The sequence below is a fragment of the Adelges cooleyi genome, unplaced genomic scaffold (assembly GCF_023614345.1).
Source record: "Adelges cooleyi isolate 19-005CV unplaced genomic scaffold, UGA_ACOO_1.1 ACOO_flye_CR_arks_rails_tigmint_CR_PRNA_30, whole genome shotgun sequence".
NCBI lineage: Eukaryota > Metazoa > Arthropoda > Insecta > Hemiptera > Adelgidae > Adelges > Adelges cooleyi.
In genome coordinates this window covers 17,744,650-17,888,828 of record NW_026095971.1, presented here as the reverse complement: position 1 = coordinate 17,888,828, position 144,179 = coordinate 17,744,650, and the positions used below count along the sequence as shown (strand labels likewise).

At 30.4% G+C, this 144,179-nt stretch overlaps 9 protein-coding genes across 11 annotated transcripts in view; 3 read left to right on the top strand and 6 right to left on the bottom strand.

Moving 5' to 3' along the window:
* The window catches only part of LOC126838072 (neutral ceramidase), a 14,195-nt gene extending 3,876 nt beyond the window's left edge, over positions 1-10,319 (top strand). The window contains exons 2-12 of the mRNA XM_050572179.1: positions 5,116-5,225; positions 5,633-5,776; positions 5,843-6,019; positions 6,630-6,757; positions 6,934-7,132; positions 7,222-7,428; positions 7,900-8,220; positions 8,279-8,503; positions 9,424-9,687; positions 9,827-9,942; positions 10,071-10,319. Coding sequence (XP_050428136.1) covers positions 5,116-5,225; positions 5,633-5,776; positions 5,843-6,019; positions 6,630-6,757; positions 6,934-7,132; positions 7,222-7,428; positions 7,900-8,220; positions 8,279-8,503; positions 9,424-9,687; positions 9,827-9,942; positions 10,071-10,257 — 2,078 coding nt within the window. The 3' untranslated portion in view covers positions 10,258-10,319. The remainder of the gene's footprint in view (positions 1-5,115; positions 5,226-5,632; positions 5,777-5,842; positions 6,020-6,629; positions 6,758-6,933; positions 7,133-7,221; positions 7,429-7,899; positions 8,221-8,278; positions 8,504-9,423; positions 9,688-9,826; positions 9,943-10,070) is intronic.
* Positions 10,320-12,888: 2,569 nt separating this feature from the next.
* Positions 12,889-17,300, bottom strand: LOC126838078 (transmembrane protein 135-like). Its single transcript, XM_050572189.1, has 9 exons — positions 17,072-17,300; positions 16,689-16,825; positions 15,638-15,761; positions 15,408-15,547; positions 15,260-15,344; positions 15,027-15,185; positions 13,484-13,624; positions 13,111-13,274; positions 12,889-13,050 (listed from the first exon to the last, which is right to left on the bottom strand). The coding sequence occupies exons 1-9, from the start codon at positions 17,210-17,212 to the stop codon at positions 12,996-12,998; spliced, it is 1,146 nt and encodes a 381-aa protein (XP_050428146.1). The 5' UTR covers positions 17,213-17,300; the 3' UTR covers positions 12,889-12,995.
* Positions 17,301-23,304: 6,004 nt separating this feature from the next.
* LOC126838670 (heat shock protein 70 B2-like) lies at positions 23,305-32,900 on the bottom strand. Its single transcript, XM_050573283.1, has 6 exons — positions 32,634-32,900; positions 25,897-26,136; positions 25,127-25,768; positions 24,799-25,068; positions 23,990-24,378; positions 23,305-23,925 (listed from the first exon to the last, which is right to left on the bottom strand). The coding sequence occupies exons 1-6, from the start codon at positions 32,805-32,807 to the stop codon at positions 23,769-23,771; spliced, it is 1,872 nt and encodes a 623-aa protein (XP_050429240.1). The 5' UTR covers positions 32,808-32,900; the 3' UTR covers positions 23,305-23,768.
* A 2,991-nt stretch (positions 32,901-35,891) lies between these two features.
* On the bottom strand, positions 35,892-81,967 carry LOC126838225 (pancreatic triacylglycerol lipase-like). Of its 2 annotated transcripts, XM_050572482.1 has the most exons (13): positions 81,623-81,967; positions 58,036-58,116; positions 50,793-50,840; positions 45,836-45,964; positions 44,231-44,385; positions 41,972-42,091; positions 41,330-41,476; positions 40,117-40,342; positions 39,415-39,659; positions 39,002-39,128; positions 38,679-38,805; positions 38,396-38,602; positions 35,892-36,340 (listed from the first exon to the last, which is right to left on the bottom strand). In XM_050572482.1, exons 4-13 carry the CDS (start codon positions 45,957-45,959, stop codon positions 36,217-36,219), a joined length of 1,602 nt encoding a protein of 533 aa, XP_050428439.1. In that variant the 5' UTR covers positions 45,960-45,964; positions 50,793-50,840; positions 58,036-58,116; positions 81,623-81,967; the 3' UTR covers positions 35,892-36,216. The 2 variants fall into 2 exon arrangements, with proteins under 2 accessions (XP_050428439.1, XP_050428440.1); XM_050572483.1 differs by lacking the exon at positions 50,793-50,840.
* A 14,115-nt stretch (positions 81,968-96,082) lies between these two features.
* LOC126838573 (uncharacterized) lies at positions 96,083-99,840 on the bottom strand. The gene is made up of 2 exons (XM_050573090.1): positions 97,513-99,840; positions 96,083-96,303 (listed from the first exon to the last, which is right to left on the bottom strand). The coding sequence occupies exons 1-2, from the start codon at positions 99,026-99,028 to the stop codon at positions 96,260-96,262; spliced, it is 1,560 nt and encodes a 519-aa protein (XP_050429047.1). The 5' UTR covers positions 99,029-99,840; the 3' UTR covers positions 96,083-96,259.
* Positions 99,841-103,122: 3,282 nt separating this feature from the next.
* On the top strand, positions 103,123-110,853 carry LOC126838642 (uncharacterized). 2 transcript variants are annotated; one of them, XM_050573232.1, is made up of 5 exons: positions 103,123-104,634; positions 104,846-105,547; positions 106,401-106,805; positions 107,413-108,828; positions 110,681-110,853. In XM_050573232.1, exons 1-5 carry the CDS (start codon positions 103,257-103,259, stop codon positions 110,773-110,775), a joined length of 3,996 nt encoding a protein of 1,331 aa, XP_050429189.1. In that variant the 5' UTR covers positions 103,123-103,256; the 3' UTR covers positions 110,776-110,853. The 2 variants fall into 2 exon arrangements, with proteins under 2 accessions (XP_050429189.1, XP_050429190.1); XM_050573233.1 differs by lacking the exon at positions 110,681-110,853 and adding an exon at positions 110,218-110,626 and having other exon boundaries at positions 103,124-104,634.
* Positions 110,854-112,183: 1,330 nt separating this feature from the next.
* LOC126838608 (uncharacterized) lies at positions 112,184-114,222 on the top strand. Its single transcript, XM_050573152.1, has 2 exons — positions 112,184-113,829; positions 114,026-114,222. The coding sequence occupies exons 1-2, from the start codon at positions 112,311-112,313 to the stop codon at positions 114,130-114,132; spliced, it is 1,626 nt and encodes a 541-aa protein (XP_050429109.1). The 5' UTR covers positions 112,184-112,310; the 3' UTR covers positions 114,133-114,222.
* Positions 114,223-116,753: 2,531 nt separating this feature from the next.
* On the bottom strand, positions 116,754-119,115 carry LOC126838494 (uncharacterized). The gene is made up of 2 exons (XM_050572985.1): positions 117,592-119,115; positions 116,754-117,298 (listed from the first exon to the last, which is right to left on the bottom strand). The coding sequence occupies exons 1-2, from the start codon at positions 119,030-119,032 to the stop codon at positions 116,994-116,996; spliced, it is 1,746 nt and encodes a 581-aa protein (XP_050428942.1). The 5' UTR covers positions 119,033-119,115; the 3' UTR covers positions 116,754-116,993.
* Positions 119,116-120,569: 1,454 nt separating this feature from the next.
* On the bottom strand, positions 120,570-126,762 carry LOC126837850 (myrosinase 1-like). The gene is made up of 13 exons (XM_050571796.1): positions 126,687-126,762; positions 126,509-126,586; positions 125,674-125,708; positions 125,322-125,555; positions 124,927-125,061; positions 124,602-124,724; positions 124,332-124,530; positions 124,001-124,098; positions 123,733-123,874; positions 122,745-122,896; positions 122,528-122,680; positions 122,091-122,194; positions 120,570-120,728 (listed from the first exon to the last, which is right to left on the bottom strand). The coding sequence occupies exons 1-13, from the start codon at positions 126,694-126,696 to the stop codon at positions 120,605-120,607; spliced, it is 1,587 nt and encodes a 528-aa protein (XP_050427753.1). The 5' UTR covers positions 126,697-126,762; the 3' UTR covers positions 120,570-120,604.
* Positions 126,763-144,179: the final 17,417 nt, after the last annotated feature.

The window sequence follows — 144,179 nt, the reverse complement described above, 5'->3', positions numbered from 1 at the left end:
TACTCTATGAATTATAAGGGTATGTTTAAATGTTTTTAAATTAAAGAAATAATCGGTGCAATGTAATTCGTTATAATAGTAAAAGTTTAATATTTTCGAAAGTTACACATTTATATTACAAATTATCGAACGTTTCATGTTAAAATAATATATATATATATATATATATATATATTTTAATGAGTAAAATATGTACAGACTTTCTGTTAATTCATGTTATTATATTCAAAAACTTGTTTATGTGTTAGAATTACATATTGCATTATTTATATTTAACGTCTTTTCTATTATTGTAATACGCGTGCAAAGTATAATTTCTTTAGCAATTAGTTAGAATTATGATGTACGAAGTACCTAAGTTAAGACAACGTTTTGACACATATCATATTATGCACAGCGTTGTTTGAATAGTAATAAGAATTCACCTGAGCCGCGCAAATATGACACTTCGTTTCACAGAAGAATGATCTCATGCCGAGGAATATAATGCATTTATAAAATTCAATGGTTACATATATCCCGTAGCCCGTAGGTCTTTATTATAAGTGACATCTGTAATTATTTGAACATAATACAATTTTACTTTCTTCATTTGAGTGTTGACTTTGTGAGACTATACAGTCACTGGAGAAGTTTTAATTTTAGTATACTATTTTACCTAGGTAGAACTGTTGGTCTCTCAAAAAATAATTAACACGGTACTTATTGTCAGTAATATCAGATGAAAACAACGTGTATTGAAATTATTCTCTGCGAGGCATGAACATGTTAGTATTTTGACAATTATTATTAACAGGTAGATATCATGTTTATCCTGTCACTAAGTCTATATACGCTACAAAGTCTTCCAGTATCATTTTATCAAATATCGCAGACAAATTTCAGTACATTCCCACAATATACACATTAACTTCATTCTTTAATTTTCTTATGAAAAAAATTTTATTGTTCAATTCTCATTCTTCGTCTTCCTTTTCCAGTAATTAGGAATAGCTATTATTGTGTGCTTAGCAGAAACGTCTCACAATCTCTTTTATTTTTAATAAAAAAAAAAAAAACTTATTATGTTCCTTATAAATAAATGTAATAATGACATTTTTGGTAGCAGACTTCAATAATATGGCAAAATATATTTTGATTTCAGTTTCCGCCCGTATAAGTTAATTCCGAATGAAAAGCTAAAAAAAATGTTAAATGCTATACTTATTTAAGTACTATAAAGTACTTGCTTGTTGGTTTTTGTCAATGGTTATGTTATTTTAGCCTCTAGCGACGATATTATTTGTATTTTTCTTTCTTTTCGTCGCATTCTTTTCAATTTAAAGCCTTTACCTGTGTCCTTCCCAACATTTCTCAGACATATCATGGATCCTACGCTCGTCTAACGCATGCAATTATTCTTGAACCGTCTTAATCGGTAACAAAGACACCTGTTGTACCCAAACGTTTTTTAGGCCCATGTTGTATAGCACGCGGTTAACAGATCATACAACAAAAATTCTGATAAAATATAATAATGAACCGTCACGGTCTGGGATGAATGATGAGTGAATGTAAAATAAAAATACATCACACTTTCGTGGAATAAAATTAAAATATAAAAAACAAGCGTAAGAATCTAACAGTCTTTTATTTAATCAACAACAAAATGAAGTCTATTAAAAAAACACTTTATGTGATTAGAAAATTCTTACAATATTTACTTACTATATTATAATATTTTTTTATCAAGGCAGGTCCTCGCTTAATAATTTTTTTTCAGTTTATCGAATGTAAGTTTATCATTCTAATGTATAATGCGTTCATCATTCATCTATAAGACTGATTTAAAGACAGTTTTAATATCTTCTTTAGTTAGAATAAACATTAATTTAACAATCGCCGCCAAGTAAATGCGAATGAAGTGTAAACTGTGATTAAAGGAATTTGACTCTTTAGTTTAGAAATAAGACTATTGAATTAATTTTTAATTAATTGTCCTTCTGTTTAGACAACTTACATAATTGTTAATTAACGGATTTTTTGTCAATTGGTGAGTCACTTAACTAAATTCAGTTATCCTTAAACATTACGATGTAATTGAAGAGCTCTGTGTATTAACAATAAAGCGTTTTATGGAGAAATAAATAAAACTAATACTTTAAAGAAAAAACGAAAAAAACAAATTGTACAAACAAAAAACTGGCAACTTTTTCTTTTTCATTTGATTATGTTAATTTTTGCTATAATAAAATTCTGTATTTTTCTAAAAAATATTTTAAATTGTCATGTAAAGAACTATAAAAAAATCTCGAATTATATGTTAAAATAAGCAATACAAATATTTGAATTAACATTTTTAAATGCAAATTACATTTGTAGCTTTTTTCGGACTATTTAGTAAAAACTTTCAAGTGAATAAACTATTCCGAGCCCTAACAATAATAGGAATAACCTTCCCCCCCAACGTCACGTAGCTTCTATACAAATTTTACGCTTGTGCCTATACAATATAATATTTTTATAATAAATTTCAACTCGGTGTGTAACAAAAGAACGCCTATAGTATCATGTTATACTGTAACGTAGATATTATTTTTCATTTTCGGTTTAAAAACACAACCATAAAACAAGTAGGTATAATAATAATACACAATATACTATGTTATTATAACACTAAAGCTTTTAAAAGAAAGTATGATCTAGTAATTTCCACACAATATGGCACACAACATTGTTTCGTGGAATATGTAGTGTATCATTTTTGTTTTATACTGCGAATAATAAACTATGTACATAAATCCTAATATATTTTATAATAATTATTTAAGTAATATTTAATTAAAATGATTCATTATAATTTTAAAAGTTATGCCGTATGCGCAAAATTAATTATAATTATTATACATATAATATGATATTATATTCATGTTATTATCATACTATTTAATTTAATACATTTTATATAAAATATATTATTATACATTAAGGTTTTATAAGGAAAACGACAGTTATTGCTATAGTTAGGTGAAGGTATTGCTGTTAAATTCGCACTTGAATAAAAAACACAGGTATAATTATTAATTAATATTATTATATCTATTGTAGACAACCAGGTATATTGTTTAATTAATGCATCCATTACCATGCATCTAGCGTACACTCACGAACCATGCACATCAATATATGCATACCTAAATAATAATAATATCAAAAACATAAATTACTTCCGGCGGACATACGATCACTATCGTTTTCAGTTGTTCACTTTTACCGATATTATCGGTATGGTACACAGTCGACACGCGAATGGCCTTGACATTGCAAAATTCAAATTGTGCTACTTCCGCCAAATAATAATAATTCGAACACCGTAAACGCAGGAAGACTATGATATTATTGAAAACAATCCATATTAATTATCCAAATAAGTGTGTCCTTCGGGATACCTAAAGCCTATAGATTATGCAGTAAATTTACAACTAGCTTTCTATTTTGTCATTGTCAATAATAAAAAAAAAAGCTTTCTGTACTACAATAAGTACCTAACAATAAAATATCATACGCGCATGTGTCGTTCATTGTAAAAGTGAACTATCTCCTTGTAATTGAATTTTGAAATAACGAGCTTTCTGAAAATTAATGTGTAGGTAAAACAATACAAGTATTCGTTCAATGTTTTCCAATTTTTATTTTATTTTTGCAATTATTGGAGTAGCTTCTCTTTTATAATGAAATATACCAACGACTAAATGTGACTCCATTAAGCAATAACATGTATATTTTGAAAATTTGGCGTTACACCACTTTTACAATGAACGACCCATATGATACCTAATTGTAATTTTATACATATATTTTATGAGTTTTTATATGGCTAAGGTAACTGAAGTACGATTAATAGCTTAAAATCGGTAACAAATAACAATAGATTTAATAGAAAGATATCGTTGAATGATAAAACGATCAATTGTTTTTGTAATAGACTTAATGCCGCGAGCGGCTGACTACTACAGTTACCAAACTACAAATTAAAATTGATTAAATAATTTCAATGAAACGATTTGGTACTCACATAATAGTAGCTTCGAGGCGATTTTATAATGGTTTGTCTTTTTTGGTTGTTATTATCGATCTCAATTGGTATGTCATTGTCTATATTAAAAAAAAAAACGTTCTTCTTAGTATCTATTAAATTAAATATATAATAAAATGATATCGCGCACTTTGCAATGTATTAGCTAATGCTAAAATGCGCAATTATTAGCGGAAAATCCTGACTGGCTAATAAAAAAAAAAAAAATGTAGAAATATTATGAATAATAAAAACTAAGGAAAATTTTAAATATGAAATAAATGTAGTAAAGAACGTGGTAACTGTGAAGGATATTGTTATTAAATTTACAAAAGAAAACTGGATAGAATTTTATATCCAATAAGAAAAGTTTATAAAATATTTTTACTGTATATTATATCATAGCCCTAAGAGTTATTCTTAAGAGAATTTTTTTATTACAGCCGAGCTTCAGGTCCTTAAGAATTCACGGCTAGTTGCGCCCATGAAATGAGCGATTTTATAAATTTGAACATACGAACATAAATTAGACGGCATAACGTCCTCCTACAATTCTTAAAACGTTGGTTAATAAATAAAATGTTTAAAATGAACACTATACAAAAAATAAAAAATATATATATATACATATTAATAAACACTTAGCATTACTACTAGGTCATTAAGCTACTAGAGCATTTACATACTAAACCCATGAAAATTAAAATTCGATGCCATAGAGCACAGATGTCAGACCACCTGTCGTGATAAGTGCATTTTTAATAATTTTAGAGGAACGACGTTTGAAAGGTTAAAATGTCATTGCATTATTATATGGGATTTTTAAAAAAATGTTTAAGCGTAGAATAGATTAAATTTAGTCTATTCTGTGGTTAAAGTTTAAAACTGTACACTATGTAAGTATAAATAGCTATTAAAAACAAAATACTTATCGCAATTGTAAAACATTTTTTTTTTTGACACAAAATTCATGTAAATAGTCATAAAAAGAGAAGATTAATATCGATAAGTTATTATTTTAATGTAATACTTTTTGTTGCAATAATTTCTACATGTTTCAGAAATCGGGCTCATACTCTTGATGTCACTATGGATCACGGCAGCTCAGGCAATGTATAAGATTGGAGTGGGCATTGCCGATGTAACTGGACCACCGGCCGGTGTTACTTTCGTAAGTGTTTCCAATAATAATAATACTAATATTTGTTAATGATTATTCTATTTTCCTCAAGCTATATATAAAATAAATTATAAATTACACATTTCTTAGGCTTATTCGTGTAAAATTAATAAATAATGTTACACAACTTTTGAAAACGATTGTGTCACGTGGCAAGTGAGACATTTTATAATAATAATAATTTTATAGCTATTAGTATCACATTATACAAAACGCTTCCAATATAGTCAGCCGAGTTAAATAATTGCTTCCAGAACAATAGTAAAACGGTCCTATGCCACATAATGAATTTTCAGCATTAATCCCCCGTGGGAGAGTGTCTGTCTGATAATTTTCGGACGTGCTCTTTCATTAATTGTTAGCCGCACAAAACGTTATTATTAATTGCTTATTCGCAGATGGGATACGGTAAAATGGATCAGAGAGGAATGGGAATTCATCTGCGCCAGTTTTCTAGAGCCTTCATAATTGAAGACGGAAATTCGAGGATAGCTTTTGTCAGTGTCGACTCGGCCATGTTGGGCGATAACATGAAAATCGAGGTGTGTAATTGCAACTATGATATTCTCTGATCAGAGCTGTATCATAATTCGATTTTCAATTGGCAGGTGCTGAAGAACCTCAAACCCAAATTACCGGGCTTGTACAATTTGGACAATTTGATGCTTTCATCGACGCATACTCACTCGACACCTGGCGGTCATATGTTGTACACACTATTCGATATAAGCACGTGGGGTTACGTGCCTCTTACGTTTATCTCTCTGGCAAAGGGTATAACGTTGGTTAGTATAAATGCGGGTCAAAAGCGTTCAACACGTAGACTTCTTAGCACTGAATGAACTGTATGGAACGCATATTGGTTATGGTTGTCTGCCATTTTGTGAACAGTTATTGTTTTGTCTATGATATCAAATATATATAACAGAGTTATCATCACCTAATCTAACATTTCTATGATTTATATGACCACAGGCTATATGAAAATAGTATGTGATATGACGGTGTTATCATCACATAATCTAACGTTTTTAATATATATCATGGAAAAGTAACGTGGCATTTTTATTTTGTATAAAACTGGTACACACAAAATGGCTGCCTCCCAGGTCGAGACATTTTTCAATCTGAATAAGCGTTCCATATTATATTGAATTCGGTGCTTCTTAGTAATAATATAGCCCGCATGACAATTTACAACGATAGATCAAACCGGTTATACACACCAGAAATTTGTCAGCCAATTTGGGAAAATCATTAATATTGAAACATCAACCCAAACTAGTTCAAGTGTCTTTTCGGCACATGCATTGCAATTATTAAGTTGGCTCGTATACACCGGTTAACCGTTAAATAAAATGTCTACAAATCAAACTGATATCTTTTCATTGGCAGAGCATACTGCGTGCACACGACAAACTGGACTACGGTCGCGTATTCGTCAACAGAGGCGAACTTCATGGGGTATCTATTAGCAGAAGTCCACAGTCATATTTGCAAAATCCGGAAGCGGAACGAGCTGAGTGAGTAAATCCATCCTTGTGTTAAAATCACTACCGAAGCGGTGCCAAAACACTACGCAATAACACGTCAATTTAATATTATAATTATTGGCTCTGTTGTTTGTATTCATAGCTAATCATTATGGATTTTAGCGCATGTACCAATGGAATATTAAATGTTTTATCCCGTCTTGCAGATACGAATACAACGTCGATAAGACCATGGTGCAGGTAAAGTTTGAAAACGAGTTCGGAGCTCCCATTGGAGTGATCAATTGGTATGCAGTTCATGCGACCAGTATGAATAATAGCAACAGACTTGTGTCATCGGACAACCTCGGTTACGCTTCGGTGATGTTCGAACAGAGGATGAACCCGGACAGTTTGATTGGGAAAGTGAGCTACTTTAAACATAACATTACCACTTGTAAATAATATAATAATTGGTTCACAATGAATTAACTAACTGATGTCCCGGTAATTAGGGAAGGTTTGTTGCTGCATTTGCTTCATCTAATCTTGGGGATGTGTCACCTAACGTGAGAGGGCCTCGATGCCAAAACTCCGGAAAACCGTGTGACATACCCGGACCGCAGTGTGAAGTCAATGAACAGTGTGTGGCTTCCGGACCGGGTAGAAACATGAAAGAGAGCACCAAAATGATAGCCGAGGGTTTATTTGGAAAAGCGTTTGTGAGCATATGAGTAGCACAAACAATAGGCCAGTCAATTAAGATACATTTTTTAGCAAAACAGCGAAAAAATTGGCAAACCAAATTTTTTTTTCAAAAGTCTTATTGATAGAATATGTACAGCAACATACAAAATGCTCTCATCGATTATCTGGAGCTTTTTTCGTTGAGCTTTTACAAATAACTTGAAAAATATTGCAAATTTCAAACAGAAAATACTTATAAACCAATTTCCTACAAAAAAATATATCTAATATTATTTTTCGAAAACAGATAGTTTACAGTAAAAATAGTTTTAACTTCGGCATACTTAAAATGTTTAGTATGTTGTACAACATAATATTATATCAATAAGGCTTTTGAAAAAACAATTTTGCTTGGAAATCTTTTCCGCTATTTTTTCTTTATCGACTGACCTATAAGATATAGTGTACAAAAGCTAATAACGAATTACTCTTATCTAATCTACCAGGAACTGATGAATGAGAAACCCGAATTTGAGATAAAGGGACCATTGAGATCAATACATCAATATGTCAACATGGCTAAAGAAAATGTCGAGTACACGGATCCGTACACCGGTGAGCTTATCAATGGCAGAGGCTGTAGTCCGGCGTTGGGCCATACGTTTTCTTCGGGCACTATAGACGGTCCTGGGCTGTTCTCGTTCGAAGAAGGTTCAACCATGTCCAGTAATCCCTTGTGGAATTTGGTCACAAACGTTATTCCCAAGCCTACCTCAGAACAAATTGAGTGTCATGCCGAAAAGTCAATAGTGCTGTCATCGGGAGAGGTTAACAGGATGACCATGTGCTATCGAATCATGCATATTGACTGTGATCATGTTTCAGTTCAACTACCCTTCGCCGTGGTCTCCGAAAATAGTGTCCACCCAGCTGGCAATACTAGGTCAGCTAATAATCGTTTGTGTTCCCGGCGAATTTACTACCATGTCGGGCAGACGACTCAGAAAAGTGGTAGCCGATAAGCTGTGCAACGACCTTAAGTGCATCGTAGTTATAGCCGGTCTCTGCAACACGTACAGCGATTACGTAACCACTCCTGAAGAATACAAGGTAAGTACACCGTAGTATGTATACATGTACTGTATAAATGATTATGACGTTATTGCACCAATGACTTTTTTTTGTAGTATATATATATATGTATATATAATTTTAAAAAGCACTGCTAACTCAACGGGGTTTATGATTATGATGATTTTTTAAAATTATTTTACACTCTGTGCGTAGTATAAATTAAAAATAAGAACTTCGTTAGATTTTCCTTTGAAGAAAATGCATTGGACCATGAATTTGTCCTATGGTACGTGAAAAGAAGAAAATTTAACATAACAAATGAAATGGCAAAATGTATAATTAATCTAATTAACAAATGACCAATTTTTTGTAATCAGTCGATTCTTTTACCGATAATCTCTTATCAATAATAACTTCTTTTCTCCGCCCATCTCTTTTCCACTGCCTCTCCCTCCCCTTCCTCTCCTCCCTCCATCTACAATTTTCTATCCTTCCTTCTATCTTATCACTAATGTCTTACAAAAGCCATTATCACAGAATAATCAGAAGAGATACTTTTCAAGAATAACACGGATTCTTATGGGAGATAGATTTGCTACACTTGTGGGAGAATCAGGATAGGTAGGTAGTATGAAAATAATTACCATTTTTTAGTTGATTTAAATAGCCGAAAAATGTGTGTAATCAGTTTTGGAAGCAATGAATAATTAGTAATAATGGTTAATTAATTACTGGCTACACTGATGCTCTTAACAATTTTACCAATTTCGACTTCTCATTGACTGTCTCTTCTGTGCCATTGTCACTATTCTCTTATCATTATCGGGAAGGTAGAGTTAGGTTAGATGTTGGTTAGATCAAACTCGAGCGACGTAACAAGCCATAAGACCTAAGACATATTCATGACATAACATTTAGTTATAAATTTCTCAGTTGGTGTATATTTTAATATTCAGCTGCAGCGTTACGAAGGAGCGTCTACAATCTATGGGCCGCATACGTTACCGATATATTTGAAGCAATACGCGAAACTAGCTATTGCGTTAGCCGATGGTGTCACTCTCCAGCGTGGACCCGAAGCACCGGTGTTCACGTCCGAAGTTGTTTCGTTTTTGCCGCCGGTCATATACGACACTCCTTTGTCGCCCTACGGATTCGGCGACTGCATAAAACAACCCCCGTACTCGGCTACCCCCGGAGATACAATAAGTGTTAAATTTGTAAGTGAACATCAATTATGTTGTCCTGATTATGAATAGTTATCATGTACACAAGATTCATAATGAAAATAAATTAAAAAAAATTGTTAAGAATTTATCGGTTGTGAGGAAAATTGTATTTATGCACCGATTTTAACAGGTAGCCGGTAATCCGAGAAACAACCCCATGTTGGAGATGACGTTTTTAACAGTCGAGCGGATGGGATCCGATTCAAAATGGGATATAATAGCCACAGACGCTAATTGGGAAACCGAGTAAGTGCGAAATAACCATTCGATGTATTATATTTTGTCGGTATTCGCTTGTTTATATTTTATGTCTTCGTCTGGACTTCACTGTTTTATGTACTTACACGACCTTCGGTGTATTCTTTATTGATTAGGTTTTCCTGGGAAACTAAATCGTGGTTCTGGGCGACTAGTGTGGCCGAAATTAAATGGACCATTCCGGAAGGAACACCAGCTGGAATTTACAGGATCAGGCACTTTGGGCACTTTAAATATTTGGGTGGAGGTAGACTGGGAAGATACTATGGAGCAACAGAAACATTCAAAGTGACAGAGAAATAAAACAAAATGTACTTTATTGTGTTACTTGCTTTATGTTTAACAATGTAAACTTTTACTATTGATTTTGGTTCCTGGTGACATAAAACTAAACGTATTTATTATCACAATTTGAAAATTGTATTTTGTAATTTAGTTAAAATTATTGAGCCATTGGCTGATACCAAACGATAATCATTGAGCTATCGAATACGGTCGACCAAAGATATTTCTTTTATGCAATAAGGTTTCAGGCCAGAAAGCTGAAAATGGTTATAAAATATGCCATAAAACCAAGTCGAACTCAAATCATAGAAGTAAGAAATGGCATACATAGCAATTAACAGCTTAAAATGTTATGGTGAAGTACGTACATAAAATGTCCAATGTGCATTTTTATAATAAAATCATAATTGTACACGATTTACATTGGTACAGTGTATAAGAGTTACCTAACAGAGTATCTAAATGATACATCAAAAATCCAGTTCTTTCATTTGGTCGAGATTTACAATTCATCAATTTTGGAACCATGTTTTATGATTTAAGTTTTCAAAGGTCAAAGTGCTATAATTTAACCGACTTAAAAAAATATAATATTTTCTTCAACATTGGATTTATCCAAATTAAAAGTTAATTTACTCATTAAAAACAAATTTTATTTTTAGACAATAATCCATGTTTTCTCTATTTGTTGATTTAAATTCTTAATTTTGTAAAACAAAATTTTATTTTATACAAACTACCACTTAGAAAGAATAGTTGAAAAAGTTCATTTTTTTACCATTTAAATGAAAAAAAAAACATACGAATCTTAAAGTTTCAACTTTTACTGGCTATATTTTCGATAAAAAAGGTCAGATCGAGTTGTAATTTATAATGAGTGTTTATTTGGTATGCCTCTTTATGTCAATAGTTTCAAATTTAAATTATACCCATTCCCCTTTCCCCCAAGAGGGTTGCAACATTTTTTGTGTCTTTTAGCCGTAATTTTAGGACCTTTAAGTTGAACATTTGTCAGGAGTTAGAACTTATATGTATGGTTTTTTTATATTTGTGTCAGGCGCATAGTATAACAGTAATAATAATAATGGTAATAACTAATAATAATTTATATGTATGTATGTATCCATAACATATTAAACGAAGTAAAAAATTGGGACCTTTTTCGCAGATTTTGTAATAATTAACACAAACACGTTTATCTATTTTATCACTTTTATTTATAACAATTCCCGTAGACCCGTGAACTCCTGTCCCCACTATGACCCGACCACATTGTACTAGCTTTTTATTTTTAATAAAGTAATTTTTTTAAGTTTTTGTTGATATAGTTATATATTCTCACCTGTGTTAATATGTTGGGATGTTGGCCGGTTGTCGAGAATGGTCCAATGTAATTGTATTATACGTAGCACGTTATATGGTACCGCGTTAATCATAAACGATCAAAATATTTAAAACTAGTAGTATACAGGCTATAGTATGAATATATTATCTGAAAAAAACAATACCAACTGGTGTTCGGCAAATGACAAATCGGTACTGATTGTGGTAGTATAAAATATGCGAATTTGTTACATTTATTTATTGTTTGACGCCACGCTGAGATATGTTTTTTTTTAATGTAGAGAATTCCATCATTCGTAAAATATATACACATTTTTTAAACTAACAACCTATAATACTACATACATATATATTATATATACCAATAGTAATATGATTGCAAATTCACAACAAGCCTATTATCAGTTTATAGCTCTGTTGCTGCTCTTTTACGATAAAAATATTATTAGAAACATAAACTATTAATCATTTATGCATTGTCTTTTAAGTTCATCTAAAAATATTTATAATTAACTTCTACTTTGAGCTCAAAACAATATGAAACATTTTGTTTACCGGCGTACCATTCGAAATGCTATATAACTAAGTAAATATCATAAAAGGCATTGGTTAACAAAAAAAAAGAAAAGCTTAACATAATGTATTACATGGTTTTTAAAATAATAGACATGCAATTTAAAATAACTGCATAAACATTTAAATTAATACAATAAATTAGGTATCTGTTATTTGATAAATAATTCTAAATACAGATCGTATAAAATACATTTTAAATTTTAAAAAAGTATTAAACTATCGCTTTCTATCTCAACACGATTAAATTTAAAATAATGTCTTTCTCTCGTATACGAGAAGTGTTTAAGTAAGATTAATGGTTTAACGAGTCGCCTCTTCAACGTGTTATGCAAGTGAAAGATTTGGGGCTTATGTTCACTCACTGAGGCTTTACAGTCTTTTTTAATCCGCCAGTAAGTCAAATAAACTTTGCTAGCAACACACAACGAACTAGAATGATGCATCTTGCTAATAACCTTATCTAACTTTTGACACTTTCGTTCTTCGGCCTACTCCCTTCACTAAGTATTTTTTTTTTTTTTTTTACATCACACTCAGCGCAATTTTCTATTTCTCTATTAATATCTGTTATGTATTATTATTTACTTTATTTTTGTAATTATGAAGCTGTTTGGTGTAAATTTTATACTTGAAACTTGACAGAGTAATCCGAGTAGAATTTGAGTACCTACAAAATGCATGTATCTATCCAAGGACTTCCTTTCTTGGTTATAAAAAAAATTAAGGAAACCGTTTTTACGAAAATGTTTATTACATTAAATGTTCTACAACGTTCTATTATATGTGTACATGTTTTTAAATAAAAGAATTGCTATAGATAATAATATGAAAGTTCTTTAATTTATTGAGAACAAGCCGTGTTTCACAAATGCCTTAATTATCACTTCGTCTCTGAAACGTTAAGAAAGTTAAACAAGAAAGTTGAGAATAATTTTGTATGTGTATACTCACAACCCGTTAGTCGCAAAATTAATCATTTTTTTTCCAAATCTCGAACAATCTTTTTCCCGGAACAAACGAATATGATACAAAAGTCCGGTTAACAAACAAACCGTAACCATACTCATCGGTATTCGTTTGATAATGTTCAAATCGTCAATTAAGTCATAGGCGAGCTACAATAAACGATATTTAGTTTAATAGAAGTCAAACGTTACGACAACCGTACAACCGCATTTTTTATGTTACTTTATTAATTTATCAATTTTTTGTACCTAAATGGAATAAATAATAAATGAATATTTACGGTTTGCTAAAAATGTAGGGTTATTTTTAAACACAGATTACAGCGGAAAACCATACGTCTTATGGTTGGTGTACTTGCCTGTATTACGTTGATGAAAGCGGATAGACTTATCGATAGATTTGGATCGACAGCGTAAGGTAGGCCAGCTAAAAATCCGGCGGGTAACGCATATTTGGTGGACCGCTTTTGGAATTTCCGGCGCAAGAAGTGCACGACAGACTGTATTAAAAATAATAAAATCAAGTACAGATGGGTTGGAGTATAGTGAGCACGGAGCATATTTTGACGGAGGTAGTTATAGGACTATATGATTTATTAAAACTGAAAGTGATAAGATAACTTTCAGATAAACGCTCTCATGCGAGTCTGTAACGGTAGAAGAAAAAAATGTAATAAAAGCATTGTACCTAATAACAATAATGTGCTTAAAAATGCATTTTTTTGTATTAGAGTGAATACGTTTAGGGTTGATCGTCTGTCTATAAAAATGTATTTCCCCAAACAGTAATTAACAATTAAGAGGACGCTACCCAGGCCATTTCTAAGGAGTAAAATATAGGCAATTTTCCGAAAAATCTTAAATTATAGTTTGAACTATATTATATACTTATTAATACAGTAATGAGGATACTTTATTGATTGCCATTTTTTTCGTCAGACTATCACAGTCACTTCTATAGGATAAATTACAATTTTTTCCCCATCAAAACTGCTTTGCGCGGGACAAGAATGTGAGGGCAGTATTAACAGTAGATTTACCAAATTTTCACAATGTATAGAGTAGAACTTTATCTACGGGGTAGCGATTTTATTTGTTTGATATCTATACTTAATATTTTTTTATAAGCAAATGAAAATTTAAAAAAAAATAGAATCTTCACGAAGAAATAATTTTAATTGTGATTAAGTTATCAAAAAACTAAAATCGCTACCCCGTAAATAAAGTTCTTTTCTATCCAATTGTAAAAATTGTATACGGTTACTGTAAATATCGCCTTCACATTCTTGTCCCCCGCAAAGCCATTTTTTGCGGATAAATTACGGGTGGGTAGCGTCCTCTTAATGAACATATTTTCAAATACCCATTGCCTGTTTATTGACTCGCACACGTTGCAATTTAGAAATTTTCTACGGTCAGAGAGTAATTTTCCCCCTTTTTTTTTGGTTTTCATTAATAAAAAAAAGTTTGATTACATATTTTTAAAATATATATATATATATTGTTATAGACCCATTCTGTACATGCCTTTAGTCTAGTTTTTAGACCTTAAACCCGAACCTTAAACTTTACCAATGAAAGCGAAACGAAACAAGTTGTATCCCTTCTAGGGAAAGGGGTCCGTGTCCACGTTTATCTGTAGTACTTCATCTAAAGAGTATTCCATACAAAACTTGGAGCTAATTTGACTATTTTAAAAAAAAGAGCATGCAAATGCATAAAGGTACGATTTCTGAACTGTAGACATGAAGAAATCGGTTAGGATATCGTAGGCCCGGACACACAAATAAAAACACATCATTGTAAAAATAATACCTTCTCAGCCCCACTTTGAAGCTAAACCGTTGACATAATTTATCAATATAATATTATCATTATTATTTAGGCATGAAGTCAGTGTACCTCATAGATGACCACGTTGGATGCCGCAAAGACTCCGGATTTCAGTAAGTCTATATTGAACAATTTGATAAAGTTTTTTGGTGCCAGCACGGTAACGTTTCCGATTATTGTGCGGAATACGCCGATGCCCACGCCAAAAGTAAAATATTGTCTTGCTTTCTGTCGAAACAAGAGATAAGAATAAAAAACAAATGTTTATTTTTAAAACAATAAAGTTTATTCACCCGCTTTACCTTCAGAGTGCTATTCAAAAACTGTAAGTTGTCGCTGCTGTTATCGCCGTTATCTGGTTCATTATCCTTTGTTGGCTGGAAAAACCTACACAAAAGTAACAACGCGTTTCAGTGCCGTCAGTGGTCGACCAAATAAAATAGAACTTACCATTTGTTGTTTAGAGATTTTGACAACAGGGAAAAATACATGAGAAATGCGTTGGTCGTCATAAAAAAGAGCGTTTCGGATGTCAATCCTTTTGGAAATAGTCCTAACTCTTGCATCGTTATGATGCCCGACTCTAGACTCTATATAATATATAAAATATAAAAAAAAAATGCACTGTTCGACGATAGTTTATCAAGAGAAGGCGGTATAGTTTAATTTTTGAAACTAACTGTATTGCATAATGCGGCTGATAAAAAGTTTCTAGACTCTGGCGTCACTAGCAACAACGATAAGGCAGACAAAGCACCGGGGAAAAAAGCAACAGTTGATTGAGTAAACTTGCCTAACAAGTTCCTGAAAGTAGAAATATAAGTAAACATATCGAGTAAAGATTATTATAAATATTAAATTACAATTGATATCATTTAAGCATAATTATGTACATCCACAGATATTTACCGTTTTTTAATGCGCTAAAAAATGCATTAAACAAGCTTTAAGAAACTCGGTACGGATATCCAACAAGACAACTCCGTTGTACATGGCAGGGTTATTTTTTTCCAAAGTGATGCACTCAATACATCATAAAGTTATCTACTCAGTAATTGAATTTTTATTTTTCTTAGTGCTTTTATACAACGTGATCCAACGAGTATTCCATGGTATTCTATGGAAAGCTATCGATTACTTTAACAACTTCAGTCGTCAACCACTCATAGTCCTCATCAGCACACCAAACTGTATTATTACCAATGGGGCAAGTACACACAACCATTAGGGGGTGTGGCAGGGGGTTGTTGTGGAGAAAATCGAGTGTATAGCGACAAACGGGGTTTCTTTTTATTAGTATGTTATTTTAATTTAAAAAGTTAATAAATTACAGGTTTACTACCACGGTAATCTTAGAATACAGGTCTAAAAAGCCAACTTAATTTAATCATATTTTATTATTAAAAACTCTAACTATAGTACACAGTAGTCATCAAAAAGCATGTGTTTTATGGCAAGTAAACTAAGTACGAGATAATTCGCAGTCGACGTATAAAGTTTCAAAAGTTGACATAAAACAAAATAGATGAGAGAGGGTTTAAAATATAACAGTTTGTAAAAAGTTGATATCACATTGTATAAAAACACTACGGAAAAAAATGCAATAACTAATTAAACTCTATGTTATACGACGTATTGAGTGGATCGCTTAAAAATAATCACATTGTATAATATTATTATTTTTGTAAGAAACAATTAACTTAGTAATATTGATATTAATATATTTCATACCTGAGTGTACAACTAAAAATCACAAATAAAGTGGCTGTGAATCCTCCCAATCCAACATACTGTAAATAGTCGATTAAAAAGGCCCGAGCACATTTTTTGTCCACTTTCGATTTGCGAGCTTTGAAAATGTATTGAGCCTTAAAAAATAAAAACGTACAAGTGTTCAGAGATAATACCTCTTGGATACTTAAACGACCAAATTATAAATTAAACCGAAATTGACTAATGCATAGTTCTATGAACAATCTTAATAATATTATATAAGCCATTTAACTGAGACTAAGTAAGTAGTAAGACTTTGTTATGAAAACAAAAAAATAACGATAAATGAAATATCATAATTTCAGAGTTGATACAACTTGAGTTAATAAAAATAAACTTACCAATACAATTGGGAAAAACATTTGGCTGAAACCAATGCATCCGTAACGGAACATAGTTGCATATGCCCGGAAACAGTTTTGATTCCACGGATGTGTTAGTTCTGCACATGTTCGTTGAGCTAATTGTTTACTGAATACCATCGTATTGATAATGAAATCTACAGAGGATATTTCATTTGGCTACTACGTTGACTGATTTATGGTAGTCAAAAAGACCACAGCGCACACAACCATTGTGATTATTAATCGCTTGCTGTGCTGCATTTAATTTTATAATAAAAGAAAACAAACTAAAAGGTCAGCATTAACATAAATTAACGTTTTTTTTTTTTTTTTTTTAATGGTGGACAGATAAGAGTTAGAAAGAACACTATTTAATTTATATTGTTTACTTCAAATTCTGAAGTAAGGAAAAAAAGTTCAAGAACGATATTAACCTTAAATTTAGCTACAATATACCCGAAAGATGTGATAGTAAATATTATTATTCTTATTTAATTACTATTAAATATAGTATAAATATTTTTTAAATACAATTTACATTGTAAATTAGATTACCATGGAACTAAAATACTTTAAGTCACAATATTTGAATACATATTTCAATATATTGTCTACTAAAATTTGAAGTTGAATTGACAGTAATTATAAACCTTAAACAGTTAAACTGTTATGTGTTTCCTATTCCCCTAATTCAGCAAAATAAATAATATAAATCTTAGTAAATTATTTATAACAATAGATTTTAGCTGTGCAAATTAAATACTGATTAGTCAAATAGAAATTCAATGGTATTGTCATAGACCTAATCGATAATGAATAATATTAACATTTTAAACAGTGCATGTAATAACTCATTATAAATTATAACGCCGTATTTACATACTGTTCGTAATACATATTAACTGATTGGAGAAACAAATTGAATGGAATTTAAGGTCAAACAAAATGTTATTTTTATAAAAATTCTATTTTTTTTTTTATTTTATTTTAATCTTAAACCTTAAACCTTTCTTACCTTAAAAAAGATTTTTTCAAATTTGCTATAATTGTATTACAAAAAATATAAGCTTTTAGTGACGCAGGTTTACGTGACAGTGAAGGGTTTTCCACTAAAAATAATATAGAAAAAAAACTTTTGACGGAAAGTAATAGACAAAGCATCGTGGCATCAGGTTAATATATTTCATAGGTATTGTCTGGCTGAAATCTGTTTATTATATTTTATACACGTTTGTATACCCAGACGAATATTGTTTAGTTTTCAATAGCCGTTCGAACAAAATTAGTTGACAGAAACGGAGCACGGGAAACGTCTTTAAATGGAAAATTGTATTAACAAAGTTCAGATTACATGCCGGTCGTAATAATATTCAAGTATAGTAAGATACATTTAGGCAACCACCAGACTCCGCAAGCGGTCGGTGTGTGTATTATTAACCAAATATTTAAATTTAAAATTACAATCCATATAACATAAAATACATTTATACTAATTAAAAATACAATGCCAAATGAACATATTGTAAAACGACCGTTTGGTCGGTAAATTTGAATTGATTGAAGTTTAATAGTGAAGGTAGCGAGTAAGGACTTGCCTTAGTTCATTGTTACACAGAGTAGATTAGGCAAAAAACAATTTGGCAGTCAATTACTGAAAATCAGCTGTGATGAACTTGGCTTGTTTTTACTCTGAACTTTCCACAATTGTCATAAATAGTGTTTAAAACGGCGCGTTCAGTGTAAACCTAATCATGATTTGTGTAGCTAAAGGTTTTTTCTTCTTAAGCAAAAATATCTACCTGCAAAACGCAAACAATTTACATAAGAACGCAAAATTGAAATGTGGCAATATTTTCAATAACGCCTACAAACTTAGAAACGAACATTAGAAGCATGGCGGAATAAAGGTCAAAATTCAACAGCACGGATTGAACTCATTTATGGCTTCGTATTGTAAAAATTCTAATAATGTGTATTTAGATACTTTTTCAAAAAAATGTAATTAGTCGGTCAAGTACAGCAGCAGCCTATGCCAAATGTATTTAGTATTAAAGTCTTTGTCATTCTCTTTTCGCACTCTCTAGTTCTACCATAGCTCGTTTGATGTAGCCCGAGATATCCTGCCACGCATCCCACGATTGAAGCATTTTCTCCACAAGTCCGTCCGGCACCTGACTTGCTTACTTTGCTTCTCTGGGGAAGAATAGAGTGGATGCATTCAGGGTTTATCCGGAATTCATAAATTTACTGCTCCTATTAAAGACGGTAAGTCAAAATTGATATAATGATACCTTCATTAGTAAAAATTTGAATAATGTAAATGCGAAATGTATTAAGTATTTGATTCGTATGTAGACATAGTTTTTGTCTACCACATAAGTCAAACGATATTAACCAAAATATAACTCTTAAAAATATTTTAACTGTATTGGGGAAAAAAGAAAAAAAGTGGTTTAGCAACAGATAACAGACTTGCAAAAAGTAAATTTTTGTTGTTGTTTAAGCAAAAAGCATATTGACTAATTTAAAAATTATTAGTTTCCAGAGGTAGCAACCGATGAAGTTTGTAATCTTAAATAAGAAAATGTAATAATAACAACAGAGATAACCCGGTTTCTTCTGTGTCTAACAAAAGGCAATTTAGGGTTAAACGTTTGGACAACTTACCTTAACTGAACAATTCTAAAGTGTGTGATGGTTAAAAATTGAAATGTATATTATAAGATAAGGGCAATATGGAATTTAAAAAATATATATGATTTATAAATTACGAATAACAATAATTTAAGTAAATTGAAATTAGCTTGGCGAGCTAATTATCTCGGTTAAAGAAAATTTAACTAAATGGTCGAAAACAATGAAACAATTTGATGACATGACAATGTATCTGGAGTTAATTAATTGATTGTTCCCATTGAAGACGGTAAGTCAATTTTATTCATATAAACGTCAAACGAATCAAACAGCAGGAGTAAACGATTTTAAGTATCTAGGTGCCAACATAAGCAACATAAATCACTCTCGAGATTAATGGGATCCAAATTGTTATAGAAGAAATCGAAAAAACGGTTATACAGAATGTTAGCAAGACCAGTGATAATATGAAATGTGGCCTACAACCGGCCAGGTAGATAAGAAAAAGCTAGCTGTCATGAAGAGAACAATATTTAGGAAGGCCGAAGCAAAGATGCTGGATCGAACACGGTCGACGCTGCAACAAATAGGTAGGTATAACATTATTAATTTAATTAAAATATTAACATAAAACATAAACATTGACATTTAGTTAAAATATGTATTTTTACAGTCGTGGACTAGGCCTTCTTAGACGTTTTGAGCGACAGCCAGAAGTGAAAGTGGAACGTTTGGTTTGTCGGCAAAACTGTTTTTTAGAGGAGACACCACGCCAAAAAAAAGACGAGCCTGATACTCTACCTCAAGGGTGGTTTGAAAACGAGTATAATATTATTAATGCACACAAACACACCAATCATACAAGTACTCTGTAACTCTATAAGAGAGTCGGTCAGACTTACCAGAAGGGCTTCCCCTATTTGTATAATATATTTATACACAGTGAGGCCGTCGTTTGCTTGGTGTAACAGTTATTGCCTATACTTGGCTCCTCTCTAATGGAGTATTAGATATAACAAAATCGTAAAAATCAGACACGTGAAATTAAAATAAAATTACTCATAAAAGTAAAATGATAACTATGTTTTATTGATTTTATTTTATTCGTTGTTTTATTTAATTTTACCAATTTTCATACAACCGAACAGATATGTGTTTAAGTACCTAATGAGTACCTAAGTAAACTTTGTCAGAAAACGAGCGATAAGCTGTATTTTTTTATGAATAAAATTGTTAATATCTGTTTGAGCAGTAATGTATATATGTAATGTACCTCTCACCTCTAAGGGTAAAATTCTAATCGTACAGTATGTCTATACCGGCATAGACGGTGATTTCTGAACAAATAAGGATTTTAATTCAACCAATATCTGGACATAAAATTAACAGTATACTACGTTTGAACACATTTTGTTTCACATAGGTACACCATATCATAATAGACATTTAGCCGACTGATCTCTAGACTTTTTTATCTGTTTTTAATCCATAAAGTAAGGAACACTGGACACTTAATATTTGACCGTCTAACTTCTAGACGTTTAATTTCAAATTAAAAAAAAAAAGAAACTATACAATGAAAAATAAATTACATAATTTATTAGGTTAAATTTTTTCAAGTAAATATACAAAGTAAACATACCTATTTATTGCTGTACACATAGCGTAGCGGATATAGACTGTATTTCCAGTATATATTAGGGTGGTGTGATTGCGGTTAAGGTTTAGATAGATAAGACGTCCGGATTATATAAAAATCCATCTCAGTGTAAATAGAATGCGCTCAAAAAAAAACAATCGAGAGAAATAAAATGAAAATGTTTTTTTTTCTTACTTCACATGACCTGGTTCTTGACGATGATTAAAAGTCTATTGTTCTTTTATTTGCTTTTTATCATTTCATAACTCCGCATTTTCAATACACGATGAGTTCAATAAATGTTAGATTAAAAAGAAAACTTACACAGGCTTTTTATTTTTACGGAATATGCGACATAAAAATACACTAAAACCTGTCGATAGGGAGAATACCTCTACACAATCAAGTCCGGCCATTTTTTCATTAAACAACAAACAATTAGTTGAAATATATTTGCTGTTTCACGGCATAATACATTTTTTTTTGAAATAATGTATTATTTCAATTTTTATTTAAATAATTTTTGTAATTTAATAATTTTTTTCAATTTTAATAAAATAAAAAAATATTTAAATAGTTCCAAGCTTATACATAATGTAATCCATTTAAACGATAAAACATATAAAATGCATTAAATGATATGTTATATTAGAAAATAATACATTTTGATAAAAAAATGAATTGTAAATTCGCTCTTGAAAGATAATGCTGCATAAAGATTAATTTTTATGCGTTTTAAAACTATTATAATCTAATTTTTTGGAGTTTTTTCTATTCAGTAAAGATGTTTTAAAACAACCTTTAAAAGATTTGTACCTTTTTAATAAGTTTATTGTGAGACGTGAGAAATGAATTAATTTTTTGTTTATTTTACTAAAGATTTCAAAAACAATACAAGCTTTCTTTGTAAAATTTTAAGCTTTCCCTATAGGTTTTTTTATCCGAACGGTTAAACGGAAAGTATTTGTTAATATTTTATGTAAGTACCTAATTACCAGTATACCATTATACCCAGAGGTACTAGATAATTATTAAAAGAAGATTGTATTTTCGCCCTTTTGGTAATAAAACAAAGTAATAGTAAGGAAGTCCTATCGTCGCATTGTGGCTTACGGACAGCTATAACGGGGGACATGATGTTTTCTTAAGCTCTAGATTGTTTTTCTTCTTGTCGGCGATTTCTATAACGTTATATTTTTTTTTTGACATTTTCATGTCTTAGCTCTGGCACATAACCGAAAAAAGCGTAACGAAAAAGGCATAACGAAAAAATAAATGGGGATGAAGATGAAGTTGGGGGTGGGAATGGGAATGGGAACGGGGTGGAATTAGCTGTGGTGCATAACCGAAAAAAGCGTAACGAAAAAAGTGTTACGCTGTTATCTGATATATGATATGGGTGGGATATAGGGGTAGGGGATAGGGGGTTAGTGATAGGGGTAAGATATAGGAGATAAAAGATATGTTGTACGTTCAACGTTCAAATTAGAACTAAATAATAAATTCAAAATAGTTTAATTCTCAATGCTAAGTTACTTTTGGCCAGATAATAAACACTACAATTTTAGCCAGAAACTTGATTGTATATAATTTTTTTAATCTCCTTGGCTTATGCTGTAACTGGAAACTCCATGTAATATATTTTTTTTTTAACTATAATTCCACAACTAATCTTAATTTATTCGGTACTTCAACGAGACATGAAAATGTTCTATCGTGGTTGCAGACTCGGCTGAAAAATGTTCGGTTATTTTTTTTTAGAGAACGCGAATTCACGAAGTAGAAAATTGGTTTTTACGAGCGAAAAAATTGATAGTACATAGAGCTCTTAAGCCAATTCAAAATGTTATTAATGAAAGTGCCTTGTAGTTGCATTCTATCAGACAGTGGCTGTTCAATGAATCTTTATTACCTACCCAGTAAACTTGTAACATGTATAAAACGTCTTTTGAACACATTTTCAACTAATAAACAGCATATATTTATTAACTCAGCATGTAAAATAATACATTTCAGCAAAACCTAGATTCTCTTATTGACTTTTGTATTGTAAATGTAATATTTTTGATAAGTTTAAAACAAGCTTCCAAGTGTTTGTTATTAACTACAGTAATACAGTATTGCAGATTTTTGTTTAATCCAATTAATGAAGTAATTTATTCTTAAACGATGATAACAATAATTGCAAAAGCTAAGGAAACAAATTATGGATTGTAATAACTAACATAATTGAAACTTTTTTCAAAAAATGTAATTTAATTTGATTTATCAAAAAAATAATATAGGTACTATTATGTCATATTATCATATTATACTATGTTGAATGATGTGGATTGTTTTTTTCTTATAATGTTTTAAATATTTTTTTCTTGTATCATAGAAATTTATGAGTTGAAGTATTAAAAACAAAAAGGTGAATGCTTAATCGACCTCCTCGACATTCGGACCCTTTGCACCGGCTTGGTGTAGTTTAGTCATTATCGGCGAACATTCTTTTTGTAAGTCTTTCAGTTTATCTTCGAATTCGTCTTTGTCGGCCAACGTGTTCGTTTCCAGCCAAGTAATTACCGCTTTGCATCTGTGTGTGTTGAAAAATAATTTAAATATGATGTTTAAATAGAGCGTGAAATTTGTATAGTTACCTGTCTAACACCGTCTTTTTGTCACCTTCGGATAACTTAGATCCAGCTTCTTCGACAGCCTGTTTGACACTGAACGCGTAACTTTCCAACTGATTTCTCGAGGTAACGCGTTCCTTTTGTTTTTCATCTTCTTGTCTATACATCTCGGCTTCTTTCAACATCTTGTCGATGTCTTCTTTGGACAACCGACCTTTGTCGTTCTTGATCGTTATTCTCTCCGATTTGCCCGTGCTGCTTTCTTTCGCCGAAACGTTGAGTATACCGTTGGCGTCCAGGTCAAAAGTCACCTCGACTTTAGGTACTCCACGCGGTGCCGGAGGAATGCCAGTCAGGTTGAACGTGCCGAGAAGATTGTTGTCTTTGGTCATTGCCCTTTCGCCTTCGAATACCTACATGGGAAAATAATAACTAAACAATCCAGCACAGTTGGGTTGGGGTATGATGGAAACGAAGCACATTGTGATCAAAGATCAGCTGAAAAAGTGAAAAAAAAAAAAGTGTCTACCCTTTCTAAAAGAGAAGGATTTATGATAACTTTTTTGATTTGTCAACGTTTAAATTTTTTTTTTTTTATTGATCTTAAAATAAAAACCCGGCATCAATGGCCATTAGTTAACGTTTGAATTGTTTGGGTGTTTATTTCGATTTTGAAGAAAAATGGTAGAAGTTTTTAAATAAAGTACGTTTCATGTATACATTTTACGGTTAAGCGTTGTGGGCCCAGACACATAAATAAAACACATCATTGTAAATGCAATACCTTCTCAGCTACGGAGCGAAGCTAAAAGGTAGAATTGGATAGCACCTACCTGAATAGTTACGGCTGACTGGTTGTCTGAATATGTGGTAAAGGTTTGCTGTTGTTTACACGGAATGCGAGAATTGCGCTCGACCAATTTGGTCATCACTCCTCCGGCGGTCTCGATGCCTAAGGAAAGTGGTGTTACATCTACGAGCAGAACGTCTTGTATGGCGGAACTGGTGTCGCCACTGAGAATGGCCGCTTGTACGGCAGCGCCATAAGCGACGGCCTCGTCGGGGTTGATGGACAAGTTCAAAGATTTGCCACAGAAGAAATCCTAGAGACAAACAAATATTATTATCGAGAACTAAATGCAAAACGCAATCAGAATTTACTTGTAACATTTTCTGTATCTTCGGTATCCTGGTCGATCCTCCGACCAGCACCACGTCGTCAATGCTGCCCTTGTCCATTTTCGCATCGGCAAGCGCTTTCTCGACCGGCGATAAGGTCGACCGGAACAAATCCATGCACATCTCCTCGAACCTGGCCCGGGTGATTTTCGAATAAAAGTCCACGCCGTCGTGTAAGGCGTCGATCTCGAGGGAAGCTTCGGTGCTCGAGGACAACGTGCGTTTGGCTCTCTCGCAAGCCGTCCGGAGCCGGCGCAGGGCCCTGGTGTTACCGCTAATATCCTTCTTGCCTTTGCGCTTGAACTCTTCGACGAAGTGCGTGACCAGACGGTTGTCGAAGTCCTCTCCGCCCAAGTGGGTATCGCCGGCGGTGGATTTCACCTCGAACAGCGACCCCTCGTCGATCGCCAGGATGGACACGTCGAATGTACCACCGCCCAAATCGAATATCAGCACGTTCTTTTCGCCTTTCAAGTTTTTGTCCAGACCGTAAGCTAGAGCCGCAGCCGTGGGTTCGTTGATAATGCGCAGCACATTGAGTCCGGCGATGGCTCCGGCGTCTTTGGTTGCCTGTCTCTGGGAATCGTTGAAGTACGCCGGCACGGTGACCACGGCGTCGGTAACCTATACACGTGCACGATGCAATTATTAGTACTCACACTGTTCTTAAGCTTGTAGTTGAATACAGATCGGGTATTATTATTATTCACGCACAATATTAATCGAATAGTCGACAAAAAACGCAAACTCACTTTTCCGCCCAAATACACTTCGGCGATTTCTCTCATTTTGCTTAGTACCATCGAACTGACTTCTTCGGGTGCAAATATTTTTCTTTCGCCCTTGTACTCGACTGCAATTTTCGGCAGACCACCTTCATTGACAACTTCAAACGACCAATGTTTCATGTCTGCTTGTATCTTTGGATCGTCGAATTTTCTGCCGACCAATCGCTTAGCGTCAAACACCGTGTTCTTCGGGTTCATGGCTACCTGTAAACATATTTTTAATTTATCGAGAGATTGTAAGTTAAAAAAAATTACTGATACTTTTGGGAATGTTATTATATTATATATTATATTATATTATATTATAGGATATTTTATTAATACTCTTAACGAGTTTCGTGACGTCACGATCTGGATGGCGTGGGGTGTGACTCAAATTTGGTATTTACTAGTTAATGTATAATGTATAATATTTGATTTAATGTGTAAAATATTTGTGTCATGGTAAATTTATATTGTATTATTTTTATTGTACTTAAATATTTTTTAACTATTTGTAATATAAATAAATAGACTCAATAGAAATTGGGAGCTGAAGCTGAAAATTCAACGGGAAGCACAAAAATCGTATTCGATTCTACCCAATTCAAAAGCTACGTATTTACGTTGAAAACTGGTGGCTGTACTCTCTGATATAGCCTACCTGATATTTTTTTTGGGGTTGCTTAATAAAACAACATATTAAATATATAAATGTTTAAAGAAAAATGTATTTATTATTGGGTTACTTACACCTAATTTTAATTCAATCTTCAGATCGTTAGTCCAAAAGCTATACCTAAAAAGTAATACGGTCCCACCTTTTCCCCTGGAAAAGGGTTTATATCGTTCTTGGGTTTTCAAAAAGTTATAGCAAACCCTAATTTCAAGTAAAACATTTGCACATTTAAAATTTTTTTTTTAAACAGGTTAACTTTCACATATTTTATGAAGAATAGTATTAAAATCAATACTTTATCAGCTCCACAATGAGGGAAGGTGATGCGAGGGGTTAGATAGAAGAACACGTCATTCACGAACACGTAAATAGGTTAATAATTGGCAAGTGTATTTTATAAGACAAAATAACTATAAAAATAAGGGTGGCCTGTATATGGCACAAGTGGGATAAGTAATTTTTTACGCGACGCGACGTTTTAATATTTATACTGATGAGTTATTATTCCACATATTAAATAACTTGAAATGTCTTCTATTGGTGTAAATTTTGTACATTTTGCTTCCAATACTTTTACATATTATATGTCGTTCGTTGTAAAAATGAATTATCTCCTTGTAATTTAATTTTTTAATAACGAGCTTTTTGTAAATTATAGTGTAGGACAAAAAAAAAACAAGTATTCATTCGATGTTTTCTATTTTTTATTGTTTATTATAAATTAAAGGTTATACGAATTTGTAGCAACTTAGAAAATTTCATCGAAATCACTTTCGAATGCTCGTATATTCGATTAGGTATATTATTTTGTTAAGTATAGTAGAAGTGTAAACACTAAACAGTATTAGGTATTATATATCTATTCAATTTGTGTTTAAACATTAACAATAATAATAAACGGTAAACAATATTTTCTACAGCCTTACACAGATAAGTATTCGTAACACGTTTTTTAACACGACAATTGGCATTGGCCGGACACAAGTGTTCCCATAAAAAGAGCTTGTAAGAAACTTCACAGAAAAAAAGTAATTGTTATCATGTTCAAAACTTCATGTGCATATTCTTACAACGACCTCTCTCGCTATATTTTGTCCTAATAAGCACGTTTACTAGGTATATGGAAAATAAAATAAAATAATTATCGTTACAAGATCAGCGGTCGTGACAGTGGGATCCGGTGCTAAACCGGTAGAAACCGAGAAATTTCAGTCGGTTTCTCGATTGGTTTATGTAAAATAATACTATTGGTAAGTTGTATTAATATTTATAACGTGTTTAAATGTATGTATAATGTAAATTGTAAGTGTACTGCTTTATAGGCCTGTCGACGATGGCGTGACGGTCGGACCGTGTGCATTTTTGGTAAGTGTGATTCATCCAAGGATCGAGGGTCGACTTCCTTAAATGGACGGCATCTTGTTGTGTACACTCACGCTCTGGCGTACCCGATTTGGGAATTGTCCGAGTGAACGTCGTTAAGAGAATAATTACAACTATCGGTCGTCAATGTGACTATGTATTTTAATCAAAGGTAATAACAGAAGAAGAAATAACATTAGTTTTTTGTAATTATAGTTTTTTTTTCGGATAGGACACCTATACCGGGTGATCAAATTTAACGTAAGCCACTAATTTTCTTGGAAAATAGTTAGTCATAGTTTATAGTTTTTGTTATTATAATATTACTAAACATTTATTATTTTTATTATTTTCCAGATCCCCTCCAACTTTTGAAAAAGTTACTAACTGAAATGGTTAGGTTAGGTAACGTTTATATAGATAACTGAAATTGTAACACAAATTAAATTTAGAAAACTAAAAAAATTACAATTTTATAAATTTAGGTTTATGGATTCAAATATTAGGTAACAAATTTTTATTTATTTTGGCGGAAAACGCCCATGGTGATAATGGTCGAAGGTCGTTTTGATGGAAACGAAGAAAACACCGATAACCAGACACAATGAAATGTAATGATAAAGAAGCGAGTCTTATTTACAAATATTATTTTTTGCAATATTTAGTATAATTTTAACTTTCATCCCTTGTACGTGAGTGAAGTATGGACTTCATTTTTTCAAACATATGATTTTAATTCCATAAATATGTAGATAAAAATTTTAAAAAATGTAACCGATTGAATTTTTAACTTTCAACAAACTGTCTGTTTACTATGACTTTACAAAGATATTACATTTCGCTTCCTAATTATCATAATATTATGTCTTCGGTTTTCCAAAACCCAAGAGCCCATAAAATTAATATTTATGTTGAGACTACCTGCGTATTTTTGGTCGAAAACAACTCATTCTAATTCAAACGTACTGTTCCTAAGAACACTCCGATTTAAGTTTTGAAAAAAATTTTTGAATTCGTCAAAACATTTTCAAGGCATCGTATCGGCCCCGTGGCACAATTTTAAAATTATTTTCAGTTTAAAAAAGTTAAAAATAGAATTTTTTTATATTGAAATAATTAATTAACTGAAAATTATTTTAAAAATTTGCCAATGCCTTGATAATGGTGTAAAGAATTCAAATGTTTTTTAAAAACTTTAATAGATTTATTTTTAAGGACAGTACGTTTGAAGTAGAAACGTGTTATTGTATACAAATTTATCCTATATGCGTTTTAAAGTTGAAAAAAAAATAGTTATAAAAATATATAGATCCTATGGTAATATGTATGTTTAAAAATGTTAGCTTAATGTTAAGTTTAAGCGAAAAATTGCCTGTACTATGCGCCTTAATAAATGCTAGTGTAGAGGTCCTTGTTTACTGACAATGAGTATTGCAAAAATATAGTAAAATATGAACCTACAAGTAAAGGAGAAAAAATAATTTTGAAAATATTTATATTTTTTGAGAAAATTAGTGTCTTACATCGGATGGCACACACTGTATAATCCTTGATAGCTATAAGCCATACGGTTTTAGCAGTCCAAAAATATCGTTTCGTTCTAGAAATAACTGTTGCTCCCAAGGCGGGCACACGCGGTTTCCAGCCGGCAATCGGTTGTTATTTAATATTATGAAAAATAAATAAAATCCAGAGCGCCATGTAACATCACACACATCCGCAGATGTGTCATCGCTGTATTTTTGGTTATCCTGACGGTGTTGGTAATAATAATCGTGTCGTATCCGAGTTTTCTTCGGACGCGTCCTGGCCACCATACTGTCAAGTAACAACAATGATGCTGTTGATAGTAATAAGAATAATACGGTCGTCGTATGTGGGCGACAGCCGTTCCCGCTTGCCAAACTTATATGAATTCGTGTGACGTCGCACAGCCAACGCCTAATGAGAAATCCGTCGGGTTAAGTCGAAAAAAATATATCTACAGAGCGATCCGCACGCGATGACGACCGTGCCCGATGACTCACGCTGTATATTTTTACGTTTCAGGCAATTTCGATCTTAAAAAATAGTTCCACTTAACATATTCTTTCTTTCGCTCTCTCCCTCTCTCTTTATCCCATCTATCTTTGTCTCGAGTGGGACGCACACGGATTTAACGGTTTTAAAAATAAACTCCATTGAATTGCTACAATGAAGTGTTTTGTTTTTTTATTTATAAATCGAAATCGCGCATAATTATGTTTACATATATCATACATATATATATATATATATATTTCATAATTATAAAAAATTGTAATTGTACAGCAAGGCCATTTATTTATGATTTCAATATCTCATGGTTTGTCGTCTATCGTCTAGCATATTTCAAATGGAACTTAAAGGTCTTTAACATTTATATTAAAGCAAACCGTTTTAATTTATAGTATTGTTGTGGTACACGAGAAATGGGTCTACTGTTATATATCTGGGAATTGGTCTACTGTTATGTGATGATTGGAACTCTAAAATAATGATAACAAATTGGGTATACTGTTTAAATACTGTAAATCAATTAATAATAAAAAAAAAACAAGGACAGTGGGTCACCCCGGCCTCAGATTTTTAACTTAAAGCATAGTTTGATATTATGCAGAATAATGATATTGCGCTGCCCAGTTCCTGAGTGTTAAAAAACAGCTTACTAATCAGCACATTAATAGGTACCTATGTGCGTTTAACGATAAATGTGTGTTGATTATTAGGAATAAACAATTAAAATATCAAATACTTATCCTACAAAGCAATAAAATTACTGACAAAAAAGAATCATGTGTGATGTGTTTGTTGGTTAAAAAGCCATAGTAGATTAAAATCGTAGACAAAAACCCTTTTTTTTTTAATACATCATTGCAAAGCCAAAACTTTCTCAACTCCGCGTAACGGCTAAAAAATATGTTAACTTATAAAATCTTGGTGACAACAGAACATATTACTCTAAAGCAGTGCCGGAGTTTTTCATAAATAAGATACATTAATAAATTAAAAGATCCTGAACTCAATAAAAATATAGAAAACGTTTCTTTTTTAATAAGACGTTTAGTAGGTTGCTTTAAGATAATGTATGTTTTTGAGAATATCATTGAGAATTTAGGAGCTATAACCCAAAGAATTTACACGGTGCTTTCTATATCCTTTTTAATTTGTCTATCATTTATATAAGACTACGACACGAATTACAATAGAATAGAATTAATCCTTAACGGGTATACAAAAAAATTCTAACGAGAATACTTATACCTACTTATATGAATGTCTTTAAAATATAAAACTATTTAAAAAAAAAAAATGTTATATTTACTTTTATGTAATTTTTATATAAGTACGCTTTTAAACTACTCGGTCAAACGCGGTTTAAAAGAACTTCGAATAATACAATTTTATAGCTAAAAGTATTGTTATAAAATATAAATCATAATTTAATAATGTTTAATACTATTATTTTTTCAATATTATATTCATTTTAACAAAAAAAATATAATTTGTAATTGGTTAGGTCATAACTAGATGATTTACTTAATTTGTTTTCAAATGTTACTCTACTACATAATACAAATATTGATGGTTCTTTGTATGTAAAAATTTGCCTTTATTTTTCCAGATTTTTCCAGTTACAATTACCGTACTTGATCTATACAGTGATACTTTTATGTAATTGCCAAGTGACGCCTAGTAGTTATAGTTCCCTAGTTAATACATCATGATCAACACATCAAATTATTCTCTTGTATAATATTTTTATTTTGCTAATTAAAAAAAAAGATACTCGGCGTTTTTAAAAATAGACGCATCTCATACAGTTACAAACTTCAAGCAATATAACACGATGTATAAGTTATAATGTAATTATGTATTTGGAAGACGGCGTTATTGCTTCTAAACTTAAATCTGCTGGCATTTACATATATTCATCGCGCTAAACATTTGAAACGATATTTTAAAAACTATGTAGCCAGTCGACCGATCTCTGACATAATTGTATATTAATAGTAACCGTTGCAATATAAAAAATTAAAAATATATAGTTTTTATTTCTATCACATGGGATCACAATGTCGAAATACTACCAGTGCCAAAACTAGGACTCGACTGCCTCGTTCATCAAAATATAAACTCTAATGTATAATCAAAACAGATTTAACCAACGCTTGTAAGTTTGTTGTACACTTTACGGCCGTTCATATTCGAAAAATATTCCGTAGACAGTATAATATATTTCATCGTTGGAAAACGTTGCATATGTATTTAAAACAATTAGATACTGATATTCTACAATAGTCAAAGTGGGAGGGGGGGAGGTTGCCAACCCTCCACTTGTTTAGATAGTATTTTCCACCCCCCCCCCCTACTGATTTCGTTTTGGAAATTATCCATCCTTCTAGGATTTTTATAAACAAATCAGTTTAACAAGCAAAAATACATCCGTTAAAAAAAAACTTTCAGGAATTTACCATATTACATGTAACTCCATCCCAATCACTTATATTTTTATTCACTTCGTCCACTGGTGTTATGGCTATAATAATCTTATAGTTTACTTTATCTGTAATTCGTTGGGGTCCGACTTGAAAGTTTTAGTGGACAATACCCGTTCTCTACTATCTCTCTCTTTCTCTATCTTCCTATAAAGTGACAGTACCTGACTTTTGGCCGCATCTCCTATCAGTCTTTCCGAGTCCGTGAACGCCACATAACTGGGTGTAGTCCGGTTTCCCTGGTCGTTGGCTATGATCTCCACCTTACCGTGTTGCCAGACACCGACACACGAATACGTGGTGCCCAAATCGATACCGACAGCCGGCACTTTACTCATATTGATTATCGAAAAGTATTAACCCAATTAAAAAAAAAAAAATAATAATAATAACAATAAAATAATAGGTAACGTTGTTTGTCGCGAAGAACACTGTCGAATGAAGGAAAAGTTGGTCAGCCAGCGTCTTCGCGGTATTTATACTTTAGTCGTTTTTCCCTCCATCGGCCATCTGCTGTCCGTCCGTTTATGGCATAGGTACTGGAACCACGCCTATAAGGTCATCAGAACGTTTGTTTTCAAAAATCTAATATAATAAAAACCTAAGCGGCCATTTTATCATAAAACGTTTGAAAACCCTCTCCCATTTAACTACGGTCGATTTATAACACCTTTTCTTTTTGCTCTACCGCAAAATACAGAGTGATCCATCCGATAAAAGACACTAGTTTTCTCGGAAAACACTTGAAAATTATTTTTCGTCCTATACTTGTAGGTACATACTTCACTATATTTTTCAATACTTAGAAAAAATTAACTTTTAACCCTTATACGTAAGAGAAGAAAAGATTTGGTTTTTTATAAATGGAAACATGGGTTTTTAATTCCATAAATATGTAGACAAAAATATGCATACAAATGTTTTTGAATTTTTATCAATCTGTTCATTTGCTATGCCATTGTAAAGATCTGAATTTATGATTAATATTCGTTCGGTAATAACAACAGTAGCACAGTTCAATTTCCCATTGAAAAATAATATTGACCCCAGTTGATAACACTATCATTGACACAGTGTTTTGAATAGATAGATAAGAACCGCTTGGTAAGCGGTGTTTTCGATATAAATGTGAATTTTATGGGCTATTGGGTTTTGGAAACCCGAAGACATTTATGACAATTATAGAAAAAATGTAATATATTTGCAATGTTTTAGCAAACCAACAGATTGATGAAATTTAATAATTTAAACAGTTAATTTTTTTTTAAATCTGTTGTCTACATATTTATAGAATTAAAAACATATGTTTGAAAAAACGAAGTCCATACTTCTATTATCTATAAGGGATAAAGTTAAAAATTAAAAATTTGTTTTAAGTATTGCAAAAATATAGTATAATATATACCTACCTACAAGTTTAAGACAAAAAATAATATTAATATTTTCCGAAAAAACGAATGACTTGCATCAGATGGATCGCCCTGTATTGTAGTGAGATTAAACGGAAATTGTAATTTGTTAGACTATCAAATCTGCGTGAGCGTCTCGTGACACTACACCTAACCTGGATGTTTATGAGTTCCTAATGAACTTTATTACCTATACCGCCATAAATAGGTTATATTTTGAAGCGACAGTGTTGTTCAGTTTTTCTTAAGTAAACCCTTACATAACCCTGTGTACTTACATACACATTAAAAGCTTACTAGCTATTCACCAACGCACTTTGTTTTTTAACCATACAAAGTTAATTGATAACATACTAGTTCAATATCAATATACCATTCTAGCGCTTCTGAAATTTCAAACTTGGAAGATTTTTGATTTATGAATTCATAAATCCGTGAATGTATAGCTTATTCAACTTATTTTTAGACTTTTTTGTGTTACATAATATAAGCTATAATTTCTAACGTATATTATAAGTTGCATTGGAAAACGAGAAGTTCTATTTAGAGTAAAACATGAATAATGGAAGTTGTGAACCCTATAAAAATAAAGACAGTACAGCGAGGTCCACAAAAATCATTATAACCGAAAGTGATAAAATCAATTTAAAAAAAAAACGCTTCGATGGGAATCTGTAAGTGGTAGAAATACAAAAACCGACAACAGCATTGTAAAAGCTATAACGTGCTTAAAATTGCATTATGAGTATTCGGGCGGATACGATTAGGGTTGATCAATGATTCAATTCCATTATAATAATCAAACAATTTTCTACGGTCAAAGTGTAGTTTTTGTTTTTTTTTTTGTTTTTCCCTAATAAAAATACTACAGATTTTTGAAAATTTTGTATATTATTCATTATATTTTTACCTTCGGGCTTATTTTTAAACTTAAAGTTCTCGATAATTTGAAATAAATAAAAAAATTTCCACCCGTTCTAGGGGAAAGGGTGATCTTTTTAAAAAGTTTTGGGACAATAAAGTACCTATTAGGTTAGATTTCTCATGTATAAAGTTACTACATGAAGAAATCGTTTGGAAGCGGGAGTATATCGGGAGCCCAGATACAAAAATAAAAAAGAATACATTCTTAAAAAGTGATATGTATGGCGTCATCTTAAAGTATACATATCTTAAAAATTGACACTTGTGAAACATAGATGCGCTGTAAATGATTAAAGTTATTTAATTGTAATAGCCTCTGTAATAGTAAACTACGGATTAATGGTGGTTACTCACGGATATTGTATTATGAGCTACAAATAACTATTGTACACAGTCATTATAATTAAGGCACTTGATAACTAAACAAATATTGGATCGAAAAAGCTTTTCCAGACATTGTAAACATGTTGCTTTATCATAGTTTAAGTTATCCGAAGCGATTACTATTATAATAGGTACTATTTTTGTATTATTAGTTTACTAATCAATCAATAGCAATATACTAATTAAACTGATTTAGGCAAGTGTACTGGGTTCGCTGTGTCAAAACTTACCTAAATGTGTAATCGATATAGGCAGTTGTCAATAAAAATTTGTTGAGATTTATCTTACTAAATAGAAACTAAATTACAATATTCGATGACAACTCAAATTACCTGCATATGACCAAAGTATTATTACTATAGTATAAAAAGGTATTATACATTATTAATAAACATGTTTTTCGTTTTGTCAAAACAAGTTTTTGTTTGTAGAAATTTAAATGTTTTATTATTTACACAATATACAATTTTGTACAAGTAAATTTTGGTTAGGGATCGAGTCACAAAATTACGAGAAGTCTCAAACATATTTCAAAACAAATCGAATGTCAACTAATTACTAAATTTAATTTTAATAATTGATTTCAAATTAATTACTTAAATGAACACTAGCTGATAAATACTACTTTTTATTAAGTACTTCTCGTAGAATATTGTAAACAACGACTACGTGACAATTATCCAAAAATGAACACATTGTTGATGATTTTATCATAATAACAAATTATATTAAAACAATGCGAAATTTATAATAAAAATATATACAATAGCATTTACATAATATTACAATGCAACATAATGTTACATAATAATGTATAATAATATTAATCCGGTCTTTAAGAAAACAATATTGTTTATATTATGTTTTGATATTAAACTTTCTTGTTAGCTACTAGTCGGATACCAGGGGATACAATATAAATAGTCTGGTACCACATTTGACTTGACACATATTTTGCCAGACAATAATTATTATTGTTACACATTCCCAGAGGACACCCTTCGAATGGCTCATTAATATAATGTTTAGCTTAGCTTAATAGACCATCGTCGTCGCATTCGTCGATGAACACTGCCGAGGTCCTGGAAGCGATATCCGCATATTCCCTGAGACCCAAGCTGCACAGTTTGCTGTTCTCCTCAATGCCTCGTTTACTAGAATAAGAAACAAAGTATACAAATTATGAGCATTATATAATAATAATCTGTGTTAAACGTCATAATGCTAACAGCGTTTTCATTGCTGGCTAATAACTACTATGATCCACTCACAAAAGAACTTTACTTTACTACAACTACATATGCAATTAGTTTTAACCTTATACCAGAAAATTAAATCATTTATTGTAAATATATTAAAAAGTTCAAAAATAAAACCAAGCGATACTAATTAACTATTTAGCTCAAGGTTCAGCATTGAGAAGGTATTGGTTTTATACTTGATAAAAATTAACCATTCTCTTTATAGTGACAGACTATACTGAAATTTAAAATATAGCGTGAGATATCTTTACAAAAAATAGTCATAACGAGTTCAAGTTAGCTAGTCGGGGAAATACAATTCTTCAGATTCTTTATATTTCTATCAAACTACCCTTGAAAATCAGGAATTTCATTTTAAACTTGTATGAGAATATCTTAAGAATTTACAAGCCTTTTAGTTCTAAAAGTCAGACTTAAGCTTCGTTGCACAATGTACATACAATACAAATTTGTGTTTAATATATTTTTCATACTTATAGATTGACTGTGTGTAAAAAAAAATTATCGCCACTGTAGTGATTGCTATTTACATTTTAAGATTTTTTTTTTAATCTGTAGATTTCTAAATTAAACTAACGCATTTTATTTAAATTTGTTTTATTAGGTATTTTTAAATCTGTGGTATACCAGACAAGGTTGACCAGATGAAGTAATAAATTCTGTTCAGCCCCAAATTTTACCGTTACATTATGTCTGTTTTTTCTACTGATATACTGTAAACCATTGTTTTAATATTTACAAAGTTTTCACTAATTTTGATTGTATTTCAAAATATAATGTCTTTAAACAAATTTATATTTCAAATTTATAATTCAAATATATTTTTCTTACTTTTCAAATTCCTTTTCTTTTGGGGTATTATTTCTTTGAGAACAAACGGTGTTTTTTAACTTTGGGAGTACGCAATATTTTGTTTCTATTGTCCTGTTGGCATTATAATTGTATCGGAGCTCAAGTCGTTGTACAAAATACTTTTATCCAGTATTTGTTTTTGCGACCAACGTTTAATATTTTCTAAAGGTCGTATAAATGTTTTTGCAAGTGGAAAGTTTTCCAGGCTTTAAATAAATAAATAATTGTAGTTTTTACTTTTCTGGACAAAAAAAGACTAAGGGAAACGTGTATGATTTTTGGTCCACGAACCGTATTTTTTCATCAATTTATTTTTACTTATTAAATAATATACACTACTGCTTCTTACTTACATCTAATAAACAAGCTATAGTTATTTGGTGGATATTTGTTAGTATCATTATAAGTTATAACCCTTAAGGTCATATGTCATTTTTTTTTTTCATTTTTTAAATTATTTTGACGGTGGTTACAATATAATACCGCCTGTGATTCAAATACTAAAAATACTCGTTAAGATATTTTTAGAATATGCCAAAACTTTAATATTTTAAGATATTTATGATATGGTGGGTTCATGTTATTATATTATATATTTCATTTCATTACCTACATTTTTTGTCTACTATTTATTTTATTTAGCCCAAAGAAATTAATTCTACTTTAAAACGTGGAATCTGGTGAATATTTCACTAGAGCAGCCACGTGAAAAAGCAACGCACTTGTGGTCTGCTAGAGTGTGGCTAGATAGCGGGACAAGTCACTACTCTCGGTTTTATATTTTGTAATAATACCTACATTTTTTGGACATTTTTACCATACAAAATTGGTGTATCGTTTTTTTTTAATTGAAAGTAGAACAACTCTTTGAAAGATTTCCGTCACGTTACTGTAATGTGCAAAAGTAACCCATTACCTATACAACAGTTATAGTTTTTTCATTTACACATCAGCCGCCATAAATATATGTTGGGAACTTGTACATTTTCTAGATAGATTTCTCAATGGAACATGGTCTATAAAATATTGCTATAGCTGTGGTGACAAATTGTTCACAGACTCGTTGAATTATTTAAATAGAAACGCTTTTCTTACCCTCTGCTGCCGTCTCCTTCTGCTTCAGTTACCCCAATGCTGGACACATAGAGATGGTCGTTGCACCAGAAGAAACATATAGATCTGGGCTGCAAAACGTCCATGTCGTACTCCCAGTAGAACTCCACCCTCTTTACTTGACCTATATCGTCCGGATGGGTGACCACAAAACTTCTACTGGTCCCGTGTTCCATTCTCTCGTAACCACTACACAAATGGCAAGAACGTTTGGTTTTATTGTTTTTTCTTTTGTCTTATTTGTTGATAAATTTTCGTATATTACTTTGGCGTCAAGTCTAGATTTCTGATTACACCGTTGTCGCTGTGTAACGATACTTTCATAAACCCTTGAACCCAAGATTCGGCTCTTGGGGGTTTGGCCAAGTCCAAAGTGACTTTATACTGCCGTCCTGCACAACAGAACATCAGGTTTACGATAACCAAAATACAAAAGAATAAGGAAATAGAAAAGCACAAGTTATTTGGCATATTTATCGCAATTGGGCACATAACACTAGTTGACAATTTGGTTTAAACGTCATACAGGGTACTAGTTTGTCGAAATAATAATAATTATCAAGTGATCATATTAAATATTTCACATACTGCAATACGGCGTGTCTTTTCCCGTGGATATGTAGTATTTTGAACCGGGCGTATGATTAGGTCTTACCGTGCTCAACCCCATTATGGCACATCCCGTTTCGTTTTCTTTACATGAAAAACATTTACCCTAAACATAAAAAATAAACGTACGAGATTAGTTGTAGTTTAAAAAACGATTGTTTGAATACAATTAAAATTTACCTATAATACATTACTTAAAATTATTTATTTTATGTTAGGTTGAAATTCAACGTACAACTTCATTACATAGTAGGCCCCTACGTTTTCTCATACCATATGAGAAGCAAAGTAACAAATGTCAAAATTAAAATAATGAATATAAGCCTACATTGATTCAACTATGCAATTGAATAGCTCGTACGTCATTGATTTAAAACGTTGTTTAGAATTACTTGAATGAAGTTCTGATATGAATTGCATCTATGTGCAATGTACGGGCAATTCGAGTTGATGGATTCAGTAAATAGCTTGATGGCTCTCACGTGGTTACACGCTACCAACACACGGCTGGCTTCTTCGATTCCCTCTTTGATCAGAGTCAGAGGTAACGGCGTTTCAGTCAAGTCACAGCCCGGTTGTTCTTTGCCGTTGTTCGGATAAAAGTCGATGTGGCCACACGGTTCGCTCATACCGTATCCTATCAACGACATTTCAATAAAACCATTACTATATTATTTAAAAATATTGTTAATTGTTTGTATTGTAAATGGACTCGTATTGGCTGTTTACTTTTAATCACTACTTATATTTGTAAATATAATATATATATATACACATTTTTTTTGTTTTTCCTACGGCTTTACCCTTTTAATCAATAATAGTCTATTCAAACAATACTCGGATAGGTAATACTTGGGATAACCATATTAAATGGTTACAAATTTCATGTTAAACTCATAAGAGGTAATTTGGTACCCAACTTCTGCCAGACGGCATAATTCGAAATGCCTTAAATACGTCCCAATCTCCCCGGTTTTACCGGTATCTGAAATTTTAGGGATTTTTTTATTTGAATAGGCTACTCTATCGATTGGGGTGTGGGGGGGGGGCGTTAAGTGAACAACAATTTTTCTTTAGTAATAATATATGCTTACCCAATAGAAATATAGATGATCCATCGGTGTGGATAACGTCCACCAATTGTGCATCCGTAGGGTCCAGTCTAGCGTGAGGGGGCATTCCTTGGAAGTACGGCTCGGCCGGGTCGAGCCCTGTGATCCGGCCGAGCCCTTCCACGCGTTCACCAGCATAACCGGCTGTGTGCGCTCCCAGACTGTGTCCTATCAGATGAACATGTTTCGGATTTAGGCCCACGTTGTCCTGACACGCGGTGAATAAAAATCAAAATGAAAGTATGAAAAAACCGTCAGACTGTGATATTGTGTATTATTATACTTGACTAGAGTTAGTCAAGTCGTAGTTAACAACATGTAACAAAATATAGTAACATTTTGCGAGTATAATAATATAATATAAATTCCACATTAGCCAAAAACGTTGTACACACACAAATTGAGTTGGGCGATAGATATTTGGCGAGGTCATCGGTTTTTTTCTTTTTCAGACAGTTTGCTAGGTCGACTTTCCGGATCATTTGTCAACTTGTCCGGGTAATACGTTTTGTATCCGAATAGTTCGATTACGGTTAAATCCGTTTAAAATGAAAAAGTAAACGAAAAAGATTGGCTGTTCGCAAACGGCTTTTGCTCTTTTTAATCTCGTTTTAATTTGATTCCATACGGAATACCCGACCAAAACGCTACCGGTATAAGAACCCGCGGATGGAGACGGCCAGATAAACATATATAATATGGGTGCATTTCTTACCCAATGCCCATTTATAAGACTTAAGCCAAATCGAACGGCATTAAACAACGTTTTGTATTCGTAACGCAAAAACCAACCAACTATTTTTTTGTTATTTCATCGGACCTAAATAGTGTATGGTGAAACACTGAACACGTCCGTCTGAACATTTTGCGTTTGCCAACGTTGCCTCAATTAAACGACACACAACAATGTATAATATTAGTTTATATTATTATGTCAATCTACGTGTCATCATAGCAGTATATTTTTTAGGACACTTGCTAGGTGCAAGACAACGTCTCCGGCATGCTACCATCATAATATTGTAGCGACACCATGCGAGTAATCTTCAGATAATAATTCATGTCCTATATGCCATTGCATACAGATAGGTAGGAATAATAGTGATCACTCAAACTAGTAAAATGTACTCTTAGGGACGTTGCGCAATGCTTCGGCGCCACCGAATATGTATGTTTTTAAACTTATATATTTTACTTTTAAATAGTTGATGAAATAGGCAATCTCCAGTCCCACCAGCCTGGTGTTGGCCGTCGCTTGAGTGTACAGGGGCAGCGAACCACCGGCCCAGTCTACCACTATGACGTTCCAGTCGGAATGTTTTAGCAGTTCTCTTCTCATCTCCTGCGCAAAACCATAAAAATATACATAATATAATATGATTTAATCGAGAAACCAAAGAATTTCTACGGTTGTGATTATTTTGGAAAACGGTTAGCCAACACGTTGACCTGGTTAATTTAACCACGAAACAGCGGTACATCACCATGTGCATTTTGATTGGCTCGTCTCAAGGACGTTGCTGTCAAAGACATGCCCATCGAAGGCTCGTTAAGATTAAAACCCCCATTTACCGCCCAAAATTTTGCTTTTCTGCGTTTTGAGTACGTTCAGATTTTAATATTGCAGTATCTTATAATCAGTACTTTTTTTTTTTTTTTACTACTCATTTAAAAGTCTAAAACATTTATATACGATGACGATGCACGATGACTGTCACAAGCCTAGATACTTCCTTAACCTTGTCCGTTCGTTAGAATAATAATAATAATTATCAAAATAATCTTAAGCGGAAAAAAATCGTTATTTTTTTTTTAAATTAACGTGATTTGTTGTCACCTTGACCCAATTGCTCAGCGGCGTGTCAATAAAACCGTGAATGATAAACTTGGTAGGTTTTTTCGGGTCTAAATTTGACTTTTGTATCGTTTTCTCCGCCTGAACTTTCAGCATCTGACCCTGCAAAAGAAAAGAAAACAGGGGAAAGTGTTATCAACGACAAACAGATTCTTCGTCCGGTGTCATTTTTATTTAACATGATTACCAAATATTGTATAAACATTTTAATCACTTAATTCCACAACTTGAAAAACAAAACAAGAACTTTGACACAATACAAACATTTCTATGCGAATAAATGCATCAATGTTTGAGTTTTTTAATACTCCTTTTGACGTTTAATTTTTATATTGAAAAATTGTGCAGAATACAATTTCAACGTACAAACATGAACATCAAAGTAGTTTAAGCAAACAGAACTATTATAATGACATATTTTTTTGAGTTAATCTTTTGGGCCAATTATTTTTGTTTTGCTATTAAATCTAACAACATCATATAGTTTTGATAGGTAATTAAATTAATATTTCTAGTTGAAGTAGTGCTACTGGACACTCCCTTCTTTCACGTCATCCTGCCACTGTAAAATGTTCACAAATTTACTCATTGTTTTTAGGTCTACAGATCGTATATACATTTTTAATAAAAAAAAAGAAAAAAATATATATTTCTTACGTCAACTTGAATACAATATATAAATTAAAATGTAAAAACAAATGTTATTGTTCATAAGTACAATCGGGGTAGACCATGCTCTGTAATTTGAATTCTGCGTTAATTTTTTGCTCGTTAGCGCGACGGTTAAAAGTCAAATATTATATACTTTTGAGTGTTATCACCAAGAAAATAATGATATATTGTTGTACAGTTGACACGTTCACTTTATTATGATGGAAAATGGTAGTACAGTGTATATTGTGTTCACTGTTCCTCGGGTTTTTCGACAATACTAAAAAACGTTAATGACTTTTTGCAAAAGTAAAAAAATTTAGCCTTAACTTAAAACAGATGAAAAACGAGTTAATATATTTTTCATATTTATAATTGTTGTCATAACATGTTAAATTGTTAAGTACATTAAAAATAATTTACAAATATATTTGGTGTATTTTAAAGGCGAATAGATGTTTAAAATCGTCTTCGTTTAATTCAATCAACAAGTGCTGGCTGTTTTTTTTTTATTGTGTTGACATAATTTCGATAGTTTCGCGATAGATTATTGTGTAATATTAACAACACACACATTTACATGCAAGTCCACACAAATAATATGACTGCAGCAGCTCTTATATACAAATATAGTGTATAAATGGCAAACACTATTCGTGTTTAGACTACAGACATTATTTCATTACCAATCATACTTGGTAAATCATGATAGGTTTTTGTATTTGTTAATTTTGCGCAGAAATCAACATTGTATTAATTATAATTTATAAACAATGCTCTGTTAGTTAATAGAGTATAGTCTACAGGCGTTAGCCATATTGACAATTATTGTTATTCAAGTTAAAATATTTAGTGAGTCATAAAATTATGCATACTTAATCTAGGACTTATTTAATAATTTGCTTATTGACTTTTTATTGATCTTTATTGTCTTTCATATGATAGTTTATGCAAAGATCAGCTTGTTAATACTTGAAACTTGTTTGCAATAAACTTGTTAACTTGAAAAATGTACAATAGTTTCTCAATTTGAAAGATATAAAAAGATTATTTTTATATATTTACCTAAGCTGTTTACTAGACTATCAATTTTTTTTTACCCAACTCCACCCTCTAAGAGATTCTTAAAATTTCAGATCTCTCATCTTAGTACTTCCTCGTGAATTTTATTTTTTGCATAAAATAGAACATTTTGTAAAAAAATATATAGTCATATAGAAATAGTCTACTATTTATAATTTACTATAATAACTGAATCATAGAATTAAAGACAGATCTATTGAATTATGTATTACAGAATGTTGTATTTTAATTAACAAAAGTTTTTTATAATAGACGTGACAAGAAGTCAGCTAGGCCCTTTTCTTTGAAATGCCTAATCATTGTTAAGCCGCCCATTCAAACGATTATATAACATAAACATTATCTAGCTATTTGCGAGAGTTCAGTAAACTTCTGACCCGCGTCTAGATATCTAACAAAACTTAAATCATTTAAATATTTTGTATTATTTAAATTTACCGTTTATAAAATTATCGGTTAGTACTTAGAATTCATGAGTTCTGGGTAAAAATACTTGTGAAATTTTACCTGTATTGGGTTTTTCCTGGTATAAAGGATGAACCGAGTGTCGATGACTTGTCTGGCCAATGGAAATACATTGAAAGGTCGGTAAATCAAATGATACCAATCTCGAGTGATGTTCAGACATCCTAGTTCGTCATAACACCTTGTCTCGTTTTCGACTTAAGAAAAAAACAAAAAAAACAGTTTAATAGTTATTTAATACTATAGCGATATAAGCGATATTTTCTAAGCGCCCAATCTTACACGTTTAAACGTTTTCTTTAAAAAACTTATTATACTTTTATTGTAAATGTGTGGAAACATTTTTGTTTTTAAGTGAAACCATGGAAATTTGTTTTGTTTTTTTAAAATTCATAAAATTTAATCATACAAAATACAAATTATGTTTTCATACACACAGTCTGTAACTAATAATTTGGCAATTTGTTGGGCGAAAAATTGCCAAGTTTTTATGCTCCATGTTCCCTATGCTATGCCGGTCTCTTATTTTTCGTTATCATTACTAAAATATGGTGACCTTAAATATAAAATATTCACTACAGCTACTATTCGTTTCAATAATAAACACACGTTCTTGTTTAATAAAAAAATAATATCCGATAACAGCGTATAATTAACATGTTTTTCATTTTATTAATTCGATTAAATCATTGAATTAACGATTTTAATATTAGTCAACAGATGTATTATAATTTGCTTTCATTGGAATACCTGAGAATTGTTTTGTTGTTTAATTAACAATTCATAATTACCTATTGCAAATTGGTCATAATATCGGACATGTGTTTCAAAAGTGACACAATTCAAAAAATGTTTAAATTTTAGTAATCACCGTGGCAAGGCAATAATATTTTAACGAATAATATTTTTCTGACACCCATAGAATCTTTTTATTTTTCTTAGCTTTATAGTCTTCGCCGTCACCTTCATAGCCTTCCATCTTTCCCTATCCTGAACAGTTTCCCTCCAATCTTTTACGTTCAGCGACTTTAAGTCTTGGCTTACTCCGTCGGACCATCGCTTTCTTGGTTTACCTCTCGGTCTTTCGCACTTGGTCGATAATCTCTAACTTCCCTTACAGCCTTTGTTTCATCCCTTCTCATAGCGTGTCCGAACCATTTTAATCGTTGTGCAAATACCTTATGGTCATTTTCCAGTAACTCCATTACATTGGTTTTTTCTTCATTTACTACTAGGCCTGCTGTTTTCGCTGTACAGAATAACATATAGACGCCAATAGAATAATCTGGAAAAATTATTAGCTATGTCAATGCTCGTCGATAGGCAATACTTTTGCGTTTTTCTCATACGTCATTTGGATACCTCATTCATCGTTTGACATTTGTCACTTTTGAAACACATGCGCCATATTATTAAAATGTTCATTCGATTTGGTCAAAATATCAATATTTTATACAGGGGCACAGTTAAGTAACTATCGCAAGTACGAGTTGCAATGTCCGTGAGCGCACTAATATTGTCATTTGTAAAGTTTTGTATTCAAACGGAGAGCCTACTTATTTGTATCACTTTTGTGTGTGTGTGTGTGTACAAGTACGATGTTGTATAAATTGTATTAACAAGTAATTGTATTACATTCGTACTTACATGGTAGCCAGGGTATGTTGACCTCTATGTGGTTGGATCGTCCCCATTCGAGAATGCCCGCGGCGCCGGACCTCGCCAACGTCACCAGCGTCGTCACGCACAAAGCCACATGTCCTGCGACCATACCTCCTGCGGGCAACAAAATAATACTTAGATGTACTCGGGTATAACATGTATGTATACATATATATATATATATATATACGTTCCACATGCTGATACTGTTAAACACGTGAAATGCATTAGACGTCCCGTTGTAAGTGACCGCTAACGCTACTATAGATGAATAATCGTTAATCGATTTTCAAAATTATTTTATTTTATTGGTTTTATTTTAAAGTTTTAATTGTTCAAGGGTGATCTTTGTTACAAACTAGCACGCATACCAAACCCAAATCGGTTATAGCTTTGCGTTAAACGCATCAGCAAGTCGGCTGCTGAACGGAACACTTGAAAACCGTAGAGAATTATCAAACTACTAGTACTTAGTATCACCAAATTCAATATTATAACAACTCGTTCTTGTAAACGACCTTATTGTAATGTATTTTAAACTCTAGGCGTTCTACCATTATCGTTTGATAATGTTTTAATGACCCGTCGGAATGAGAAAGTTCTGTCTCTTTTTTTTCGAAATAAGACGATACAAAAGTAGCCCTAGCCCCTAAGATGGAACGTGCAAGTGTTCCGTAACGTTGGCAGAGAAGTCAAACTTCTCAAGTGATACTATCCGCAAATTGTAAAGACGATACAAATCACACAATTAATATCGTTCATAGCAAATGTTTATTTTGTTGTGAGCAATAAAATATTTTATTACAGCACCTTTTATATGTTTAAACAATTTGTTAGTTTTTATTTGTTTAAAAATATTGAATTGAAAATTAAAATATGAGAATTAATTCTTTGGATGTACATATATATAAGGCATTCCACACCAAGTGTTTCCGCCGAAAAATATTGTGGTCTTCGATCCTGATTTAACTTGGTAAAATTATTATACTATCCTAGTACATTCTCAATTGTGAATCAAAGACCACGACATTTTTAGGTGGGAACACTTGGCGTTGAATGACTCTTGTATAACATCAGTTAGGCATACATTAAAAAAGTATAAACAGGTTTTTTTTTAAACATTTTATCAAAATGTATACACTACTATAAATCTATAGTAAAAAAAAAAATCGGTTTAATTTAACTAGTATTTTGTTTTTGATACTTCGTGGGCTTCAGCATAATTCTGAATATCCTACATATTTTTAAACAGAAAGGGAAAAACATTTTTCATTGTGTTTGTCATTTGAATATTAAACAAATGGTTTTTGACGTGCAGATATATAAATGATTCGAATATTTACAATACTACCTCTCAACAAAATGTATTGTTTGAAATATTCTATTATTATACAATTGTTGAGACCCTAACGAGTGCCGTTTATCAACGATCAATCTAAAACATTAGCATTTTTATCGTTAAATATATGCTACGTTGTGTGAACAAATCGAAAGCCGGGATGAAAACACATACATTATAAGGGTCTCTGTATTTCTGATAAGCTTATAGATCATAATAAATGCGTAGGCAAAATAAAATGGCCCCCATTTGTTAAAACAAAAGCCATAACTAAAAAGCACTTCCGCTGTAAAATTAAAGTATGATTAAATTAACAATCTTACATCGTGTATATTAGGGTGGTCTTTAGTCATAGAAGAAGATTTTTAATGGGCTACCCCACCATTTTGTTCATTAGTATGAAAAAATAATATAAGGTATACACGTAATAATAACAACGAATCATAAACTAATAGCTAATGCCAAAACAAAATCAAAAATATATTTTTCACCTTTAATGCGGAGAGAAGATACTTTTGGTTCAATGGTTGCATTATAAACTGACAAGGAAGATACAATAGACTTTCAAAACGGAGAGCCAAGTTCGCATAACCATATGACAATATGATATGATTTACAAGTTATGTAAACAATATTTCTATAATTAAAATCTATTAATGTCGTTTTTGTGTATGTTCAATTATTTTGAATGTATAAATAAATATAAATTAGCGTCCAATTACAGTACACAAAACTATTCCATATAAATATATGGAACCAGTAGTAAATGCTAAAAATGATGAGATTGCTTTTATGAAATCCGTATTTGCAACGAACTCACATAAATTATAAATAAACATTAAGACTTTCACAAAAACGAATAATATCATAATGAATTTGCATATATTATATTTATGGGTATGTTATTTATGCTGTGTTCATTTTAAATACTTGGTGGGAATCTTACGGACGTTAGATAGAGAGAATAATATATATTATTATCTTCGATGTGGTAGCGTTTATGGTATAGGTATAATAATAATTTTGTTTGTGTCTGAAGACACCTGAACTTTTTTACTGTAGACCGAAACACTCGTATAGCATAGCTTATAGATCCGAAATCGTACGTGGTTGGTACTTTGGTGGGTTGAAAAAGTAATTCAATTACCCCTAAAAACTAGAAAAAATTGACTTTTTTTTCCACCTTCAGTATTGATATGCTATAACTTAGCGAATAACGAATCGGTATAAGTCGAAATTTGTACAGATTATTCATTAGGCATGCTTCTATCGACAAATTGCCTCAAACCCAACCACCCTCGCCCCCTTGGAAGAGATAAGATTTTTTTTAAAAATTATTTTGGCGCAGCTTAAGAGCTGAAAATTAGCCCGAAATCTACAATTGAATATGTGTAAAAAAAAACTGTACCTAGTCAGAATTTTTTTTTATGAAAAAAACCCTAAAAGTAACAAAAACTATAACGTAGATTTTGGTGACTATTATGGGTTTGCAAACTTGAAACTTAGTTTATGTCCTACTGTGAAACACATAATATATATAAAACAAAATTGAACATTTAAAAAACATTTTTTAAAAATATTTTTAACAATTTTTTAATAATACATCATTGTTTAATAAAAAAAATGTCTGTCAACTATATTATCTATCAGTGACAAAAAACACTGCCAGCCGACGGCCATGAGTTAGGCCGGCGCAGCGCGCGACCACGACCGTCCATATTATAAACAATGCTGACCTAAAGCACTAGGACATATTATTTATAGTCATCTCCAATCAACAATAAACCAAAATAATACAATCAAACGTTCTTATTATGGTGTCGTAATAAAGCGATTTACTATGATTAAGATATTTGTTTTCTTTATTATACAACTCTGCGAGAATGGACTAAAATTGTATATTATACATCCACGCGTTTTACGGCTATTACGGTATGCAAAAACAATACACGAATGCGTAAGAAATTTAACCAGGTTAGGCCGCAAAAGTAATAATAATGAAGTACTAAATTAGATTTCATACGGCTGTTATTAAACATTTCAGATTGTCACCAATCCAAGAATAGTATTATTTGATCAATTCTAAATGTTATTTTACCTAAAATAAGAACAGTATTTGGCCAATTAAGCTCTAAATTTAAACATTAGTAATTATTGTGTACATTTTTACAAGTATAAAAGTCACATCTTTTTTAGTTTAATGACTGTTAATTAATCCTGATATGATATATTGTTATGATTTTTATCAAAATTTTTATTATGTAATTTATATAGTTGTAATATTAGTTTTATTTTGTTTTAAAATGTTCGATTAGTTTCAAATATAACTAATTTTAAAATTTAGAAGTCTGTCCAAGCTCTTTTGAAGAAATGCTATTAAACAGGCAAATATAAATAAAGTACCTACTTTAATTTGGTTTTGAACATGATTTTGTTTTTTTCTAAGATAACATTATTCGATAAAACTATTATAGTTTTTTTTTCTTATCAAAATCCAAAAGAAGTAAAACTTTGTATTAAAAATAGATAAATATACTTTTTTTAGTTATAAATAAATATAAAGATCTGTAAGAAAAAAATATATACGTTTTAGAAAATGTTTACCACGCGTGACCGATAGAAGGTAGATTTATAAACAAAAAAAACAGGGTGGGAAAAATTATATTATTTATATTTTAAAGAGTGTTCTTGACAGATACTGTAATAACTTAAGAAATTGTATTATAACGGTTGATCAAATTTTTACTCTCATGCGGAATTTATAATATTTTTCACTATTCTATTGAAGTATTACATTGCATTACATAAGCTTTTTTTTATTTTTGTTTGTCCATTATCAAATATTATATAACATAAATAAACGTAGGATAAAAAATAAATTATAAATGTTTAAACTAATGCAAGATGGGAGTTTTGATGTAAAACTTTATTTTAAAAGCCAAAAGATCAATATTATATGAAAATATTGATAATATTACAGATTGTAAACACAAATTATGTTGCATATTAATTTATTGTAAACATACTATTATGTAACCGACACAAACATAAACTCTCGATAAATCGATTTCACCAGATTGTTTTACTTCAAAAGGGGAAATATTATAATATAGCAAAACAAGGGTATCTGGGTATACAATATCAGTTTAAAGGGAATCTGATGGAAAAGTAAACCGTAGTATGAATCATTTTGCGTTTTTATTTTTTATTTATATTATAAACATTTTAGATTAAACAAATTAATAGCCTACAGCATATCTTTTTTAAGTACATTTTTCATTTTAAGTATATTTTTTTGCGATGCGTATCGCGATTATATTGCTTAGCTCACAAAGATTGATATACTTGAATAGAGTACTGTTGATATAAGGAAATAAAATATGATATGAGGTATATCACTTATATATATAAACGCATGGCTGTCATTAAACTATACTTGTGCGTACCTAATTATTTTTGTTAATCGCATTTAATTTTGAGTTAATATTCATTTTTTCGAGAAATTAGGTTATGTAGAGTATACCTACTATTATAATAATATATCTAACGTACTTGATATAATTGAAATAAATATAATATGTTTAACAAAAATTGTTCACTTACTATCCAGAGATGAACCTGGTCCTTGCAGAGCGTCATTCAGAAAAATATCTAAAAAAAAATAAAATAAAAATAATACATTAATCGAATTATGTTAACTATTAATAGCGTTGTTTTATTTTATGTTTGACCATCATTGACCATCATTCTTTTTTGGGACTTTGTTATCATTATGCTAATGTATACTGAACTATCTATCTATCTATTTATATAGGTAAGTATTATTTTGGGTTTGAGATATTTTGAAGAATATTCGATTTACTGTATAATAAGATGTCTGACTATACTTTTTATTGTCAATTTATATTCGATTGGAACGAACAATCTAATTACTGTTCAGTGTAATAATCATTAAGCCAAACAAGAGAACCATTGACAGTTTGAAGCCGTCGAGATGGCACGTGTAGCTTAGTTTTATTGCCTTACACATTACAAGGACACAATCAAATCCAAATAATATATGTTGTTAAATATTTTTATTTCAACCCCTATCGGTATAGGACCTTGGAAATGTAAAATTGTATTCCATTTATCTAATATAATATATACATTGCTATTGAATTAATTTTTTTAATGTAAAATTACTTTTGAGTCCGTGGTAAATCGGAAGTTAAAAAAAAAAGTTTTAAGCAATTAATTATAAGTATATTAATTGTTCACGAAGCTATTAATTTTAGCTTCAACTTCGCACATACATGAATATATTTTAAAATTATACTTAAGCGCATGATCGCCTCATCACATAATAATTGCCATTTTTGTAATGACTCTTGATATATTAAAATCTTTTCATAAGATCAGTCACTCGTGGGATTGCATAATAGTTTATAACATTATCGACAGTCATATAAACATCCGCATAGTTCTTAATAACATTCATAAGCCAAAAAAAATCTTAGAGAAACTAATTAAATGTCAGAAAACGTAGAGTGCCCATTGATAACGAAATCTTGTACAGCTTTTTACTTGAAATTATTTTTTTTTTTAAGCAAATACAGCGGGGAGATTTGATAGGTGATGTCAGTGTAGTCATGGAACTACAGGAGTGTAACTGAAATAAAAAAAAATCATTCCAAAGACAATAATGTGCTTTAAATTGTATTTATTAAAGTACCTTATAGATACGATTTCCGATCTATAGACTTGCTTCATAAAGAAATTGTTTCAGTGGTTTGGGATAAAAGATATTAATACAAGTATAACTGTGAACCAATTTGACGGAGCTCGAAGTTTACCTAATCATGTAATATAGGAAACGGTTGGTATCACAAACTATTATGTACAGTAATATATAATTGGACTGTTGGTTGGGTATAAATTATAATAAGTTTATTAAAATAAGCTCATGAATAATTATAATTAATAGCGCTTAAAATTAAATCCGATTTCCTACTGTAAATACTTGTTCAAATATTTGTGCACGTGCACTGCAGCCGTACTAAGTATTTCATAATATTCATACAAAAAATATTTTGAAAATGTGTTAAAGTTGAAATAGTATCACATATTAGATAAAACCAGATGGTGAACTTCGTCGTTTACTGATAAATGAAAGACTCCTCAATTAAGTGTGGTCACAGAATAGTCGAAAATTCGACCACAGCATTCAAAATAGTTTAAATATATATGTGTAATAATAAAATCATTTTTGACCTTTCCATGAATTTTTACCCTTTTTAAAATTATTATGTAGATCCCAGTTTGGCATTAATCGCCATAACCAAAGTGGTAACTTGTTACAGTGGCGTATTTAGGTTTTTGTTTTGGGGGGGATATGAATTTATCAAGTGGTCGCAGACTCGAGGGGGGCTTCGCCCCCTCACCCCCAGAGTTTCCATGAAATATAATAACTTATTAACATTATATATACAATCTATGATGCCAAAATTATAGTATATAACGCATTACTCGAGATTAAATGTTTTATTGTAACAGGCTATTACAATACAAAATCTAATTTTCTTGATTTTGTTGCTATAGTCTATTCAGTTTAAGTTTGCCCATTTTCGCGCATTGTATTACGCAGGTACGTTTTAAGCCGTTTTAAACTGGAGAAACTTCTCTCTGAAGTTGCAGTTGAAACAGGCAAAGTCACAAATATTTTTAATAAAAAAATGATATTGGGATATATTTCATCATCGCAATTGTTTAGAGCTTCTAAGCCATTTTTAATTAGTAAATCACTAGTGGTCAATTTCAATTTCCACATTTTGAGTTCAGAATTAATATTGGTTTTATCAATTGTGGGAGAATATAAATCAACCAAGTGATTGAATTCCTCCCTGTCTTCGTCAGAAAATCTTGAATGAATAAGCATTCAAAACCTGGAAACTAGAATCTAGATCAATAACTAGATAATGATAAGACGCTTATGAATTGTGATAACATGTCCGTCATTGATACTGATTAACGTCGAAAATATGGTGCATAGACCTGTATACCGCCGTATTATCATTCCAGGAGAACACTCAACCCGCAATCACTGCGGTCGCGGTGTGATCACTGAGATACCAATTTGAATATACATACAATATTTTAATTCTTGCAATTAATGTAATCAATAATCAATCCACAAAAAAAAAAATAATATTTTAAACATGATGGCTATAATTTTTTGCATATTATATACATCCCATGAGGGGGGGGGGGTGATCCCCTTGATCCGCCCCCCGTAAATACGCCACTGACTTGTTATCAGTTGAAAATCTATGACCGAATGTAATCTAGATTTTTATTTATACCTGTGGTGATAACAATCTATAAATTCAGTGATGCTCAATTTTAGAAATGTGATTTCCCATAAAGTATTTTTTTTACCATTGGTTACTCTGAGTTGAGGGTGGTTTTGGTTTGTTTACATTTTCAGCAATTACATTGCTTTAATTGGGGGTGCATATATTTGATCATATAATAAAGAATTGGCGTTGAATGGGTTTGCGTCTGGTGACGGAGGGAAGGGATAAAATTAAATTTACAAAGGTTTTAAAATATACCAATATTATAATTATTGTAAATCAAAACAAGTTTCGCATTTTGCATTTTTCAGTCGTTTTTGATTGTGTGTTTGGCATTAGAATTATTTACAGGAAGACTACTTCCGGTGGTGAGATAAGCGTGAATCTTAGAGCAGACTAGAAAATGCCTACTCTATTATGTTATTATTTATTTATACACTGTGTTCATGTTACGCGATAGGTGTGTTCGTGGCCGACAACACGAACAACGACACCGTGATACTTAGGTGTTATTATATTATTATTTCGTCGGTAGTATTATTAGTATTATATATTTTTTTGTTTTTTTTTTTCATACAATATCATTTGTATTTTGTAGGTACGTCATGCACAATGCAAATGGAAACGCCGTTAGTTTCCAATCGAACATGTCAAACGTCGCTGTGACGTCACCGATACGGGTGTCTGTCGGCCAATGCACTGTCATAATAATGATATTGTGCTCTAAGCAACGCTAATGTATTTTGTATATCATTATACTCTGTAATGAGCTGGTACGTATGGATCATCGGAGATATCACAATACACTACTAGCTACTTGAATTATTAAGAACGTGAGTGGAACTTACAATGGTTTTCAGGATCAATTTGCATACTTTTTTAAAAGAAAAAGTATTAGCCCGTTATTTACTAACGTAGATTGAATAATATACCAGGTTGCTTATTAAATTAAACCTTTTATAATAATAAAATCCATACGGTCTTAATGTAATTTATGCGATTCCAGTTGTATTTATTTAAATAATTTACTATCTTAAAATAGTTGTATTAATTTTTTAATTAACTACAAACAATACTTATTAAGTAATAATATTCGAGAGGAAAGAAGTAAAAATGCGTTTATAACTCGGTGGCTATTATTGTATATTTGGACGATTGCGATTCTGCATAATATAATAAAATTAATACATTTGCTATGTTTTATGTGAACCAAGTTAGGGTTACCTGTTGAAAAAGAGTGGGGTAAACATAAAATATATGATTTTATATAAATATAAATACTTTTGAAATGTTTTTAATTTAATATGTATATAATAAAACTAAACAAAGATACTTTATTTTCTATAAACAAATCAAAATAAAATCAAGTTAAGTGCAAATTATATGAATACGATTTAATGTATGAGATCATTTGTATGCAAATTTATTAGTGAAGCCATTAAAAAAGAAACGTTGTACGATTTTTTTTATCGGAGTACTCAGCTAAAGTCAGATTACACTAGTAAGATTAATTAAAATTTTATCTGGTCGCCTTTGTTCGTGGACTAGAGATCTTTTATCGTTTTCAGCGTGACATATCCATATTATAGTGTATTTTCGTACCAAGATGCGGAAGTTGATTTAGGTTTTGTACATTCCTCGGTTGAATGTTCTTTACCACGTTAAACACACCGTGACGTATGAATGCGGTAGCACCTTTTATGTGAATACAATTTGCAATTACCAAAAGAAACATTACGGTTGTGTTGCGGTCTTTCAACCATATTATTACGTTGATCTGGGAAAATAATTAAAAATAACTTACACGCGTCCTAGATATAGATATTTTATATGCAAAAAAAAAAGAGGATCATTGAATATTTTTAGCTGGGAAGACGCTAGCTGGCTAAGTGGTTAGATCATTAGCTGTTCAATTGGTAGCCAAGGGATGTTTCTGAATTGTAATCGAGTGTTATTAGCTTAGAAAGAATAAAAAATGTTTAGAGTGGATATTTAAATTGAAAATAGGGAATAAATATTGTTCAGAAATGCTCACTAAAAAAGTTGTAATAAATTTCAATAATGTCGTTTTGGCCTAAAATAATAGCACAGTATATAACTTAGTTTTATAGATTAATATAAAAAAATAAAGTTTATAATCTAGTATGTAATAAAATGTATTAGATATTATTATTTGTATTTTGTTTGTGTTTCTGGTAACAACAAATCTGTGTCATTTGATTTGTCTGTTTTTCAATGGGACCATTTAGAATATTTTAGAGATCCCGTTCCCTATTGTTAAACATTTTCGTATGCAGTAAAAATAGTTTAGTTGGAACCGACGGAGACGATACCGGTCGTGACCTGTTACTTGATACTTTTAGTACAATATATACTACACTTCTTAATATTCTACACTTTCTAATATATTATACTTACTGATATTCAGCGTCTTATAAATATTAACATATTATTAGCTAATATTTGTGAGGTATTACTTTATCTTGACTATTGAAACCTGACTGGATTTTAAAATTAGGTGTACAGTAAACGAAAAGGTTGTCGCTCTAATTATCTACTGCTACATAATTGTGGGGGTCATTTCACGTGAAATCACCTAATGGGTGTGCGACTATAATTCAAAAATGTTTGAAATGTTTATCATACATTATAGGTCATTCTTTATAGGTCCCTAATAACAAAAAAATGTTGGACCTAGGTAGGTCAATTTTTAAAAAAAATTATCCAAAAACACCTCATGTTCACGACTCTGTAATTTAACCGCCGATAGTGGTATAGACATGAAACCTCCACAGTTAAAATTCTAATTAAGTGTACTTTAACCATATTTTAAGAAAAATTTTAATTTTTTTTTTTACACTAGAAATTTTTTTTCTAAGGTTCAAAATGTAAATGTAAATTGTGTATATTTCCAAAAAGTATAAATTGTAAAATTTGAACGCTTACCACTGATGTTAGAATAATTTCTCCATTACCAAACTTTTACCAGATGTTCTACTTATATGTAAGTATTGCATAAATTTAAGTGTTTCATAAATTAGAATTTTAACTGTGCAGGTTTCATGTCTATACCACTATCGGCGGTTAAATTACAGAGTCGGGAACATGAGGTGTTTTTGGATAATTTTTTTTAAAAATTGACCTACCTTGGTCTAAAAAAATTGCTTAAAATTTTTTTGTTATTAAGGACCTATAAAGAATGTATGATAAAAATTTCAAACATTTTTGAAGTATAGTAGCACACCAATTAGGTGATTTCACGTGGAATGACCCTAAGTATAAGCATTGTTTATTTTCAGTCATTACCGCACTTATTGAGAATAAATTTAAAAAAACTAGAAGTAATAATAAGTATACTAGCAATGATACGATAAGTTTTTCTGCACGTGTTATAATGAAAAATGCGTAATAACTAATATTTCACACTTCATAATGAATATTATTTTGTTTTGATAATATTCATAAAAAATAAACAGTTATTATAACATTAACGAGTCAGTTGTAGTCTGAATGACTAAATGTTCAGTTGAGTTTTATACCAAAATGGTATAAATCTGATGGGGAAAGCGAAAATGGTCTTTTTGCTAGCAAATTTGATTTCCAGAAAAGCGCCAAAACATTCGCAAACTACCTATTCCTGTTGGCTAACTTCAAAATACAATAACTTAGGGATTTTCAGTTTACCTACTAAGGCGTACCAGGTGTAAAGTTGTTAAAAAATAAGTCAGCATTCAGAAAATAGCGCTAACTTAATTTTGTAGAATACTCAAAAAATAGGTTCCTATTCACAAATGCGAAAACAAGTTGAAAATGAACTATACAACAAATATGTCGGTAATTTTCGACGGTAGTGCAACAAAAAACGCCTTAAGACATCAGCTGGCAACATCAACAGTATTTCAAATGTATGTAGGTATTTGTAATTTAATAGAGTAAATATTGCGTCTAAGAGCTGATGATTGGTAGACATCATACTTATGTATTATAAGTGTTATAATCTTAAAACAGTTTGTCGCTTAAAGGGGAATGCCAAGTAGGTACCGTGACAATTCGTTTACAGTATGTTGTCGGTCAACAATACCAGAAAGTGTAGTTTTCTCGTGAATCGACATGATCCGCATGCATAATAATATTTTAGTTCTTATATTATTATCTTCCTGTTGAACTTAAGTATGCGGAATGAAATTATTTAGCGCCGACGATTTACTTCGTGAAAACAAACAATGCTACTGTTTTGTAACCCAAATAGATTTATTGTAATAACTGTATTTTTACTCACCAAATAACTTTCTAAACATATTTTGACGACAATAAATTCAATGTCACTTAACAATTTATTTTTGTTTTTGATCAGTCGCTGGTCTATTCAATTCTTCTTAGTATAACATTTTTTTTTTTTTTTTTATTAAATCATTTGAGAAAAACCTTTATCTACTTTAATAATTATTTTCCATCTATGTTTTTATGGGGTTTTTTTTTTTCAGCTTTTTCTACAAAAGCTATATACATACCCTGTAGTTACGGTATTCATCAAAATCCTTGTACATTAATTGTCTCTCAAATTATCTTCTTCGTCTTCGCATAATCTGAAACTAAAAAATTAACCGTTATAACAACGAAATCACAAACATAATTTAAGTACTTGGTACATAATTCAATTACTTAGTTATTGCATAATTTCCTTTTGGCAATACTAATTAGTTTACAACATAATATTATTAGGTACATATGTATTTCCAGAATAAACTTTTCAATTTCAAAATTTCACATATTATTTCAAAAATCAGTTTGTTTGTAAGTACAACTATTTAATTGGTTTTTGAATAAAATTATACAATAATTTCAATATAAAAAAGGAAACTTTTTTTATATAACTGAATAGATAGATTTTCGGTACTCACAATATGTAGGTTATCTGTACTATTATAATTAAATAAGCCGGACAAATGTGTTATTTTCTTTAAAATGATGTTCTTTTTATTATTATATTATAATATAGCATTTGCAAAGTAGTGTGTTACTCTAAGTTCACATCAGAGCTTATATTTAAATTACTCGACAAACAAATCGGGTTTCTGTTACAATTTGGCTGACTCAGGGCGTTGGTTATATTGAAATAGTTTTGGGTTAACAACGAAAAACTATTTAAAATTTAATTTCTATTGAACTCGACCTGGAAAGGGTATCGCACGAATCCCAGTCAGACGGTTAAGTCTAATGTTAAAGGAAGGCACGTAGAAAATGTTGCTTCTTGGCATGTCATTTGGAAAATCGTCTGACGGCAAAGTTTGAAGTTCTGCTAATAAAGCAAGTTAACGCAATTTATGAAAGTACAGATGCTTTAAAATCTATTTTATGTTTAACGCGTTCATCCCCATTTGTTATGTGTCTCTTATCCAAAACAGAATTGCGGTAAACTTTTTTTTTTAGTAATTGACAATGACAAATGTATATTTTATTGCCTTTATAATTATATGCTTAAATTTTTTGCATTAGGGTGGATGCAATTAGGGTTGATCTATTAATTGTAATTTGTTACGGTTATTTTACCCGCATTTAGTGGTCACCATTATAATAAAAACTAATTCTGAAACCTAACCTGTAAATTTAAAACGTTAAATTTCCCCCTTTTTTGGTTTTGTTATTATTGTCTATGGATTTGCTATATGGAAAATCAGCTCAGAGGTTTAAGAGATACCGTGCGTTCAGGTACAAAAATAAAAACACATTGTAACAACAATACCTTCTTAGCTGCTTATCGAAGCTAAATTATTTTCAGGCTTATTATTTCTGCTATGAAAATTGATGGATTGGAAACGCTGTAGGATTCCTTATAAGGTCCCTAAACAAAAAGTAGCTGTAAAATATATATATTTTGGTGTTGGTGTTTTAATTGCAAATATTACTTGAATACCTTTTTATTTCTAATATTAATGATATCATAAAAAATTTACTACTTGAAAATAGTTTTTTATTTAATAACACTTCAATAGTAAATTTAATTGATCAAATACTTATATTATATTACGTGAAACTGATCTGTCAACGATTAAAAAATATTGATTAAAAATTATGTGTAAAAAAAAAATATACATGTGTACCTATCCAAGTGAAAATGGCACTGAAACGCATCAAGTCTGAATTTGGTTTCTCTGATATTTTAATGTTGTGTCACATTCGTAGGAGACATAATATTTCCGATTTCGAATACTATATAGTTTATATTATGTTATAATCAATTGATAACTTTAAATTCCAATCACACGTGTATGAAGCCTTAAACATAATGTGCCTATCTATTCTTTACCTTGAGCATTGTGATATATTTCCTCGTTTAAATTATACCTAAATTAACCTTTAATATTTATCAGGTAGTTACTTCATTGAAACTTAAAAGTAGTAATTATTTCAAAAACAACTTAACATGTTCACTCCAATTTATATTAAGGACATTTTTTATGACCCGACCTATAAAACTAAAATATATGTCCATGGAAGTTCACTTCGCTATCCACTTTGCCAGTTAACTTATAAGTTATTTCAACAATTGCAATTCAATACAAAATTACAAAGAAATTCATTTTTCGTGTAATTCTTATAGAACAATAGTACGGTTGTCTTAAAATACATTTAACATATATTAGTAAATAATATATTCTAGGTATCCTAAACATATTATATAGGACTATTATATTCGGCACGACCACAAGGAATGAATCACATTATATACTTACATTCGATATTTTTTTTCTGCGTTATAATAGTTGCTTTAGCTATATAAGTGTAAACTTAAGTTATCCGTTAAGTTTATAGTATGAATTTAAACAATTAGTAGGTATAGTGTATAATATATAAATCCTTTGTAGTAACTACTGTACATTTATATTGTAATATAACTGTGACAACAGAATTAAAAAAATTCTATTTTCTTTGGGGCTCTTTGTTTCATTATTGAATATAATAATACATTATCTAAACTTTAATATATTTACATTTGGCTTAATGTACATGTTCGAAAAACATGATTGTTTCAGACAAAAGCAAAATAAAGGGAATACCAATTAAAATAATAGCTCTAGACAATTAGTTACTGTAATTTACTAGTTTAAAAATAAACCTAATACCATTGAACGAGTGTTAGTGTTGTAATGGTTACCTAAATTCAGTTGAACAGAAATAAAAGTAACTAATTAATTATCAAGGTTATTGGACAATATTATAATGAGCGTAAAAGGTAAGAAGTGAATATCTAATTAAAACTTATTTTATCCGGTAAAGTGTAGGGTAAACTTTGAATTTCATACGTTGGTCGTGAAAATATTAAAAAAAGTTAACTAAGATTTATTTTAAACAGAATGAAAATATCTACAATTTTTTATTACGTACTGTACGCCTTTCACAAATAAAAAATTATTTATAAAACGAAGTAAATATGATCATTAAAATATGTTTGGACACAGATATTATGTAAAATATAAGATTTAATTACATGACTAATTATTTCTAGAAAAAGGTTAAAAAAATGATTATACAATCGGTTTATTACTATCGGTACTGCAGTTTATGACCTAGGTATTATTAATTAAAAAACTCGTTAGCTGCATGCTTATTTTCCAGTTAACCTATCAAGTTTGTCTGTTGCAGACCCCGACAATTTAAACTTAAATCAAAAAATAAATGACAATGTGGTTTAAATTATAATTTCTGATCTAACAGCACCAGAAAGTTGAGCACTATTTTACAAATGCTGATTAGCTGAAAAGTACCCAATTAATTACAACAAACATTTTTTTTGTCTCATGTAAAAATTTCATTTTGCAATTTTTCGTGAAAATGTATAGCAATTTGAATATTAATTTGTAAGGTTAGCATTGATTTATGAAACCACAAACTACAAGCTGAATACAATATTATAGCTGAAATATTTTTTTTTATATATTTTTATTTTACAATATATTTAAAATAAAACCATATTATAAAAATAAAAACAATACATTTGTAATAATTACAATGATAAATTAATTTTGTTTTAATAAAAATAGTTTTTATACTTCATGTTGAAATACTTTCATTCAAACTATTAATGTTTAAAAAATTGTTAGGATGTTTTTATTCATTTTGATAGAATACATTGAGTACATACAAACTTAAATTAAATTGATACAAATTTAATCACTATAATTATGTAATAGCGAATTGGTTGTTAAGAATTATTAGTTATTAATTTAGTAGTTGGTGGTTCACATAATAAATGGTATTATTTAAAGCCCCTATAAATATTAATTATGCAATAAAAAATCAGCAGAGGGGGATGATGGGGTTGTATGATAGAATGGGGGAGGTCACAGGTTTTCAGAAATTATTATTATAACTAAGTAGGATAAACGCTATTCTCAAAAATGTATTCAATACAAATATATAAATGGTAAAATTAAAATATATACACAGGTGAGGTTTATAGTTGGAATATTTACATTCCATAATTTTTGTCTACATTATTATACTCGTAATAATGTTAGATGTTTGTAAAATAATTCGGTAAAAAATCAGTTTAGTACCATTTGTTTTGTTTTTAATAAATTTATACAAATACCTTTTTAGCTTCGCATTGAAAATAAAATAAAATTTAATTTAAAAAAAACCATTAAGTTAGTTTCAGAATTGTTTGACAAAAAAACCATCGTAAGTGTTCGGTCGTTTAGAATACTCCTTAAAAAATACTTTATACACAGTGGGCGTTTAAATAAAATAAATTGCGTTTTTTTTATCCAAAATTGACTTTTTATATTGTAGAATATAATTTAAAATGACGTAAAATGGAACAATCTGATTATTTTTTTTATTCATAAGAACAAAATATATATTGCTTAATTGTATCCATAAGAAGTGCTTTGTTTTGGGTAAAAGACTAAAACTGTCAAAAAACAGTTGACTGTTGGTGTGCGCTCAATTAAAAAATTGAACGCACACTAACAGCTTTTGTATACGATTTATTTGTTTAAGTAACATTTAATGTTTCATTTTTGTTAATTATCATTTAATTTGGAATTCTAAACTACTCAAAAAAATATAAAAAAATATTGTTTCTTAGTGCAAGTTTAGTTTGTTTGTGGTTATATTTTATACACCTCATATTATGCTGAATTAATTTTTGAGAAAGTAGTTCTGTTGATACACGACCAGAATACATATCAACAGGTGCATAACCCTTTACGGTACTGTTTACTGTTAACTGTATCAATGAGCATGTCCAACCGTTTGCAACAGGACATTCAGAAATAGCGGTTAGAAGGTCGACGGAATTTCGGGGCCGGTGTCAGTCGCTTGTTTGACAACTGCAGGCTGTAAGTACCACACAGCAGATAATGCACTATGGTACAATAATAATTGTGGTCACAGTTAGTTATGCAGTAATTGTGTTATGGTATACACTGTACAGCTATATACACTAATAGTAGCGGTTAATTGATGGTACGGTAGTTAATCGATTTTTAACAGATATCCATAGTCTAAAATACTTAACATCATCTATTTCTCGTATGATGTTCTCATCTTCTGTATATTGTGTTACAAAAGTGTGTACGAATCGGTAGATTATCGTTTTATTGTTTTCAGATACATAACAATTATAGTATTGCAGATTAGACAAAAAACAGATAGTGTACTCTGTGTTAAAGCAATATAATTGCTGATAATGTTAACAAACCAAATCCCTCTTCAACTCAGAGTGACCACTGGTAGAAAAAAACCTTTTTATGAGCAATTATTGTTTCAGAACTGAGCAGCACTGAATTTTGTTGATTGTTATCACCAATTAAAGACATATGTATAATAAGCTAGATTGCTAACTAGGGATAATAATTGAAGTCGACGTTCGCCATTTTTGTGGGATTTATGTGTGTATAATATAATACATATATATATATATTATTAATTCTGTGTTATCAACTTAACTTATAATTATTGTTATAAATATATTTACATGTAATACGGTTCCAATTCCCACAAAGATGGCAGAAAATGATAACTTAAATTATCTCTATAGGCGGCATTTACACTTTGCAATCTAGTTTATAATATATATCTGTGTCGCCAACATACTATAACAAATTACTGTATAACATATGGTATAGTAAAATCAGTAAAATGTTTTTTACAATAATTTCACTTCTAGAACGTGGGCACGCTAAGTTAAGAAGGGTTTTAGACTTTCAGTTATCAGTAAATAACAAAGTACACAATCTGGTATGTTTCATAAACCCACCTATGCCGGGTATGCTGGTAAAAGCGTGTACACATTATATCATGCATGTCATAAAAACGCAACCCTTTTTTCATCTGCGACGACCATAATAATATCAAGTTTTACGAGTTTTTCGCGTCATAAAGTTCGGTTACCCTAATCGATTTTAATGTGAGATTATATTATATTATGTTTACATACACACAGCATACGCAAATCATTATGTGCAATATCTGACGAATAACCAAATAAATAATTTTGTATAAAAACAATAGGCACTTGGAAATCCTGTAAATAAAAATACAATATAAAATATGTAATATCCCATATGGCATTTCAAAAAAATATCTATAGAAAACTGAGCGATTGCCTGTACATAATACAAATTATATTACAATTATACACTATTGCCTATATTGTGTATAGCATAATATAATATACTGGTTACAAATAATAATAGATGATAAAATAGTTTTTGTGATTTGACTCCTATGTATGTTTAATTATTTCAACGATGCCTACCCAATGTTCTACTAAAGATTCAATTTATATAGGTAAGTAAATACAAAAAATATAGTCAATAAGATGTTCACCTTCTTTTGATACACATAATTATTGAAACTTCTAACTTTTTTGCTATTTTTGATTTAAAAAAAGGTTACATCAATAATCCCAATGCCTAATAAAAATGTCTGAAAACAAAGGCCAAAACTATAGGTTAAAGGTTATAAAGAATGTTTTTTCCTGACTGTTGTCAATTTGCATTTCCCCCGAGGTTCCAACATATTACAATTCGTATGGTCGTAAAATAAATTAGCATTGGCCGCAAGTCCTAAACACGTTCGAATTCGCCAGATAAACTTTCCAAAGCGAAGGTTTGAAACGAGTTTTTTGTTTTGTTTTTATAACTTCCTGAAAACCGTCGGACACAATCAACCGTTCGATGTGAAATTGCCTTGTGTGGACAGTGGACGACCAGTGATGATGGAAAACTAGTTTACTTATTTTTATTATCGAATAATTATTATATTTTACCGCTTACTTACAAGTCAATTTATACTTAGAATTTCAACTGAAGGATAAATAAAAACACATATTTCGCTTGAAACAGCCGATAAAATTGAATTATACAAGTCGTACACTAGTATACTAGTTTCTCTTACACTAGTTTACTCTTAAAATAATTGCCCTTTTGATGGGTTTTTTGTATGTTGTACAATATAAGTCAATGCTAGAGCTACAACAACTTTTGATACCTAAATGGTAACATATATAATATATATTCAGCTGATTTTTAAAATTAAGAATAATTTACTGAACACTTTGACTGGTCGATGACCAGTTTTGAATATTATTTTTAAAGTTATTTAAGTTTAAAATTCAATACGGGAGGTGGAGTGCAGCTGAGTAATGCGAACAGAAAAAATTAACTCAACTCATTACCCTTCCTTGTGTTCTAAATTTAAAATTTTAACAACTTCAAAACTGGTTATCGAACTGACAAAAATGTCAGCAGAGTACTCTTAATTTGAAAAGTTTTAAAATATATATATATATATGAGGTACCTACCATTTATACTTCAAAGTCGATAAAGCTCAGAAAAAATATAAAAATTTAAATATTCTCTAATATTTTAATATAGCATAAACATAGGCGAAATTAAGTCGGTATTATCACCCCCAATTTTAAAATTAGTACTCTTCAATATCTTTCGTGTTCATGTATTAAAATTTCTGTTTATGAAAATTTAAAAAAAAAAAAAAAACAGAAACTTTATGCAGAGTTGATAACAGTATTTATTATTCAGTATCATTTATCATTTTTAGATTTGGCTCAAAAACGCAAAGAGATTATGGTTTTGGCAGAACAGACTTACAGATTTGTTATTATCATATAAAGATATGAAAATTTAATTAACATAATCAAAGTTATAGACACATTTGCCCAACAAGATAGGCGTATAACTCTAGAAAATATCTGTAAACAATTATATTGTATTACTTTGTATTATTTTTTGTTATAAAATTAAAATGGTAATAAACTTAAGTATTAAGTATTAATTTAGAAAAACTAAAAAAAATCAATTATTTTAAGAGAAAACTGACGTAGGGCGTCAAAAGAATCCGATGACTTATTCTTTTTTATATATAATAATGTGTATGTGGTCTTCAGAAAATGTACGGAAGCTCAAAAAATGATTTGTTTCTTTTTTTTTGTTAGTTCCTAAATAACTATTTTGCGGAGTCTATAAAGTAACAGTTTACAGAAGAAAATGCTTGTATTACAAAAAGTGCTTATTATAAGAGCTTATTATAACAAGTGTAATTATTTACTTAATACATATCATTGAATATACGGTTTACTTATAGTAACGTGTAATAGTAAGTCTTGCAATATTCTTAGTAAAGAAAGAATGCGTTGACTGAATGTTTTAAATTCCGTCGATGAAATTACAAATTGTATTTGCTCACAAAGTTTTCGAGCGCAAAATTGCTTTTAATTAATACATAACATATTATGAACTATACGAGTGTTCAATAATAAATCACAATTTTAATATTGGACTCTGCGACATCTTTAAGTTTATCTACGCTTTAAAATTAATACATAAATCTAAAACAATGACTTTCTCCGCATTTTCCCCCGCACCAATTGATTGTGCGCACTCGAGTCTTATTATAGCAGTTGTTAGAAAGTAAACGTGCAAACGATTCCTGGAGGCATTTTAAAATTATGGAATCCTGTGGACAAATGACTACCACTTTCGCTTAAAGTACACGTTAACCGGTAATACATTGGCTATAAACTTGTTGAGTTGCAAAAGTCAAAATTTTATTACTTTGGTAAATAGTCAAAATTCAAATGTTTTTCTATTTCTAAGCGTCATAACAAAATGTTAAAATAATAATTTGTAATGAAAGCAAAAACTATGAATGTAAGCATTTAAACGTGTATAATATAATATTGTACTGGCCAACAAAAGTTATACATATTGTCAGTTTTCTTTGAATTTTCAGTAATTCTGTGGTGTTTAAGGCGACAAGTCTAAAAAGATAACAACAATAATTCATTAGCAAAATATGGGAAAGAACTGTTAGGGCGCAAATACACAAATGTAAATGAAACTATATGGTCTGCAGTCCACTTTTGAAGTCGTGTAACCGATACACCGGTATATCAAAGATATATTCAACTCTAAAATCCAAAATTTGTCACAGGATTATTGGTACAGAGTAATTTAATAAGATCCGATAATAGGTCACTTGAACTATATAATGTATTTTACCTAATTATTTTTCGCATAACTAATAAGAAGAAATCAACATGGCAAGGTTGTTAGGAGGCAATATAATAATTACATACATCATTAGGTGTGGTTAATTATATTTTATGATACGTATGGTTGAGATATACTGTAAAAGCACAGCTAATGGATAATATGCAAAATATAAGTTGACTACACTTCATAAAACTGTAAAATAACTGTAGGTGAACACAGTACCGGAAATGAATTACTTAGTTAAAACATTTGAGCAATCACTAGTATTTACAAGTTGTTTAAAAAATTATAAAAACTTATCGGTGGCATAAAAGTAAAAAAAATAATAAAAACAAGACATAACGCACATTTGTGCAGCCATTATAATGTAGTTATATAATAATTATTAACTAATTATAATGTTACTGCACTATAATAATAATTAGACTGCATAATATTATCAGCCAGTTCGACTAAATAACTTACAAATCATTTTTTTTCTGAACTAAAATTAATTTTGAAATAACAAAATCGTACGTTGACCGATATAAAACTATCAACATTTTATTTTATTCTAAGAGTATATACCTACAGTCAATAATGTGAACAAATGGAACAAATAAATGCAATATATTCAATTTGTTTAAAATAAATAACCAACATTGTGTTTTTTAATAAAATGTGGAGTCCATTAAGATCTTCTAAATAAAAATCTTCGTATTTTTTTACAGGACATGGTCCACATTTTTCACTAAATTTGATGTTTTCAACTCTGTCTTTTAAACAAATAATTTTTATATCAAACTTTGAATCTTAAATTGTATTTTTGTATCAAATTTTATAAAATATATTTTCCTAAAAATGTTGACTGGTCGATTACTAGTTTTGGATAATTATTCTTAATGTGTACAATTTAGGACGGAATAAACGGAGAAGTATTTTATTATGTGCGTTTATTACTCAACTGCACTTTCCTTCCCGTTTTAACTTTTAAACTCTGATAGCTTAAAAACTATTCATCAGTCAAAATGTTCGGCAAATTATTCTTAATTAAAAAATTTAATTAAATATATATTTTATTATTTAAGTTTCAAAAGTTTATAAAGCTCTAGAGTCTAGAGAATACTAAATCATATAAGAATGTACATACTGTTTAGTATTGTAATATTATAGCATAAACAAAAATGTTTTCAGAAAGAAAACTACAAAATTACAATAATTTTAAGAGAAACTCGAGTAGGCCGTTAAAGAATTACTCGGTAGTCTTGAGATCAGGGGTTGGCTTTAGTAATTTTAAATTTTAATGTGGTGCAAACAGAAGGACTAAAGTCAGTCTGCCTAAGTAAAAAGAAAAAAATACCGTTCAATATATCGTGGCGATAAGATATTAGTGATAACAGTATCTTAAAAAAAAACAATAATATTTTAGATAGGGGATTAAACCATATTTTATCATGTAGAGAGCCAACTGCTCAACAACGAAGACGTTTTTCTTTTTGTGTGGTCTTACTGGTTTTAGTCCTTCTGTTTACTTCATTATCGGTTAGTAAATTATGTTAGTTAATATCTTTACATTTTTTATATCTATCTCTATGCTTGACATGCGTGAGTACAGATTTATCCTAGAATTGTTGTAGCGTAGATAAATAATACTTAAGTACTAGTCATTCCGACATTTGTATTCGGGTGTGTTTTTTTTTTTGGCATTATCATTAATATCAATTATTATATTTTGATTTCAAAATCATATCGGTCGGCGAGGCGCCAAAAAAGTACACACGTGTAGCTGCATCAAGTCTGATTGCAAAATCGCTACCTGAGCAAATTATCGACAGATAAATAAACAAAATCCCATCAATTATTATTATCTGACCGGTGTAGGTTCGACCGAAGGCGTTTTTATGATGGTGGCTAAAAACTATTATTTCCATGAGATACTAAATTCGGGTCATCGACAACGAAAGAGAAGCGCACGCCGTATGTGAGCAAGTGCCTAGCTGTTAAATGTATTATTATTTCTTAAAACATTTATATTAAGTTTGTATAAGTGTGTTTTACAAAATGTTGAAGTAAAAAATCCGTAAATTACCGCCGTTTATTGGTTCACCGTGTGAAGGATGACGTTGCTCGTACGTCGATTTATCAGATTATATTAGATAGGTGCTGCAGCGGCACTCCGGTTGTTGTGTAATTTTAACCAGCGGGTGTCGCTGTACATAAAATAATATAATAATTATTATTATGTTATACAAAACAAAAATATTGTCATTTAAAAAATAAAAAACGATTGATTACCCAACGTCCGCATAGTAAAACACTGACAGTGTTACCGGAGAAATGATTATAAAATATATTTAATAACTACGTTTGTACAATATGTACGTATGTATATAATTTGTATAGTATACAATACTATTATATATTAGATATACCCATAGAGTAATAATATAAAGAGATGAACAGCTAACGAATATACTGGCTTGTATGCGATAATGAAGTAAAACAGAAGGACTAAAATTAGTATGACCACACAAAAAATAAAAATAAATTCTTTATTGTCGAGTATTTCAGTTGTACAAATTCAAAACACACTAACCAACATTCAAATTTACAGTACCTACAATCAGTCGAATGAAAGCTAAAAATATCATTTTCAATTTTGGCGATTTAATTTTAATTCTTTGCATTTCCTTGACCACTATTCGAATTTATAAGTTATAAGAATAAAGTTAAGTTGGTGGCCTGACGGTATTACTTGCCAAAAATAATTTTCTTATAAAATTATGAAAAAGACGGATACTGCGTAGTGACATTGTACAGCTATATTTGAAACTTATACCTAACCACCATGGGAACCTATGACCGAATGCCAAATATTATTGTTTTTTTTTTTCAATATACCGTTATCATTAATATCTTATCACTACGATGTTCAACGGTATTTTTTTTCTTCTAACTAGACAGACTGACTTCAGTCCTTTTGTTTGCGTCACATTAAGACTATTATAGCCACCACCTGAATAGTCAAATCTTGTATTTATGTTAAGTATAATGTATTTACATAAGTCACCATCGATTTTCAAGCACATTTTGTAAACATACTTTGTTGAACAACAAACAACGGAACAAAAAAAAAAAAAAGAGCACTAATAGGACGTTTACACAATTATTACTAATATATGTGTTATTTTGGTTAATGAAGAACTTTCAGATGTATTTAAATACTGATCGTTCACGAGTTATCAATTGCCATTATTAAACAGTTTCTTTGTGGTACGCTGCCTGTAAGGAAACGGCCAGGCCAAATCTCATGTTTTGTTAAGCCTGACCAATGTTTGAATTCACTGAATAGGAACTGAGTTATTCATCTAATTATCATGAACATAACAATATTATATTGTATTCTAAGATTACGGTTAGATAATAACATAATTTACGTTTTGCTATCAACACATCTCTGTATATAATAATATTATGTTCATGTATCACAACGTTATGGAAGATGTATTATGTACATAACAAACAGTTGGTTTTATGTTTCCATCGACCGCAGACCGCATAGTGTGGTGCGATTGTTACTGATTTAGTATAAACTCGATTTTTAAAGTTTAAAAACAATGGAATTAAAAAAAAAACACTAGCGAGTAAATATATTGTTAAAAACCGAGACGATTCAGCATTTGGGAAAATTACCCCTTCCCAAACTATTTTAAGCCTCCCAAAAAATCTAAACGGTATTTTTTGTTATAACATTTGAGAAGAGTCCGAGTCATTTTGATGTAGCAAAAATGTATTATCACATTTAATATATTTAAAGAGTTTAATTTCATCAGTTAGTAACAAGAATTTTAGTTTTTATAATATTAGAAACGTAAATAACCGTAGTTATAGGAATTTAATTAAACAAACACCGGTTTGTTCCATATTTCTGGGTTTTATGAGACTTTTGGTGGTGTTTAAGAAAAAAAAATTATTATTATCTTGAAGTAGATTTAAAGAAACACCAGTCTGGATTTTTTTCTGGGAACTAGAGAATTTAATCGAAACGGGGTAGCAGTGGATGCGCATAAAGCCGGATTTTTAGCAAACAAAAAAAAACACCAAAGTTACGCTGCTCAGACTAAAATTGTAGTTGTCGCAGAAACACTTGGGCGCAGCTTATTCTTAAAAATCGATATTGGCAATTTCATTGTCACGGTCCCGGTCGAGGTGTACACTAATATCCATAACAAAACGTTTTAAAAAAATTTTAAAAAAACATTATAACGGGCAACGGTAATCAATAGGGGTTTCTTATGGAAAGTATTTGTATTTGCAAACTAAATTTTTTTAACACAATAAAACCTATACTATGACATTTCGTGTCTTTTAGAGTAAAACACATTTTTTATGAGTCGGGCCACGGTTTTTGTTTTTATTACTAATGATTTCTAAAAATAAACCGATTCCAATTAAAATCTGCTATCTCGTAATCAGTAGTAACTGTCAATCGGTTTTTTAAATCTTAATCATAACATTTATAGGGCAAGTCGGTAAATTAATTTCAAATCGATAACATTAAAGATTCAACTATTTTATGTAACGATCTCGAATCAAGTGCTCCCTTACCAGTAATTAAAAACAGTTTAATGACAAATTTGATTATTGCCCAACTATGATCAGTGAACAGTTTCACGCATTTATTATTTAAGGCGATGTTTAATAGATTATTGGACATAAAAGATGCATCGTCATATTTAAGAAAGTTCACGGAGTCCATTTCAATATTCAGTTATTACCTATATTTTATTCGTATACCGCCGTCGAAAATAAATCGGCCAAGTTCGCTGTAGTACGCTATTAATAATACCTACGTTATACGTACACCCACGGCTCTTTTTAAGTATATTAATAAATTACAATGTCATCGCCCAAGTTTATAATGAGTATTCGGGATAGTCGACATATTCAAGGGCATACAGCGGCAAACCGACGAACACAGCAGCTGCAATAGTCGTGTAGCCATAATTTATATTTTATTTCTGATACATCCTTCCTTTCTAGAAACTATACATCCTGTATTTTAAAGGTATTATACAGGGTCCGAGTCACCTGGAATGTTTATTTGTAAAATGTAGATATTATTATTATTGTTAAAATATATTCTAGTATCGTGATTGCATCGAGGTTTAAACGCAACCAAAGCAATTTCCGACTTCATTTGCTTTGACATATCCTTAAATCTAAATTATGTCTTGGCCATCAAGTCCTAATATACAAAATATGTATTATATTATCCAGGTTTAGGTCCTACCAAACCTTTCAACATCCGTCCCTTTCAAGCCTTCCAATCTATTCGTCTGAGATGGTTAAGTAGTGCTCCATGGTATATCTCAAATGACTCTTTCCACAAAAATTTCCAACTATAACCGAAGATTTTTCCAAAAATTACATAGCTATTCAAATCCTCTCGTTAAGAATATTTCTCCCTTTCCTTCCCTGACAACAACTAATGTCGTCTAAAAAGAAACTGGTCCCAAAATTTATTTATATAAAAAAAAAAAAAATTGCGTGTGACTTAAAGAGGGCGTGTATATTTTTGACAGCAAATTTGCTTATTTTTTTAATACAACAGATTGTAAATTTCTTATTTTATTATTATTTCATATAGGTTAAGCAAAGTGATTTTTTATTGCAAAAAATATATTACCATATATATTAACATATTATAATGTATGTTAATATGTTCTATTTAAACATTCATATACCTTATGAGTTTATTCTTCTAAGCTAATAACGGTTCTCTGTTGCCTTTTTCGAACGATGTTCTTTTGTGTGATAAGACATTTTTTCAATTATTCTGTTTAATACAGCCAACACGTGGAGTGTTAGCTTGTTCCATTAAACAATAATCTGGGTTAGTTAATTTGGCGCACAGCGTTGGTATTCAGGATTGCTAGATAATCGGTTTATAACGGTCATTAGGTTTGTGTGCACACAATATTATATGAAAAACTATATAATCGCATTGACGGAAAGAAAACTTCTGTAAATATGTTATGAACCACACGTGAATAGGATAATAGAGATAATATGCATGTTTTTGTATAATATAGAAGAAGAACAAAATCAAGGACACACACCACCGGGTAAAGAAAATCTCGGAAAAACGCATAAACCGTTCCCGGATATTGTGTTCAATATACATAATGACATGCACATAAACAACACGTGTGATGATGAAAAACAACCTAACAATAGCAAGTCCATCCTGTTCATTTTATACAATATATTATAGAGGCGTTATAGGTAAATCAGAAATCTCCCAAGTGGAAGTGACTTTCGCTGATCTCAAAATTAAACGCATTGTGCAAGAACTAGTCTCCTTTATTTCGGCCTCAGCGTTATGTCATCGCACAATACATACTATTCATTGGTTGTCAAGATGCCCGCTGATTGACTTTTCTATCAAACTTGTAGAAAATAATTATAACACTGTGTAAAACTCACTGTTATTAAATTTAATTAATAGCCAAGGAGAAAAAAAAACGATAAAATTATCAAAGTATTATATTTAGACTTGACTGCGAGTTATCAACATAATTTTCTTAAGAATCATTTAGGTACAAACAGCTATATATACTCATTGACGCAATTGCAAAAGGGGCTAACTAATTTTAAAACTCTGCAAGTTTGAATTGGTAATATTAAATTGGTCATAACCAATCAAACTCCCCCCAAAAATATGTAATTAAAAAATTTAGGCTTTCAAATTAAAATTTTAGATTGCACCAATGTGTATACTGCTGGAGTAATTATTGTAAAAATCAATAAAACTATTAATTATTTATTCTAACAGGTTGACTGGGGGACACTACAGTAACTTTAATGAGTTAAATTATTATAGAAATAAATTTAACATGTAGAGTTTAAAGACGCCCGCAAAGCAATAATATCAAGTTTCATATTTTTAGTTGTGGCAGTTAACCTGTGAGTGTAAGCCAATAGAAAGTATAGTAGTGTAACGTGTAAATAATTCAGTTTTTCGTTTTTAAACTTAAATTTTAAATTACTATTTACTATAAAACTAGTAGTTGAATAATAGAAAACAAAAATAATAATAAAAAAACGCTCATAGAAGCTAATTTTTTCGTCGACTGACTATTGTTATTAATTAAGCATATTTTTAATGTTATTTACGATTTGTTTTATTTAAGGACATTTGATGACAGATGACTACGTTCAATCATATTTTCTCTTTAAATATAAATGATGTTTTAATTTTGACGTACAATAAATTAAATATTATTCACGACTAACTAGAAAATCGCATAACACTACAAGAAATACTTGGCTACAAAATATCAGAAAAATAATCTACAATATAACTTTATACTTTAAACATTTCCCAGTATAACTTTATATTTACTGATTACCCCCTCAAACAATTCATCACGTCTAATACTTTTAAATAACAATTTTACATATTTTGTTATTGTATATTTATTTAGTTGTATTTAATTGTATACAGATAATTAATTTTCTATACAAATTTTAAAATTTAAAAAAAAACACCATTTTTTATGACAACATGATTTTTGCGCGTTGGAGATGCAACGGGACGCAATAAAAAATTATATATTCTTATAGCTAAGAACTTTCTCTATAAAATGCATGTATTGGGTTTAGGGTAAAATTGAGTAAATTTTATCTGAAGTCTTTGAAAAAAAAAAAAAGAAAAAAACGTTCGATTTTTTTTTATAATTCATAACCGGTTAAGGACTTAAATTAAAAAAAAAAATTATTTTTATTTTATAATCTTTATATGTTACTAAACAATCAAGCATTTTATTTTTTTTATTTTACATATTTTAATAGTCAAAATTAATTAATTATCGGCATTTTTATTTTTAAAATAACAGAAAAAACAATATGTGTTTAGTTGGCTATAACTCCAGTTCAAAAAATGTTATTAAGTTGAAATTTTATATTTACTCTAGTAATCATATACTAATGAGATCCTAGAAAAAAAAAATTATTTTTTGAACATTTTTAATGACCTATTTTTGGCATCTAAATTTCATTCTCAGACCACTGTGCGTCATCTTAAATATGTTTAAATTAGGTGGAACACAAAGATGTACAATTTAAAAATTGACAAAACTTTATTTTATAGAATTGTACACTTAAAACCAAATATGTTTTCGTCATAGTTTAAAAATAGGACGAGTACATATATTATGAACATATATTTATAGGTATATTCTTTGTAAATTAATTTTAATAATGGTTTGGTGGAGTAATAAAAAAAAGAAACTTTATCTTTGTAAAATTTTCTTTTTCTTTTGGTTTAAGAGTAAAATGATAAAAATGGTACCCGAATAAGTGAAGTGTTGAGCTTAGATAACAGACATATGATAACTGATTAAATTAATTCTGAAAAATGTATATAGATGGGATAAAATATGAGTAGGTTTATCTAGATAGCCCCCACATTGATTCGGTGTTACTTTAAAGCGAGAAGTTACTTTTCTGAAAGTAAGCAAATTAAAAAAATATATACTTATTGTAATCATCCCATTTTTAAACTATAATGAAAACATTTGTTAAATTATGATGGAACCGTGTAAATGGTATGTCATTTTTTTAGCGCGCTTTGCATTTTTGAAATAAATAATGTAATATAATGTATAGAATATAATGTAATAGAATGATTTTACACAATGACCATTTGTAAGAAACAGAAATTACTTTTACTGTTATATATTAGAAAAATATATATTTAAGAAATAGAAGAAAAGGTATGTAGATTTTGACTCATCATCGTTATGTTATCGATAATCACAAACAAAACAAAAAAAAACGTATTATTGAATACATACTATATAAAAATGGTAGTACTAAAAATACATATTATAATAATATTTATATATTATTAAAATATATATATTAATATTTATATATTTGGTTGGTTTTTGGGCTGTATACTTTTGCAAAGACAAAATACCTATACCGACGTTTTTAAGGCTTAGCAAGACGACGAGAAAAAAATCTAATTACTTTCATAGACCCACGTGCCCTTGTAGAGGTGCGTCTGCGGAGAAAGTGGTCGCTTAATAAAAAAAAAATAATAACAACACTCGACAAAATTAATAATTCCGAGTACTTGGGATTGTAATCGGCGCACGCGTTTAAGCGGTGTGCGCTTGGTGTTTTTTTAATTTTTTTTTTTTTATTGTAAATCATCTTATGTTTGTATATATTAAAATATTTTACTCGCATAGAAGGCGATTACATGGCATATCAAACGTTAATGAACTTCCTGAGGCGATCGACCTTCGACCATTTCAACGAGGTGGTTTTGGAAAGTGAAAACACCCGTTATACTATAATACGCATATGTATTATAGGGACCGGTCAGTTCGATTTACATGCGTTTTGTTTTCATCAATGAATCTCGTTGCATAATAATATAATATTTATCTTTTTCCTGTCTACAGGCAATTTGAACAGTTCACAAGTAGCAAGTGCGGTAAGTTATAACGGGTTAACGAGCCGCTAAATTATTTTTACACTAATTACAACAATAACAATTACCACAATAACTATAGAATATGTTCGGTGATTATAATATATTATTATATCCTTGCTAATAATAGTTTTATTTAATACAATTAACGCACTAAAAACGATCAAATCGAATCTATTTTACCGCGAATGACCTGAACGTGGTGAATTTGTATTATTGTCGATGAAATGATGAATACCTTTCAAGGTTCAACGCTCAAATCTTTATGTTTTCACAAAACCAACAATAAAAACAAAGAAATAAAAATGGTAAAAACCGTTTTTGTCATTGTCAACTACTATGATAATTGTTAACCTGTTATTAATACCTTGTATTAAAAGCTATTAAAAAAAAACTACTATAACGTTTTTCCGGATACTAATTATTTATTTATTTTTTATTTATACCCGGCAAGGTATAGATTTTACAACGATTTATTTTTTATTTTTCTGTTGGTTGTTCCATATTTCTATGGTGAATCACTTTTGGTTTTGTCGAAGGTCACAAACTATACAAGTCGAACATATTTTACATAATGCTTAACGGACAGCAAGATTTAAAATACCGTTTTATTTTTATAACATTATAATTATTATTATTTTTTACCTTTCTATGATATAACTATTCAGACTAACTGGTTTGACGGTTTACAAGTTAAAACTGCTGTACTGGTCCGACAAATTTATAACAATTTTTTATGATCAAAGAAGTTTTTTCTTCTCTGTTTTAATAGAATATTATTTATTACAAGGAATCGGTTGAAATCAATAGCTGGAATCGTGTGCGAGTCGGTTGTTATACAACGAACATACATCTCGGACTGCTGTAAAAATTCTTCATCCTGATCGACCAGTTGTTTTGAAATTGAAATTTTTCAGTTGCGCTCAAAACACCATATTATTATACCGGTAAACTTGTCGTGCTAGTATTTTTTGATGAATACTATATAGAAAATTAATTAGAGGCCTGACATCGATTATTTTAAACTTGTAATATCTCCCTAACCTCATGGGCGCTACTAAAATGTAGAGAGTGATTATAATTACTAGTTTTTCACGTTTTATTCATTCAGTAATAGTTAATAATTCGACACTATCCCGTTAAAAGATTACTAGCTAATTAGGTAATTAGGGATTCGGCAATTAATGTATACATATACAGGTAAAATTATAAAATGATTTAAGTGTCGATCTATGAATGTGGTAAGTTAATATTTTAATGACAAATTTGATCATTTATATTTTACTATCAAAAGATAATATATAGGCGGTTTGGTTTATACTTATAATATAAACCAAAGAAATCGACCATATCCATAACTTTGTCTATTCATTATTCATTGATGTTATGTTTTTACAACCTTAGTAGTAGTACCATAGTATAATTCTGTACCTTGGGTCTAAAATAGCCAATATCATATTTTTTAATAATGTATTAATATTTTTACAAAACTTAATTAATTTTCGCCTCGAGAGTGCCATTTTTTTAAGTACATAAAGTATGTTTTAATTTTAATGTCTAACGGATTAACTAGTTTATGTATGTCGGAAATTGTCATTGGCCCTTTTAGACCCAATGTACAGATTTATACGGCCCATATTCATTTGAATATTTAAACAAACTTATGTTCTTGGCGATGAGCTTCCTAAATACCCTCCAGCCTTCGCAGGTGTGCGCTTTCTAAAAGATTCTATGTATGATTTATTATTAGTAGATACAATATTTTGCCATAAAATCATACATTATGTAGTACTTAGATTAAAGTTTTCGATGCGGAAACAGTGTAAAGAAAGTTGCTCGATTATAATACATCGAATCGTTGAAAACCGCCAAGTTTATTAAGGGGGGAATTGGGAAATCAGCTGAAAAACCGCTAACGACCGTATCCCTATTGTTTCCGGTACATTTCAAGGATTTAATAATAATAATGTAATTACCATCGTTATTGGGGTAAGTTACACTATATGGGAGTTCGGGCGTCCATGACCTCCGGTTCTGCTTTACGGGTAAATATTATTTAAAAAAATCATAATAACACAGGTTTTTTTTTTGATTTCTTATTAGACGCAGTGTTTTTTACCCCGACAGCGTTGCGGTGAACCGATTTTTATTACTAAAAAAATGGAAATCACGTCGACCAACGGTGGCCAGTGGCTACGAGAACTGCGTACACCTCATGTTGTGTATATACCTATAATAATATGACTTGCCATCGACTATCTGTGTGCTGTGTTCGAATAAAATATATTGTTTTTTTTTTTTTTTTGTGTAGCAAGACGCTGTGGTTGCGCAATTGAGGCGACACGAATGCTGCTGTGGTCGGTGAGAGGTGTAGAGGCAAATACAAGCAATTTTACACTGTATGGTAATCGAGGGGAGGGGAAGAGAATTTTTGGTGGAGAAGGAAAATATGCGATAAATAAAATTGTCTTCGGGGTAATCGCACAACTATTATTATTATTCCTACCGACGTCTGTCCGTCTCAAGAGCTGGTTTACATCACAACAAACAAAACATTACAGCCGTCGACCTTATTTTTCATTGCGAGTCTTAACAGCAATGCAAGTCTATACGCCGTTTATTTTTGTTGACAGGCCGTTGCCTGTTCTATTCACACACAACCGTTATCTCGTTTCTTCACACACCGCTGTGGGATAGTTTATCATCGCTCAAACAGCTCTCCTATATTCGGCAAACTGTCCATTGGAGATATATATTGTTCCCCGCGAGGGTGACTTCTGACATCAAAACAACAAAATCCTACAGTTGTTGCGGATTTCACAATTATGATATCATGTCGATTGCAACTAAAATTGAGTATTTCCGGATTTTGTATAAATATCAGTCACTTGGCCGTTGACATGATTTTATATGGACCTGGAATGTGACATTTTGCAGAAGGCAAACATGACACGTTAAAATCGTTCTAAAATTCGGTTAGATCAGACGACCACCAAAAACAATTTTAATTTCACAATTTAATTTTCAGGAAAAAAGAATTCTATGTAAAATTATGTATACAACTTAAGGCCCATCATAGATGTGTTGAAACGATTTATTGTTTTATTTTACAACAATTGAGTCACGAATGACTTTTTTTTACCAAATTGTTATTTCTCATACTCCACTAAATAGTGCACTTCAATCATGAAATAGTCTTAATCTAAGTCGAGAACTGAGTATATTCTAAGGATTTGTAGGCACTAAAAGAGTAGGGCTGAGGAGGGGCTCACAAAATATTTTAGTGATTTTCTCAATCCCTCCAAAAATATTGTATTATATATTATAGTCATGTATACTTTTTTAGAGGGATTTTTATAAAAAGACGGATTTTAGTCCTCTGTTTTTAATTGCTATTCGCACCTTTACCTCTTCCCCGCCTCTTTTCACCGTTTACCTTCACTCATTCGAGTAAATCACAATTTCATATTTTTTAAATGTTTAGTTCAAGCAATTAAAAATATATATAAGCATAATAGTGTGTATTTAGACTTTTTGACAATTTTTAAAAATACTTTGTTGAAAACGCTTTTTAATTAATTAATAACAATTTTAGGTTTATAATAAAAATAAATAAGGTTACTTTTTGATAGCTAAAAAGTTTAAATTAAATACAACAAAAACATTTTAAAATAATATCAAATAAGTTTATGTTTGTGAGTGTGGCTGAAACGAGCCACTTTATGTATACTATCCCTACTATACTTTAAAATACCTACCACTTATAGATAGTTGTAATGTTAAATATTTTATAATATTGGAATTATTTATTGGATGATTTCCAACAACGCAAAAAATGATTTTCAACAGCGCTAAATTTTCATCATCACAAACTAAGCTCAGCGCAGCGGGGCCTTAAGAATTAGTTTTATAATACATTTTGTAGCCAATAAATTTCCTTAAATATTTTCCTTGTTCATACCTATTTAGAGAGTCATGATTTTTTCAACGTTTAAAGACAAAGTAAATTATTTTTTAAATATTCAATTATTTACCTATTAAACTTTGATTATAAATAAAGGCACGGTTAAGTATAATGTTGATACGGAGGTCGTTATAAAAATGTATTTTTTTATTAGGTAATTCGATCACATCAAAGTTGTTTTTAAACTAAATTAAAAGTATTTTGAGTTTAAATACCTAGTCTGTGAAATTTGATGAAATAACAATTGTTTGCATGAAAAAAACCGAAAGGGCGCTTATTATTATTTGACCCATGACACAGATTATATGCAATTTTCTCATTTGCACTGTTGTAATAGGTAATCAATCATAATATTCGACGATATAGTATTGCGGTTATTTTTTAAGATATTATATACTTTCATATAATATTGATACACACTGATGTATGGACCTTACAATTTTTGTTTTTTGTTCAAATGTAGATCATTACTTGATTTTGGTGAGCTTTGTTTACTACAAAGCGGTCGAGTAGGTATTTTATTGTGCTTTGGCAGAGGTGAGGGCAACCTCTGTCACACGGTAAGGAAGAGAATATCGAACCTGACAACTCCTGGATCGAATTCCAACAATACGCTTTGCCGTCTAAGATACATACAGGTTGTCGGACAACGTGACTTAAATGGAATTCGAGCACTTTCATCATTTCGCTAAATGATTAAAAAGTCAATGTATCGAATAGATAATAGTTATCTTTACTATACAATATTCCTTCGTGTCGAAATACAAGTAAACCACACTGTATATAGTCACGCGTCCCGTCGAGTGAGTGACTTTAATTCCTCCGGTTGTGTGTTTGAAATTTAATTTTTTGCGCTTAGAAGTTGTTCAGTTTAAATAATATATAGAAGTTATATTTGTCAAACTGATAAATTACATTTTCCGGAATATAATAATAATTGCATATTCTAATATAAATAGGTTTTTTTTTTAGTTTATTCACTTAGCACAAAATTAAGGTTATTTACCATAACTGAATGTATTTGCCGGTAGTCTATTTTTTTTTGTTTATATCGACTGTAGTATTTTTTTTATTATAGTGAAGACAAAGAAATTAGATATTATAGTAAAGTGATATATTTTACCTGAAAACGTCGTATGGCCACAAAGGAAGAACAGCACAATTGGAAATTCCGTCGACTCAAGTTGTAGTGGGTAAACGTCAAAGGACTCCAAGCATATTTAGCTCTTCGATCGAATAACGATATTGACTTAACGCGGCGGCAATCACGTTACGACAACGACAACTAACAATTATTTGTTTGTATGCTGTTAGCTTTTTTTTTTTTTTTGAGAAAACGAGAAGAAAGATCCGCCGAAGAAGACGCGAAAATCAACAATAACACTGGTTTATTCACTTCGAGAGCAATGATTATCTAATTTGATATTTGTCCATCAAACATTATGTCTGTTCGGATACTGAAGCGTCACGGCGGAATCGCTTTCCATTTCGGCCGCCCCACTACACACATACCTAGCTGTACCTGCCAGGTATCCACAGCCACCGCCACGTCCATTTAATATACACGTACCTGTATTATTATTATCATTATTATTACGTCTGCACGGCATAACGTTAGCATAGGTGCACCGTGACTCGAATGACAAGGACCGGTTGGGCTGGGTCAGGTGAACGTGTCGTTCGAGCCGGTCATCTGTGCTTCACCGGAGAGCCCATACAAAATGTATAGTGTTATCCTTATCCTTCAACAAACAACAAGCACAGCTGATAGCCGGGTCCGCCGCGTTGGGAAAATTTGAATAACCCGTTGAGGTCTAGTTGCGGTCTTGCTGTTAATACCTACCCTTGCAGGGTTTGACCGACGAGTGTGTATTTTGCTTTGATTCATAGAAAAACATAAACTACATACTTAAAAAGCCGGTACAGCGGGGTCGGGGCATAGTGGATTAGAGCCGGGGTGATCACAGATCTATATAATATGAATAACTAAAACTGAAGTCTGAAAGTCAATGTACCTAATAACGATAATGTTAAAATGTATTTTTAGTATTAGGGTGTATATAAGTAGGGTGGACTGTACATATTTTGGGTGTTTTTCACGGTTTTGAAGAGGAAGGGGTGAGGTTTTTTAATTTTTGGCGCAATTAAGTTTCCTTTAAGGTACGATTTCTTCATCTAGAGCATTGGTACATGAAGAAATCGGGTTCAGCGGTTTAGAAGATAACGTGGGTCAAGTAAAAAAAAAAACATAATCGTAAAAAAAGCTAAAAATTATATATATTGCCTACTGCAGCCGTTTAAACATTATGTTTTGTCGATCAACTCAAATAAAGGACACTTTGTACGTCTTAAGACATCTCCGGTCGAGCTTTTTCAAACCACATTTCAATAGTTGAAATAGCAATGACTTAGTAGTTGTTGATAGGGGCGGTGACAGATACTGGATACCATAAAAGCCGAAATCTATTATTATATATTTTTACAAAAATCAATACTTATTCAGCTTTCCATGGAAACTAAAAAAAAAACCAGTACAGTGGGGTCGGGGCATAGTGGTGACGAGGAGGTCACAGGTTTACAGGAATTTTTAAAACTGAAAGTGATAAAATCACTTTCGAAAAAACGCTTCGATGCTAATCGGTAGTTAGTATTTTCAAGTCAGTACAGTCCAAACCAAGTACAGTATAAACCAGCAAAGTTAGAAAGTTTTAAATGAAGGTTCTGTATTTACAAATGAGCATCAAAGCGTTAATTTGAAAGCGATTTTATTCAATTTTTATCACTATTATTTATAATAATTCTTGTAGACCTGTGACCTCTCCGTTTCCTCATTGCTTTGATTACATTATGCCAATACTCTACTGTACTAGTCCTCTCGGATAAAATCACTTTCAAGTTAACGCTTTGATGCTCATTTGTAAATACAGAACCTTCATTTAAAACTTTCTAACTTTGCTGGTTTATACTGTGCTTGGTTTGGACTGTACTGACTTGAAAATACTAACTACCGATTTGCATCGAAGCGTTTTTTCGAAAGTGATTTTATCACTTTCAGATTTAAAAATTCCTGTAAACCTAAAGATTATCTAGTATTAGACAATTTAAACAATCAGCGTGAATCTCTTTAAATGAATAACAGTATAACAACATGCAAAACATTAGTTTTCCTTTAAAAAAATTGTGTAATAAAAAATACATTTTGAGGCGGTATACTGCATAAAATCCAACACTTAAACTGAATCCAAAAAACAACAGTCCTCTTCATAATTTGCAGGTAGTTGGACCTTATATATTCATAGTTGACCTTCGGTAAGGTTATATAACGCAGGCTAAAAAAAAACGAGGTAACGACAGTGATTTTGTCGTATCAGAATCATTAAGTGTCTTAATAAGTACAAGGATAGGTTTTTTTCCCAGTAAATCGAGTGTCTACTATAATCAGTTACACGATTTAGTCGTCTGTGATATCATGTAATAAACACAAAATTATGATACCGATCATTGGGCCCTAACCTAATCTAACACGGATAGACGTTACCAACTGATAGTTTTTAGTGTCTGTTCGTTTCTCCCATCTGGTACACCGGGTTTTTAGTTAAAAAAAAAAAAAAAAAATTGAATTTGTGTAAACTTAAAGTCAAAAGTGTTAATTGGGCACAAAACTTAATAGTATCATTCTGCATAGATAAACATAAAATTGTTTTAATGATTTGATACATTTTTTTTTAAGATTTTAGGTGTTTTTGTTAAAATATACGAAATCTGCGAAAACACAGTTTCCCGGCAATTAAAAAAAAACTGTAGTGCCGAATTTTTCACCCGCTTAATATGTTATGGATACATATGAGTTCCAACTACTGGCAAATTTTCAACCCAAAAGTTTTAAAATTACCGCTAAAAACCCTGAAAAACAAAAAAACTTGTACCCCCCTAGGGGAGCGGGAAATGGGTATAGTTTAAATTTGACACAACTGACGTGCGCGGGCATACCAAATAAATATTTCTTATACATTTAAACTCGATCCGACTCTTTTTCTCGATACTATAGCCAGTAAAAGTTCTAACTTAAAAAATCGTACGGTTTTTTTTTTGGTTTTTTCAACTTTCGTCTGTGAAGAATTAAACTTTTTCAACTTTTACCCCCCCAAAGTACAAACTAGATAAAATTTGTGATTTATAGAGTGGCTATTCAAAGGAATTGGTCAAGTATTATAAAAGTTACAGTGTATACAGCGAAAAAAAAAGCCCACATCAGAGTAAAACCAATACCTTCTCGCTTTGCATCGAAGCTAAAACTAGTTAAGTTTTAAAATAAATATTACTTTATATTTTAAAAAAATTCAAGTTAAACACACAAATGCGGTAATGTCATGTCTTGCCTAATAACTTTTATAAAAAATAGTCTTAATTTGACTCTTAAACCGTAGTCAACTACTAGGTTGCTATGTGTGAGGTAATCAACTGTCAACATGTAATTCAAATATTTTAATTATATTGTTCATTACGAATAAAGTAACAAAAAACTCATTTATTCATTTAGAACCAATAGATTCACATATAAATATGTATTTCTTATAATGTTTTAACATTATATGATTACATAGTGCATTTATATAATTTCCCACTATTAATATACATGCATTTTGTATAGTATATTATATAGTGCACAATATACCTAAGTTTTATTACATTCGCTTGAATAATACGGGTTTCGATTTTTTCATAATAACATACCAACACTTGGGCTCTAAAATGACTTATTTTACTTGTTGTGTAAATGTTGACAAATGAGATTTACAGTGTTTTATTTTCCAAAAGGCTCTGGGTTTATTTTTTAAAAAAACATTTTATATTTATTACAAATTTTGCCTAGGGAGTTTTGTTTTCTTATACCAACACACTAAAAACTTTAATTTACATGTTTTGTGGTATAACTTAAGTTTGCTATAAAGATTGGTTTCGACCTGTTTAGACCCTAGGTACAAATACAATTTATAGTAATTATACCTTTTGTTTTACCCTCATGGGGTTACAATAAATATAAACGGGTATTGATCTATTAGGCAAAACATTTAAGAGAATTGTTGTCATTAAAATGCTTTTATCAATATTTATATGTATAATATCTACACTTGCACCATTACATATAGTTAGGCTACCAACACTTACAGTTAAATTTCATATTGACATTTACATAATTTCCCGAATATTTTAATTTCTAACCTTATATCCCTCAGAAAACAGTGCTTGTGTAAAGTGTGACTACAATAAATCTCAACTTACTTGTTTTGTAAGACGCTAAACCCACTATTCATTTATTTTATCCTAAAGCAACCTACGCGACCTAGTAACTTAACTTTAAATCCCCGATCGTTTAAACTCGTGATATTGCTTGAATGAAATGTTGATTTATAAAACTTAGACACAGGTGTTACAAAAGTGCGCGTAAAAACTATTGTTTTTAGTGTAAACCGTCGACTGCGACTGATTTATTATTGTTTGGTATTGACATTGTACAACACAGTGACACTGGAAAAAAATTAACTACAAGTACAATTCGTCGTTTTGTACATATTTATCAAGAAGAAACATATGAACTTCTGTTGTTCTTTTGTTTTGTACAAAACTAAAGTAGCGCTGTCATTTTATTACTGTACTCGGATAGATACGTTTCATAGACTGCCATTTTATTCGTATTGCTTGGACTGCCCTTGACCGTTTCACCGTTTTGTTAACTTGTGTCTAACAATTCCAAAACCTTATTTGGCAAAACGGTGAAACTGTCCAGGGCGGTCCAAGCATTACAAATTCAATGGCATTCAGTACAACAATATTTACTGAACATATCAAGATACTTATACTCGCATGAAGATGTAAAAAATGCACAACAAGTTTTGTGTACTCTCTTAACGCAAGAAGTAATCACTGAAAGTACGATAACGAACGTGACAGCCAAATTCTACAGAAATTTGTTGAACTTAAACTCGATTAAAATTCTGATAAAACGAGCAAGTGGAGATTTTTCGAAGGTTGCATCTCAATATGATATCTTTGATGAGACGTATTTCCAAAATCAAATTGTAATAGCGTTTTTCGTTTTCATAACATCTTGGCATGGTAAGTTCTTTGGACCCGTTATGGCTAAAATTCTAAATAAGCATACATCAGCCATAACGGGTCTCCGTTATGGCTGATGTATGCTTATTTAAAATTTTTCAAAACTTAACCTTTCTTCTGAAGAATATATTATTAAGAAACTCTGCGTGACATCATTTATGGGTTACTTGTATAATTTACTGACAACAATTATTGCCATTATTAGATAATATGTGTTACCATCAATATAGTAAGTCCGACCACTGTCTGTAATGTCATGAAATATGTACTTGATGTGCAATCGACTTAGCATAAAAACGGAAACCAATCAACGGGAGTACTGGCTTAATGATTTCAATTGGAGTGACATACTGACGACCAACAAAACGATAAAGATATTATCTCTTATTTAAAAAAAAAAAAAAAGGACGATGGTGAATAATTCAAAATTCGTCGCTGGAATGTTCAATTGGAAACCGAGTGTTACGTTTTATGATCCAACAAAGCACAATGAACAGCCAAAACCGAGTTAAGAACATACTGGAAAGTGTTGTAAAGTATTATACGATTTTCCATCAATAGAAATTTCACGTGCTGATTTAGATGAATCATTTAAAAACCAGAGAAAGGCGGAATTGCATGAAATTGAAGTAATCGATCCGGATTGGAATGCTTGACCTTTTTTAGTTGTAAAGCTACTTAGCTAAACTATTTGTTGGTACTGATTTGGACATTGCTCATCCATTTTACATATTCTCAGATAAAATGTGTAACTGATAAAATCTTTATCGCTCAAAAACATGTTTAAGCAAAACAAATTGGATTGCGACACAAACATCCTGTGCTATAAGAAATTAGCGACCTACAAATTAACTTTGAAGATTTTGGTATTTATACTTTTAACATTTTTAAATAAATACACTATGTTTCCATTTTTGTTAAGATTTTTAGAATACTCTTTTTAGTTTTTGGTCTAGTTTAATTTATTATAAATTGTCTTAAAAACGTGTATTGCAATTGTTTTGTGTAAGTTGCTTAGTTTTTTTTCACTTAAAGTTGTACTTTCCTACAGCATGAAAATAAACAATAAATTTCATGATTAATTACAATTCAAATATAACAAGTTAATATTTTAAACAATTTAAATTGCTTTTTTATTTAATTAGATTAATTTATTAAATTATTTTCATTTAGTAGGATCCTTTTTTAGTTAACCATCTAAAAAAATATTTAAATATGGATGTATATGAATTTATCTAGTATACTGTATAATATATGTGACTGAGGATAAGTAAGTAATATGTTTATATAAATGGGTAATATTGAAAAATTAATTAAAACAGTAAAAAAATATAGGTACTTGATGTACTGAATATAAAGTGTCCAGATCTAAAAACAATACGATTTTAACGCGGAACAGTAATAAGAAACCTTATATACCTTGTATACACCTTTTATACTAGTTACAGTTCTGAAGCCACATTATGTGCTTTAAACGTATATCCATTTATTGAATCAACATAAAACATGTAAATTAAAGTTGGAGTATGTTGGTGTAAGAATACAAAACTTCCTAGACACATTTTAGAAATAATATAAAACGCTTTTTTTAAATAATAAACACAGAGCCTTTTGGAAAATAAAATACTTTAAATCTCATTTGTCAACATTGTACAAAACAAGTAAGATTAGTCGTTTTAGAGCCCAAGTGCAGATATGTTATTATGAAAACATCAAAACCCGTATTATTCGAGTGAATGTAATAAAACCCAGGTATATTGTGTACTATATATATATATATATATATATATATATATATATATAAATACACTTATACAAATATATACGCAATGCCTCTTTTGGTCAAAATGAACGTTAAGTAATAATGCTAAATAAGCGTAAACGTAAAATGTACAAAATGTAAGTATATTAATAGTGTAAGATTAAATAAATGCACTATGTAATCATACAACGTTATAATATTGTGAGAAATGTATATTTATATGTGAACCTTTCGATTCTAAATGGATAAGAACAATTATTTTGTTACTTTTTACTACAATTCTATATAAGTTTACGCATTGTTAAGTTAAATAAAGTATTAATTTGTTACAAATTAAAATTTTATTTTATTTCTAGTTAACTATGTTAGACAAATTAATTTGTCCGTTTTTGCGTTTACCTTGAATTAAAAAAAACTATTTTATAATAAAATTAATAATAATTAACAATTAGATAGTTAAGCTCAAAAGTTGAAATGTCCTTAACTTAAGCTCTTAACGAGTTCAGACTAGTTAATTCAAACTAAGGTCAAATACAAGAGGAGGAGAGGCTATGAAGGGACTGACACCGTCCCTTATGTATTTAAATTGTATGCATTAAAAGTGTGTTGGGGTAGGGTAAATAATGTTCAAAGAAAAATGTAGGTAAGCTCGGACTTGGGAGTTTTAGGTGATCCGGTTTTGAATATTTATCCACGACGCAAAACGGTAGAGGTTAACTTCAATAATAATAATAATAATATAGACTGCACAATCAAAACAATATTATATAAGTCAGTAGACACATACATATAAGTATAGAGGTACGGTACGTACATAATCTGTTTAGTGCCCAGGGTACCATTAGACCCGTCATCGGCGCCTTACACACCGACATAATATAACACAGTGTTTACGACTGGGTTACCCGTTGAATCGAAGAACTCGTTTAGACGCCATACTACAATATAATAAATTATTACATGTAATTTTTTTTTTTTTCATGTGGATAAGACGATAACAGGGCTGCGAAATCGTCGTCAAATGAGGTCACGTCATCGCCGGTTACGAACGGTTCTTTATTGGGTTGAAAATCGCCCTAAAGATAATTATTGCGCCAGTTACCAGTTGCAATATGTGTCAAATTCACTCGAATACAATACAAAGTTTATGCTCGACTCGGAACTAAAAGTTGCTTATCGGTTGACGTTACAAAACAGCAAACATAAAAAATGTTAATAAGAATCCATGAGATAAGTTTCATAAACTCCGCTTTTTAACGTATAAGACACGAGTCTGCCGAGTGGAAAATTAAAACTATCACATGCAGGCTACATAATATGTGTCAATGTGTGATGATGATGTAAATATCTAATACTAAAAAAATAAAGTGTCAACACGAGGGTGCCTCAGCTCCTAAGCACCCCTTCCTCTTCAAATCCGCTATTTATAACAGTATTCAGAAATTATTAAACTGAAAGTGACTAATTCTTAAAAAAAAATAGCCGATAGTAAAAAACCTATTAATTATACAATATCTTCACATTTGATATACCTACCACATTCTGACTCTACACACCTCGCCACCTTTGCCGACGATATGGGAATAATATCTTCTCATCTTGATGTGGTTCAGGCTCCTATTCGTCTCCAAAACCACCTTAACGAACTTCAAAAATGGTTCAGACAATGGAGAATAAAAATAAATAATATAACAAATCTTCCCATATAACATTTACCCTACGTTCCATTAACAGCCCCTCCTTATATATTAATAACAGTCCCATCCCTAAACAAAACACCACAATATACCTAGGTATTTACCAAAATAAAAAGCTTGACTGGTTAAAGTTTTAACTTTATTAAAACAAAACGTAAAACACTGAACATTAGACTTTACCAGTTGAGACATTTACTTCGGTTATCTTTATCTCTATAGACTAAAAATCTTAAGTACAAAACACTACTACTGTCAGAATTACATGTGATATACAACTCTGTGGGTCTGCAATAATAACTAACATCAACATTCTCCAATCAATAAACCTAAGCTTAATTAATAAAAAAAATAAAAAAAATAAAGAGTCCGTATAATAAACTCTCCGTAAAGACCTAAAAATACAAACAATAACAGAAATAGAAACTCAACAATAGAAACCCTTCCATAATAAAACAGAAAAACATACAAATCATTTAATTTCTAATTTACCTAATCTCATTAATTCCATAAACCCAAACTACTGCATCGAAAAAAGATGACCAAAAGACCTTCTTGAAACCATATAAATGTCCTAAGTAAATCAATTTATAATTAAAAGGGGTCACTGGACTCTATCTTTCATCAAATTATTTATGTCGAGCTAACAGCAATTACTTAGTAATATTCTCTTTTTGTTTTGTTTATGTACAGTTTACAATAGTTGTAAAACGTTTCGGTGGATAAAAAGTTGTCGTGGGTTTGGACACCAAAAAAAAATTATAAACAAGCATCATTGTAAAACCAATAAGAATAACTTCTTAGTTAAAACAACAATACTAACACAGACATTCTTATAAATGCAGTATTTTGCAGATTTTGTTATTTATTTAATGTAATTTTTATTAATATTTAATCAAGGGGTCCCGCTTTTTTTTATTTACAAATAACTTTAATATTTTTTTTAATGTTATATTGTACTTGATACAATTCTTGTAGTTATAAACTGTGCATTTATACTGGATCATCTTACAACATTATAATTTAGACCATTATTATGGTTTTTTGCATCATTAACCTTACCTATATCTTATACTAACTATATAATCACCTCAATCATCCAAAACGTTTTTTTCAGTCTGTTTTAACAATTGTTTGAGACCTGTGACCTCCCCGATACCCCGATGATCTATCTTCTCTGCCCCCCTCCCTCCATTTGTACTGGCTTTTCTAATTTGTTTTTGTAAATCATGTAGTACTGGGTAACTTAAATGACAAATAGGTAATGTTTACCTGCTAACGTTATTGCTTAAGATAATAAAGTTGAGCGGTAGAGACCAACGACGCTGTACGCCTTAAAATAACGCTATGTGAGTAGATATTGCCTATCTAGGCCGCATTAAGGGGAATCTTCCCCCTAATTATAACGTACAGTATAAAGAGTTTCAACTGAAGATTAAGACTGAAATAATATTAATTTTATGAAATAATATTTTTTAATTTCTATCATCTCATGATGGCAGCGTTGGGCCTTCAAGGCCCGTTAAGCTTGATGATGACGATGATATTTTAAATTATCAATTTTCTGGTTTGTTTTTGCGGATTTAAATGAGCCTAAACTGGTACTCACATAAATAATTCTGGCACTATGTTGTCCAAGTTCCAAGGTTAAATTTAAATATAATTTTACCATTAATGACCAAACTCGGCCTGTGTATCAAACTTTTAGGTGTACTCTAGAGTCTACCTATGCTATAATGTTAGTTTATTGTTCTATTTTTTTTACCCATTGTCTATCATGTTTGTTTACCTCCTCACAACTTCTTTTTATTGTTGATCTTTATTCGGAGTTACCGTACACCAGTATAGCACCCAACTGTGTTAATATAAGACTGGCTTGTGTTTAAAATGTGTGTCATTTCCTACTGCGATCATCACCAATGTGATATAATATTTTCATATAATATTACCTCACAATGCGGAAAATTCTTCGTGCTTGCCCATAACATAATAAAAAGATACGACCATACTATTATTATTTTATAACCTCTGTATTATATATTATACACTTGTATTATTTTTTTCCACCATCACGTACCGTATCATTACGGTTTTGGCTAGCTGGCGACGACCGTTCTAGTGGTAACTAGTACACATAACATAATAATAATAAGTATTATTATTTGTATGATAATTATTAACATTATTACTAGACACGTGTATTCAGCTTACTCCGTTATGAGAGTACATAATACGTATATAATTATAATAGAAGCCGAGTATTGTACCATAAAATCCAATCAAACCGATCATGTTTTACATATTATATTAGGCTTAAATTGAATAATAATACTATCAAACTTCACAACCGAAATAAGCTTTATGTAAGAAGTATTTTTTGTTTAAAAACAAAATTTACATAATTATACATAACATTGTGTGTTATCGTTTATTAATTGCAAACTTGTTAAAGTACTATTACTATTGTATATTAATAGTATGTACAATATAAGTAGGCATGTTCCAGACATACAAAAAAAAAAATAGAAACACATCGTCTTAAAATTAATACCTTCTTAGCTCTACATCGAAGTTAAAACTAGACTATGAAAGTTCTTAATTGTTTACTGTTTATAGATATATAGATATAGATCCCTCAATTATGTTACATGCACGTTTAAATTATTGTTAAACTTTGAGCCAGCGCGACCAGATTTTTATTTCTTATAAAAATCGAATTGCGTTACGTTATTTAACTATTTTGTCTACAAATATAAAATTGTAAAACAAACTGTTTTTGCTATAAATTTAATGAAAAAAATCCAGGTTCTCTTGCCATTTGACCAAATCAGGTTAATCTATACAATATAATATGTTGTATAATGTTAATTAATGTCTTTTAGGTGAAAGCTTTCAACTGTACCTGTACTCGGAATTTGCCATTATTCGACTAAAAAACTAATTGACTGTTCGATACCTAATTAATTATTTGACTAAATAGCAAATTTAATGATGTAATTAACACAATTTGATTTATTTGAATTATGTTTTTATTCGACAAATAACAAATTATTCCGTTTTAATATATGCGAACAAACTAACACCTTTAATTTCGATTAACGCGCATTATTCGTTTTTTTTCTAGTTTTCTGTCGTTAGTTTGCACAACTCTGGCCGAAATCCTGTTAATGAGAATTCTGAATCCCTATTCAGTTTTAACCTAGGCAGGCTGCATTTAACCTATTGGTGCACAAATGATGCCGTTTAACAAAGTTTTTTGTTTATTCGAATTAAAAAAAACCCAAACTATGCATTAAGATGTTAATACTTAATATAATATTACTTAAGGGGCCTCTACGTCTGAGTATTTTTTGTTCGGAAACTATTGGTTAAAATATTAACTAAACTCAGATAGTAATAATTTTGAAAACAGATAAATATTTTTCAATGCTTGCTAGATGTATTGATCGGAGTACATTTTTAGTTTTCGTTTTAAATATTATTGTAAAAATTCACTAACAAAACTAGTTGACTATAATTCATTTTTTCGCATTGAAATTAAATTTAATAATTAGATATTTCAAAATAATTTTAAACCTATGATAATATCATTTTGTAAATGTTACGAAAAATTCAATTTTTTTTTCAAAACTTAAATATGAGTACTTTTTTTTAGGAACGTACTGTTAGAAGTAGAAACACATGTTTTTGTACAAATATAGGGCCCGTCTGCGTCAAAAGGTTGGTAAAAAATGAAATATAAAAACAGATACCTCACTCGTGTATTTAATCATGTATTTATATACATGATTTAACACATTTTAGCTCGGTGTTAAGTTCTAGTATCAAAACATGCGTTTGTGGAATAGCAATGAGACATTATAAATATTATAATAATATTTATTAAAAAAATTAGCAAAATGTCTTGATTAGAAACAATTACATATTACTTTCAGCTGTACAGTGCCAGCCATATTTGTAAACTTAAGTCAGAATCCGCAGTGATGCTTGTGAATTGTTTTTGTATCGTTTCCATAATAATTATTGTTTATAATTATTATATTGTGCATATTAGACAACAGCGATGCCTCTGAAATGCTTCAGAATCTAGATCAATGATCTTGTGGTGTATTTTTCATAATATTTAAAATGTATTGTCTGGTGAAATGCATGCATGATAATGATGGTACCTACACGATGTTGATGATGAAATAGTCATAATAGTATTGTGACTATTTTCCGGTTATTATGGATGCGGATGTAATCAATGAGTGCACAATATAATAAGGTTGCAGCCAACAATTTATGTTTTTAACGTGGTGTGCGCAAATCTTATTTTAACTTGACAATGTACCGATAAAAATATAAACTACATTTCATGAAACTTCTCTAATCAAGACTAAACTGACACTCACACGGGGACATAAAAATTTAAAAAAAATGAATACAATACCTTCTCAGCTGCGCATCAAAGTTAAAATTTAATTAGCATATCCAGTACAAATAAACCTTGTATAGCAAAATATAGCTTCAATACTCGTACATAAGAGTTTAATTATTTCTATGTAACGAGAACAACAAACATATTTCTGTCATAAAACCAGTAAAAATTAGTGTTATTGATTATTTATTACCTATGTGATTTTTGGTTTCAATGCCGAGCTGACAAGACTCGTTTATGATGTTTTTTTACTTGTGTCTGTAGACTCGATAAGTGTTTAACAAGTGTTCTGTTATTATCTTCAATTAGGTTATCAGTCAGAAACTATTTAACCAATGTTTACTAGCTTATTACAAATAAAATGTTAGGTTTATGTACGCCCTCCCCTTTCAAAATCGACCAAAAAAAAACAATCTACAAATTTTAATAATGTTAAACTTTAAAAATTACGTGCAATAACTTTCTAATAAAAAGTCCAATTACATACAAATTTGTTTGGCGTATATATTTGATGCAGTATTGCGTCAAAACAGACAACAACTAAGAATAACGTAATATTAACCATTCACACCAAAAAGATGTGTAAACATTTTTTTTTTTCTTTTTTTCGTTATAGTTTTTTGATTTGAGTTATTAAAATTATTAGACTAAAAATAAAGATTTTTTTTTAATACTTTTTCACTTTTGGTGATAATTGTCCATAAGTATGTTAGTAATATTTATTTCACAATTCATAGTTATTTTTATGATTTAAATCTTGATCCTAGTGATTAAGTCCTGATCCTATTTGTGATAAATTATTCTGATTGTATTTTATTTTGAAGATAAAAAATCCCCTATGTTTTTTTTCCCCCGTAAATGGAAAAAAATAATTCCACAGTTTTAAGTGCGGCCTGAAATACAAAACCTTTGATAGTTGTGAGTTTATACAGCACACACTATTGTATCTAGTATATCCAATTGTTTAAACGTTATAGTTTTTGACTTGATTTTGACTTATTTCAACGGAAACAGACTTAAAAATTGTTGAATGTTTTACTAAAATTCTAGTTTTTACTATCGTTTAGCAATAAAATATGGCAAATAATCTTTTTTCGACATAACGACTTTTTATAAGAAGGTTTAAAGAAGTGCTAAATAGATGAATGTTGCCCGTAAGTAAAGAGTATACTTACAATTAGATGTAATCTTAGCTTTTACTTCGAGGGTATTTCCAAATGAATTAATATCGATCTATACGTACATAATATTAGATAGATACAGCCCTGTGGTTTTAGAGATGATGAAATTATTATTATTTAACATTTCTTATCTAACAATTTTGCTGTCTACGCTTGTGTCACTTAGATCATCAATTATACTTAGAAACTTAATCTATTTGTTTAGTTCGTCTGGTTTAATGTAAGACTAATAATAATTAGCAAATATAATCTAAAATCAAAATACATAATATATTTATTATTAATACTCAATAAATTTATCTATAATTTTTTTGCATGAAAAATAATACTACTATATGTTTAAAACACTAATTAGATATATTTATTTAGTAATTCATTACCGTATTTTTTTTTTGTTATTCAACAGGGTTAATGTATTCAAAGGTAATGTTTTTGTTTAGCTTAAAATTGTATAATCAAATTCTTGTAAAATGCATAAGACATTGTTTATATGTTTAATTGTTAAATGTTAATTATTGAAACAGTTGATATATACTCAAATCGAAAAATTGGCACCATTCTTACTTACAGGTACAACACTGCACTTTTATACCGTCGTTGATGTAGTCGAAACAGGTTTTTTTCTTATATCTACCCAAAAATAAAAAATTGGTTATGATTAATTGATACTGTTAACAGTGTAAAATAATTATGGAATATTCAGGTTTTTTAGATGTTCACGTAGAAATGTACATCTACACAGTAAAAATACAAAGCTATTTAAATGCGTTTCACTTTAACTGTAAAAATCCATTTATTTTAATAGTAAACTTTTGGCAAAACTAATTGATCTTGACATTTTTTTGTTAAGTCACTCATTTTTATACAATATGGGAGGCTTGAACTTGAAAACTTCACGTGGCCTTAGAATGGGAATTATTGTAAAATATTGTGTGTTTTAGTTATTTTTCATTGACCTTAATATATAAATTGAATATAATATTCGTATGCACAGTAAAAGTCCTAAAGTCGGAAGATAAGTTCTTCGTTCATCACGGTCTCAAGATTGTATATTAAGTATTTTTTCGTTATATTAGAGGAGTATTTTAATATATCAAGAATATCCTATTCAAATCTTCTTATCCTCGATTCCTTACAAATATATTGGGTCCCGGTCACTGTAATCTCTTATCTTCATTCGACTGATTCATTTGACCCATATAATATCCACATATCCACCTTTATATCACTATTCACTAGAAAAGTATTATTTGCCCGTGATAATTATTATAGATTTCAGATTCGTGTTTTTCTCTAATTATCTTATCTTATAGTTCTTCTTCATTGTCATCTTGTATTTACCTATTTTTCTCTTGTTCTCTACTGGTACAGCCACACTGAGGCTACCTCGTATATACACTTCAATATCCTAACAATATCCACTTTACACACAAAACTTTTGGCGCTTTCCTCCACTTCATTTAGCTATATTTTATTCAATATTTCACGTTTCTCCACCATTTTCTGAAACACCAATTCCAAATATTTGAACGTACATATAATATACCAACTCTCTTACTACATCATTATGCTTGACCTTATTATCTTCATCTTTTCTCATTCGAACATCATAATTGTTTTTATTCTACGTACCTACTCAATCTTATTTTTATATTTATAATCTATTTATAACTAATATATTATTATGTATATCAGAACAAACTTAAGGAGCCGGTATAAAGCCATGGCTACCCCCTGCTAGGAAGCGCAAAAACACTAGCCCAGTGCCCACTAGTCCTCCTATAATTTGTATAATATAATATGAACATTAAGTATTTTTAGTCAAAATAATACAGTTACCTGATTTGCACGTCTTAGATATTACATCGAATGGTCTTTTTCTGAACATATTACTGTGATAAACCGATCTTTTGACAATTTCAAATACATGTTTGAACTTCTTTAAACTCTGTATGTAATTATGAGTTTCCTTTATTTCTTCCTCACAGGTCAAAAGTAGTGCTTCGTGATTATTGTCAGCTATAGACTCAGTTTTCTTGATATTTTCTTGTGTATTAAACTTTAGTCTGTTTAAAATCATTGGTCTTGAACATTTGTGTACCAAATTAGAAACCTTATTGTTGGCGACTTTTGGCGTTCCGCCGTCCGTTATTTTCTTAACAATATCGTTAAATTGTTTTATTACCTTTTTAATATACTCGGACACTTTATATGGATACATACTTTCGTGGTTAAATCGTTTGAGACTTTTCGAAAATGATTGGCCGAGCGATTTCAATTTGTCATCATACCTACTGACGTTTTTATTTTCCAGGATTATGCGCTTGATTGCGCTAGAATATGTGCTGATACACGCAAAAATCGGATGAACAGAGGCGGCAAACACTTGTTGTTGAAACGATTTGATATGATTTGCATTGAAATTTAATACCGCTTGATCGTACAGATCAACAATAGTGTATTTTTTATCATCATTACATTTACTGCTATCAACGATAACTTTTTTCATCATACTCAATCCATCGCCCGTGTTCAACGGAATATTTTCTTTTTCTACCACCGTAATGCCGTCCACGTCATTGGCTTGTCCTGTGATGTTACTCTGTGTACTCGTTGTCGGGTGTTGTCGCTCGTTGTGTGCTTCGAACAGTTGGGAAAACAACATGTTTTCTGGATGAAAATCTTTATAATTTTTACTTGCCGTCCCTAAGATTCGCTGTAATGCTCTATTTGCGTAGTTGACCATTCCCATCATGTTTGCTAATTTCACACTAACAGTGGATTTGTCTCGTTTGATTTCCGTCCACTTTTTACGGTTTACCGTTAGCTTCGAATAAGGCACGTCATAAAAATTCAAAATAAACTCCACGCTACAGGCGGACCACACGTGCTGTCTTAGGCAACCCGTGATCATCTTGTAATGATTAAGCAACCCTTGTCTACAATTTTTCGATGCATCTTCGTCGTTATAATCACGGTGTCCGCCCGAAGCGTCACTTGAATGGTATAAGTTGAGCACGTTTCCAGTACGATTGTTCAAGAATAAGTTGACAGTCATCAAGTCTGTAGCGTACGCTTTGCGATTGCGGGTCCGGATATCGTCGAGCATAGCCATAATAATGTCGTTCTGATAGTGTAAAATCGACGCATAATTTTTTTTCAAATCGTCCAAAGTGTATACCTCTCTATTACCTTTAAGATGATGGTCCAAAAAATACAATTCGTTGAGTTCGAAAAAATGTAGCATGTATGTGGAAAAAACACAATGCGATAACGACGCGTTCACGTTGATCAAATCCGATCCAATCGAAACCGATCCAACCAAAACGAGTAAAGTCGAAATATAGCAAATCATAGCTGTACGTTGAAGTAAACGTAACAGTATAAAAAATATATATTGACTGCACGGTTTATGTTTAGTACACGCTAAACACAATAATATAGATCGAAACTAACAATATATACGTCGTAGTATTCTTTAAGTATACATAAAATACAGATTTATGCGGGTAAATACTAGAGCCGACGATTTTACACGTGTATTTTAAATACACGTGTAAGACAAGGTTCGTGTAGTTCTAATTGCCGTGTAAAAGTTCGTGTAATTATGAATACACGTGTATTTTAAATACATGTGTAGGACAAGTTCGTGTAATTAATACACGTGTAGGACCCGAAATTCCACTAACTTGACCTAATGGCTATAATACTTTATTTTAGTGACAACCATTAATTAAAGAATAGTGTCACGTAAAATTAGAGGTCTTATTAAAACTTACAGCTGTTGTAAGAATACGTGTAGTTGCAGGTACACTTGTACTTATAACTACACGAACTTCTACACGTCAATTCGAACTACACGTGTTACACGCGTATTTACTTCACGTGTAATCGGTAGCTCTAGTAAATACACTACTTAAATTTGGATTCCTTTTTATCGGTAAGTACATTGAAATACAATAAATCGAGCACACTCTATTATTGATGCGTTAAAACTTTCGTGGATTGATATATAACTAGTGACGTGGAGATATCCGAAACTTACTCAAGTGACACTCTATTATTGTTTAAATGCTTGACTCATTCACGTATTGTGATAATCATGTAGAAATATATGGAATAATTGATATAAAAATGTATGGTTTGTTGTAAGAACGAAAAAGTTGCTACAGTATTAACAGCATATGTAGGAACGTAGTATAAGTATCAGATGTTTTAACCGCTTTTGAAAAACTGCGTATTTGCTTAAGTTTGCCGAGTAAACAGCGGCATCCGTCGCGTAAGGTTAACAGTTGTAAATATTATTTGTTTAGTCACCCAAGGGCATATTTATTTAAACGATTAACAATATTTATAAATAAATAATATGTATTATCAAAGGGAGTATACACATATTGATCATTTTATCCTGCACGGTTATCATTTTCAGATGATCTAATATATTTAAATCGTTTTTATATGAGTGAACAAGTAATAATATTTTATTCGAACAATTATTAAAACGTAGTAATGCCATCAGAACACAATAATAATATAAAATCTTGTTAAACATTACACTTATTTTACTACTAATGTTTACGTTTTCTAATGGAATAGACATTTATTTTTACCAAACTATATAACATTAAACTGCCGGTGTACAATGACAAAAAATATTTAAGACCCGTGGAATACGGACACCGGAATTTACTAAGTAGTAAAGTGAAGACAATATATAGAAAAAAATAGTTTTCAAAATATTCATGTTTCCCGAGCAAATTAGTGTCTTACATCAGATGGATCACCTTGTATGCTTTCAAATGTTTTCCAGACACCCATCTACAATGAAAGCATTTATGTATGCTCCTGGTGAATACACGTTGAAAACGGTTAAAGTCACCGTCTTTTGAATATCTTGGAAAATACCTCTTTCAATTATTTTACAAACTGTATTAGTTATAGATATTGGACACCATTTATTGAGGTCTATCTCGTCACCGTTTAATTTATAGATGAGCTCAGTTCTTTCTACACGAAATCCGTAATTCCATTAAAACATTGCTCTAGTAATTTCAAGAATAGAAGGTGTGTAGCGGATATTTCTAATAGTTTTAAGAAAGACTACCGTCTAGACCGGGTAATCAATCGATATAAAATATTACGAAAAAAGAGCGGGGTTAGTTGTTACAATTTTGATATTTTTATAATTTTCCCTTAATTATTTTCCGTATGGACATTAGTAAATTTTAAACAGTAACTTCTTAGCTACCTTTAAAAATAAGGACATTTAATTAACTAAACATGTTTAATAACAAAAAAAAATGTCTTACTTCACTAAGTCAAAATGTAACAACTTGCCCGGATTTGGGGTGAACAGTATTTTTGTAATACTACAAATTACAATTGCAACAATATTAAAAACAAAATGTTAAACAGACATTTTCAAAACTTTTTAGAAAACGGTAACAACAGTCTTATACATTAAAATTATAACAATCATAAAAAACAAAAGTTATCCTTTTTTACAAACTTTGAATATTATCAAATATAACATAATATTTTTTCATATAACAGTTTGCCCCTGTTCAACAGTAACAATTAAGCTTCATATAAAGCTTTTTCATAATCACACAAAAGCGTTTTGTTATTGTTGCAATGTATATACTAAAAATAAAACAATATTATACAGTAAATAAATATCAAGAATATATATATATATATATTTAGATCAAGAATATTTTACATTGTCGTTATGCGTTAAAGAAAAATAACGAAAATTTACTATTGATATGAAAAAACATGATGATATCAAATTTCTTCGATAAGATTTAATCGGTATGATACCAAGATATTTGACGCAAAAAACTATTTAATAAAATCCCCGAATAGACTAAATTGGCGAGTAATTAAATCTACTCTGTGATGTACTAATCCTGTAGATACATCGGCTAATGAGGGGAAGTCATGTGGAAAACAGTTCCCTCTTATTGGTTTTGTATAAAAAAAAAAAAAAAAAAATGAAGATACAGTTCTACTACAATTGAAAGTACAAAACATGTGTATTGTAATAATTTGCCCTTGTAAAAACTAACCCCGCTGTCCCCTAGAATTTAATTTCTAGCGTTTATGTAAACATTTTTTAAATAATGCTTGAATTTTATTGTATAGTGTAAACGTAAAATGGATTTTTTTCTGTTAAACAAAAACGTTTATCATCTTACAGTATTATACCAATATTGAACACTTGTATGGTTTGAAAAAAGCTATAGTTTAACATTTTAGGTGCCAAATAAAATATGTTGATCTGTTGCACGACCAAAAATTATGGTTTTCGGGTCACGGAACAGACGGGCAACGTAATTTAACCACCTTAACCATATTTTAAAGGCGTGATACGATAAACACAATAACTACACATCTGAACGTAAATTATTTTGTGAACAGTGCACTAATGCTTTCAACATACCTTAAAAAAACACTCTACAACTCGTTACATGTAGTAAGCACGCGGTTAAATGACAGTTGTCTTTACAAGTAAAGAACTGTATTTAAAAAAAATATTTAGACGTTGCTTGATTGCTTTGAATGCTGTAAAGAATATTGAATTCCACGTTATACCATATCCTATAAAATAAATTGTTTTCACTAAAACAAAATCCTAGTTACCCCGTTTAACTGATTTAACATTCACCTCAGCATCAAAGCTAAAAAATATCATGGGTCATTTTTGGCTATGAATTTTAAGAATAGTTAACAACGTAAATTTTATAATAATAATTCCATTTTTTATGAAACAGATAGTCATAGTGTTCACGACATTTAATTTGCTTTACTAATGAGTAAATATATATAAAACATATGTATATTATATATATAGTTATATACATATAATTATATATATATATATATATATATATAGTTTATAGTTGGATAAACTAATTTAAAGTTGCCTAAACCAATAGCTTAGGCCTTAGTTTTCAGAAATATTTATTTAGTATATAATCATTTATAAAATAGGGTTATCGATAAGTAGTAAACACATAATATATACTACTTCCATATTTTAGCCAATTATTCTTAGTTGATTCAAATACATTATGATCAGTTTTTTTAAAATTAAAATATCTATTCTTGGTAGAAAAAATATGTCGTACGTCATGACTTCAGGACTTATAAAATAATTTCATATAAAATTATGGTAGTTGTATGTATGTTTTGCTGTTTGCCTTAACACATGACGCATTCGTATTTTTTATTTTGTGGGTGCAGTTGTATTAAACATATTTCATAAAAAAAAATTGTCTTAACTATTTAGTTTGATTTTCTATGCTTTTTTTTTAGTTAAACGTTGCTTACGTAAAATATAATATTAAGGTTCTATCAAATACGGTTCAATATTAAAACAACATAATATTGTGTACTTTGCGAAAAAAAACAAACCATTATTTATCATTATGTCTCAATACATTTCCACAATAGCTATATTATAGTAGTTTAAGCGGTGTATAAACTTACTAGGCATTATATTTTCACTACCTGTTCACATTGGTTTAGAGACATTTCTAATTTTTATTTTTCATACATATTTTTCAACTACACAAAAAATGTTTGGAAACACATTTTTTTTTATACTCTTATTCACCGCGTCCAATGGGTTTTTACTGGACGACAAATCGAAATTGCATTGCATTTTCTCCAAATACATGCTCAACTATTTTGAAATCAACGAAAGTCTTTTCGGAGCATGTCTACAACACGACGACCAAACCGAATACGACCATTCTGGTTTGAAATATTGTGCGGAAAATATGCAAAAACAAGGCGTCATTGTGATGGCCATGCTGGACGAGCTGAGAAATCAGAGCTATTCAAAGTTTCCCGCCGATCTGATAATGGTAAATCTGTTTACGAACAACATAACCGGAAGTGTTATACCGTACTCGATAGACCCGGACCGAAAAGGAGCAGAGTTAGAGGACGACGACACCCGTATAAAACGCGGGTTATGCAACGCTTACAAAATGATCACCGGCGAATTAAGATCGTTTCTGCGCAATGTATGTGAACTAACGGTGTGTTATAAGAAAATAGACTTACAATTCCAAAAACTAAAATTCTCGCCGATAAGTATATTACAAGTAAAGCAAAGCCGTGATCCGAAAACGATGTACGATTACTTACAAAACATGGTATTGGAGGCCGAAGAGGTTTTTAGGATAAATAGTATAATAAAATCCTACAAGCATTTCCATCCCAGTAACATGATAGTTTTTAAATTGATGAATCGTTCCAAGACCCACAACGGTGTTTCCCAACAACCCATCTACGGACTGGACCCGATGCGATACGTCAGAATCAATACGAGCCAAGACAATGTTTTTGTCGTCGACTTATTCGAAAGAATCAAATCGTGTTTCAACGGATATTTTCTCAAGTCGTATCAACAGCAGGTTATGGCGGCTTCGATTTACCCGGTGTTTTCGTGCACAAGTACTTATATACGCATGTTCAAACAATTGCACTTGACAAACAACGGTCACAACAATGAAACTGTAATAAAAAACCTTGGTGATCAAATATACGAAATGTACGGATCAATCATACACAAATCGTTTCTACCGTTTATAGCCGCCAAATACGTATACGACATCCGCCGGAAATTGCAGCACGTTTCCACGTTCTATAAAAAAAAACCATATTTTTTGAATGTCAAGTGGATAAACGATTTTTTGACGCTGTTATCGAAACCCATGGTGTTGAACAGATTTGTTTATAATTCCACAAACGAGATTCTCGACAAGATCACCGAAGAAGAATGTAACGTCTTAATTGAAAACGTCACAGAGGAAGTAGAAATAGCAAAAAAATATACCGAAGCTTTGGTGGAAAACATAAATCCTCTGCGTATCCTTATGAAGTCTGTAAATCACAACGATATGTTCCAAGAGCAACCTTTAGATATATTTAACATGTTGACCGAAGGTGAGTTCATTGTTCTGTATTTTTATACACAAAATAGAAAAGTTGTAATCAATTATAAATACGGGAAACTCGTTTGAATATATTATGCAAAGGTTATTTTTAAAATGGAAAAATTAATGTACAAATGTATCCATGTATTATGAACAAATACTAGTGTATTGAATTAGCATATAATTGCGTTATCTAATGTTTTTTTAAATGTATTTTCTAGGAACCATTTACTATAATAGTTTCGTGCTTGCTGGAGAAAATTCTAACAGACCAACTCGCTGTGCATCCGGTATGGGAACGGACAGATCTATTGGCATTGCTAGTGCTTTGACATTCGACGAAACGACGGTAAAGAAAACAACATCAACTGTACAGAGAAACGGAAAAATTGGCGGTAGTCCAAACGGTAGTAAATTTCAAAAAAGTCAAAGTATGAAATTACCAGAAAAAAACAAAAACGGTACTAGTGCTGGTAATCAAAAAAAAAGAGTTACATTACAAGAGTTATTTGCCTTAAGTCCCATACACTGTTATCCGACATGTAAAGGTAAACCTGCAGTTATAATGGACGAACCCGGCGATGAAGTAAAGGTAACAATCCCAGCGAGCCAATTAAAATGCAGTCACGAACAGATTGTAAATGATATCCAAAAAGAAGAAGGAACAGGTGCAAAAGACCACGAACCTTCAGTTTTATTAGAAGCCATTGAAACTAAAACGGGTGATGGGGTACAAGAGGTACCAGCCACAGTAAAACAATTAAGAGACAGTTTCGAACAGAATATAAACGATAGATTAGCATTTATCGAGAAAAATAAATACTTAGGAAAACATAAGAGCGAGATGGTAGAATCGAGGGAAAAACTTACCGCACAAAAAAAAAGTGATGCCGACCGTACTCGTAAAACTACAGAAACATATGGTAAGATAATTACTGTTTTTAATTTCTGTAATGTTTTTTTGGCTTTTTAAGTGACCATAGATGTATAAAATAATTTGAACTGAGAATAGAGTATTACATGTGTAATGAAATTAAAAAGCTCAGCGTTTCCTGAATAAGTCGTGATCATCGCTTTAAGTTATTATCACAGATTAAATTAAAACCAGCTGAGGCCCCCTTCAGCATTTACTGATAACTAGATTTCTCATGAGATCCGTCTGACTACATAATTATTGTAGAAAACATTTAAAAATAATATGTTATCAAACAATTTGTGTAATCCTTCTCCTGCAATTTTTCAATAATGTAAGTGTCGATAACCATTAGCATTCCAGTCCACTTACTTTTTAAATTATATTTAGCTTCAGGTACTTTCCCGACTTTGCGAAAATTTAGTTTTGCTACTCCTATTTTTCGGATTTCAATGATATTTCTTGTTTGAAGAGACTCTACTTGTCGCTGGTTCGTTCTATTCTTGAGTATGGTTCCGAAATTTGCAATCCTAGTTCAGTGCAAAATGCTTATCTTTAAAGAGGAATCACATAATTTTCAATCCCTTTTGGCACCTATTTCGAAAAATGATGTGACTTCTCTTTTTAGTTGAGAATTTTAGACCGAGACCTAGTCACCTATTACTAACTTTTTATATTGGATTACCTTGTATATCACCTATTGCACCGTTTAGTGTGGTGCTATAATGTATCAATAATTGCATGGCTAAATCATAGTAAGTTATCGCGTCGAGTCTTGTAGATTTCGGTTAATGACGGTTGATTGATGCTTTGTTTTTTTAGGTGTAATGAATTAAAAATAATGATATTTCTCATGTTTTTAGTTGAAGAGTCTAATGATAGCGAGCGTCGGGGTAGAAGAAAATCTATTGATTGGGAAAACCTACCACGTCGGCTTCCTAGTACCGATTCTGATAAAATGTCTACAAACGAAGAAAAACTAAAAAAATCCATGGAGTTATATAGAAATCGAAAACTCCAGTCATCAAAAACTATTAGTTCCGAATGCCTTTCCACGATGCCCGCCAAGAAAGACAACAATCGTGGGGTTTCAAACGTAAAAAGTATCCAACGGCTACAAAAACAACAATCGGAAATTTTTGATAGGCCCCGCAGATCAGACTTACCTGAGTATAATAAAACACTTGAATGGGACACTGACGGATGTGATCGTTACGATGAAAATGCATCCCATGATAGACAAAATAATTTACTCAGTACACTTAAAAGTAAGCCTGATTTAATAAACTTGTAAGCCCCGCAAGTATACATTAAAATAAGATGAAAATCAAATTACTTTGATTGAATAATGCATTTTAGAGTACTTTTAAGCAGCTAAATAATCTTCACTAAATTTTAGACACTAATGTGAATAACTAATCTAACGATAATAAAAACCTGCACAAGTCGATCAAGCATAAGTAGTACTCGTGAAGCCTAAGTAATCACTCGCCCATATAATATATTGTAATAATTATAATTACACTGAAACCCGAGAGACGTAAAGCACAAATACGTTTTTTTTTTTAATTATTTTTCCATATTATAAAATTTTGCTATAAAATATATAATTTCCAAGTATTAAATTATATTTTTATCGATGTGATATTATAATGTATAATAAGATCTAATCGGTGTTCATTTTGTAAATCATTATTCTTCATAATACAGCAATACCAGCTTTTTAACGATAATGCTATAACACTTATAGTCTAAATTCGTGGGCGGGTATCGAAAACGGGATTATAGTTTAAAGTATCGCCTATAAAGAACATAGTATTATATTATAAAAAAACGTACCTAATAATTAATTTCCGAAAATATTGTTTTTTACAGAACCGGTTATTAGGAAACACGCTGGAGACTCGACTTCGTTGCATTGTCTTTTCTCGGAATACATATTAACGTACTTGCAACTTAACGAAAAATATTTCATTTTAAAGTACGGTCAAAGTGATGTTGTAACATACACCACGTATAATCTTAGTATTTACGAATCCAATCTCGGATCTATGGCGGTATACATTTTGGCCATGTTAGACGAGCTGCGAAAATATGAGAAAAACATGTTCGCGTTTGATTTGATAACGGCCAATTTATATCTGAACAACCTTACCGGTGACCTGGGTATTTTTTCAACTGAAATCACAACAACGCAATCGAATAGCGTGGAGTTCCGGAGAGAAGGGTTTGTCGCCAACTACCGAATGATGACGGAACAGTTTCTTAATTTTACAGAATCAAATTGTCTTCAGTACTCGACGGATGAGCTAGAAACCCGTTTTGGTGATCTCCACAGAGCAGTCAGACGAATGGATAAAATGAAGGCGGTTACCGTTCCGCAAAAGCTAATGCCCGAATTGCACATGTTGAGAGTTCAAGCATTCAATTCGCTGAAACCGACCATAGACGAGAACCGTCTCGACGATTACCAACCGGCCAACATGCTGTTCTTCGACTTGATGTCGGGCTATGTGAAACGAGACCATTCGGCAAAAGCACTGTTTCCTACAAGACCCAGGACACTCGTCGACATGGTCAGAAACAGGCAGGGTGGCGGCGATTCTGCCAAGTTCGACGACGGTTTGCAAGCAATCAGAGAAGTGGTTGTGAACACCAGCCGTAGAGGTGGATCCAACAACAGTATTATCGATGCGTTCTATTGTGTGTCGTTGAATTTCGACGCAAACTACGTCAGATCTTTCCAACAACAAGTGTTGGCTGCTACGGTTCATCCGGTTTTCAATTCCATCGCCAAGTATACAATCGCATTCAAACAAGTACTGTTATTATACAAATACAAGGCGAAATACGTCCAGGAAATTACTAAAATCGGGTCCACCTTGTTGAACGCGTTTGAAAAATTTATACACTTAAATCTGTTCTCGGCTAAAGTGACTAAATATCTGACGAAACTATTGGACCGATTGAAAACTGTTATAAACAGCCAAACGAAAAAATCGATCATGAACGATCAACCAGAGTTGCTAGCTGATATTTTGGAACTATGCACAAAGCCCATGCGGTTAAATTTGCTCGAGTTCAATCACAACGCCAACGTCGTAAGCCTCATCACGCTAGAAAAATACAACGACTTAATCAGAGATACGCAAAAGGATATTGTAACCACGAGAGCCTATGTAGAAGCATTGTCGACGCATAGAAGTGTATTTGATGTCGTTAAAAGATCAGTTTCTCACGACGATATATTCGAGAAAGAACCCCTAGACGTGTTTCAGGCCTGTGATTCAGGTATATAATTTGTTCAATGACATTTTTTTTCTACGCCTAGATAAATTCTATACATTGCCTATTAATAGTCGGCTGCTTGTGAAAAGTCCACTATTGGGAGTCCGCCATATTGTGGATAGTTATTGTTTTTTCCAGGATTTATCAAATAGATATACTACTGCGTTATCATCCTAATCCTATCACCTAACTTAACGTCACCAACATAACCTGATATTTGAATATTTAACAAAGTAACGTGGTATTTATACTTCCCATGAAATTGTACACAACATGACAGCATCCTAAGTCTGGACATATTTCAACCCGTATGTGCGCACAGAATGAAATCAGAATGGAAACCTATTGAGTAAACGTCAAACGACACCCATTTTCTCAGTGGAAAGAAACAAAATAATAAAATAAATATAGATAGATATAGATTTACTCTGCGCCACGAGAGAAGTAACCCGTTTTGCGCATCACGACTAACGGCCGCGATTGTTCCGAGGCCCCATTTCCCCCACTTTGTGCCATTCAGTGTCGCGCTGAGGCGTGCATACAGCGCGAAACAAGCGATATACAGAGTGATTGTACATAGAGTATATTATTTATTATAATTGTGAATGATTATATTATATTGTCATTTATAAATTATATATATAATTATTTATTTATTTAAAACACATATGATAGTATAAAATAATTCATTTATTATATTAATGAATTATTAATATTATATATTAATAATATAATATAATATTAATATTTATAAATATAATATGTTATTATTATAACATATTTTTACAACACGGTAAGTGAGGTCAGAGGTTTTTGTGTACAGGCAAAGGAAAGCCGCGTCTCGACTTTTTGTGTACAGGCAAAGAAATGACGCATCCCAAACCTTCGTGTATAATCAAAGGAAAACCGCGTCCCGGCTTAAAATAACGACAAAAAAACGACAATTATGTAAATAATGTAATAATAATAATATATATAAAGTATATTTTTGTTATTTTAAAATTAAAATTAAAAAATATTTAAATGGTCGAGCAACGGGTTACTTCTCTCGTGACGCGAGGTATAGGTATAAGAATAAAGAACAGCCACTGAAAAAATGGCCGAAAAATGCGTTCTATATTTCCTATGTTAAATTATCAACGTTTCTATTCTGATTTTATTTATTCTGTGATGCGCGTTCCTTACATTGAGTTCAGTGAGATAACCTGATCAAGAGAAGTTTTTGAATACACATTACAAACCTGCAAAAAACACTAGCTATTGCATAGTAAAATATTAAATTATATATAAACAATATAACGAGGGGGGAGCTTTGCTTCTAAACCTTATTTATATTGATATGTATGTATAGATCCTATTTCTATAGTTTTCAATTGAAATTTTCATTTTTAGTTTATGACAGAAGCATCAGATAACCAAAAATGACCATGGACATTCTTCGATAGTTAAGTTCCAATCAAAGTCAGCAATTAAATCAATTTGTTTGAAAAATTAATACACGATATATATTTATAATTAATACAACTTACATAAAATAAACTAATTATTTTTAATTATTAATAGCACTACATATAATTGTATTTAAAATCCAATTTTTAGTTATAATTAGCTTATATTTATTTTACAACATTTAATGTTAAACTTTAATGATGATAATATAATTAAAATTCCATTTTAATGATTTGTTGATCCGAGTAAATTATACCTTCTACTTACAACGTTGGATTGTAATTAGTTTTACTATATTATTTATAGAACACTAACACATTATTTAAAAATACCGTAACTTCAAACGCAAAAGTTAAATAAAATAAAATTCTTAAGGTTATTATAATTCGATGCTACTTTTTTTTAGGATTTTTCAAAATGGGTAACGACGATGAAGATTATGAAACAGCATCATGCACATGTTCTATAGATGATAATTGCATATCTGCTGATGAAATCTAATTTTTATTTATAATTTGCTGATACAACATTTACTATTGAAAATTGAATGGTAATAAAATAATTTTAATTCCTTATAAATGAGTTGTTTATTCGAGTAAATTCTATCCCCAACAAAAACCTAACAGTGAAAAAAGTGACATTGTGGCCAATTCTGCTATTTCTTTAGTTCATAACCACACTTCACTCCTACTTTCATGAGCAACACTGCTCTTTTATTTGTATTGCTTAACACTCTGCTCAACACGGGATTATTGATTCGTGTAAAGATACACTGGCATTGCTAGAACTTGGCCGGCGCACTGCCGTGCGCTCAGATCTTCCCCTTACAACGTTGTATTTGTATTAATTAATTTACTTTGAATTATTTATATTTTAATAATATTTATTAATTAGCAATATTTTTAAACTGTTTTAGAAAATATTTAGGCAGAAAATCTAACATAGTAACAATATTCCCGGTAATAAATAATTATATATAAATTAATTTTGATACATCAAACAAGTAGGTATTATATTTTTAACATAATCCGCCAATAAGCAACAAAACAACGTTTAAAAATATTAATATTTTTAAACTATCATCAACTGTATGTATTCACGAAAAATGATGATTTAGAAATAATAAATTAGAGGTTTAAGTAAAGAATAAAAACAAGTTGTTGCGAAAAAGAGGTAAACAAGTCTTGAAGTGGAATACTAAGTTGTATTCCACTTATATACTTCGTATATAAACAATTTTTTAATATAAGATACAAATTAGAGAACCAGACCATTGCAACATTAAGTGTTTAAGGAATCTGTTAGTTTTTAGAAAAGTAAATTTAGATTGTTTACAGATGTACATAGTCCTTTTAAAATTTTAAAAATCAAATAACTTTTCCTTGGCAAAATGTTTAGTAAATTATGTTTTATCATTCATTTGGGTATTCATTTTTATTATACTCAGCGGTAAAATAGAAATTCGAAAAATTGTAAACCAAATATCATACGTAGTTGTTGGCAATAAGAGTTTTTTTGTTATTTAGACCAAAGATAATAATATTATGAAAACAATAAATATCACTTAAGAAATCAGTATAATAATTTTTAAAACCAAAGATTTTTAGTTATTATATAATTTACATATGAAATCGACTTGTCTGTAAGACTTATTGATCAAATAAAATAGAAGTAATCAGTAATCACCGTTTTGTATACGAATTCGCATAGTATTATATATTATAATATTATTGTTGGTTTACTATTTCTAAAGGTATAGCCAACAACGTGAGTTACTCATGGTGTAGGTAGGTACAGCAATTGTTAAAACATTATTTTTATGACTGCCTGCTAAAGAGTACACATAATAAAATCATGTTCGTGAAATTCGTACTAAATTAGATTACTACTGTATCGATTGTTGTTTTGTAATTGTAAACACTACTATACTCAACATATTTCTACATACCGTTACCCCGGTATAGCTGTTGTTGTTGAAATCGTTTTAGCTCTATCAAGTGACACGAGTACTTGTATAATAATTGTTACTATTCTAAATGATTAATATGTTTCGGGTAATTTTGGCTTTGTTGAGTCTTACGACGGCGGTCACGTTAGCGTTTCCGAATAAAACCACTTTACAGGTGCACTGTGCTTTTTCGGATCATTTATTACATTTCTTTAAACTGAGCGAACGCTTGTTTCAAATCGAAATGGGATCAAACCGGGATGGCAAGGACGTGGACAAATTGAAAATGGAAAATATCGAAGCATATGGGGAAATGCTGCAAACGCGTGGCGACATTGTTATGGCCATGCTCGACGATCTGCGGAGAGAATCATACGGAAAATTTGCCACCGACTTGATAACGGTAAACTTGTTCTTGAACAACATTGTAGGAAACGTGAACTTGTACAAAATAGACGACAATGGCGAACAGCTGCAGTACAACATGGTCGCCTTGAAGAAGGGTTATACGAAAATCCATGAGTTGTTGATTGGCGAGCTTAAAAGGACCAGGAGAACCTTAAACTGTAGATTCGTGTCGATTAAAATTGAAAAAATCCAATCGCTATCCCCCGACAACTTTAAGGTCAACAAGCAGGTCGACGACCCAAACGAGATCCGGTCGAAGATGCAAGAAATGTTGGACGAGGCCAACCGAGTGCTGTCTCTGCCCATTCAAATTAACACGCACGTTGATTTCCTTCCGGAAAACATGTTGATGTGTGATTTGATAGACGGCGGCCAATGGTCGTCCGATGAAGACGTGGTGCTTCCAGGGTCGAGGCTGCAAAGATTAGCGTTCCAGAAACCGCGTACAGGAGACTCGGCCACCGCAGCAGCTGCTACTGACGACGGGTTGCAAGCGATTCGTCAAGTGCTATTCAAAGCCAACCAAAACATGCCAGCCGACCACGGTGTCGTGGACTTGTTTCACGCTGTAAAGTTAAACTTCAACGCGTCCATTATTAAATCTTACCAACAACAAGTGCTCGCGGCCACCGTCTATCCCGTTTTCAAATGCATAAAATCCTATCTGGACGCGTTCAAACAAGTATACTACACCGATAAGTTTGCCGACTTTGGACAGATTATGAAACAATACGGTCAAGAGCTGAGGAGCGTCATCGCCAAATTCGAAAATTTGAATATTTTCCCGTACGCGGTGATCGAGTACATTGGCACTGTTCGATTCAATCTGGCAGCTATTGTTTTTTACTCCAAACTCCTTGAACAGAAAAACGGGTCAAATCCTGTTGATATGATAACAAAATCGGCGTTGAAACTAAACCACCCGGATTGGATTCCCAGACTAGTGTCGATGTGTTCGGCTCCTATGATATTGAATAATATACAATTCGACACAAATAATAAATTTGTGGAATCTATAACCGACGCAGATTGTACAAATATCATGAAAAGCGTCAAAACCGAAATCGGGAGCATCTTTGATTATGTTTCGAGTATAAAAAAAAACATAAGTATGTTTCAAATTGTCATTACAACCGTACTGCATGACGAAATGTTCACTAAAAAACCATTGGACGTTTTTAAACCGAGCAATATCCAAGGTAAGAAGACTTTTTTCTGTTAAACACATTTTTCAAAAAAGAAAACTCCATTTAGGAAAGATTTTTTTTTCATTTATCTTTTATTATTTATAAAACACTACTTAACATATTTAAAATATACTGCAAATTCAAACGCAAAAATGTAATAAAACAAAATTCTTAAGATTATTATAATTGGATGTTTCTTTGTTTTTAGGAACTTTCAAAATGGGTAACGACGATGAACATCATGTAACAGCATCATGCACTTCATTTTCTTTTGATGATAAAAACAATTCTGCCCATGAAACGATTGAAAATTAAGAGTGAAACCAAAAAAAAAGTTGTTTTTTTAATACATTAAATAAATGCTTCTATAGAGTTTCATATTACTTCTCACGCAAAGTTATTAATTGCAACCAAAAATATTGTAACTTTTGATTTCCAAAGTGTATATGTATATTGTGCAAATTTAAAATTAGCTTATAAATTTAATAATAATTTTGTTTGATATTCTATTTTGTTTTTAATATTTTCTTCGGTGGTCTTTAATGGATCATCGGTAAGTTCCGTTTCACAAATAATAAATTTAGTGTCCTTCTTGTATATTTCGCTTAACCATTTTAAAAATTTCGATAGTACAATATTAGTCTAAATAACAACAATTTATTTGTAACAAAAAAAAGTAGTTATCAAACAAATTTCACAATTTACATATATCGGATCGATAGGTGCGTTGTTACAACGCACCTGTTAATTCTTTGATCGAGTTTTTTTAAATCTTTTTCATTCTGTATTTCTTTCTCAGTCAACGCCAGCTTGGTCACTCTTCTCGACCGATTACGCATATTATGTATGATAATGGTTTATATTTTATGAGCCAATGTAAAATTTCAATTTTCAGTGTAGACATCGTTTCAGAATAATGCTTATTTTGATTCCTGTATTCGGGAAACACTCTTAATGGGGGGAAAATTCTGAGTCATTACAAATTAACATTGACCTTCCGGTGTTGTCATTTATAGTATTTGGTGGAATATCAGCATCAGCAATCGAAGTAACACTATCAACTATTTTATCTACAACCTTGAAAATAATGGAACCTTTTGAACAACCCACAAAGTTGACTCGACTTTTGTATTCTTCAGGTATATCCTTTGTGCTCCGGACAGAGAACCCAGCTGAATATTTTTTATTTTTTATAAACACGTCCCATATGTTTTTACTCTTTCCTGTAGTAAAATATTCTAAAGTTCGTTGAATAATTTAAAAAGTTATTTCTTTTAAAATTGAACTGTATGTACACATTTTTACACAATGCATCTGTTCACTATTACACATTAATCAAACCTTATTTTTCCCGGCTCTTTCTCCATTTAGGCATATTTCAAATTTTTTACTTTCTCAATTTTTAAATATCAAGTAAGTATTGTAATTAAAATGAAAAAAAAATTGTCGTTGATAACTTTAAAAGCTTGTTGTGAATAGGAAAAAAAATGCTACACGCTAATAGCGAGAGATATTTGTCTTATCTTTAATATCAGATAATTTACAAGTAGATCGGATTGCATACCCATGCGGTATAGTACTAAATATAAATTAAAAATTAATTATTTTTTAAATTTTAGCTCAATTTGCCTTCAGCAACGCAGATCACTGAAATCGATGAACGGAATTTGTTATTTAAAGTCTTATTAGAATCACATTGACATGTAAAATTGCAATGAAAAGTTCAAAACTTTATCTGATGTAATTAATTCACTGGCACATAACTCAACCCACACACACGATACGGCGCCGGCAAGATACAACACGGTCAGGTGAGGTCGGCTCTGTACTTATTTCATTGTTCGCACAGTGATAGTATAGTATAAAAAGAAAATAATAACAGTAAGAATATAAATATTATTATTATTGAAACCTTAAGATCAGGTCACGTCGGCAACACTGTTATCTTTTAGCGAAGCTAGGTAAGATAAGGTTGGCTACAATGTTATCTCTAATCTGTTAAAAGTTAAATTGAAATACGTTAGGTTTAGCGATCACGCTTATCAATTGAAGCCAAAATTAGTTCACTTTTCTGCCACCAGTAGGCGCTGCTGATGGTTCGAGTCCTCATGTATACCTTGATGACTGTAAGCTTTACAAATAGATTTTTTAGAGTTTTTTTTTTTTAGAACTACATATATTTACAGTTTAACATTGTTTTTTTTATCGCTCGCGGTGGCTGAGTGAAAATCTTCGTTAAAACCTTAATATAACCCGTCGTTGATTCTTTTTGGAGGGTTTGTTTATAATACAGGGTCCGGCAGGGAGGTATGGTGTTTTTGAAATGACCGTCACACATTTATTTTCAAACTAATTTTAAAATTTATTTTTTCATAAATTACTCAAACATTGCCATTTGCAAAAAATAAAAATTAAATAATCAACTGCGAAAATATATATCAGTTAGGTGGCGTCCATTTTTGTCGACGCATTCTTGTAGACGGGTGGCGAAATTATCCAAGCATGGCACATGGAATCCATTTAACCCTTTGAATCCTTTGAACCTAACCTACCAGTTTCAATAAAGGTGTTATAAATAAAAATGCCATGTGCTACAGACCTTGACTCCATTGTTACTAAAATGTCATAAGCATCGAGTAGATATCAACTATTTTGAAAACAGTTCAGACGCAAGCGCGCCTACAGTCGTTTCAAAAACACCACACCCTCTGCCTGACTCTGTCCATTTAGAAAGTTTGACTATAAGTTTTTGTGAAAATTGTATATTATATAATATGTAGCCTTAGGCTTAACTTTCACTTTTTATTTCAAATCTATCCATTATAAAACACTAAAATATAACACCTTTAAGTATAAATTAAAAATTCAATTATTGTGAGAGAACATTCGAAAAATCGATTTTATATTATATTTAAATAAAATGATAATTTGTGCAACATGCGTCGGATTACTTATAAAATAACATGATATTTTTTTTTAATAAAGGTTTTACAATAAAATAATCATTATAGGTTCAAATGAAAAAATAATAATATCATCATTGTTGCATTTACAATACATTAAAAAATGATTGAAGTACAAAATATTGAAAATGACCTTTGAATTTTTTGGGCTTAAAAAACAGCTATTCCACTTTCGTGTGTATTCTTAATTGGCTAATTTAGGTTATTATTATTTCACATGTTGTAAGTTTGAAAAAATTCTTTTTCTATAAATTCATCATCTGCTTTTTCTAGTTTAGAAAAACCTTCGGGTTCGGAATTTGTATCGTCATCTTCGACACCTTCATCTTGCAACTTCTTAGGATAATCTTTTGTCTTGTCGACGTGTTCTTCAATTATTCTAGCTTTTCCACTTGTAGCTTCATTGCCTGATCCTTGGCCCTCGTTTTCATGAATTGATTTTTCTTTATTTGTATTACCAGCTCTAAGATCTGGTTTGTTAGTACTTGCTTCTGCGTTTGCATCAAAAGACCAAACATCTATAAAAAAAAAATAAAGTACAGTTATTTTTAACAAACCATTTTATAATATGTCACTTATTTTGTTGATAATGCGACTTAAATTAAAAAGTGTTGCTTAATTTTAGGTAATACGATTTTTTTTTAACTAGTACTTTATTGCAGGCATCGGTGACCGGGGTAATTAAAATAAAAAACAAATTATAATATGAGTAGCTTATATATTTGCAAAGTAAACGATTTCCAAATTTATGATAATTTTTATAAAGCAGACCACATGGGTTTTTTATTAATACTTAAACCGTTTTACTTACCATCAGCGCAATACTCCAAAACGTTTAGTGGCTTTTCCTCAAACATTTTGTCATGGGGAACAGTTCTCTTTATGATATGATAGACATCTAAGTTATTTGACAAAGCGTTAAGGTAGATCTTGAGTTCATCTATTTGTTTTTCTGTTTGGTTAATCACAGCACCGCATTCTTCTTTGTTTTGTACAATTTTTGCATTTGCGTCGAAAACCAGTCCATTCAATTCCATAGGGTTTGAACAAAGATTCAATAGTTCTTTTATCCAGTGGGGATTCTTAGGAATGAAATTATTTTTTTTTTCAAGATTAACAATTTCTGTTGTTTTTTTCACTAAATATGTAAGATACTTGTCCACTTTAATCGAAAATATATTAAAATTTTTTATTTCGTTCAAAGCTACAATTAAAGTTGTTCCAATTTTTTCTATTCTGTCAAAGTTCAAATCTGATTTGCATTCAGTGTATACATACTCTATTGTGGTGAAGTATCTGCTAGCACACGAAAAAACTGGATGAATTGTGGCGGCCAGTACTTGTTGTTGAAACGATTTGACCAAATCAGCCTTGAAGTTAAATTCCGCGCAAATGTACAGATCCATAATATTGTATCCGTCTTTGTTGGCATACTGTTTGTTTATTTTGACCAACCTCATTAGGTTCAGACCATCGTCCTTTTTTATATTCGTCGCTGTGACCGTTGACAATTTCATTTTTTCCTTACCTATCCAAGACTGTGTTTCGTATCCCGACAACAACGAACTGAGTATCATGTTGGCCGGTTTGAAATCCGTGTAGTCTTTTTTTTTAAACGTGTCACTCAGTATCACATTGCTCGCAGCCGTTTTCAATTGGTCTATTTTACTCAATAGCTCTTGAGGGTCTTTTACGTTGTCAACGCATTTTTTACCAACAGTTAAAGATTTTACTGTCTCGAGGGATTCGGATGCTTTGCTCATGGTTATCCAGGTTTTTCGACAATTACCGTTAAGAAACTCCAAAAGATAGTGACGTACCATACCGTAATATTCCAAGTATTTTATTCTCATCGCAGCGTTAACGTCCATGAACACGTCCAGAATATCTGCTGCCGTGGTCGACGAATGTAGATAAAGATGTCCATAGGTGTTATTGATATACAAATTTGCCGTCATTAGGTCAACGTGGAAAATGTCGGGTTGTTCGCTTCGCAGCTTGTCCAGCATAGCCATTATGACATCACCGTGAGACTGTAAGTTATCGCCGTAAGCCATCAGATCTTTTGATGTGTACGTTTCTTTACCATTTTGAAGAAACATCAAAGAGAAATATTTTTCGTTTAACATAAACAAACCACGTATGTATTTTGAAAATATGCAATGGGTACGGACTTTTTCGAAAATATCGTCTTGAAAATTTCCAAACGACCCCGTAAACAATAATAACAATATCACAAACTTGCCAAGCATGGCTACTACAAATTGACACTCTTTCGAATTAAATTTGTTTTCAAAAAATTAATTACAACCAATTGGTTTGCCGGTCCAATCGAAATAAACCACTTTTAAAACTGGGTCCTATATTTTACCACTGACAGGCGCCTACCTGATAAAATAGTAAAACGACAAAAACAGCGTTTGTGCAAATATAACGCGGCAACAATATTGACACATCATATTTTCAAACTAGTAGTATGAATTGAAAAACCCTACAACAACTTTATTTTTGCAACTTGTTTTTCTCAGCTTAACAGCAGTTGTGTACATCCAAACGAAAAACATAAGGAGGTCAAAAATGTAAAAAACAACAATTTTTAGTAGATCATCGCTTACAAATGGTTATTATTGAAAAAATTGCTTTACGATTTACACATTACTTTATACAATATAAGATTTCATAGAATTATTAAGACATTACAACTATTTTTTTCATCTTCTTCTCATTCTTCAATCGTTTGGTGTACGTTTCTTTACCAAAATTGGCGAAACCCTTGTCTTAAAACCATCACCCGACACGATCTTCCACATCATCTTCGCATATGTCTCACTTCTAATTCTCTTTTCTATAAGCTTTTTCCATATCATCACACTTTGAATGGTCAAATTTATTTTAAGTATCACTTTCGCACTTGAAATACCCTAGGTATTTAATAATAATTATTATGATTGATCTATATTTCATAAACGATTCTATCGATAATGGTTTCACTCGCGGAAATAACTATATATGTAGTTGGGACAACTATACTCGTAATTATAATTGTCCCATAGATTATGGTTAATATAGGGACACAAAACATTTTTAGCTGTGAGTACTAAACTGAAATAGTTAATTATATATAGTTAAATCAATTATATATATATTTTGTGTAACTGACTAAATAATATGGTTGGATTGACTAAATATTTGAGTTGAATCTACCTAATATCAACTATATAATACGGTTGGATTGCAAAAAATAAATAAACTAATAGGTATAATACATAGGTACTATACAACTAATATGTACTAATAAATAAACTACTACATAGTTTAGTACTAATATGTCTTGAGCAGCGAACTCGCGGCTACCTACATGCCTAATATCCTAAGGCCTATCGCCTAAACCTACAGGACCCTGACTAGTTGCTACTGTTGTACGGGATTTGAGAATATAAGTGATATTGTAAAACATATTATTTTGTACAAATGTATGGACCGGTGGCGTTCGCTTCGCGCCACAGCCTTTTAAAGTGTCTACAACTTTACGCGTTATCATAATTTAAATTTATCAAAAATATAAACAATTCAATTAAACACTTGAAATTTCTTTATTTTTTTTATTAGATATACGAATAAAACATAATATATTGATAAACTATAACTCCAGACCCTGCGTAAAAGAATAAACTAAGTATACATAAAGTAAACAACTTATAATCTTTGTAGCTATCTTGTAGTAGAATAATATTTGTTTAATAAAAAAATATATTTAAAAAAATAATTTTTATTAGTTTGTGGTTTAACCAGAAACCTAGAATATGTTTTAAAGTATTTGTAGTTTAGGTTGAATCAACTGGCAATTTCTTGTCTTGGAACAACTTATTGAAAAAGTTAAAACAGCCTTTCTTCGTGCGAGGTCTGTCTGGGTTTTCAAAGTCCACTTCATATATGCCGAATTTATCTCTGAAAAATATAAAACATTAGATCATGTTAGAGTTAACATGCCCACATTTTTTAAACATTGGCTTATAAGTTATTAAAAATTGCTCTTAATGTTTTACAATATAACATATAGGTTACAGAACAGTTAGTAATTTTATAAAAAGGATTGTTACAATAACATTTTTATTTTTTATTTTAAATAACATTTACAATCTGTACATACAAAATATACAATAAGAAAATATGCTAACAATGTAATAAATGACTTGTAGACTATGAGTAGGGAAGCTGTCCAGTGATAGGACCCTATGACAGGTTTTGGCTAGAAATTAAACGGTAGCATTACAATTTAGGAGGTCTCGACACTAACGTCTTTTAAGACGACGAGGGGGGTTGTCCGGGATAGTAGCTGTGTGCTGGCTTGCTATTAATGGATTCGAGTGGAGGAGTAATCTTAAGTGGAATTTTTTATAATGAGTCTTAACTAAATTTTCAACTGATTCGATGTGTAAGTCATTGTGAAGGGTGAGGTTGGAAACATACCATGGAGCGGACGTGATTGTACGGAGGGAAATCGATTGGAAAGCTTCTATTCTTTTTAGTTGGGATGGTTTGGCACAACCCCATATTTGAGCTCCGTATGACCAAATTGGTCTTAACATTGACTTATAAATAAGAATTTTGTTATGAAGCGGGAGTTTGGATTTCAGTATAGGACGTAGTAAGTGCGAACGAGTATTTAGAGACTTCCTTTTTGATTTTAGGTGGGGGCCCCAGGTTAGTCTTTTATCTAAAATAATACCTAGATATTTCACTTGGGACAATGAGGGGATAGGAACTTCTTGGAGGGTGAGAATAGGCGTTTTTTTTTGTTGAGTGTAAAAGAAACATGTACAGATTTTTCTGCATTCATTTTAATTTTCCAGTTTGAGGACCATTTTCCAATTTGATCGAGGTGTTGTTGAAGAACATTAAATGCTTCAGTGGGGTCTCTATTAGAGGATAGAATAGCTGTGTCATCGGCGTAGGTGGCTAGAATAGTGTTTTGGGTGTGAGGGATGTCTGAAGTGAAAATTTTGTAGAGGCTAGGAGAAAGATCACTTCCCTGAGGAACTCCTGCTAATATAGGAAAGAGGGAGGAAAAGGCTTTACCATGACGAACTTTAAATGTACGATTTTCAAGGTATGATCGAATTAGTAAATAAAGAGGAGCAGGGAGGAATAATTTGATTTTATACAACAATCCGGTGTGCCAAACTCTGTCAAAGGCTTGTGCTACATCCAGGAAGACACCCGGACAATACTTTTTGTTCTTAAAAGAAGAACAATAACATTTAAATGTAAAATAGAAATGTGGTATATTTACCGTTTGACTAAACTTACTTGTATCCCATGATCCATTCATAGGAATCCATGAACGACCAGACGCAATACCCGAAAACATTAATGCCATCCTTAATTGCTTTACTCAACTCCACTAAAATGCCCTAAAAAATAATTTAATGCACTGAGTGATTATCGTTATTGTTAATTATAAACTATATTATAAAAAAGTTGTTTAGACTACTTAAGAGATGTGCTTTATATGATATTAGTTACATTTAATTATAAAAATGTATCATTATTTATAATATTTTTACATTTAAAAAAAAATATAATCATTTTAATGTATCACACATTTGTTGTAGCAATTCAAAAGTTTTCATCTAATACCCTAACACTAATATTAATTTTTTCTGGAGAATTAAAAGAATTGAGCAAGTAATCACAACATTACTTAGTGGTATGTATATATATTAGTAACATAGTGGTAGGCTTACACGATGATATTCTATTTTGCTTTTGGTTTTTACTTCGGCGGTTATTAATGGATTATCGATATCCTTAAGACCGTTTTCACAAATAATAAATTTAGTATCCTTCTTGCACTTTTTGCTTAACCATGTTAAAATATTGTAGAATCCATTATAGTCCTAAATAAAACAAAATTAGTTTTTAACAAAAAAATGTAATTATCAAGCCAATTTCAAAAATTACATCTATCGGAATACTAGGGTCCGCGTAGTCTCCTACTATCTCAATTCTTTGATCAATTTTTTTTAAATCTGTTTCGTCCTTTATTTTGTCCTCAGACATCATGGTCACTCTCAACGCCCTATAGTAGTTAAACGCCATGAAGTCGTAAGCACCTTTAAAAACAAACGTAATACAATTATTTAATGTAATAACGCTTTAGAGCTTGGTGGTTGCAAACAAATATCTTAACTTCGGATCTAAGTTTGAAAAACAAATCGTTCAATATAAACTATACGATAATAATATATATGGATAAATATTATATCTATTTTTCGGAGCTGAGGAGGTATTGTTACCCAATTGATACTTTATTGGGTCATAAATTAAAATAAGTTCACCCCTTCTCCTTCAAAATTGAAAACAACCAATAAATGTACATATTTTTCAACTTAAAATTACGGTACTTTTTATAAAATGTTTAAAAAAATATAGGCCAAAATACATATAGGGTGTTCTATAACTTTTTCAAAAAAGTCTAGCTAGTTTCAACGTTAGACATTTTTTCTCCATTTCGCTTATATAGTTATGGTTGTAAGATTTAAAGACTGCTAATTATTAGACCTTCGATAGATCTAGAATGAGATTATAACATGTATTTCTGAAAATTCTGTTGTCAAACTATTTTTTTATTATGGAAAAACCAAAAAAAAAAAAAGGAAAATTAAGCTTGATCGCAGTCAATTCTTGGTAACTAGGGATGAATGAATTAACTGTCAATAGTTATTTGATAATATTTTCATTATATTATTAATTATGATAAATGGGTGTTACTACTTAGGCACAATGCTTTTATATCGATTTTTGTAACTTAACCCACAGATTCGTATCGAAGCGTTTATTTAAATGTTAGATCTGTGACCTCCCCAGCCACAATATGCCCCGATCCCACGGTTCTGGATTTTTATCTTTTAAAGTTTAATCATAAATATTTAAAACGATCGCTCAATACCTATGAGTAATTTTTTTTCTTCGTCGGTGAACGGAACAAGTCGCCAAGTACTAAATTTTTTCCGTTCATTTGTGTCTTTAATAGATTCCAGGACGATTTTTGGAAATTCACCAGTTACCAATGGTTCAATGAACATACCGACCTAAATAAAATTCACAAGTATTTAACAAATGTTAAGTAGGTACGTACTAAAGATTATGTACATATGTTATATTATATGAGTATATATATATATATTCATACATCAATAGCAATAGTTAATACGTACATAATGTTGTAATACCAACTCTGAGGCTTTTTTATCATTTTCATTATTTCCATCATTAGGGAACGCCCATGTCGTATCTGGACATATGCTAACTCCCCCTAAACATAAATACAATAGTATATTATTACTACATATGATTTTTTTTAATAAAATGTTTTTACATATTTATAAAATAATTTCTCTAACAATTACATTTTAGGACATTTACAACGAAGTGATATCCTAACTTCAATTTTAATAATATTGTATTTTACGTTTTTCAGAAATCAAATATCATATACACAATCAATGGTTTTAGAAGTAATAATATAAGTATGTAATTAGTAGTTACCATTTTGTGTGGGCTTAAAATCCTTTTCGTATATTCTGTACGCAACGGCGTGAGCAAGTAACATATTATGAATAGACAAATAATCTCCAATACCACTGTATGTTGCACCCAAATCGTGGTCAAATGGAGCAAGACCATAAATCCCCCCATAGCCTTCGGATACCAACCTTGGCTCGTTAATCGTTGTCCACAGTTTCACCTATAATAAAAAAATGGTGTACAGACCATAATAAAAAAAATAAGAATGATTATAAATACATTTTAACTCACTTTATCTCCAAATGTTTTAAATAAAAAACGGGCGTAGCTTGAAAAACATCCTATCATAAAATTGTTTGTCCAACCGCCCGCCTCTTGTAGTACTTGAGGAAGATCACAGTGATACATGGTCACCTGTGCAATTTATTAATTATAAAGCTAATCATGTAAGACAGTTAATAGGTCCTATATATATATATTCTCTATTGTGTTACTAGACTCTAATAAACCAAAGTGGAATATTTTAATATCAAAATATTCAGCGTAAAATTGATGATTCAATGTAGAAAAAAAAATACTCAAATCAAGCCATTTAAACTAAAAAAATCCGTCATACTAATGGTTGTATGTTGTTAGCGAGTAATTTATCGATGAAATCTTGGTAATGTTGTATTGCTTCTCCATTTGGTTCATGATCGTATCCAGTTGGCAAAATTCTCGACCAACTTAACGAGAACCGATATACTTGAACCTATAAAATAATAAATAAATTATAGTGTAGAACTAAAGTAATTAGCTATGTTATTATTAATATTATTATATTCGAAGCCTGACAGAATGTTTTAACCCTTTGTGTTCCACACGGACATCCAGCAAGTTTCCTGAACACAATATCTTATAGCCCACCGGTTCCGTTTGAACAAGGCCGGTATCAAATCAAATTGAAAACTCGAAAAAAAAGTTTTTTTAATTTGAAGATTTAAAATTTGGTAGCCAAACGGTTTCACTCACGCCAAGTTCTTTGAGAAGTGCAACGTCCACGTCCGTTTTATGATAAGAGTCACATGCAATATCAGCATCGGCAACCGAAGTAAGTTTATCAACTATTTTATCCACAACCTTGAAAATGATGGAACCTTTTGAATAACCCACTAACTTGACTCGATTTATGTATTCTTTAGGTATATCCTTTGCGCTCCGGACAGAGAATACATCTGAATATTTTTGTTTTTTTATAAACACGTCCCATATATTTTTACTCTTTCCTGTAATAAAATATTCAAAAGTACGTTTAGTTATTAAAAACGTATTTCTTTTAATATTAAATTGCATGTACACATTTTTACACAATTAAACTATTCACTTTTACACATAAATGAAATCTTCTTTCTCCCGACACTTTATCCGTTTAAAGTGAAGCATCATTACATTTATTTACTTTAGTAAGTATGGTAATTAAAATGAAAAAAAATGTAATGTTGATAACTTTAAAAAATTGTTGTGAACATAAAAAAAATGCTACACTCTAATAGTGAGAGATATTTGTCTTATCCTTAATATAAGATAGGACTTCATACCTATGCGATAAAATCAAATTAATTTGAAAAAGTCTGTGCGATAAATAATATACACGCTTAATATTCAATTTTCTAACTACAACTATAATACAATCGATTTTTAACTTATCAGATATAGCTGGTCCAGAAGTTACAAAAAATGTATTAAACAAATAAAAAATTAGATATTTATGTTTTGTGTCAATTTCAGCTTAATTTTTCTTTAGCATAGCAGATCTCTGAAACTGATGAACAGATTTTTTTTTTAGGTTCTTATTAAAATCACTTTGACATATAAAAGTGCAATGAAGAGTTTCAGAACTTTATTTGATAACTGGAAAATCAACACAGTCTTCAAGACGACCCCGATTTGAAGTGTTTAATACACAATAGAAATATAATTAAAAAAATTAAAATATTAAGAAAACATTAATGTAACTTTTTTTAGAAAAGACTACTTTCTATTTATTTTAAGAATTTTCTTTCATAATGTCAAAATAAAAAAATGTTTTAAATAGTTTTGATTTAAATTCTAGACACAAATTTTACACGAAAACAGCAGTGGGATTATTGTGACTATTTTTTTCTATCTTATTATTCTATAAATTTAAAAAAATAATTTCCCAATAAAGTTTGTCTTACCGCCCTCATTTACTGCGCCTTCAATTTGGTAAGCACTGGACGAAGTGCCGAATAAAAAATCTTTCGGAAAATCGACAGCTAAATATGTAAAACAATCAAAAATTATTTCATTAGGAAATTTTTAATTATTTTTTAAACGTTTATTCATTTATAAAATTTAATAATAATTTTACGTTACCTGTAGTCATTTTTTTCTTAATTGCGTTTTGCTTTTAAAATAAAACAAATAACATACACTTTATGCCTAGTTCACTCTTGACTGAATGATTTGTTGATGCAAAATACTTTGTATTTATACCATTTGCAATGAACCTATTTTGATTTTAGTTTTATTTTTTTTTTTTGGATTTTCTACTCATGCAACAGGTCAAAGGCTAGTTGTATAGTACTGATTATGTTTTTTATCAATAAAATTATTGTTATTTATTTAAATAAATAAAAGAGTTTGTTGATTTATAGGAATGCGACAACCTAAAATCTACAGATATAATACGAAGGTCCATGATAATTTTTTAAAAGGTTCTTTATAATATAATAAGCTTATTCCGCTAAAATTGATAGTAATTTTTTTTTTTTCAAGTAAAGATTTAGACTATAGGCCATTTTTAATACATAATTGTTATATTTTACGAAGAATAAAAAAAAGTTGTGTTCTTAACAGACAAATGTGATTATGTTTTTACGGCTTATTTTTATTATTATTATTATTAAAATCATGATGTAGGTAATTAATGAAAATAATTTTTTATCAGTTGTACCGGTAGTCTGCCAATTGATAAAAATGAGTTTCATTTTATTCATCTAACTTAGCCAAGACAAAACGTTTAATGAAAAAAATGAATATAACTAAAAAACCATTAACTATTTTTAAACAGTTGGACAACAAATAATTTTTAATATTTTGCCATTTAGAGACAACACTTTTTAGAGACAATATCTCATCTATAGACTTATAACAGGATAAAATCGTACCAGTGGTAAAAAAGTTTCCGTAAATCCAAACCGCTGTCAAATCATTGTCAGATAACTTTTTCAAAAAAAATTCAAAATTAAAACAAGTGGTTGATGAAAAAAGTACTTTTTTAGCTCCATGACGAAACTGAAATAATAACTAGATTATAAACACAATATGAGACAACAAAAAACTTGTTAATATTTTTACCGTGGAATATGATATGGGTATCAAAAATAGGTACTAATTATTACTCAGAAATTTGTGTTCTATTTGTAAATATTTTTGTTGATTAATTTACAATGGGGTGCAATTTTTTTTTAATATGACTATTTCAATTAAAATTAAACGAACTTGTGCGATATAAGTACATTTTTTAAAGTAATTCATTTTTGCTATGTTTTTTTTGGCAACAAGAATCAAACTACACGTAGATTTATGTTATATATTTTACTAAATAATAAAGCCATCTATGGTAATATTACACTCAGAGGCTAATGCAGTTTTACATATTCTATTTGACAGTCAAAATCTCACGAATTTTCTTGGTTACCACCAGCCAAAAAAAAAAAACATTGAAATCTAAACCGTTTGAATTAAATGAAAAAAACAAAATATAAACAAAGTTCTGTGGTTGTGCATAATATCAAATATAGTAGAAGTCAGTAGCTTCTCGATCAAAAATTATGTTTTCTGAGATATTAGCTGTATTAATAATTTATTTATTTTTGTATCATCAGATACAAAATATATATATATAGATCTGTAAATATGTATAGATCTGTTACATGAACCACATTGTGACAATTGACAATGACAATGACATTGTACATTGACAAATGTACGTCAAGAGTTGTTTTGCTGTTGAACGAGTTAATAGATGTATTTTAAACGACAGAGAAATGCTTTTTTAATTAAAAGGCTATTAGTTGTCAATAACTCTTACTATTATTGAATGGCGTTATGCAGAAAATAACCACTATACACTATACCAAATTAGTTAAACTTAAAGCTCAATTTTTTTTTTGTGGGTTGGTTGCTTTCTGCATAACGCCATTCTATTAATGATCTTTGACCTGCCGCTTACCTATGACCTGAGGGTTATCACTAATAATAATGAAATATTATAATATACACCTATTAGCGCCGTATGATAACAGCAGTTCATTTGGGTCGGTGAAAGATCTACAATTTCTTATAGGCCGCCTAATTAATATTATCCATTTACTTACGCTGTACAAAATAATAAAGGCACGGACAACAGTTCCGACGGTGAAAAGCTAAAAATACACCATAAATACATAATGCTATGTATAATTATACCTCTTTGAAAATATTAAGTAAAAATATTTTTTTAGTAAAAATAAATAAAACATTTTAATATTAAAGTTTCGATTATATATAATAAGTAACGAGGCGTTTATACATTAATCATGTATTAATTGGTCTCTAAAACTAAATAATTTGTGCACATACAAAATAATTGTTGATCAACAATCGTAAAATGTCTTGTATTTTTCAGTTTTTTGTAATTCAATCAGAGCAAAAAATGCGTTAAGCGAATTGTAATTGAATGTGATTAAAATATAAGTCTTGCAAATCAATAGAAAAAAAAACAAATAACTTTCAATTCAATAAAACTATGAAGGTATCTCATTATTTCGTTTATGTTATATTTTGCTATTTAAACAAATAAAAATGTACTAGATTTTCTTATAGTTTCTACAGTGAATAATGTAATTATATTGGAAGTTTTTTTATGTGCACTAACAATCTTTAACGGCTTTTTGTTGGTTTTCCGGTAAACTATTTATTTCGGGCAATCCAACAACATTTTTAGCACAATTTTTTTATTTTCGATGCAAAGCAGGAAGGTATTTATTAACTATTTTATCCCTCAGTTCTGTGACCTCGTATGTCTTATGAATTGCAGTATATTATATTATACCGTTATATTAATTTATATATGATTGTTTTTTGGATTTAGGTGATTAGGTATATAATATAAACATTACTGTACGCTCTATTTTTGTCTGTTGGCAACAATAACAGCGCTATAACTGTGCAATTGATAAAAATATAATCTAGACTATTAAACATTTAATTAATACATTTAAACATATTGAATGTCCTGATGCATGTGTGTAGCCCTATACTCCTTAAAAAAGGGACCTCGTGCCCATATTGCCTTTACTCATTAGATACAACTCGTTTACCAAAATTGAATAAATACAATTTTCTATAATTTTTATGTAATTATCTTTTTCTGTTTTAACACAATCGTCTAAAATGTACAAGGTCAAATAAATGTACACATAATAAAGTTGTTTTTTTTTTTACTATCATTAGTTCCGCTGTTGTTGGTTCGTTATTATTTTACAACTTAATTTCTTTTAAGTTATTATTTGTAATAACTTAAATTAATTTAATAATTGTATAATATATATATACATATATATATTTTAGAATGCACATACATAATGCATAAAATAGTAAAAGCTGAATAACGTAACTAATTACTTTAAAAATACAAAAACTTTATTAATTTTAAAGGTAATTTTTTAAATATGGTTACCGTCCGGTAAACATTTTTATTTTATTATTTTTATTATAATTATGATTGTTTTAATTTTTTTAAGTAGTATTAAGTAGGTTTATTCAAAAGCGCATGTTTTTTCGAATAAAAAAAAAATCATGCTGTGAAGGGTTAATTAAATGTATAATTTATCATTTAAGTTGATATCGTTCTGGAAATTACTTAAACAATGGAAATATTTGTTATTTCATTTTACTACAATAAAATAACATAAATATAAATGGTTTCAGAACAACAAAAAACACCTATAAAATTGTAACACTATTTTCCTAGAAATTTAGTTTCTTGCGTTAAAAGGAATCACCCGGTAAAATACAATAATATTTTTCTAGGTTGGATCCGACAAAAGCTCTTATACATACATACACACACACATGTTATTTGTTGAGTTGCAAACACATTTTCTGGCAGACTCGTAGGGTTTGACTGCGTGTAGCGTGGTTTGTAAGCACAGACGGTAGAATTGTAGCACATTTAATAATTCTCCTGGTATGGTGCAGTTGAAACGGTGGCACAATCAAGTAAATGGATAGATATTTATTTATCTATATTTTATTAATGCAAACGCAACTGAGTGTTACATATGTTATACGACGTCCGTGAATATCTATTTGGAATATATATATTCGTTTAGAAAAAACATTGATCTAAGTGCTAATAATGCACTTGCCAGACGTTTACCTCACTAACGTCTTTCCGGTGTCTTCTAAAAGAAGGATACTGTTTCCGTAAAACTCCAATAAATCCACAGCCATTTTTTATTTTGAACATATCCCTAAAAGAATACGGCTCGTGGTTTTTTTATAAAATAGAGCAATACCGTAACGTTATATTATATTGATAAACTATACTTTGTTGGTCTCATTTAAAAATAAACTAGCGGTTAGAGAAAATTGAACAAAGGGAAAAATGGTGTTTATGTTAAAGAGAGTTAATAGTAACAACGTAGAACCAGACATTTTCAAGGATATTGAGTCGACAGAGAAATTTGAGTTTCTCTAATTTGTTTTAGTATAATTAGAAGACATTTTTGAAAAAAAAAACTTGGATGTAATGGAAAAGACAATCGACAGTTGCAGAAACGTAATACAAATTTGTTCGTTTTATAAGATTATAGTTACTATAACCTAATTTTTCTCAATAGGTTAACACAGAAGCTTAGCTTGGACGCGGAGTTGAGAAAGTATTGTTTTTACAATGATGTTTTTTTTGTGTCTGGACCCAAGATATCTTCTAAACCGCTGACCGCTTTCTTTGTGTAACAACTCTATACAGAGCGATCCAACTGGTGTAAAACTTTTCCTATGCTTGTAGGTACATATTTTACTACATTTTTCAATATTTAGAAAATATTTAACTTCAAACCTTATAAAATAATATTAAAAAACCCTTAACCATAAAAATTATATACTCTCCGCGTATACGACGTATTTCGGTAACAATGTTGTCATTTTCAGCGCTAACGACAGACTGAGTATATAATTTGTGTGGTTATGGGTTTTTAATATTATTTTATTACATATAACCATCAGTTGCTTAAGTTTTTTCTGGTTCAAACCTTATACCTAAAACAAATATGAATTTTGGTTTTTTCCAAACTGTAATCAATATTCTTTCGTTTAAGTCTAAGACTAGTAGCAGGCGCGTGTTTGAAGTAGGAAGATAAGAACTGCTCGTCTGTCATTATCTCAAAACAGGTAGGTACATAGGTGAAGAATCATTTTCCATATTTAGTATAAAAAAAAAATATGTAACGAGTGTTATTATGTCTGGTTATCGACGGAGGTCAATATTGTTATTTAATAAGAACTCGCTGAGCTATTGTCTTTATAAACCGAACGAATATTAATCTTGATAAATTCATATCTTCACAAGTTCAAGTTCTCGTGAACGGCAGCGTTGGGCCTTCATGGCCCGTTAAGCTACATGATGATGACAAGTTCAAGTGACAAACCGATTATTGAAAACAAAAATTTCAAACGACAATTACAACATTTATTTTTTTAATATCCAGTTATCGACTTGAAAATATGTGTTGAATTTAAAAAATACAAATTGATAGTCTTATTTCGTACAAGGAACGTTGTTAAAAAGTTTCAAAGTATTGAAAAATATAGAAAAATATGTACCTACAAGTATAGAAAATTATCATTTTCAAAACATTCATATTTTCCGAGAAAATGAGTGTCTTACACCAGTTCGATTGCCTTGTATATCAGAAATTGTACCTTAAAGGTACTTTATTGAGCTAAACATTTTAAAAGTTTATCCTCTCCTCTTCAAATCGAGAAAAACACCTTAGACATTTAGATAGTTCTACTTAATAAACGTACCATAAACCATGTACTGCCTTATTTTTTTAAGAAAACATAAGCATAAGCATAATGCTTATGGAACTTAACCTTGAGGATACGCAAGAAATGAATAGAAGATTAAATTTGTTGTGGTTTGTTTTCAAAGCTATTAGACATTAAAAACTATAAAATATATTAATTCATAGTCGTATTTAATTGAAGAAATAAATTTAATTAACAAAAGTGTAACTAACTGAATACATTGCATAACATTGTCAATGGAAAAAAACTTACCCTAGTTGTTTGGGCCAAAAAGGGTCCTTGCTGCTTTGGCCAAAACAAAAAACAATTGTGCTTAAATCTGATTTTCTAAAAGTTGCGAAAATTGAGGTAGGCACTCACGAAATTAGTCTTGTTTACACTGGTATGTATATAGGTCAAAGTCGGGGTTTACACTTAACACGGTTTATAATCAGTCGATTTTATCGTGTTGTAAATTATTCTCCCATTACAGAGGTAAAAATCGGGTACCCCCTAGAGTAAATAAAAGGATTTATGCTTGTACTTATGTTATTAAATCAATTACATTACTTTTATTTGATGAAACTGTTCAATGAAAAAGAAGCCATGACAAGGAATTAAGGGCAAGTATACTCATTTAAAATAAAATAAAATTGTTTCTTTGTATAATTTTTAATAAATACTTTATGAAGTATAATAGTTGATAATTTATGTATATTATTGTATACCTTAATAATTGCAATTAAGAAAAGTGTGTTCTTATTTTATATATTTATAATTAGTGTTACCGTCTAATTTTCATCATTCATATTATGTCTACAACAAAGGTTTTAACTGATAATATGATCGCTGTTATGACATGAACGAGTAAAAATATACATTGTAAAGTCAAGACAGAATTTTAATTTATTTCTATAATTTTGAATGTACACGTGGGAATAATACGCAATTAATCATTGACACATCGGTTTTTAATTAATACTTTAAATATAGATGTTTATTTTGGTTTGGTTTGTTGTATTTTTCGTATTATCTCAGTGGATACAGGCACGGGAAAGGTCAGGTTAGGATTAATTATAATATTGTAGCCGAATGACTAATAATACTGTAAGCTATATATTCGTTATTTACATTTCCAAATCAAATTGTAATTGAATTGCCTTCCAGCCATTTTGTACCCAAAACGTATTTTTTTAGTGTGGTTAATAATTTGTTTTTGTAATCAGATGTGTTTTGTAACTTCCATTTCAATAATATTTTATCAACACTATCGGCGTGCTTAAAAAATACAATGAAAGTTTTACTTTGAATCTGTGTTATTGAATGTATTCATAAAAAAAAATTATGTGAAATTCCGACCAATATATTTTTTAGTTTGCTTTTTACACAATGAGGTATTATATTTTGAACATAAAATACTACTTGTCTTGCAGTAAATTTTAGACAGTTTTAAAAATGTACTAAATTATTTAATTCTACTCCATTAATGAATCATACCGCAAATATATTATAATCCGATCTTAGAATGTTAGTAAGTCACACCAAGTTTCCAAATTTGTATATAGACAAACCTCTCGGTTTACCTATTTTACGAGGTAAGGTGTCGAATAATAATTTTCATATTTTTATAATATTACATTTAGAAAAAATCGAACAGAAAGACCATAATACAAGGTTAAGGTTATCTTTGGAAATATTCATAATATCTTTATCGGTGAAAAACAATTTTATTTAAAACAAAATATATGAAAATGTACGTATCTTATGACCAAAAATTGACCTATAAGGCTCGACACTAATATTTGTGTTTTGTAGTGTCTGCAGAAAAATACATATAGGTTTTATTGATTTTTCTTTATCTGTTACTCGCTGTTTTACGTCAGACTTAATATTTACAAACATGTGTGTCGAATCATCACTTATTTCCGTTGTATAAACAACTTAGCAACATTGTACCAATAACACAGATAATTATTTTATTTTGTCAATAACATTTAATATATTTATATATCAATTGAACAGGTTACATGTAGCGTATAATTTACTTATATGACCATACGTCAATCTCATCTGATAGAAAACTAAAGCGACTGTTATCTAATATACATGTAAATATTATCATACATATAAATATAATATATATATATATTAATATATCATGAAAGGAATAATGGGATTTTCTGATAAACGACTGTAGTAAACTATTTTCTAGCTGCCAAATGATTGATGATTAATGATAGATGACAAAAATTCATGCGACACATTCTTAAAATATAAATCTTCAAACTTATGGTGTGATTAACTGTTGTATGAATTCTTCTCGGAGTTTTCGAACACTTCAAAAAATATCCAACGTTAAAAAAAATTACATTTTCGTTAACGAGTTTACAAAAAGTTGTCAACGATTTTAAAGCTTAGAATAATATATTTTAATATTGTTTTATAAAATATAATACCAAAATACGCTATTACATAGTTGGTGTACAATGAATGCAATATAAAAATGCAAACTGTTTAGTCATTGCTAGTACAATGGCATAATACAACTCTAATACCAGTTTAAATTACTAGAGAGCTTGCTCATTGAAACAAATTTTAGTTGTGGTCGCCAACCCGGCTAGTAGTATTATTTTCACTGTAAACGATATTACTATCACCGTGTTGGCGACCAGAACTAAAATTTGTAAAAAAACGCCTTAAAACGAACGCATAGTCAACAAGACAACGAATAGGTCTAATGTTTAGTCTTATCAGCTAGTCCACCTCTTATGCAGCTAAATTATTATACAATATATTTACCGTATTGTACAAAATATGTACATTTGTGTGTAAATTCAAACAGTGCGCACATAATATGAATTTTTATTTTTATTTCTAAACCTTAGTAGGCAGGTATACAGCAGTAAACAAATAAATTGCTGCCGGCTGGCCACGTTAAGCTCTGTTATACCAACTAACGATTAAGTTTCAATCCTGACAAAACCACAGAAAGAGTTATTGACTTGTATATTTATCATTTAAATTTTCCCGAAAGGAACACATTTACTTACATGTGGTCATTTATTGACAACATGTTTGCAAAAACATATTCGTTAGATTTGTATTGACTACGCTCACTAACAAAAGCAATTTAATCAATCCTTTCTTCTATTTTTCCTTAAAACTTATTCTACTAGAGACCACTCTTTATTTGAAAATGTGATAATACCCGATGATGACTTTTACGGGTATATTTATGAGTTGGGAAATATTTGTATTAATAACTATTTCCAGCATTGCCTTTAAGGACGATTTTGGGGTCAACTTGAAAGTGGACTTTTGCAATGTACCCTATAATATTTAGCATTATCTTTACCTTTGTAAAAACTTTAAGCCATTTTTTAATTAATTGATTTGTGCGTTTCATATTTTTTACAAAATATATTGAACTGTTATAGTTTTCCGTGTTTTCCTTTTTGACGAGTTTGTTCAAACAAAGATGATTTAATGCGTTTTGACTTATTCCAGTATGTTTTCGAAAATGTACTACAATTGAATTTGTTTTATAATAATTGCTTATGCCGCTGCAGCTGCATGTGAACTCCTATCATGCCGGTAAATAAGCTATTTATATGCCAACAATGTTGTCACATGTTATACCCGAAATTCCGAAAACATGTTCAGTGTTCTAAAAAATATTCTTAGTAACTGTACTCACCGAGACATAAGGAGAATCCCTTTGACTTGTATATTCATGCAATACTCTCCTTTGTCAGTGGGAAAAATATAAATTATTACACAACACTGACTTTAACCATAATATGATAAATACCATACCTTAAGCAAATATAATGTCTTATTATATACTTTCGTTGAGTGGATTACTTATTACTTGATTTGCATTTCAATCGAAAACGAACAGGATACAATTTTCAAATTAAAAAAAAAGCTTAAATTTAATTGTAATTGAATTTTTAGATTTAAAAACAAAAAATTAAAATATTTAAACGCGAATAAATTGGTAAAAAAGTATTATAAGAAATTCTTTTTTTGTGTGATTTTTTTATATAAAAGATTTGCAAATTACTATTGTTAAATAAAATTAATTGAGTTCTGACTAAATAGAAGAATGTTGAAAGCCACAGTTCTTCGGAAATAATATTTATTTTGCATTTTTTATTTGAAAATTTATTTGTTGGATTTTTACAGTATTATAATACTGTTTTTTTTCTCAGGGCGAGGAGCTTTTTGTTGCGTACAAACGCGGTGATGCCAAACGTTATTGTGTTTACATATTAAAACGAATATAATGAAACAAAAAATCATTAAAAAAAACGTTTTGACGAAATAACCATCGGAAACTGTTCGTAGACTTTAATGACTCACTGGATAATATTATTTATTGAACCTAGCTGATTGATGATAACGGTCCGTCTTGAGTTCCACATAATGAAATAAATATGTGATTTATGTGATTTAGGCGTACCTTGCTGTTTCCATCAAACTTAGTTATTGACTTGAAGATATAGTAACACAAACTAAATACACGTTCCTACGTTGAGGAATACCGTCAAAGGGAAAACACAAAAGCTGTTGGTGAAAATAATGTCCATAGGCCATAAAGTTGTTATAATGAGCTTTTGTCGATAAAAGCCAGAGTAAAACGAAACCTGTTAAATACTAAAAGCACAGACATATTTTGTCGCAAAAAGAAAACCAACTTGAACGCAAGTACGCGAGACACAAGAATACATAAGAAAACAACAAAATAAACGAAAGCCTTAATGCTGTGCTAGCAAAGTGCAACATTAAATTGTTAAACGGAAACGTTATTTAAATATTGAACACACTGTTGTCAAGAAAAACACCATCGGCGCTTGTTTACCACTTATTTAATGGTTGCCTTTTAGCATAAAAACAAGAAGAAAAATAACAACCTTGCTTAGTTGGGTATTGCCTAGTAGTAATTTTCTCCCCTAAGCCTGCAGTAAACCAATAATAAAAAACACATTAATCTTTGAAGGGTGTTAAGAGTATTTTTTTTAAAACAGCAAAACTAATATTTGCTTAAGTTAAATTGTTTTTATGCAATATACAAATATATTTAAGTATATCAATTATATTTAATTCAATATAAAAATAATAACACAATTGTCATAGGTATTTTATAAATGTTTTCAAAGTGAAGGAGAACATATTACATTGTTTAAAATGTAATATGTTTGTTTATTTCAGAAGATTTCAATCATAAATATTCTTTACTTGAATTTGAATTAAAAAAGTAACCGGCATTAGTTATAATTTATGGTATTCTTGTTGATTAAATATGTATAACTACTTCTATTTATTCATTTATTTAACTATTTTTTAAAAAATATATAATAAATATTTCATATAATATTTTATAATATGTTATAAGCTTTAGTTAATAAATTCACTTTAAGGTAAAATAAAAATAACTTATCATTCCGTTTACAAGCAAATTATGCGATAAAACAAACTAAATTATTCTATAATCATTTACACTTTCATAGGTAATTACATCATTTTTATTGCATACTCATAACGCCGTATTGAAGTATTGTTTAAAACGTTATATTAACAAGTCCAATAAAATATTTTGATATCCTTTGTAATAAAATCTATAATATCATTAGTCTGGATGATGATATAAATGATACGTAGAATTTGTTGTAGAGAAAGTACAGACTTCGATTGTTACAAGGTGGGATTAAATAGTATCTATTTTGTTTGGCTATAGGCTCATATTTGCGGAGAAGGGGCTGAATTCTCCTCCCCTAGATTGTATTCAAGCCCATCCATGGCGAAAAAACGTATACATAGTTTTTAAAGGCTGGACATTTCAAGCTGTCCAAATACCAATCTATAAGTTCACCAAGTTATTTAAAACTTTTTTTTATTTAATTAAACATAAAAAATATTTTAAAACGGAAAGTTTTCAATTTGAAAAATGTTTGTAGACTTTTTTTGTCAAATAAATTAATTACAATATTTTAGCGAAATATTAAATTTATTTACTACCTACATCATACAATTTATCATAAACTTAAGAGGTATAATATGATATTACAAATATAGCATCGATTATGTATTAGCAAAAGGGAATTGAAAGATATCATTATAATGTATGTAATACATGTGTACTGTATAATACATTATATTAGTTGATAATATTTTGTTAAAAAACGTCATATTTGTTTAAACTAAATATTTATAAAAAATCAAGTATCAATACAATAAAATTTTTCCGTTTTTTGTTTTTCAAGAGTTCACTCACAGAACGATTAAAAATGCTTGTATAATAATACAACTATTAATTAAAAATGATTGTTTTTACTTTGTTTTTTTTCTTTTTAATTACTACGATGGATATAAGCATATTTTAATTTGTATCTATTTATGTATGCATTTAATAAAAAGTAGTGATATTAATAGTATCAATAATACAGTACTAATAATAACATGTTTCTTTGATGACTTTTCAAACTCCACATGGAAAATAATTAGAATTCTCCAAACCTGATATTGAATAGCCTACACAGCTAATACTTTCTAAGAATAGAAAAAATATAACAATTATTTAAGTAATATGAGCGCCAAACGCTTATTATTTCAATGATGTAAGTAGACTGTAGAAATTTAGGGATGCTTTATAAATATACATAGTGATTGGTTAACCTATTCAATAACTCAGAAGATAAAATACATTTTTAAATTTTTAACTTGTCTACTTTTATAGTAAATAGTTCGCACAATTTTGATAAATTTTTCAAAAATATAATCCTATTCCTTATGTGTTAAAACCCTATAAACTTTTTAGCTTTTAAGCTTTTTAAATAATAACGGATATATTATCTTAACTTTTTAAATGAGAAATAGTTTAAGACGGGAGGAAGGGTGGATTGTACTATTTTTTTTATCTGCGTGCGTTACTCGTCTCTTATTCTAAATTTTTAACTTTAATAATTTCATAAGTGAAATTATTCAAAAAAGATATGGGACTATGTTGTTGAAAAGTGTATACAATTTGGGGTGACCACAAAAGTATGGAAAAGAATAATTTGAAAAAGTCTAACGTATTTTAAGATATTGGGTCCTAATTAATCAATCACCCTGTTGATATTTAATATTTGTTTGTATTTTATACATAAATTAATGGCACTGTAGCCTGTTCATAAATTCAAACTACTAACAGCTCAAGGTTAGAATAAGCGTAGTAGCATACGTCATTAAACGTTCGAAGAAAAATCAAAGTAGAAAACCACTTACTGACTTACCTACAATAGCCTTGATTCTATAATTATTGCTTTCTTAGTATTTACTGATTTACATAATGATTTCTTCTTTCAAATACATATACACATCGACGCCCCCAACGAATACTGACGTAACTCACTTCAAAAAAATGCTATATATATATATACATATATTCATATTATATTAGTAGTATAATCATATTACTTTAGAATCAATATAGTTCATCTTGGAGGTAAAATTTATAATATAGATTTAGTTTTTTTCCTAATAACTATGAGTGATTTTTAGTTATAGCTGGTGAAATTTGAAACTCAAAAACCTATACATTTTTAAGGATTGGACTTTAAAATGGATGAAGGGATTCTTTTTAACGAAGTACCAATGACAAAAAAGTTCTAATAAGAGCGCTAATAAAGTTTCCGTGAGTTCAGGACATATTGTATATTAATATCAATTTATCATGAGACTTTCATAAAGTTATTAATATTCATTTTCAGGAAATGTCTTGTAAAAAGATTCTGAAATAGATTAATGTTTTTCTACCGTAAAATATTACTTTTTATGACTAATAATGAAACTTTAACAGGTGATAACTTTCTACAACTTGATAATTATTTTGTTTCTTCATCTAGATGTGTCATCTCAATGATAATATATGTAAGGAGGAAAATGCGCATATTATATTGTATAGTCAAAATGGCGTTCTTAAATTAATAAATCAAAACTGAAGTATATTGTTATAGTAGGTAATTTTTTATCAGAAGAGACATTCACCTTGTGCTTTGGAATTTTTTAATAAAGATAAAAAAACTGTGATATGTCGTACATATTGAATAACTAAAAACAAAGAACCGTGTTGTACTACAATTGTAAGCTTCAAAGATAAAGAATTCATATTATGTCTTGTATTCAAACGGAGACAGACCGTATAAAAAAAATATAGGACTGTGATATAAATTCTAATGTTATTTTTATAAATTCGAATATTTGAATAGCTTGAATAATCCTTATAACTATAAAAAAACGTCTGGGGCACCGATATAACTCCAGGTTAGGTCCGGGAATACATTTTACTAGGGTTGCATATTTGAAACCGGTATAATACCAAAATAGTGCTGTAATGAAAGGATAGTAACATTGCCAAAAAAAAAAAAAATAAATACAAAACCATGTATGGAATTTTGAACGCCGTGTTCTCTACTTAAGGTAAAACTATACACCGGCAAGTAGTTTGATAAGTTGAGAGCGGTACCTGAATATTTAAATAAATTTATGAATTCAGTAAGTTCAAAGAAACGAAATAACTAAGAAAATTTGGTACAAAAACAAAATAGTCTTGTAGTAAACATAATATACTTGAGTATTTAATAATACTAAAAAAACATTTTTTTTTTCACAAAATAGTTATCTCGATAATATCTAAGGTTATCTAGCCCTCGTAAACAGAAGTCTAGTATTTGCATTAAAACCAATATTCTAATAATTTTTTATTAGCATAAGACAATTTAGTTGCTATTTAGTTGCTACACAAAAAGAAAAGCATAATTGGGAAGTACAGGAGCAGTTGGTGTACTTAATAATGAAAAAACTAAGATATCGTTATGTTATTAATTACATTTTTAAATAACGCAGTATATTATTAATGTAAGAAATAAGAAACGACCCTCGTAGAGCACTTGAAGAGATTCAAGAAACAAATAATCATGGTAAACCTTTTAATTGGTTCTCGAAACCCTTTAATTTATTTATTGTGTTGATATTTATTTGAAAAATTACCTTTTTAAGATTAATCTATGTATAATACCTAAATATTATATTAACCATGTGTACACACACAAAAGTCTTCACCCAAAGGTGAGGAATGTACAAAATCTTAATACATCCATCAGTAAATAAAATAACAGCTTTATGTTAGAGTACTTATTAATTGTATCAGTAAAAATTAGTAGTCACTGGTGTATTTAATTTACCCTAAATTTAATAGTAAAACAATCGAAACGACGACCATCCCGAGAACTCTTAAATGTTTAGCTAAACTGATGAAAACGGCCATAACTCTGACAAAAGCGCTTCATTCACTTTTCATACCTGATTAATCAACCGGAAGTGTACTGATAGTAAATTACTTACCTTTGTTATCAAACTCTGAGCGATACGCATGTCACGAACCGTCGTCTATTGTTTAGCAGTTTTCAATAAAACTGCTATTTATTTGTATTCCCGTCGTTGTATATTTTATAGCATTTATTGTGTACATGGGCGGCGTTCGGGGATAATCACACGTCATGATAATATTGTAATCTACAACTGTAGTCGGTCGTAAATAATAACAGCTACTGTTGTGCTGTAAAACGAAATACATTTTCAAATTAACCCTGATGCTACGCGTTTATAAACAAAAATCAATAAGCACCATAATATCGTTTCTACTGGCGAAAATATTTGCACTATGACGACCGTTTTCAAAGTTAGAGCCGACTTGTGTGAGTTGTAAGTTAGAGATAATAAAATGTCCGGCTTATCGTTTCGTTACTTGAACTTGTTGTATTAAATAACTATTCAAACACTACGTCTTGTACCTACTCAAATTAATATACTTGGTTAGAAGTACTATTTCTGTAAAGTTTAAAACATAAATTTAAAAAAAATATATATATACAATACTCTTCTTAAGTAATACCTATAATTTTGTAAATATCATTTTTTGGTGACTGTTGACCGGTTGGTTATTGTAAGTCTACAACCAGTGATAAGTATCTTGGATATATCGTTCCAAGAAAAATATATTTTTGTACTTAAGTTACCCTATGTATAAATAACTAGGTGGCTTTTAATATAATTACAAAAACAAATACAAAGTTTCAACCATCTTAGCCTTAAAAATAAAGTTTCCTGTTCCATTGTTTAAAATAAGAATAATTAAGTCAGATGATAATTATCCGCAGATAATGACTTTTAGTTTAAATACAACTTTTTAACAATTATTATTTATTATCACAACGCCACGTCACAAGTCAAATAGGTTTATTTATGTAGACAAACCAGTTTAATTCGATTGTATTTTTGTTATAAATTTACAAATATAGTTTTGTTATAGCTTCATTCTTTTCGCTACATTTTAAAAGTTAATTTAGAAAAATCAGATGATATATTTTGTTATTGAAATTAATGAATCTTTATTTATTTATTTATTTTTGTACTTTTATATGATTCAGAGGGTTTTTAGGTTCTATGACAATGTAATATCATCGTTGCAAAAATAATATTGCATCAAAATATCTAATATCTATTAAGCAGGTATTGTGATTTTTATGAACTAGTTATACATATATTTTATTTAACATAATAATAGTAGTAAGTAGTAACTACAACGTATAGTCGATTATGTGATTAAAGTATTAAGTTACTATGTGCATACTATCATATGAAAATAATTCTTTTATTGTAATTTTATGTTACTAATCAGTGGATTATATTTTAGTAACCATCAGGCAATTCAATTGATGTTATTATTCGAACTAGAATGGCATCATCATATTTTACTGTTGAAATTTTGTAATTGAAAGGAGCCAAGTCTGAGGCTTTCGTAGCTCGAAATTCAATTACCCATAAAATCTTTTTTGCATAGCAGTGAGCTCAGGCAATTTATAATAATTCTTTAGTTGCTTAATATACCTACACATTAAAAATGTTACTTACCGCCGCAAGGTAAAACAATATTGATTTCTTAATTAAATAACAGTTTGATTTCGGTTCGCTGAAACTGTATAATTTACATTACGTCCACGTGATTTAGGACACGTTCTTTAAAATTCACTGTACTTACACGTGACTTGTAAGAGTTATTATCGATTTGTTCATCGTATATAATATAATATGCAAATTCATTTTATTTAGAGTCAAATTACAATAACGAATAGACAATACTCATCCACCTACTCAACGAAAATTGAACAAATAAATAAAAATGTTAACAATATCAAACTATAGTACACATTTCAACACGACTTAAAGTGAAATTGTTGTTTTTTTTTTAAATGGAGCCTCATAAATATTGTTAATACATATAACATCTAATTCAGAGTCTAATTACTAGCTATTTAAAATAGCATCTAAATTAAAATCAAATAAAGCCGTCGAATCTAATCACAGTACGTTCCACCGAGGATTTGCTATACGCTGTGTAATGCCCATGTTGGTTTTCAAGTAACTTCAATCTCAAAAGCTTAGTGTAATGGCAGAATTTATTTTGAAACATGCCGGGCCGCCTTCCGGAATTATATATTTTCCTAAAGCTTTAAGCTACGTGTAATTCCATATATTGAGCTGTTATTTATTAGCAAGACAAAATGACCAAATATATTAGGGATTAATACACTTATTTACAATCGGTCTCTAGAAATTGTCTTTATAATGTTATTATTTATCCATTTGTCAATATTTTTAAATCGATAGTACTTCAAAATCAAAGCCCCATATATTAAATAATAATTAGTTGTAGTAGTTATGTATTTATAATGAGATGAGACAGAATCCAGATCATTAGTAGGT

Bases quoted from the DNA above. Each gene is read 5' to 3' on its own strand.
- LOC126838078 (XM_050572189.1), bottom strand. From the start codon at position 17,212: ATGGTATTCAGTAAACAATTAGCTCAACGAACATGTGCAGAACTAACA. The intron at 15,548-15,637 runs GTTAGTTTCAAA...TATATTATATAG, and splicing joins CAGCCGCATTATGCAATACA to AGTCTAGAGTCGGGCATCAT. The intron at 13,275-13,483 runs GCAAGTACACCA...CGTTTATTGTAG, and splicing joins CTTTCATCAACGTAATACAG to CTCGCCTATGACTTAATTGA.
- LOC126838670 (XM_050573283.1), bottom strand. From the start codon at position 32,807: ATGAGTAAAGTGCCGGCTGTCGGTATCGATTTGGGCACCACGTATTCG. The intron at 25,069-25,126 runs GTAAATTCTGAT...GTTTGTCTCTAG, and splicing joins AGATACAGAAAATGTTACAA to GATTTCTTCTGTGGCAAATC. The intron at 23,926-23,989 runs GTAACTATACAA...CAACACACACAG, and splicing joins AAAAAGACGGTGTTAGACAG to ATGCAAAGCGGTAATTACTT.
- LOC126838225 (XM_050572482.1), bottom strand. From the start codon at position 45,959: ATGGTCGCAGGACATGTGGCTTTGTGCGTGACGACGCTGGTGACGTTG. The intron at 44,386-45,835 runs GTAAGTACGAAT...TTTTTTCTTAAG, and splicing joins CAACATACCCTGGCTACCAT to TCGAAAACGAGACAAGGTGT. The intron at 40,343-41,329 runs GTAAAATATATA...ACCGCGTGTCAG, and splicing joins ATTTCATCAACTATTTAAAA to GACAACGTGGGCCTAAATCC.
- LOC126838573 (XM_050573090.1), bottom strand. From the start codon at position 99,028: ATGATTTGCTATATTTCGACTTTACTCGTTTTGGTTGGATCGGTTTCG. The intron at 96,304-97,512 runs GTAACTGTATTA...ATTTTTGGGTAG, and splicing joins ATCTAAGACGTGCAAATCAG to ATATAAGAAAAAAACCTGTT.
- LOC126838642 (XM_050573232.1), top strand. From the start codon at position 103,257: ATGTTTGGAAACACATTTTTTTTTATACTCTTATTCACCGCGTCCAAT. The intron at 104,635-104,845 runs GTGAGTTCATTG...TGTATTTTCTAG, and splicing joins ATTTAACATGTTGACCGAAG to GAACCATTTACTATAATAGT. The intron at 105,548-106,400 runs GTAAGATAATTA...TCATGTTTTTAG, and splicing joins TAAAACTACAGAAACATATG to TTGAAGAGTCTAATGATAGC.
- LOC126838608 (XM_050573152.1), top strand. From the start codon at position 112,311: ATGATTAATATGTTTCGGGTAATTTTGGCTTTGTTGAGTCTTACGACG. The intron at 113,830-114,025 runs GTAAGAAGACTT...CTTTGTTTTTAG, and splicing joins TAAACCGAGCAATATCCAAG to GAACTTTCAAAATGGGTAAC.
- LOC126838494 (XM_050572985.1), bottom strand. From the start codon at position 119,032: ATGCTTGGCAAGTTTGTGATATTGTTATTATTGTTTACGGGGTCGTTT. The intron at 117,299-117,591 runs GTAAGTAAAACG...TTTTTTTTATAG, and splicing joins TTTGGAGTATTGCGCTGATG to ATGTTTGGTCTTTTGATGCA.
- LOC126837850 (XM_050571796.1), bottom strand. The intron at 124,099-124,331 runs GTAACTACTAAT...ATTTATGTTTAG, and splicing joins TTTTAAGCCCACACAAAATG to GGGGAGTTAGCATATGTCCA. The intron at 122,195-122,527 runs GTAAGCCTACCA...ATTATTTTTTAG, and splicing joins GCAAAATAGAATATCATCGT to GGCATTTTAGTGGAGTTGAG.